The 111,967-nt window shown below is 35.6% G+C and overlaps 9 protein-coding genes and 1 non-coding gene across 10 annotated transcripts; 5 read left to right on the plus strand and 5 right to left on the minus strand.

Moving 5' to 3' along the window:
- Positions 1 to 7,152: 7,152 nt before the first annotated feature.
- LOC113505506 lies at positions 7,153 to 20,283 on the minus strand. The gene is made up of 13 exons (XM_026888249.1): positions 19,961 to 20,283; positions 18,952 to 19,111; positions 17,105 to 18,549; positions 16,548 to 16,669; positions 15,785 to 15,918; positions 14,438 to 14,548; positions 13,759 to 13,876; positions 12,802 to 12,940; positions 12,167 to 12,320; positions 10,882 to 10,984; positions 10,405 to 10,524; positions 9,147 to 9,358; positions 7,153 to 8,479 (listed from the first exon to the last, which is right to left on the minus strand). Exons 1-13 carry the CDS (start codon positions 20,119 to 20,121, stop codon positions 7,178 to 7,180), a joined length of 4,281 nt encoding a protein of 1,426 aa, XP_026744050.1. The 5' UTR covers positions 20,122 to 20,283; the 3' UTR covers positions 7,153 to 7,177.
- Positions 20,284 to 20,894: 611 nt separating this feature from the next.
- Positions 20,895 to 25,209, plus strand: LOC113505579 (putative Dol-P-Glc:Glc(2)Man(9)GlcNAc(2)-PP-Dol alpha-1,2-glucosyltransferase). The gene is made up of 2 exons (XM_026888364.1): positions 20,895 to 21,089; positions 23,572 to 25,209. The coding sequence occupies exons 1-2, from the start codon at positions 21,087 to 21,089 to the stop codon at positions 25,018 to 25,020; spliced, it is 1,452 nt and encodes a 483-aa protein (XP_026744165.1). The 5' UTR covers positions 20,895 to 21,086; the 3' UTR covers positions 25,021 to 25,209.
- A 7,198-nt stretch (positions 25,210 to 32,407) lies between these two features.
- LOC113505638 (phospholipid phosphatase 5-like) lies at positions 32,408 to 39,539 on the minus strand. Its single transcript, XM_026888442.1, has 6 exons — positions 39,351 to 39,539; positions 36,719 to 36,905; positions 36,236 to 36,305; positions 35,075 to 35,203; positions 33,855 to 34,022; positions 32,408 to 33,190 (listed from the first exon to the last, which is right to left on the minus strand). The coding sequence occupies exons 1-6, from the start codon at positions 39,425 to 39,427 to the stop codon at positions 32,973 to 32,975; spliced, it is 849 nt and encodes a 282-aa protein (XP_026744243.1). The 5' UTR covers positions 39,428 to 39,539; the 3' UTR covers positions 32,408 to 32,972.
- Positions 39,540 to 44,903: 5,364 nt separating this feature from the next.
- LOC113505714 lies at positions 44,904 to 52,598 on the minus strand. The gene is made up of 5 exons (XM_026888522.1): positions 52,493 to 52,598; positions 47,221 to 47,395; positions 46,902 to 46,917; positions 45,858 to 46,061; positions 44,904 to 45,192 (listed from the first exon to the last, which is right to left on the minus strand). Exons 1-5 carry the CDS (start codon positions 52,518 to 52,520, stop codon positions 45,073 to 45,075), a joined length of 543 nt encoding a protein of 180 aa, XP_026744323.1. The 5' UTR covers positions 52,521 to 52,598; the 3' UTR covers positions 44,904 to 45,072.
- A 1,557-nt stretch (positions 52,599 to 54,155) lies between these two features.
- Positions 54,156 to 57,372, plus strand: LOC113505518 (gastrula zinc finger protein XlCGF57.1-like). Its single transcript, XM_026888266.1, has 3 exons — positions 54,156 to 54,395; positions 55,573 to 55,669; positions 56,401 to 57,372. Exons 2-3 carry the CDS (start codon positions 55,581 to 55,583, stop codon positions 56,891 to 56,893), a joined length of 582 nt encoding a protein of 193 aa, XP_026744067.1. The 5' UTR covers positions 54,156 to 54,395; positions 55,573 to 55,580; the 3' UTR covers positions 56,894 to 57,372.
- Positions 57,373 to 63,041: 5,669 nt separating this feature from the next.
- Positions 63,042 to 67,555, plus strand: LOC113505519. The gene is made up of 3 exons (XM_026888267.1): positions 63,042 to 63,176; positions 65,321 to 65,454; positions 67,108 to 67,555. The coding sequence occupies exons 1-3, from the start codon at positions 63,137 to 63,139 to the stop codon at positions 67,270 to 67,272; spliced, it is 339 nt and encodes a 112-aa protein (XP_026744068.1). The 5' UTR covers positions 63,042 to 63,136; the 3' UTR covers positions 67,273 to 67,555.
- A 1,538-nt stretch (positions 67,556 to 69,093) lies between these two features.
- Positions 69,094 to 70,750, minus strand: LOC113505715. The gene is made up of 3 exons (XM_026888523.1): positions 70,711 to 70,750; positions 70,309 to 70,484; positions 69,094 to 69,286 (listed from the first exon to the last, which is right to left on the minus strand). Exons 1-3 carry the CDS (start codon positions 70,748 to 70,750, stop codon positions 69,131 to 69,133), a joined length of 372 nt encoding a protein of 123 aa, XP_026744324.1. The 3' UTR covers positions 69,094 to 69,130.
- A 2,308-nt stretch (positions 70,751 to 73,058) lies between these two features.
- Trnan-guu lies at positions 73,059 to 73,131 on the plus strand. Its single transcript has one exon. It is a non-coding gene; the product is annotated as a tRNA-Asn (tRNA).
- Positions 73,132 to 80,950: 7,819 nt separating this feature from the next.
- Positions 80,951 to 84,201, minus strand: LOC113505606 (cardioactive peptide). The gene is made up of 4 exons (XM_026888390.1): positions 83,970 to 84,201; positions 83,363 to 83,444; positions 82,577 to 82,644; positions 80,951 to 81,763 (listed from the first exon to the last, which is right to left on the minus strand). The coding sequence occupies exons 1-4, from the start codon at positions 84,039 to 84,041 to the stop codon at positions 81,611 to 81,613; spliced, it is 375 nt and encodes a 124-aa protein (XP_026744191.1). The 5' UTR covers positions 84,042 to 84,201; the 3' UTR covers positions 80,951 to 81,610.
- A 14,230-nt stretch (positions 84,202 to 98,431) lies between these two features.
- On the plus strand, positions 98,432 to 105,304 carry LOC113505620. The gene is made up of 5 exons (XM_026888411.1): positions 98,432 to 98,593; positions 99,976 to 100,089; positions 100,603 to 100,875; positions 101,646 to 101,804; positions 102,483 to 105,304. The coding sequence occupies exons 3-5, from the start codon at positions 100,638 to 100,640 to the stop codon at positions 102,695 to 102,697; spliced, it is 612 nt and encodes a 203-aa protein (XP_026744212.1). The 5' UTR covers positions 98,432 to 98,593; positions 99,976 to 100,089; positions 100,603 to 100,637; the 3' UTR covers positions 102,698 to 105,304.
- The last annotated feature ends 6,663 nt before the right edge of the window (positions 105,305 to 111,967 follow it).

Below are 111,967 nucleotides of genomic sequence, written 5' to 3' on the forward strand. Positions count from 1 at the left end.
ATTTGATAAATTCTTATTGTTTTGGATAGTCAATTTATCGATGAAGTATAAAGTATAACATCACGCTAGGTTTAATAGGGGCGGGCAGAAAGTGGATGAAACCGCGGAGTTTGACTAGCGTTTTTGGAATACTTCTCAAATATGTATTGTTTTTAAAGACTGATTTAATGCATAGGTTAAGAAATAACTTTATTGAGACGAGTGCCAAACTATATTACTAAGCATAGTTTTTCGAAAAATATATCTATTACTTCGAATTCAAAGCTTTGCGGCGATCAAAACTAGGCATCTGTCAAAAACTAAATATCTAATATCAATTGCTGTGATTGGTTGAAGCTAATTCAGATTTTGTCAGAAAAAACTTGCATGATGCAATACATTGCTGGCTATGATATATCATTTTAGATACGAGAGGTATACGACTCTTCAATGTATTGCAACCAGCAAAATTCTCTCATCGTTTAAATAAGGCTTATTTCTTTTGTTTACACTTTTCGTCTCGCGGCCATTTTCTTAAAACACTTGACATTTCGTACATGGATTTTAATGTCACATCGCTTCTCATGAAAACGTCTCGACCACAAATCAAACATGGCGACATTTAAACAGCTGTTTATTTAAAGACAGTTAGTTTGCAATTCAATAAAATTTTATGAGTCATTCGTTGAAATAGTTTCTTGAAAACATTTGACGACTTCTATTACTTTAAATACATGTAAATGTATATGTAACAAATAATAGCTGTAATTGTTACATATTATGTAATATGTATTTGGCAGTCGTTATGGGTGGTCAGAAGCCAAGACGTGATAAGCATTTTTACTAAGAGAAATTGTGTTGCCCAGGTAACTGGGTTGAGGAGGTCAGATAGGCAGTCGCTCCCTGTAAAACTGGTACATAACTGAATCCTGTTAGACTGGAAGCCGACTCCAACATAGTTGGGAAAAGATTGCTTCAAGCATTAGTTAATACGGATCGGTGAAACAGTCAAAACCAACTCCTATTGTCCTAGTTATTTCTCCCGACTGACATACCTTTGACAGTCGTTAAGTCATTAAAGTTCAGACGCTCAGTCTTACTATGAGATAGTATAGTTTTAAAATAACTATAGGTAGCTACACTTTTAATATAATCTAAGAATTATTAAAGAACATGGCAACTGTTTATAATACTGAAATAAGTTTGCAAACATTAACTTATCTTGCGTCGTCGACAGTAAACACTTTTATTATGCTTACGATAATAAGACTTATTTAAATCAGAACAATATATGAATAACGTTACAAAGGTCGTTATGTCAAAACCCTTAAAATGGCATCCATCATTTCGACAAGTAAAGTGACAGCTGCCTATTTTGACGGCTGTCATTTTAATTAATAGCGATGATGTATTTTAGGTCGCCATTCAATGATGTTATATTATAAAAAGAGGTAGATATGTTATGTCAGTACTAATGCGATGTCAAGAATTGTCCGCGGCGTACGTACCTACTTATATTTACAAACACACAACATTATACGATATTATGCCATCGAATTATATCGGCTTCCGAGTTGATGATTTTATATAGGCCGCTTGGGCACAGTTAACTTGACAAGCTTGTAATGTGTGAAAAGATAGCATGCTTACAAGCAAGAGTGTAAACAAGACGAATATATGTTTCGCAGTGTCGTTGCGATATCACGACTAACTTCATAGATTAATCAATTAAATTTCACAGAACAGACATAAAATGGTTTGATGCTATGCTTAGTAAGCAGATTTGATATGTCTAAAATTAACTCTGCTTGCTATTCTTTTAAGAAATAAAACAGCTAAGGACAAATACTTTTAAAAATACTTTATTTTCATTTACTTCTAATTACCTTCAAACAAATTAAGTTTGTGTTTTTTTTTGTCTTTTTGATAGTTTCTTCAGGTCGGGGTTGTTTTTATGCGCAAGTGAAGACGGACGTTAACATATTTTTCTATTATTGCTTTAATTAAATGTAAGCGATGATTAAAAGTTGGTGGCTGTGTCATCGCATGAAAGTGCAGATTACTAAAAACATTTGAGTTAATTAAAGATTTTAAATGTTATTTTAACAACATCAATTTCTTTGTATGTAGTAAAATATAAACCGTCCTCTTTTATGTGAGATTTTAATATATTTTCCGATTTCAAGCTAATAATGAATACATATTCGGTCGAGTAACATTGGCTACCCATGTCTTTGATTGATATTAATCTGTGGTACCACAATTTTTCACAAGAAAATAAAGTGTTAATACAAATTTCGCATCTTAGGCCATTAGTTAATTTTCTTGCTATCCATCCTGAAATGTAACCCACTATTTGTTTTATAGAATCGGTTGAATATTCATCTTTAAGAATTTTCACAAATAGCATAATATATAACATCAACATTGTCCTGTGCAGTGTTATCTCAAGTAATTTGGCTCTGTCTGAAGAATCAGATTCATCTTCAGGAATTGCACATTTACTAGAAGACCAGTTAATATTATAGATAGCGGATGTTGTTAAATTTATCCATTGGTTACCCCTTAATTCATTTGCCGGAAACCTTTAAAAATAATATCAAACTTATTAATTCGTTTCGTGGTTGATGTAAGCATATGAGTAGGCACTATCTAGGAAATGTCCTGTCTTTTACTTTTTATAATCTTGACAGCTGTCCAACTCGATTTTTTTATGATAAAATATATGCTAATATTTTGGATTTCCTAAACAATATGAAAGCAAATCAATTCAAAATTAATACTTAAGCATTATATGTCCTCCCTAGACTTTTGGAAGTCTTACTTGTGTAATTTGTACAGTGTCGCATCACACATGACGGCATTTTTATAGAAATTTCGCGGAACAAATGACACTGTCATCGTTGCCGATGCTTTCACGAGACTAACCTCGAGTGTGCTAATTAGCCAGTTTTACGGCGCCGCTTTTTAGGCGCAAGTAACTTATCTACCTCTTTATACTATAACATCATTGTCGCCATTCCATTTGAATGTTTTCAATGCCTTTTTTGTTACGATTCCAATTGTTTTCTTTTTAATTTCGATTGAAGATTATAAATTAATGTAAGTTCTTCGTTTTCGATATATTTAACATCACTCCTTAAATATAATATTCTTTACACAAAACAGTTTCCTAAAGTTGTCTATTCATAAAAAATTAAGGATATTCAATAGAATGTTCGTAACTGGACCTCTGCTTAGTCCGTTTTGGATATAAGCGTGATGGTACCATTTGTTTTTTTAAATTAATTGCTAAACAACTGGTACGCTGATATTTCTTAATTTACTGTAAGCATGAGGTACTGAATGAATTTGTTTGATAGGAAACTTTGTGTCAATGAGAACTTTGAATGAACGTAGGAGACATTCCGCCATGTTTCAAAGTATTGCTGGTGTGGAAAAGAGATAAAGCTAGGCTAGTGTATGACGCTGTCTCGCTCTTTTAAGACATGGTAGACTTATTAGACTGTCTAGTTAATATGAAAATGCGCGGTTATATTTAAAAATACGCTTTCAAATCCAGTTATTGGAGAATCGTTTATTGTGTTTCGTAAAGAAAGTAATTTTCATTGAAAGAAATGGTCATTCAAATGATTACCTTTCGTAATAAGGGTTTTTGTAAAAAGGATGAATTGCTGAAAGAGTATTGAAAGAAGATTTTGTAGCCCTACGCAAATAATAAAGGATGTATGGATGTTTTTAAAGTTTGAAGTAGACATAGACTGTGTTAAAAATGATGGGAAAAAGCCAGATGATGATGAAATGAGTTAGGAATAAAACAGAAGGCCTGTCACAAGCTCTAAGAGTAAGAGTTCGTTTGTGCGAAGGAGATGCCGCTCTACGAAGTGAAGTGCGCTGTCCCGCTTTCGCAATTGAAACACCCTTACTTTAAAAGCTGTGGGTAGGTTGACCACCAGCTTTCCAATTATCATAGCTTTTATAACCATGTTACATTTCTAAAGTCGATGAATGCACGGATAGCCGAGTGGTTGAGGTCACCGGGCGCGATCCAAGACAAGCATTTGTGTGATCCGCGAATGCTTGTCCTGAGTCTGGGTGTCTGTGCATGTGACTTGAATGTTTGTGAAACCTTCCGCGATACCAGGATGAAATTCTTTCAAGCGGGAGTCTTTCGTTTTTTAAGTCGATGTATGAAGATGACAGGTCACGTGACTTATCGAAAGGGAATGTCATTTTAAGTCATTTTGATTGTAAAAATGGCACTTGGTTGTAAAAGGAAGGAGTTGGAAGTGAGTGAATGATAGTTAATAATACTCACGCTCTCAGTTAAATAGAAGAAAGACTAGCGTATCTTTTAGTTGTTTTTTTAAATCGGTATATGGATGTCAGCTAAAGGAAACTATGGTATAATCACAAAATGTATCATAACTTTTGAATCTAGGTACTTCATTTTATACAGTCAGCTGTTTGTAATTAAAATCATGCGTTTATAAGATTAGTCAATTTTGTAGCCAATTGTAACTGTAATAAATATTTTGAGAAATAATTTAAAAAAAAACGGGAATTATTGATATTGACAGGTGACTGTCAGTTTTTTTTAATAAGTGTCCTTCACAGTAAGGCTTTAGAAAGAGTTCCTATTCCCAATTCAATACCGTAGACATCTGATGTGGCATTTCACGCCCTTTACAAATTACCAGGTGTGCCTATTCAATTCATCCTTGCATATTTCGGCACAGTCTATTAAAAACAATGTCATACAAATTTTAATAGCGTAATGAAAAGGCTTTTAAAAGCAAAATTACTTTTGTCAGACTGTTAGCAATACTGATTGAATCACTAATGAAGTTGAAATTGAGACGTTAAAAACATGTGTTTGCATTAAATAAATATTTTAATTAGAAAAATGAACATACATTTATGCATATTATTTTTGGCCGTGCAAATAATGTTATTTAATCATCAATTAATGAGTTGGTTTTGTTGTTTTATTATTATTATAATAGAAGTTAAAAAAAGAGTATTTCTATGGCGAAACGTTTGTTTTAAGAAAGTAGTAATTTAAATGGGCGCCAAAATAAAACTGTAGTTTAAAACAAATGTGTAAATTATTAAAATCAATAACAACCAATCACAGCATTTGACTTAAGTTTTGACAGAAAAGTCTAAGCTCAGCCATTAATGATTTTTAAACTCTAGGCTGAATGATGATTCCTAAATCTCTAGAGAGGTGTTTTAAGAAAAATGGGTTACGTCAAAATGGACATAATAAAATTATTAATTTGAATAAGAACTAAGTATTGAAAATCGATGAAATTTTTCATTCCGATTATGTAATAAATAAATTTAATAAGTGTCCATTTGAGAGCATTACTTACATATTCAAATCTTGGTGTTATGTAAAACCCTTTTTAGTCTGTCTTTTCAATCTTTTTATTTTATTATAATGATAGGAAGGGACAAAAGGATTGTAAATACAGATTATTTATCGATATTCAATCTCGGATTCGGCTATATTGTGTTAACAGTAATCCATGTTATAAATCACTTACAAAACTCTGTTTTTACCACAAACAACGACAAATTAAATTAAATCAATGTATTTGTTTCTTTCTGAAATATAGTAAAAGAAAGAGACAAAACTATTTTCTCAGCTTTTTCATTATACTTCTGAAGTATTTCACGGATTTACAAGAAAAAAAAACATTTGAAATCTATTGTTCGATATTTCTTTAAAATTGTTTGTCTTGCAATAGATTTGAAGTCACTTTCGTACGCGAGGAAACACAAGTCTCTAATAATACTAAAGTCATTAGTTACCGGAGTCCCGAATTACCTCGAAAACGAAAAGCTCAGAATAAACCTTATCAAGTCAAATATAACCATTTTCAATATTGAAGATGGTTTTAAGAAAAGGGTATATTTTTTGCCAATGGTAGCTAATTAATAAACCTGATTAATTATAAATACGTGTATTTCGATAATGAATTATAATTAAAGTAATTAACATACTATGACTTTTTTTAATTTTGTTATGATAAGTCGTATGAAGTCTCGTTTTTGAAAAGCTAACAAAGATGGCGGCAATGTTGCAATATCAAAACAAAAAAGTTACTATTTAATTATTATTTTAATATTACAACATTACGTTATTTTATTCCTCATAAAAATGTAAATATTTTTTAATAATTATAAATATATCTGAGTATATTTTAATGTTAAGAATTATTAAATAGTTTAGCTATCTGAATGTGTACGGCGGAAGTTACGTTATTCTAATAATAATTAAAAAGAGATGTATGTCAGTAATTTATTCTGAATGTCAATAAAGATAATGATTGTATTAATAATTATTTATATCTTTTTTATGTTCAAATATTTGAAAGATTTCTTATAGAAATTGCTTGAAATGTTCCAGAAAGTTTTAGGTATTTTTAAGTTATAATTTCTATAGAGAATCTTTATCTAGCTTTATGTAAAATAAAAGAACTGATTATGATAATGTAATTAAGAGTTTATTGAATTTTATTGTTTTTATAAAATTGTATGTAACTCGAATGAGGTTGGATGACAGAGAATTATTTTTCATAATATAAATAAAAATTGATTTATTATATCTTTGTTTTATTTATCTGGTACACTGTGCAAATAAAGTAGTGACTAATAGACTATGGCCCTTTAAATAAGAGTCTTTACTCGCGACTCACCTTGCTTCAATTGGCTTCAAGTACAAAGGGACCTATTAACAATAAAGTAGTAAGAGAAATAAAGCATGTGCAAATAATATGGAAACTGGATAAAGAGGTTTATTTCATTTATTTCTTGAAACAAACACAAAATGTAACTGTTCACCCGTTACTACTAACGCCATCTAGTTAGAGTTTAGTAAATCTATTAGTAAATATTTATTATACTAGATGGCGATGTGTATCAATCGCCTAGCTTATTTAAAAATCGGTATAATATTGATTATATTAATGATTAATAAGAATCCATGATACTTTCTTTACTACACCGTAACTTCGGGATAAAAATCCCCCAAACCCCAAAAAAACCTCTATTCACCCCTATACAGTTACTTTAAGTTTTTTGGTGGGAATCGAACTCACAACCAGTACAGAACTCACAACAAGCATCACCAACCATTACAGTAAGGTCATAAGAAAACACAAGTTCAAAATCTCAATAACTATATCTCTTAATCATCATTTAACTTAAGTTGTCTTAACCGGCGCGGTCTGGTCTTACTCTCAGCTAGTTTCCCAGGGCTGGTCGCCCTTCGCAGAGCCCTATCCTTTTCAACCTTCCTAGTTGACCTCGAAGGGACCGATAGAAGTCCTGAGTTTTCTTTTTCAAGCCCTGCTTGGGGCGTCGAGAATTCTTCCTCTAAGTTCTTAACGATACCTTTTCTTAACGATTTAGAATACGTTTTTATTTTAGTCAGAGGCGTGAAAAATTGTTCAGGTGTTGATTGGGGAGTGAAAAATTCAACATTCTCATTTTTCTCCGGTTTTGGAGTTTTCGTTGTGTCTGTAACTGTGATATTCGGTTTTCGTGTAGTGCGGGGCGTTAGGGTTTCCAGTACCGGTTTAGCGGTCACAGGAACCGGTATTTTGAATTCGGACTGTTTTTTCGTTTTCGGTTTCGGTTTTTCTTCTTTCTCGTCTGCGCTGTGTTCATCGAGATTCAATTTGATAACTTTTCGCCTTTTCGGTACATCTTCATCTTTAACTTTTTTCGCTGATATCTGTGGGATGTTTGCTTTGGATTCGGGGGTTTTAGCCTCCGTTTTAACTTTCGGACTTAATTTCAGGTTTTCAAACTCAGTTTCTAGATCGAATTCTTGTTTTTTGACAACATTTCTTATTTTAGCGGATGCTATCATTAGATTCATAACCTCGTTTTTCAAGTATCCATCTTGTTCAGTCATGTCTTGCGACAGTTCATGTAGGGTCACAATATGATCATCGGCCGCATCAAAATTCAAATTTTTCAGTTCAAAAAAGGCTGCTTCAATCAATATTTCCAACTTGACCTTCTTAAATTGATTTTCAAAATGTCTCTTGGTATGATCTACGATATATTTCTCGAAGTCTAGATCTGTATACGACTTTAAGACAGCCTTTAGATGCTTATCGAAATAACCGAAAGTGTTTAAGACCCCTCTGAAGTAATTTTCAGCAATTTCTAATTCATTCGCTCTGAAATACATGGAGGCTTCAAGCCCGCTGGTCATATAAGAAATAATCGCATAATTAGGGTCAACACAGGCATAGCAACTACATTCAGAGTGGCTGAAAAACTCAGGCACATTGAATCCAGGTATAGACACGTATTTCCTAGTCGGGCTTATTTGAGACTTGAATGCCTGACTTTCGAGCATTGTCTCAAAGTCTTGTTTCGGAGCGAACATTGGTACTTTTGGTTCCAGTGCGGTGGCTGGTCGCTCGTTGGTTGCGGGCAACCCGAGGATGTATTTAAGACGGTTGTCGATTTTCACCTGAAATAGAGAAAGAAATTTTAGTAATTAGATAGCTTTCTTTTCTTTTGAATTTGGTGAGATATGTTGCTACTAATATTAATGAAAAAGTGTATTGCATATTTTCAAAGATATAAACAACGTGAAATTGAAGAAAAAATGATAAATGCGTTTTTTTTATATGAATGAACTTCTAAATTTGTAATAACAAGTGGAAAAAAAAAATAGTAAGATATTTACACTTTTTTCTAAAAATTACAATATTTGATATAAGCAATTATTTTGACGAATTGAATCGACAAAAACAATCAGTTTTAAACAAATACGCAACATTTTGTCCGTCATTCTCTGGTAATTTATTTTATGTATACGTTTTTCTTAGATTGAGTATATAATTATAGTGAACGTGAAAGCAGAAAAATCACTGAAGGGATTTAGGTGAAAGATTAACACATAGGATAGTTTTTATCCTGATTTTATGTTTCCTATCATTTTTGATTTGTAACGCAAATGCACGGGGTCTTTTGCGTGGCCAGAAATTCCAAAATATAGATATAAATAGGTTTTCGCCCGCGTCGATTTCGGTTATATCACGTTTCCGAGAGAACTCTTCAAAAGTCCGGGATAAAAACTATCCAATGTTCTTTCTCAAGGTTCAATGTCATTTATAATATTAGTAAGGATGAACCTGTGCATCGTCCATCCTGTAGACGTCGACGATGCCGTGATAGAGCCTGGCCTGCTGCGCGGCCGCCGCCGCCGCCAGCCCCGCGCCGCCCGCGCCGCGCCCGCGCCGCAGCTGCCGCAGGGCGCGCGCCAGGCCGCAGCAGGCCAGGCTGCAGGACGAGAGGGACACGCGGGAGCGGCCGCAGCGGGCCCGGCGGGGCAGCCAGGCGGCCGCTGGGGAGATGGTAGGGTGAGGCTAATAGATGGTACGAGTATAGTTCAAAAATAAAAGTGTGTGACAGTCGAATGCGACTGTCGTGAAACTTTGTGGAAGAAACACAGTAGGTAACAGACATGCATTTGAATATAAATGTTTATAAGCTTCTGCTAGCTGGAGTGGGAAGAATTAAGATGTTCATAAGTGGTACGAGTATAGTTCAAAAAACTAAAGTGTGTGATAGTCGAGAGCGTTTAAAAAAACTTTGTAGAAGGAATACAGTGGTTAATGGTCTTCCGTTTGGTAGTTTTGGTGGAAAGAATAAATATGCTAATATATAGGTTACAATTGAAAAAAATAAAGTGTGTAATAGTCAAACGCGATACCTGTAAAAAAAAATCTATTTTTTTAAAATTGTTTCTGTGTCTAACAATCAAACGCAATTGACGTAAACAGTTTTTTTTTAAACTTCAATTGCTTTCTTTATAAAATTAAAAGAAAAAACCTAAAATATTTAAAAACGGGATGGAACAGAAACATGATGCAATATTGTCCTAACGAACTTCCCTTGTGTTAGTCAGTTACCTCCTAGTAACGCCTTACTAGATTAAGACAACTCCTATGATTATTAATTTTTACTGCTATTACAACTGATCTATTTCTATTCATACATGTTCAACTATGTCTAATTAATTTATATTATTACTGACGTCATACCGATCCCGTGGTCCAGGGGTTCTGGACATGATTCCAGACCCCCCTGCGTTGGAATTTTTCATTGCATTCTTATATATGTCATTTTTCCTACGTATTTCAATAATATTTTCATAACGAAAATCATTATTTAGCCCTTTTCACGAAAAAAAGCAATGTAAATAAAACACTAAAAACTGCTCCCGATCAGCTGATTCGTAAAGGTACTCGCCGATCTCTCTCGCAAATCTAAACGAAAGTGACGTCAGAATGTTCAATTCATCATTCAATCATGTACTTTATTGAAGGTATATGTCTCTAAGCCTTAATAGGCTGACAATAAAATTATTTCTTATTATGAATCTCTCACCATGGTTGGCTACGGTGAGGTAATGCCTCTGAATGCCGTTCCCCTCGCTGAGCGCGGACAGCCCCGTTCCCGCGCACAGCGCCGCCTGAGCCTCCAGCAGGCGGCCCAACGCCAGGTCCACTGCGAATACAGAGTTAAGCAACTGTTGTCAAGGACGCGAAAACGATGGGTCACCGATAACATTACAATAAATAATATATGGTTTATTTCTCTCATATAGGTACAGTGTTACAGAAAGTTTATTCTTACATTTTATACATTTCTAAAACCCACCCATGTTGCTGTTACCGTAACCCCGTGAGAAGCCACTCTAGGTAAGGTCACAAATTGCATGAAAAATGGTTAACATCGCACATCATAATACGAAGACAGAGTCACGATAGCGCTTACATCAGGTTCATTATAAAAACATAGGTTACAAGTAAAGCAACTGTATCCAAGGCCGCGAAAAGGATGGGTAAAATAAAAATAACTCACAATTAATATCTGGATGTTTCTCGTAGGCCGCCAGTATCCTAGTCTGTGCCAGTTGTACTAGTTTAGCCGCAGTGCCCATTGATTGGGTCTTGGTGTAGTATATCTGAAAAAATATAATTATTTAGTACTAGGCTGTCGCCCGCGGCTTCGCCCGCGCCGATGTCGGTTATATCGCGTTTCCAAGAGAACTCTTCAAGGTCCGGGATAAAAACTATCCTATGTACTTTCTCAAGGTCAACCTCTGTACCAAATTTCATAAAAATCAGTTCAGTGGTTTAGACGTGAAAGCGTAACAGACAGACAGAGTTACTTTCGCATTTATAATATTAGTGGCATGGTGGAGTGATGACTTGCGCAAGACGGCTGGCAGGAGCTGGATGCGAGAAGCCGAAAATCGATCTCAGTGGCGTGCACTTGGAGAGGCCTATGTCCAGCAGTGGACTGCGATAGGCTGATGATGATGATGATGAGGGATTAAAGACGTGAATCAAAATAAAAATAACTTAATCAACTAATCAACTGAAAATATGAACTTTGTCGATTCGTTAGATGAAGATGATACATGAATAATTAATTCTTTTTTTTTTCTCTAGCCCACTGTGTTCCAATGCTGGGCAAAGGCCTCCCCCAAATTCTTCCACAGCGGTGGCGAGACGACCTTAACGCTTACCGCGCTGGCTGGTTCCATGCGGCTCAGAATAATAGAAAGCAGAAGTCGTGGAAATAATTAATAGATTAAAAAAATCTAAAACTAAAAATGTTTATTTTGTTTATTGTCTTAAATGTTACTCCATTCAAATTTTATCAAACTCGGTCCAGACTTTTTTATAGTTATAAATTGTACAGTCATCATTGAAGCTACCCTGAAAATTCTACCAGAACGACAAACAAACAAACAAACAAACAAGAAAAGTGAGTGTATAAAAAAGTGGGAATATAAACCATTTAAGTGCTAGTTGGACTCTCAGCACAGAGGGGTCCACAGTAGTTTCTGCTATTTTACAATGGCGGTTGAATGAATGGCAATTGGATTAAATTTAAATTATTCCTATTCTCTTAAGCATTTCGGAAAAACAATAATTAAAAGTATTGACCTTGAGTGTACCGTCCCATATTCAATGTACAATTATTATGTAGAAAACTGCTTACGAGAATACGAAAACTCATTTCAAGCCAAATTTCATTAATTCCTCGGCCGTTATAAATTGCAGAATTGGGGCCCTGGTCATTTTATTCGCAGAGGTCAAAATCGCGGGCTGAAGCTAGTATACATTCGGTAACTCACAGCGGCTTCACACATGAACATGAGCACAGTCTCCTGGTCCTGGTCTCCGAGCCCCGCGCAGTGCTGGGCAGCCTCCAGCAGCAGCTGCTGCAGGACTGGCGCGGGGTGGGACAGCTGCAGCAGCAACACTCCCGCCAGGCGGACGTGTAGGGCCCTGCGGAGAGACACATGATATTACATAACACAACAATATAAAATTGGCCTTTTTCTTTGTTAAGGCAGGGGTATCCTCATGGACACCCACGCCCTCGGGGTAGGAAATGTGTAGTGTCGGACTCTCTGACTAAACCTGAACCGCCGTGCTACGTCATCCGCGTTTTTGTGTCGGTGTATGGCAATGCGTTGCAATCCTTCATGCAAACATAACAATGGCCTGGCCTGTTGGTCTAGTGGTTAGTAGCCCTGACTGCTATACCGGAGGTCGTTGGTTCGATTCCCACCCAGGACAAATGATTGTGTCATAAGCACGATCATCTGTTCTGTGTCTGGGTGTTATTTATCTATATTATGAATGTATTTAGAAATATATAAGTATGTTTATCAGTTGTCTAGTACTCATAATACAAGCTCTGCTTAGTTTGAGACTAGATGGCGTTGTGGAATATTTGTGGAATATTATTAGCAGAATAACTTACTTCTCATCAATATAATTGGCGACGGCACAGCAAACGTGCGCCAGTTGCAGTCCGTGAGCGATCCTGCTGTAGTGGAGGAAGTGTTGCACAAATATCTCGGCTAGCTGCAGAGCGGGGAGCAAGCAGGATCGTCGGGTAACTGTAACAATATAGGATAAACAATACATAATATGTATATAACACATAAAAAAAAAGACTCCGGCACTAAGGAATTTAATCCTTGTATCGCGGGGGGTTTCACAAACATTCAAGTCACGTGCACAAAGACACTCAGACTCAGGACAAGCGCCTACGCGGGGATCGAAACCGCGACACGCCGCGCTAGGTGGGTTTGGCGTTATGACCACAACCACTCGGCTATCCTCGCACAAAAATAAACTTAACACATAATACAAATACGTTAACACATAAAAAAATGGTCACCCATGACTACAAGTGTGCTAATTTGAAATGTCTAGCTAGCACGGTTCATGAGGTACAGCCTGATGCGCAACGGACGAGGAGACAGCGGTGCCTCAGTGATAGGATTCCCATTAAATTTAAAATTTGGGTAAGGTGCCTAAAAAAATAACAATCTAAACGGTACAGTAACAGGAAAGGTGAGTTTCCATTTATGCATAGCCTTCGTAAGAACTTGACTCCACCGATAGGGGAGTCGAAACTCACGGTGAGCGATCGCAGCGGGTTCAATCCCCGCGTGAGGCAAACATCTTCGTAATATACGAATGCTTGCCGAGTCTGGGTGTCTAGTCTATAAAATGTCTGGTTTACAACAACAAACTTTTTTTTTCTATACATTTATAATTTATAAAATCAAGTTTTAACCCTTAGTAATAATTGGTTATTAACAGCCTCGATAATGGCGCCCACCATGGGACTCACAAGCGTGGTGATCAATGCTCGTTCTCTGTATGAGAGTCCTGCAGTGGGACAGTTGCAGGCTGGTGTTATATCTACCTGTTTGTATGACGTCTGCTAGTTCCGTCCATATTTCGACCGCTTGTATGGCTTTTTGTATGGCATCGTGTTCTTGAGATAGTGTGCGTAACGCTTGAAATAAGTCTGGGTCTGTGGTCTGAAAAATATAGTAAAATAACTATAAAATGCTATTCAAACTGGTCAAGAGAGCCTAGACTATTCTGTAAGACAGATTTCCAAAAAATATTGAAGACGTAGTTTTCGTTTTATCACATTATTAAAAAGTAAAAATTATTAAGAATATTAAAAGTAGTGCCGGCGTAATATTGTGGCGCCCACTTGAGGGAAGCAATATCAAGTGTAGTTTTTTGCTGATCCCAAGTAAAATTATATTAAGAACTTCATCTTTCCTTTAGCGTTACGTTTGGCGGTGGAAGTATTCCACCTCTAGCGTAGAGCACAGTTCTGAGGGTTTGCGCCAGGAGAGGCAAGAGACTCCAACTTCAGACCTTGGCGCCGCCCAGAATTTGTCGCCCTGGGCCATCGCCCCATCACGCCCCCACCCCCTAACGCCGGCACTGTTTCCTCTCTCACAGCAAAAGCACTTAGGAAGCGATGAAGGGCGAAACTGAGTGCTGTCCAATGTAACCTGACCTTCAAAAACTGCTACTAAATAGCCTAATTTGAATAAATGACTTTTGATTTTGACATTACTTACTGGTTCCGTAGCTTTCCATCCATACTTCAAGCTGGCATCGGCCATGTCGTATTCGGCTTGTAAGAAGAGTAGCGTCGTCTGAACCACTCTTATATCTGTTGATAATGGCTCCTGAAATATTAATAAAATAAATAAATAAATATTCCACAACTCTCACACAACGCCATCTAGTCTCAAACTAAGCAGAGCTTGTATTATGAGTACTAGACAACTGATAAACATACTTATATATTTCTATATACATACATAATATAGATAAATTACACCCAGACACAGAACAAATGATCGTGCTCATCACATAAACATTTGCCCTGGGTGGGAATCGAACCCACGACCTCCGGTATAGCAGTCAGGGTCACTAACCACTAGACCAACAGGTCCGTCAAATTTTTCCGTCATATTATAGAGATATTATCTAAAGCGTACTATAGTTTAAGTGAATTCCTAAACGAAAATGATTTTTACTAACTAGTTCATATGTTAATTTTTTTTGTTGTACTTGCTTTGTTTTTATTAACTACTATGTTGTATCTACTGTTTAGATATTAAGCTTAATGTTTTATATTTTATTATTATGCAATAATAAGTATAAGTATATAATAAGTTCTGCCATATTTTACCTTGAAGGCATGCGCCTTCAAGGTAAAATATGGCAGAACTTAATGTATTTCTTGACATCTTGTATATAAATAAATAAATGCGGACAACATCGCATACATTGATCTGAACCCAAAGTAAGTTGCTAAAGCACTTGTGTTATGGAATTCAGATACAACGAAGGTACCACAAACACCCAGACCCGAGAAAATGTAGAAATGAGAATTTTTACATTGACCCGACCGGGGATCGAACCCGGGACCTCAGAGCTAGCGACACCTTGAAACCGGTGCGTACGCCACTCGACCACGGAGGTCGTCCCATATTTGCAAAATAAATTTATCTTTATCTATATTATATTATATACAATATGTATTAAAAAAGTGGTCTGTAGTTAAGCGTAATATTATTAAGTACTGGTGTTTTTTACTCTAAAATGTATGAACTTGCGTTAAATTTTCTTTTCTTCAGCTATACCATCGCAACTGTGAAAATATCAACTCTGTAGCTACCATGGTTCATAAGATACAGAATGGTGACAGACAGATGGTCGAACGTCGGAACCGCTCCGCTGAGGTAAAGACGGAACCCTAATACCCATTAGGGTTCCGTTATGTTAATTCAAGAGTTGATTTGTTGTGATTTACCCTTTGGATACAAAACCCGAAAAATCCAACAAAAACGGATCACTGAAAAAATAGTACATTATCTCGGGCAAAGCCGCATGACAATACTAGTAATAATACTCACAGGCATACTATCTAGATGTTTGAGTAGACCTCTCACGATATTCTTGTAATAATCGCTGTGTATCGTCCGGACAGCAGATGGGGTAAAAGATATAACTTCTAGGAGTGCCCAGAATATTGTGTCTGGGTCTTCCACTGAAAATATAGGAGAGGAATAAAATTTTAAATTATTTGGGGTAAGTACAGAGAGAAGTTGGGGTAAGATTGGATTGGGGGAAAGTCTTGAGGGGATTGAGTTAAAATAGAACATGTTTAAGGTATGGACTGTGGGAAGTTGAGGTAAGTGTTGAAGGTTACTTGGGGTGAGGTCTAAGGGAACTTACGGTGTTGATGGAGATTTAGATAAAGATTTGAGGGGTAAGCGAAGAAGGGATCAAGTTTCTTAGTGGGGTAAGTGAAGAGGGGCTTGGATTACATATTGAAGGCTTGACTTGGTGTAGGTCAGAGACTTGGGATCCCTTCTTCGCTTAACCCTAATCCGTTTAAAGACTTTTAATGGGATTTGGGGTAGATAAGATCATGAAGACGTAAGTTGGGAGGGAGACTTGGTAGCCTTTAAAAGTCTTTTATGTGTACGTTTGTAGATGGGGCTTGGTGTAAGTCAGGACGGAGTCATAGGATAAAAATTACTTGGGGCATATTTTCAGGAGCCTTGGGATAGGTATTGTGAATGATCTGGGGTTACCCTTGGCGGAGTTTTAGGGTAAATATATTATATAAATAGAGTAAACAAGGCTAAGTTTTAAAGGTATTTTATTTACTACCTGTCATCCATTTCTCCCGTCTCCCATTCAGCAAGGAGTCCAGACTCTGCCAGACGCCCGCTATCGGCACTATCGATGGCCACAGCTTGGCGTACATACTGAACTCGTGCTTTAGAAGGGCACTGGAATATATAGTAAAAGGAATATTAATATTGCCATGTTGCTTTTTTAATAAATGCGGACGCTTGTCCTGAGTCTGGGTGTCTTTGTGCATGTGACTTGAATGTTTGTGAATCCCTCGCGAACCCATTCCTTAATGCGTGTTTTAGTAAGTAACCAAACAAAAAAGTAGTCGACGGCATATCTTTGGACCGTTTTTAATTTATGAAGTTAAAATCGGCTGAATTTGCAAAATGGTCCCAAAAAAGGAAAGTCGATGGTTAGTACAATCATAGAATTGAGCACCGTTTTTTTGCAATTATCTTTGGCCCATTTTTAAGAAACCCTCAATGTCGTTAATACAACTAGCAGTTGACCAAAACAAAACGAATATATCGTTTATTTAATACCTATTTTTTAACTAAATTTTCTAAAATAATGACTCAAAAAAAACATACCTGAACTTAACATCCTTGAAGAACGGCCTCAAATCACCATACACTCGCTTCTCCATCACCATTTTACAAGCTTCGATCACCGAGACCAGTTGCAACTCATCACTGGTCTTATCATCATCTTCATCATCATAAATCTTCAGCGCTTTAGCTTTTATGTCCATCACCAAACTCATATACTTCTCCGAGGACAGGTCTTTTGAAAATACCAGGCTCATGTAAGCGTCCAATAATGCTTGCTCATGTGATTTAAAGTCGAGCTCACAAATGCTCTTATTATACAACGCTCGAGCAACATTAGAATGCTCAAACTCATTTGAACTCAGGCACAACTCATTTTTAATATAGATTTCGAATAAATTAATCGAGAATTCATATTTTTGATTCTTATTCAACAGAATCGCTGTGTTATGAGTGTTTGTTTGTAGTTTCCTGTAGCATTTCACGTAGTTTACACATCCGAGTTTTTTTAGATCGCTCATTATTTCATATTGCTTTGCAATCAGAGTTTTGTATACAGGTATTAAGGTTGTTATTTCTGTGTTATTATTTAATGATATCGTTATGAAGTCTTTGGTTAAGAATGACAGTCTTAATGCATCATGTAAGCCCGTTTGGACTTTACAGTTTTCGCATTTTACCAACTGTTGACATGTTTTTAGTTCATGCAATATTTTCAGCATGAAATTCAGGCAGTTCACTTGAATTTCTTCTGTGAAATTACTTTTAATCGATTTGTTGATCGAATATTCTATAAAAAGCCTTAAGAATTGATTGAGGTATGGGTAGGTTTGAACCAAAACGGTTTTATAACCCAACTTGTCAGTAATCTCACATGACACGGTGAGGTTTTTGAAGACAGCGTCTATGTGTGTTGTTTTATTTTCAAATACATCACAAAACGAGTTCAGAAAGAAGGTTTGAAGACAATGGAACATGTCTGAGCGATGTCCAAGCAAGCTTATAGCAGACCTCACACAAACACCTAACGCAGAATCTTTAAAACAGCTTTTCGATGAATTCTCTGCTACTACGTACAAACAATCCAAGATTTTCACATACAAATCCGTTATCTCATTCTCTTTTAAGCTTTTGAACGCACTTAAATCACTTTTACTAGATAATTTCTTGAAGATATCCGCATATAACACATTAAGTTGTGACGAATAACTCTCACTGAATATGAAATGAAGCTTCTTAACTAGAAACACTAAGACATTTGCTGTTAACGCAACTGTGTCATAAATATCCAGTGTTTTTAATATATCCTCGGTTAACTTCGGTAAGAGTTTGTGAACCGCTTTGCCTTTTAGCTTCTCGAGGTAGCAGAGACGGTCTGCGATGATATTCCAGTAAGTTTTGTTATATTCTTTGAGTAAATTTTTGGATTCCGCTTCAAAGGCCATGAAGGAGAGCTTTAAAATCAATTCTGGAGGTAACGGTGTGTTCTGCGGACAGACAGATAATGGTTATTAATATTGATTGTTTGAATAGATGAGTGGTTGAGGTCATAATGCCAAACGGACGTTCGCGACAAGTCGTGGGTTTGATTCTCGCAATGAACAAGCATAGGTTGTGTTACACAAGGATTAAATTTCCTATATAGGAGTTGTTTTTATTTTTATTAATATAAAAGAACTACTAAATTTCGGCAGTAAAAATCTGCAATGAGTCCAGTGAGGCATGAAAACACCGGAGCTGTGCACCCAGACTCGGTACATTCTTGGATTGTGTCCTACGCAGGATCGAAACCATGACACGTTGCTTTCCCAGAGCTTGGCGTGGTTACCTCAACCATACGACTAACATACAGTCAACAATTATTTTAATAGATGGACAAACATACATACCTTCCTGACAACATATCTATGTATATGATATATACAGGCTAGAGTCTTGACCTGTTCGGGCCTGTTCATTCCTCTCGTCTCTCTTATACAGTCTATGGTTAAAGTAAGAAGGTCTTTGGCGTCTATGGTGTCCCTCCATGATGGAGCTTTGTCTAGATTTCTGGAATATTAGGAAAGTTGTTGTAAGTCTTTGCATGGAAATAATGTTTGTTGATGAAATCTATAATGTACAATAATATGATTATAAGTTTTTTGTTCTATGACAAGGGAATGGGATCATTATCATCTCAGCCTATAGCTGTCCACTGCTGGACATAGGCCTCTCCATACATTCTCCAGCATATAATTTGACTAAAAAAATTGTATTGCATGTTTTTAGTAGTTTATTAGTCTATTATATAATTATATCACTAATATTATGTACACATATTTTGTGTCAATTTCCAATTATACTTTATACAGCAAGATAAGATGGAATAATGCATATAAGTAATCTTTATGCATTCAATCTAAGGGACGGAGGTCTGTTTATAAGCTAGCTAATGTTTTCAGCTTATAGTAATAGTAAATTCAGCCTTAATACTCAGTGCATCCCTGTACACTGCTGGCCTCCCCAGGTTTGAGCCAAAACCCCAAATAATTCTAATAAAAGCATATCTGAAATAAATACAGATCAAGTTTACGTAAATTTATTTGCTAGATGGGCTACGAATTCATTTAAGTTTTGGGTTAAGCTCCTAATTCATTTAAGATGTTCACTCAATCACCACTACACTAAGCCGTATTATTATCGCATTTTAGCCAGAAAATGCATAATATTGATGAAATCCAGTTACTCCAGCCCATTAATATGCATTATCATTGATGCATAACGTTACTATGGCGAGAAAAACATCGCTACCGTTAAGTTTAACGAAAGCAATTACGAAAGCTTTCCAAGAATTTAGGATTTATTCGGGGTGAGTTAAGAGTTTAAACACTTAAGTTTATCATTTAGATTTTAGCTTACCTGCATAATAAGCACAGCACGTTCAATGAAAACGATCCCTTATCCTTCAACGGTAACTTTGTTAAAATCTTTTTATAATCCGAGTATATTTCCGCTAAGTTATTCAAGTCTTTTTCGTTGCCATTCGCCTTGATTTTCGTTAGAAAGTCGTTTGCTTCCATATTTATATACCATTTACTTATCAAACATCACTTCATAAAACTATAATTAGAAATTAAAACAATGTTTAGTAGAAAATTACTTTGAAGATCAACCAACTCGGCCGTTATTTTTCAAAACGTCAATTGAACTTTGATATATTTTTGTTGACATTTAAATGTACGTTCTCGGACGTAGTAAATATTCATATGACGTAGTTTGACCAATCACAAAGCAGAAAATGTTGATCGAAAACGTACTTTATGGAAAACGTTCCTTTCTATTCAAGGTGGTGTAGCGGTCATAGATATAAAATAGATACGGAATGGTTTAAATATTTTAATTGTCATGTTTTTCTTCAAAATACACATGGCTCTAAACTTACACCTGTATTAATTTGCATAATGTAGTTACATGTCACGCGAATCCGAAGGGCTATAATATATCGAGCGTGTAGATAATGAGCTGATAAAAAGCGTTTTGCTTCAGCCTTCGCTAAAACAACGTCCTTATTAAATTACGTTTTTAATGCAATTATTTCATTACTATCTAACTATGTATATTGAAACTCGCTCTCTTGGCCCAGTTTCTGGACTTATAAAATATTTTTTCTATCTATTTGGAAAAAATCAGTAGAGAGTCCCAGAATAGACAGTCGCGGAAGGATTTGAGGAAGGGCTTTTGCCCTGCAGTGGGACACAGTAGGCCAGAGAAAACAAAATTGGAAAAATCAATAAAAACTTTATTCCATTATACGTCATTATGATCAACAATTGTTTGTGGCACGTTCTGTTTTTATCTGTGTATCTGTCACATTGTCAAAAAAGCCGCCATTTCTGTACCGATGTGTGCCGGCAAAATTATTTTATCGTAATCGCGATAAAAGCGATGAGAGATGAGTAAGCGTTAAAAATTGGTGCAAGAATATAATAATATTAATTCCAGATTATCGACTTCATTGGACGAATCCACCCAGCACTGGCTCATCATGGCAAGTGTTTTAATTTTTTGTTATCAAATCGATCGATTAAGTTTTCAACGAAATACGCATGTGCAATGAAAATAGAGTCACTTTTCAAATATAAATAATTCAATTTTCTTGCTAATTATTGATTGTCTTAAAGTTATTGATTCGTTATAATAATATGACGTGAAAGCTAAACATCTGTTTTAATAAATTAAAATAAAATTCGCTATTTCAACTCATATTTTGTTATTTATTCCACGAATTTGGAAGGAAAGGAACAAATTAGGTTGTAAACACTATTAATATAAACAGAAAGGAGAAAATTATGTCCAATAAAAAGATAATGCATCTCTTTGAAGGTAACTTAGAATCATAATTTAAAATTCCAATTTGGCACACTGACTAAGTGCTTAAAGGAATGGCTCAATCGCGTGGGTTTTGGCTTCAATTTGCTTATGAAACACATTCGCATATGTAGGTACTTGTTGTAAGTTTTAAAGATAAGCATTGTAATTTACATTTCTTATTGGAATAGTTAACGATACCAGTTAGGGGCAGGCAAGACATCTGTAGGTATTGTTCCTCCAATACCTAAGGCATAACGTCAAAGTTATAGCTCGATCACATCGGGCCCAGGATAAAGCTGACATAAACCTTTTGCTCCTCCAGAACTGAGTCTATTCAAAGGTTGTCTGTAAGAGATCGCTTTTAGCTATAAGACCACTGTGGCACCATGCAACTATTTATCTTTATTTATTTTTTAAAACAGTTTCTGTAATTTAGACCTGCAACTATGGGCATAAAAATTCAATCTTTGAAACCCTAGTTCACATAAATACTTAGACCTTTGTTTAGTCCTAGCTACCGCATTAGGTTAAGTAACCTGTAATGGTAGATTCGTGTGATAATTAAATAAATAAATATCTGTATTAATATGGTGTATAATAAAAAAATGTTCTACCTATCTAAAATTATACACTAGGTAGTAGTCTTTCACTGCAGGAAAAACATCTTCCGCCCCTCTTTCCTTTTAGCTCTGACTATGGCTAACATGGGTCAGGTATGCAATAAGGAATCAATCCGGTCGAACCATCTCATGTCTACTGCAGTGTCTTTTGTTATTTACAACCAGTTGCGTGGTAAAGACAAAGTGAAGTTTTTAATTTACATTAAAATACACTCAGCATAGTAGAATTTCTCATGATTATTTGATTATTGTCCGAGGAACTAAATACTCTTGCTCATGACAGTGGCACTAATCAAGGGACTTAGATATATCCTTTTTTTTTATAAGTTATGCAACTCAGTATTACTTATTGCAGTTTTCTGCGTTATAGTTAAGCCAATGGTAAGCTTTATCATTATAGCCATCCTATAATACATTGGCGATGGAGGGTTTCACAAACATTCCATTCTATTCGTAAAAAAGTTCCACCTAGGTTTTTAAAATAGTAGGTAGAGCTATAATAATAATTAAAACAAAATACCTTTGCTAGTTGATAATAATATGTACCTGTAAACTGACAATTTACAGTAATAATAATATAATAATATCATGGGACAACTCACACACGGTTATCTGATCCCAAGCTAAGCAGAGCTTGTGTTATGGTAACCAGACAACTGATAAACTTACTTATATATTTCTAAATACATACATATTATAGATAAATTACACCCAGACACCAGAACAAATGATCATGCTCATCACACAACATTTGTCGGGAATCGAACCCACGACCTCCGGTATAGCAGTCAGGGTCACTAACCACTAGACCAACAGGCCCGTCTACAGTACAGTATTGATTTGAAATTTCAGTTCGATCCCTGTCTAGGACTAGTTTTTATGTGGTCCACAAATGATTATTTGGAGTGTAAGTATTTTGAGTGCATATGATTTGAACGTGTAAAACTCCCGCGACACGGGTATTAAATTTTATAATACGTGAGTCGTAAGATAAATATCACTATAAACAACTGTATTTTCAATTCAGAGATCTATGTATATATTTCGTTTAAAGACAAAGAATTTAAAGATGGATTTTAAGGAATTGCAGAAATAAAATGATAATAGGATGATGTCAATTTTTTTTTGCAGTGTCTGTACGTATTTTTTAATTTCTCCCGCAAACGTAAATTGACCAAATTCCAGTCAATGAAATTTACGCCTGACGTCACGATTGAGTATAAATTTTACTCTATCGTTACGTTACAAGCCCCCTCTCCTAAACTTTAAAGCAGTTAATGTTTGTCAATTATCTAACTGAGGGACTAATGAGATTTTTTCTTTTTGTACCAAGTCATCATCCGGTGACTTGGTACAAAATGATAAAGGTCGGGCGTCGTGCGACGACTTAAATGACAACCTGACGCACCTGCTTGCGAATATTTATTTTAATTTGGATATCTCATAGTTCGATATTTAGTAATATAGTTCTTCATAACATCCAACCTCTATTGTATCAAATTCATGAAGATAATATAATATTTTCTTTCTTTTTTCCAGAGCCCAGTAAAAGCATATTCAACCGCGCGGTTCTACACGCTCACCGCTCTGATCCTTGTGCCATACTTCGTGATATCAAAGCTCATTTTCGACCGCGTCCACGACACATCACAAGTTGTAATCGATGAATACTTCCACGTACCACAAGGATTAGCATACTGCAACGGCAATTTCTCAGAATGGAACCCTAAGATTACAACACTACCAGGATTGTACTTAGTAACAGCGTTTGTCGGTCAAATTGACTGTGATACGTACAACCTGAGGTTCATAAATCTACTCGGATCCTGCATCAATCTTATAGCTTTTGCAAGTATATTAAAATACATATATTTTAGCGAGAAAAGTCAGATGAAGATCATATTGCAAGCAGTTAGTCTAACTATACTACCTCCTTTATACTTCTTTTCTCATGTTTACTACACAGAAACACTCTCAGTCATGTTTTTGTTGATATTTACAAGGATATCCTTGTCTAACCGTTATCTTTTTCAACTATTCATTATAGGCAACTATGCTGTTTTAATGAGACAGACTAATATTATATGGGTCGCTTTGGTTTTGTTGCATAAATTAATGGATGTCTTCATAAAAAGTTCTCGAGTGTTCGGTAATCCGTATATAAATGATGTAAAGTTAAGTATCCGAACGTTGATCGCTAGAGATATTGATAGGTCTAAGTTAAAACGGTATTATGGCATGTGGGATGTCTACTGTGCAACGAAGTACCACTTATCAACTATGTTCGGTACCTTCTTCCGGTTCTTAACGAAACAGGATCTGTCACAGATCTGTGTACATTTGATGATCTTACTTACGTTTGCCGTTTTTATTCATTATAATGGTGGTATAGTTGTAGGTGATAAGCAGGCACATGAGGTTACACTACACTTACCGCAGTTGCTATACTTCCTTCTATTCTATGGTGTGTTTGGTCTACCATATGTACTTTTAAAGCTATTTTCAACCATCAAGCTGATGTTTAAGGAGAAAATTTTAGTGTTACTCTGCGGTATAGTTTTCATTCTGGTTGTACATCACAATACTATGGTCCATCCGTACATGTTAGCCGATAACAGGCACTACACCTTTTACATATGGAACCGTTGGTTTGGTAAATATGATTTTGCAGTCTATGCAACGATACCAGTGTATATCTTTCTCTTATTCAGCCTGTATGATAATTTAAAAGACCATAATTGTATAACGTTTTTGTTACCGTACACTCTGTGTTTAATACCTGTGTTAACGTTCCAAAAGTTGATTGAGATCCGGTACTTTTTGTGCCCGTACATTGTTATAAGGTTAAGGTTCACTAAACCACCTTATGCGGTAGTGATAGCTGAGTTTTTGTGGTATATAGCCATTAATATTGCCACATTCTATGTGTTTTTCACCAAAGAGGTATATTGGAAAGATTTTGATTATGCTCAAAGGATAATTTGGTAGATTTTTTAAATAGTTTTGAATGATTTGTTAAACAAATCTTTCTTGATTAATTTTAATGTAGCAATGTTTACATACAAATACTCGTTTACCGGGGTATTACGTATTTAGCAATATTTGCGCAATGATTGCCGGTAAAATTATAGTTCGTACTATTTGCCCATGACTATCGGAGGAGAGGAATATAAAAAGTCGATTTTGTGAAGTATAAATGAGTCAGAAACATTTTTTGGAATATCTTCTTCCATAACGGTTTTAACTTCTATTAGGAGTCATTTAACATATATTATGACGTCACATTACACCGTTCCGTTATTTAATTTCGTACTTCTTAATTCATCTTAAAAAGATATAAAGTTAGTGGCCTTGTAATCTCAGGATCTACTGGACCGAGTTTCAAAATTCATTTACCAATAGAAATACACGTTATTTGTGAGAGTCATAGGTGATAGGATATATCAACCAGAAAAGCCAAGAAAATGGCATGGTGGAGCTAATACGGTATCTTTGTAAATGACTGTGTGTATGTAAACCATAAACTAAGTTTCTATACTTTTAAGTTTACCATAGAGATGTGGACTGATATTTTTATATTTGCTACTAACCTCCAAGACATTTTTTAAATCCAATCAATTATTCAATTTAAATCGATTCCTTAAATTACATTAATGTTTTCTTTGACATGATTCCAAATTTTCTAAAAATATCGTAAGTAATATTTTAATATAGCTCAAATTGTAGAAAAATAATAATATACATTCCTTATAATAATGGATTGATGTGAAATATAATTATGTAGTTTTGGTGTATTTGAACATTCAAAACGAATTAAAAATACGTTTTCTCAATTCTTCCACGTCAAAAATATATTTATGTGAAAATATTTGTATAAATATTATTCTTTGGATGAGTTACATTTATACAAGTATTGTATTAGTTCTTACCAGGGATGTTTCGAGATTTAGTCGAAGCAATTCTATGCGTTCTTAAAGTCACGTGGAGAATTGTAAGCTTAAGCCCGAAACTGGAAATGTCACGTGACAAACCTTATAAATGTCGATACCATACATTTCAGTGATGATTCCAGCGTTACAATTGTAGAAATGTAACTTATCTACCTAGAATTCTAGAAAAAACTTCGTATCGTATAAGCATCTCACTTGGGGCAGGTCCCACGGTGGGCGCCATTATCGAAGTTGTTGATTTGATATCAGATAATCAGATTGTCGACTCGCATGTTGTAAAGCACAAAATAGCTAAGACATTAAAAGACCCTCAGACAACGCAAGTCTTCAAATAATTGATGATTTGACACAAATTCAGCGGTTCCTATGAATATCGGTAAATAAAAATAAATAAATCCAGCCTATATGTATCCCACTGCTGGGCACAGGCCATTGATCACTAGCTCACTGCGACCGATTTCAGATTCCAATATTTGTTATCCAGGTTTCCTTACGATGTTTTCCTTCACCGTTTGTCACTGGTGACTTGAATAATTAAGACAGTACATAACTTGAACAGTAACAAAATATCGCCGGAAACTGTTTTAGTATTAATGACTTTTATATAACCATGTGCAGTGACTACACGACACTGGCAGAAATTGTAAAGAACAGAAGACTTGAATAAAAAAAAACTTTGAAAAGTCACATTAGTACTTTGCTTGCGGTGGGATCGAACCTGCACCCTGGTGCATATAATTATAACCCACACTTATGATATAACCGTTGGACTGCCAAGTCAAAGGTCCAAGGTTCAAAATCTGACGCCTGCCAATGTCTTTAAATTCATGAATTACAAAATAATTAACACGTGCTAGAAACGGTGAAGGAAAATATGGTGAGGCGTGACACACCTGAGAATGTTTAAAGTGTGTGTTGCGTCACGTCAGAGGACTACGGGCGGGTGACACTCTGACACCAGGGGGTATGTCAACTGGACGATAAGAAGAAGTAATCGTTTCCTTGCGTTGTCTAGTATTCATTTTTATGTATAATCTTAATTTCATGTGCCAATTAGATGGTGATAAATGTATCGTCTTAGTTTTTAGATTAAAATCAAAAATCATTTCTGAAAGATAAAAGAATTATTAAAAAGATATTTGCAGTGATTTTATTGTTTTATTTCGTATTTGTATCTTTGTTTTGCCCGTAAGTACATTATTTTTACAATGCTGGATATAGGCCTCTCACATGGTACAGGGGGTAAAAACGAAATGGTTTGCGGTGAAATATATGATTGGCCAACCCTTACCTACATAGCATTTTATTTACGATATTCATACGCATTCATAGAATTGAAAATCAGTCATTAAAGAATCGGTCTTTAAAAGAATTGTAAATTTTAAGAATCAATTAAAGACCATGTACCTAGCCATTTCGCGAATCAGTAATTCCTAGACTAAACCAACGAAATTCTATTACTGTAGCTCCGCTGTCAGACAATCTATCACCACGCTGTACCTCTTAAACCATAAGAGCTAGCCTGTTGCTTGTTTCCGAAGTTATTCTGTTGCCTTTATATGCAACAAATTTTGGTATGTATGGTGGACCCTCAGCATGGGAAATCCGGCTCCTATTGACCGGCGTTTATATGTTCCTTTTATCAGCAGGAGGCCTATATTTGTCCCACTTTTGGTCTAAAGACCGCTAAGAAAATAATTGAGCAATGATCACCAAATTGTTATAATAAAATAAAAGTCAAACAGTATATTCACGAGTTTATTTTTTATAAGAATTTTGATAAAATATAACATTTAAGTTCCATATGATATTTGGACGCTAGATATACTAAAGACATTTATTACATATAGACCCTACGTTTTTATTATATACTGGGTGACCCAGAAATAAACAAGGCAAAATAATTGAATATTTTCTGATTACTATTTCGACCTCACTAATTAAAAGTATTAAAACCCTTTCAGCTTGTTGATTTCTAGGACAGCCTGTATATTCTTACAAGACATTTTTTCGAGTGTTAACACGGATCATATTTCTCAAATTTATGGAAGAGACTATTTGTCACGTGACAAAAAAAGTCGTTAACACTAGTATGAATAATCAGCTACGGAGAATGAACACCTTTCAAAAACACTTAGTTAAAAATCGCCTTTAAGTGTTAAGCTGTCTTTGTCACTGTAAAGTGGTACGTGGAGACGAATAGACTTAATAACGTCGATATGATAAAGTGTCGATGAAGAATATTGACTATTACCTCTAAATAAATTGAATACAGATAATTACAAAGGTTTACTTGATATGAAAATTTATTATAGGTAGAGACAGTTAGTCTATTTTGTTAATTGCAGTCTAAATCTCTATCGTAAGGTGAATTTTTGTTTTTAGAGTATCTAATTTTAACCTACAGTTTTCTGAGGCTAAAAATTGCTATATATTCAGGAGCGACAACTAGCTGAGTCACTTTCGAGAGACAAGATGTCTGAGTCACCTTCGAGTGACAAGATGTCTGTGTCACTGGAATGGAGAGACAAATTGTCACTCTTGAATACAGCATATGTATATACTCAGATACTATTAATTTACAAAATCTGAAAATTGTGAATTGAAAGCTATTTCATACTACTGCGTGAGTCTTTTAAGATACTATATACTGATATATTTTATTAGGCCAATATTTTATTATAAAAAACTACAATTTCTTGTTTCTACAAAAAAACATTTATTAATTATTGGAAATATAGAAGACATGATTGTTACACAAAAGGTCGATATTTATATTATTTATAAAAAGAAACTATAAAAAATAAATTACAACATGGTTTTTATTGATAACAAGCACATAATTAAAAAATAAAACCTAACCTATTTAGCTATATTGCACCCAAAGAGTAGAAATGGAACCGTATTACCGAGGCTCCACCATCCTTCTGTCTGTCACCGATTATCTATATTATACTAATATATAAAGCTGAAGAGTTTGTTTGTTTGTTTGAACGCGCTAATCTCAGGAACTAATGGTTCAAATTGAAAAATTGTTTTTGTGTTGAATAGACCATTCATTGAGAAAGGTTTTAGGCTATATACCATCACGCTGCGACTAATAGGAACGAAGATACAATTGAAAATGTGGAAAACCAGGGAAAATTATCCAATTTCGAGGGCTACCGTTCAAAAATTCCTAACCTATATCATCTAACCACGCGGACGAAGTCGCGGGCAACAGCTAGTCATCTCATAAACTGTAAAAGCTAAACAGTTGAAAATTTTACACATGATGTATTACTGTTGCCTCTTTAACACACATCAAAACAAAATTCGACATTAAGCAACGATTGATACTGTTTTTAAATACGATTCAGTTATTTGACTATTCTTGTACTGCAATTTTACTGGTATTTCAACACACAAAAATATAAAACTAAAAATAAATTAACCGATAAAAAACAACGCAGATTTCGGTGTATCAATTTGCATTTTACAATTAAATATTAAAATTATTATGCAATAGAGACCCCGGACTCGATGATTCCCAAAATGACTAAACCATTCATTTTCATTCTTTATAATAGGAGTTAAATAAAATAAGTTCCACAATATTCTGCTGTGTCTTTATCAAATATAAAAAAATCTGGTGTCACGATGAGCGTAATTGAACTCCGAAACGGCTCGACCGATTCTCATGAAATTTTTCGAGTGCATATTGGCTAGGACGGAGAATCGGACATCTGTTTGCTGGGGTCAGATAGTTTTCATATTTATTCAATTAGTTATAAGGACAACTCATTTTGCATTGAATGTTTAAATAATAAGGCTTGGCGAAAACATGGTCACTTTTTGTTCATATAAAAAAAAAACATGTTTTCGTAAACTGGGTTGGAAGAGATTAAGAATAATAAAAAAACACCTTTCACCATAAAAAAAAACAATTGGATTATTACAAAAACAATTATTTAAACACTAATAAAAAATCAGACAACAACACAAAATATTAGAAATAATTATTAATATCTTTACAACAAAAACACAAAAAAAATATGTAAAATTTTCCTACCTACCGAATAATAAAAAAAATATTATGTCAATAAACTCTCACTAGCGTTATGATTATCAATAATATTAAAAATAAATTGAACTATTAATCACTATTATGATTGAGGTATAAATAAATACAATAGGGCTTTTAACCAACGAAAATTCTGTTTAGTCCGTTAGACAAATTTCCAAAAAAGATTTCCAGATGAGCTCGTGGCTAAGCTATAACCGCATAAGTGAATCGATCAGAGATTAAGCTACGCTTGACGCGGTTGGTCCGTAAATGGGTGGCCATCTTTGTCATAACGAGTTCCTACGTGTTTCGGAAGACACGTTAGATTGTGGGTCCCGGCTGTTATTCTACATCTTTGACGGTCGTTACAGGTAGTCAGAAGCTTGAAAAGTCTGACAACCAGTCTAACCAAGGGGTATCGTGTCGCCCAGGTAACTGGGTTGAGGAGGTCAGATAGGCAGTCGCTCCTTGTAAAACACTGGTACTTAGCTGAAACCGGTTGGACTGGTAGCCGACACCAACATAGTTGGGAAAAGGCTAGGCCGATGATGACAGATTTCCAAAAAAATATTGATTACCGACGTATCTTGTCTTTTATTTCGTAAACAAATATTAAGTGGACAAAGTGATTTAAAATCTCGTGTGACGTCACTTACTAGTACGCTTTCTACTAGCAAGTGATGTTTTTAGCCCCCACTACCATACTCAAGTGCTTTTTATCTTTCTTACTTTTCAATCTATACTCTATACTAATATATAAAGCTGAAGAGTATGTTTGTTTGTTTGAACGCTAATCTCAGGAACTACTGGTTCGATTTGAAAATTATTTTTGTGTTGAATAAACCATTCATCAAGGAAGGCTATAGGCTATATAACATCACGCTGTGACTAATAGGAGCGAAGATACAATGGAAAATGTGGAAAAGACGGAAAATTCTAACCACGAGGACGAAGTCGCGGGCACAAGCTAGTATTGCAATAAAATGAAAAATTAGTATTCAATATATTTATAAAAATCCGTTTAACGGACTAAACAGTTTTTTTTTGGTCAAATACCTTAATTAATTAACTAAGATCTGGTAGAACTCGATTTCTCAAGATTGACCACAAGGTCAAACGAAAGCAACGCGAATAACTGTATGTTCATTAATACAAGACTACATCATAAATTACAAAAAACCTAGACAATAAAAACGTTCACTCCCACAACCAATGTAACTTGGCACGTCGGGAAAGACCTACGAAATATAGCTGTCTTTATCTCACACAATTAGTTAATATACTTTGATCTCGCTCTAATGAGTTTCCATCTCTTTTCCGAAGTACCAAGTTACATCGGCCGTACCGTAACAATGTGGCGAATAGGTACCCAACGAATCACTTGTTTAACACTTGATTTGACAACTGGTTTATTAAAACTTGCTTTTATCAGAATTTCACACCCAAAGGTTTAAAATAAAACCATATTACTAGAGTTCCTCTGTTTGCCCGTCTGACACCCGGCTGTATCTCATGAACAATGATAGCTAGTCAGTTGATTATAGATTTTTCATTCACCTACTTTTTATTTGACTTTCTATTTATTTGGATCTATGATAAAAAATTTTTTTTAAATTGTTTTCTAATAACCCGTTTTAGTATTAAATAACCTCCTCTTTTCTTCTAGTGGGTTAACGAAATAACCATCTTATTAAGATCATCGCCGAACAATAAAACAATGTATCTATAAATAAATCAATCATTAAAAAATCTCATGTAAATTATTACAATTAATTAATTTGTATAAAAATCGTTACTTTAAATATAAATAATCATAATTTATGGTAACTTAATTACGTTATCACAATAAATAAATGCTTTTTAAGCTTTAAATTAAGTAGCTTCGCATTATTGAGAAATTATATCCAAAATGGCGTCTTATGAAAATTAGAACACTTTTTTTACATGTCTAAACTCATTTTTACGCGTGGTTTTATCCAAACTAGAAAAGCTTGCATTATGAGTACTAGACAACTGATAAACATACTTATATATTTATTACATACATGCAGAACAAATGATCGTGTTCATCACACAAACATTTGTCCTGGGCGGGAATCGAACCCACGATCTTCTGTATAGTAGTCAGGGCCAATAACCTGTAGAGTCAGTCAGTCAAAAGTCATTTAAAGAATAATCAAGAAGGACTTTTGAAAACTGTGTATTATTTATATATATTTCAGGCGAATAAATTTACTTAAAAAACCTTTCTAAAAACGAAACTATGGAATTGAATCTTTGTATCGCGGGGTGTTTCACAAACATTCAAGTCACACGCACAAAGACACCCAGACTCAGGACAAGCATTCGTGGATCACAGAAATGCTTGTCCTACGCGGGGATCGAACTAACACGTCGCGCTCAGTGGCATTGGCGTGGTGACCTCAACCACTCGGCTATCCGTACTGGGACAGTTTTGAGAGGCATGTTTTAGCATCTCGATGCCTTTACGTGATATTTGAGGAGGTAAGTCTTCACCGATCTAAGGATAAAACGCGTCGAGAGTTGCATCACTTTTAAAAAAATTGTAGGAAGACCGAAAAATATGATTAAAAAACGCCATTTTGAAATCTAATTTTGATACTCAAAGCATCAGTGAAAATAGCCATAATTAAAATCTGACTAATTTATATAAATGCTTATCATCACTACATATTTCTGGAATGTGCCCAAAACGGGAATCGAAGCGCGTACTTTTCAAAAGCAACATCAAAAATTCATATACATAACAATCATGTACTTATCAAATTTCAGTACGGTACTTTTAGTACCGAAAGTAAAAAGACATCAACATGCCTCAAAGTACCGTCTCGAAGACATAAAACGAATCTACAAAAAGACGGCGTTCTCCTCATACCTGGTACTAAAGTTTTGCGAACTGGTACTTTTTCTGCCAGTCGTCAAAATTAGATCCACTTGTCGTCCTTCTTTCCGTTCAGTAGCGGGGTCGATTCTTCTTTGATATCTTTGACGGGACTTTCGGGTTTTCCGTTGAAGAATTTGGCAGAGTTGACACTTGACACTATGTATGGCACGCCGGCGAGATCCGAGGATAACGGGTTGTAGTACTGTCGGTAACAGAATATTCCCACGATGTATCCCAAGATAGATCCGACGAGGATATCTGGGAAAGAGAGAAAATAGATATTTTATGAGATGTATGAGATTTGGGAGGAAAAGATCTCAGATTGACTCCGAAACTAGTCGTGCGATACTGATAGATACGCGCAAAGAAACCGTTGTATAATTTAATTATAAATCATAGTAAGAAAGTTTACACAAACGTACCGAAAGAAAAAGACTTCTAAGCGATGCTTTTGATTTTTTTTTTCTGATAAACATTCTTATTTATCTAAGTAAAAAAACATTTTTTTTTAATCTCACATTTTATTTTTATTTAAATTATGCATATTTCAGCATTTTTTGGCGGGAATCGAACCCACGACCTCCGATACAGCAGTCAGGGTCACAAACCACTAGACCAACAGGCCAGGCAATTTCACAGCCCCTGCACCTGGGCCACGGTAACCCTTTCGAACAATTCGGGCAATGTCTAGAGGACTACTTTCAACACTCAACCTTTTTTTTCTTGGGTTGGGCGGGGGAATCCTTATGGCCACTCCCTCGGGGGAGGAAATCGGTAGTGTCAGAATCTTACTGACTAAACCTGAACCGCCGTGAAACGTCAACCGGGTTTTTATGTCAGAGTATGGCAATGCGTTGCAATCCTTCATAAGCCGACCGCGGGCCTCCACCGACCAGTAATGTGTGGCCAGGTCAACACTCACCCTGCCAGTGATGATGGTAGTCGCAGCTGCGTGACAGAGCCACGCAGGTGGCCAGCATGAGCGGCAGCAGACACGCCGTCACGCGCAGCCCGCTGCCGCGCCGGCGGGACAACACGCCCAGCCGCCCGCACAGCCATGCGGACGCCAGCCCGAGGGAACAGAACGATACTACGACGAGAGTTACAAATAATTAATAGATACCAACTTTGGAAATGTAACTTCTTAACAGATGGTGGAAACTTTAGCTGAACATCTGCTAATACCCCTGCCACCTTACCTTGAAGATATATGGCGGTAGCTGTTTGATTAACAAAAGGGCACCGTTTTATTCTTATCTATAATAATATATAAAGCTGAAGAGTTTGTTTGTTTGTTTGAACGCGCTAATCTCTGAAACTACTTTGAAATGAACGACGTTGAAATTGAAAAAATATTTTTGTGTTGAATGGACTATTCATTGAGGAAGGTTTTAGGCTATAAACCATCACGCTGCGACTAATAGGAGCGAAGATACAATGGAAAATGTGGAAAAAAAACAGTGCACGTATAAATCATAACTTAAATCTTCTACCCACGGGGACGAAGTCACGGGCAACAGCTAGTCATATAATAAATAAAGAGATTTAAAAAATCTAAAAACCCACGTTTTTAAATTGTGTCAAAATCGGTCCAGCCTTTTTATAGTTGTAAATTGCATTGTCATCGAGTTTGAAGCTACCCTGAAAATTTCAGCCTGCTAGCTTATTGGGAAGTGCCTCGCAATTGAATTGCAAAAAGTCAACCGGAACGACAAAGAAACAAACAAGAAAGTGAGTTTATAATTAACATCATCGGCCTAGCCTTTTCCCAACTATGTTGGGGTCGGCGCCCAGTCCAACCAGATTCAGCTAAGTGCCAGTGATTTACAAGGAGCGACTGCCTATCTGACCTCCTCAACCCAGTCACCTGGGCAACACGACACCTTTTAGTGAGACTAGTTTCAGACTTTCAAGCTTCTGACTACATGTTACGACTGTCAAATATGTATTTATAACAGCCGGGACCCACAATTGAACGTGCCTTCCGAAACACGGAGGAACTCGTTATAACAAAGATAGTCTCCCGTCGGCGTACAATTGAACTGCACGTTTGGTTTGCAGTTCTATTGCAGTCAATCTGCAATTTGCAGTTGAAATGTGGTGTGTCTGTCTAGAGCCTAAAACTACGGGTATATCACTCACAGCTGCTGTGTCCACTCGGGAAAGACTTCCGTCCCTCCATAATCTCAGTGGGATCCCCGGTGCACTGCAAGAACTTGGTCTCCACGCCGTCAGGGAAACATCGGTAGAAGAAATCTGGACGGGGTCGTCCTGGGGAGAAAATAGTATGGTATAGAAAGAAAAACCATTTATTATCGCAAACGACGCAAAAGCAATAAAACTAATGACAGAATTTAGACAAAACTAATGCAGAATGGTGCATTTGCGCCACGTTGCGAAAAAGGGACAGCGCTCAGCATAAATGCTGTGCCTCGCGCACGCAGGCACGAGACAACAGCGCTGACCCGCGTGTCCTTGCCTCGGAAATTTAATAAGTTCCGAGACAAGCCTGGACATGCTGTTACACGCGGGCTGGTTCGCTGATGAAAGTGATCCCACGGGAACATAATATTGGGATACAAACTATCCTATAATCCAGGTTATAAACTATCTGTGTAACAAATCTCGTCTAGTGGTTTTTTCGTGAAGGAGGAACAAACATGCATACATACGAACTTTCGCGGTTATAAAGTTATTTGGATTAAATTTTAAAAGATCTGCAACTACAAACGAAACAAGAATTATCTTGATTAAGCCATCAATATTTTCTTTTTTATTTGAGTCCCCAGTCGAGTATACTTGCAGACATTCGGTTATTCTTCCCCACTTTCAACCACCACAACGTTTAAACAAAATAAAAAGAGAAACACTAAGATGGTACCAGGTACATGTTATTCAATCATATCATCATTGGCCTAGCCTTTTCCCAACTATGTTGGGGTCGGCTACCAGTCTAACCGGTTTCAGCTAAGTACCAGTGTTTTACAAGGAGCGACTGCCTATCTGACCTTCTCAACCCAGTTACCTGGGCGACACGATACCCCTTGGTTAGACTGGTTGTCAGACTTTTCAAGCTTCTGACTACCTGTAACGACTGCCAAAGATGTAGGAATAACAGCCGGGACCCACAATTTAACGTGCCTTCCGAAACACGGAGGAACTCCTTATGACAAAGATGGTCACCCATCTACGGACCAACCGCGTCAAGCATATCTTAACCTGTGATCGTTTCACTTCTGCGGTTATACCTTAGCCACGAGCTCCTCTCCTACATGTTATTCAATAATCACCTTATTTACTTACCAACAATTAATTTAACCATGTCCGTCAGAACACCGTTGAGTCCCAACGCTAACGACCACGCTAGGAGAATCTGGGAAAGATGAACAATTTATTACACTATGACATACTTAAATGATGCAACGGTTTACTCACGCGTATTTATCGGGATCGCCCGACTAGTTTCGCACCCAACCGGAGTCCTTAATCATTGATCATGAGCTGACGCAGCGGTGTCGCGAATTGAACTATTATTATTATTTATATCTCTTTACAGTCACGGGATCAATTCACGTGAAGAGACCCGGTCCTTTTAAAAGGCTTGCACGGGGACACAGGTCCAACATACAGAGGCCTTGTTGAGAACTTTAATCTAAAATATGATGGCGTATCTACCAAGGGCCATCCATCCCTGCTCTATAAAAGAACAAACATGGACAGCCCAAGGTAGCTACAAAATATTATTAGATTCAGTCAAATACCCTGCCGACCTGTCCCTCCACTCACCTCGAAAGCATCATTACAGTCATTGCACCCAGCCCATGCTATTAGTGACAGGGTACATGGTACGGACAACACGATGGCCCATAGCGTGCCACCAGGAACGTAGCTCTCCATATGAGGGTACATGTAGTCCGACTCCAGCTCAGCCTTCTGAATCACTCGCGTGAACGGTTGCATCGTCTCCATGTAACTGGAAGAGGTGTATCATTAATTAAAATCAGTAATTTATCCTACTACTATTATAAAGGCGAAAGTTTGTAAGTATGGATGTATGGATGTTTGTTACTCTTTCACGTAAAAACTACTGAATGGATTTGAATGAAACTTTACCACAGTATAGCTTATACATCAGAATAACACATAGGCTACAATTTTTGAGGTTTCTAATGTGAGGTCGTAAAAAAACACATTTATTGCGCTTACATTGCAAACGCTGACTGAATCCTACAAGATATATAGAAGACAGATAGATAGATAGAAGGCAGGTATAAATTATAACTTATATCTTCTAATCACGCGGACGAAGTCGCGGGCAACAGCTAGTATTGAAATAAGGCTATTAAGTAGCAATTTTTGAAGGTCAGATTATATTGGTCAGTTTCAATGACCCTTTACCGCTTTCTAACTGCATCCTTTTTTTTTTTTTTGGTTTGGCGGGGGAATCCTCATGGACACCCACCTCCTCGGGGGAGGAAGTGGGTAGTGTCAGACTCTTATTGACTAAACCTTAACCGCCGTACAGCGTCCCCGTATTTAGTAGGTGCGCGGGCATGCATAGCATTTCAACACGCACCGACTGCGGGGCACCGTCGGCTAATAGATGCCGACGGCTTCCTTCGTTTCGGAGGCCGACGTGTAGAGAGCGTTGGCCTCCCCACCTGGTACTAGGACCACATCCACTGCACAAAATGTGGAGTCCGTCGGAGTCCTATAAACATCTAACTGCATCCTAGCCTTTTCCCAACTATATTGGGGTCGGTTTCCAGTATAAACGGGTTCAGTTTTTACAAGGAGCGACTGCCTATCTGACCATTTAAGTAAGACATTTGTCAGGCTTTCTAGCTTCTGACTACCCGTAACAACTGACTGTGATGTTTAATAACAGCCGGGAGTCGGGACCCACAATTTAACGTGTCGAAAACACGGAGACACTCATTCAAGGACCGACCGTGTCAAGTGTAGCTTAACCAGTGCTCGATCAATTTGTACAATATAGCTTCGCCGCGAGCTCCGATTACCTCGGCGGATCGTGAAGTATGTAAATCGCCTAACTAAAATATTTCTTTTTAAAAGTTAAAACAAATCTCAATTGGTTATCATTATAATTTTAAAATGACGACCTCCGTGGTCGAGTGGCGTACGCACCGGTTTCAAGGTGTCGCTAGCTCTGAGGTCCGGGTTCGATCCCCGGTCGGGTCAATGTAAAAATTCACATTTCTAAATTGTCTCGGGTCTGGGTGTTTGTGGTACCTTCGTTGTATCTGAATTCCATAACACAAGTGCTTTAGCAACTTACTTTGGGTTCAGAACAATGTATGTGATGTTGTCCGCATTTATTTATTATTATTCCTTTGCAAATCATTTTAGTTCAAGTATTAGAGATAAGCATCCTCTTTGTAGTTTATTATTAATTGAAATACAATAGTCTTATCAAAACTTCACTTAAATAATTTACAAGTCTAATAAAACAGATTATTTGATAAGATCAAAGACATCCGTTGGAAATGTTAAATTGGTAGTAACAGTCATGAAAAAATAAATAGAACTAGATATCTTGACACATGTGACTTAAATCTTTGTTAAACTCCCGTCCAATACAAAGTTTAAATAAGTTAGAGATTGATTTAAATAAATAAAAACTGAAAATAGAAGGAGTTTACTTTGCCATGTTTTTATACACTCACTTTCTTGTTTATTTGTCATTCTGGTTGGATTTTTGCGAATCAATTTTGAGGCGCTTCCCGATAAGCTTGCCCGATGACAATGCGATAATATGGCTGGACTAATTTTGATAAAATTTGGATGGGAACATGAGTATTTCGATTTTTTAAATCTATAAATTAATTTCACTTATAATTAAGTCACATGCACAAAGATACCCAGACTCAGAACAAAATTTATTCTCGAATGAGTCATTTATGAACATTGCTATTGTTTACTTTTCTGTTGTGTGGACAGTGAATTTGTTAAATTCAAGCATAAGTATTGCAAAACCTTGAAGATGTTAATTTATTCTAAAGCATAAAATTATAATTGTAAATAAGTATGTGAATCAAGCGCATGACTCACAGATACTCGCGATTAAATTTAATTGCATTAAAATTTGAATTTGGTGAGGAAAACCACAATGCAAATATATTAACGGTAAAAACTAGACTATAAATGTTCAGGCATCATGATAAACTGTATAAACAGAAGTTCCTTTTTTTATTTATCGCGATTTTTTTCTCGATGATACAATAAAATATTTTGTTGTTGATATATTCGGAATATTTATTTAAATCATTATGCAGATTATAAGGACGATATTAAAAAAGCTTTTTTAAGTGCTGTTCTATAGTTTTGAAATATATTTCATTGATAAAAATGCAAAATATGTTTGTAAATAAACGACGAACATATGGATTCGACTTACCAAAATGTAGAGAATAACACCACACGCACGACTATCTCAATAAATAAATTAAAGCTTGCAGAACGTATTAACGGCATCTTCGTTACGTTTTTTATATAAATAACTCGTGTTGTGTGGAATTTTATTTCGCAGTACTGAAAATTTTGGTGATAAGGGCAGACGTTTTAGTTTACGTTCGGAATCCATAGAATTTTTGCAGAACGGAACAATGCCACAGATAATTTTAACACGTTTTGTTTTTCCATCATTTTGCTTGTAAATTTAAAACCTGAAAAAACTATATAATTGATTAAGATATGCTTTAGGTTATGGTAGTCAAGACACTAAAAAATCACTATAAAAAATTTAAAATTATATTCAGTCGATAATTCTTTCTGGTTCAAAATTGTTATTTCACAAAATTATAATCAGACCCATCCCTTCGTTCAGGAAAATATTTAAGCATAAAAAGCGTTTCGTTGCATTCTTGAAAGTATTGATTTTAACTTTTATAGGGAAAAACCCCAAAGAGACATGCAGGTCTATACATTACAATGACTCACTGTTGTTTAAAACGACTCTGTCGTCATTCGCTAACTTCGCTGGGACAAAGCTAAGCATTTAACATTTGACAAAGCTAAAGCTAAATATTTGTCCGGAAGTTACCAAGAAGAACTAATCCAGCTAACCAACTCTTTTGATTTTACAGCTCATACATCTCAACTTTTACAGTTACAGTGCAGCGTTTTTATACGCTTACGACGGCAAGGCTTTTAGATTAAAGATTAAAAAATACTTACGCTGTAATAAATTTTATCCTTGTGTCGCATGGGCTTCGATAAACATGCAAGTCACATACACAAAGACACTTAAACTCACGACAAGCATGAACACTAGCCTAGGTGACCTATAAAACTAGGCTAACCGTGAAAAAATAACTACTCTAACTGGGCTAGTTAGGACGAAAATAAAATACAATTTAAATAGTTTTACTTTTATTTTAAATACATAACAGACAGAATAACAAGACAAGATTTAGGGTAGGTACGCTCTACAATGTTTCATCGCGCGGCAAAAAATCGCACGACATTATCGCAACAAAACATTATATTATTAATAGAATTGGTTGCTGCCAAGATGATGCCAACTATGTGCATAATAATTCAATCTTTGAAACCCTAGTTCACATAAATACTTGACTTAGTTATCTCTATCGATTTGGTAATAAAAAAAAAAAAAAAAAAAAAAAAAAAAAAAAAAAAAAAAAAAAAAAAAAAAAAAAAAAAAAAAAAAAAAAAAAAAAAGACCTGTATTAGTTAATAAGTCCTGAATTAGGATTATTGATAATTAATAAATACATACGTATGCTACCTTTTTTATTGTCTATCTATCCTAGCATCTTTAATTACAATCATCTGTATTTTTTATAAAAAAAAAAAAAAAAAAAAAAAAAAAAAAAAAAAAATTAAATTCGATCAATCCTAAATATGCAATTAAAAAGTAAGTAGGACTCCTCTTTATTCAAATTCTATATCTGTATATTCCGCCAGTCCTTGCAATGTTTATTAGAAGGTTAATATTTTGAGTTGTTTTTATTAAGTGCAATAGTTTTGTTAATTTGTTTGGGATTAATCATTGAGATACTTTTCTGCCGTTTGCAAATATTAGTAGCAGTACCAATGTCACTTTTATACAAAGTTTCACCTCGCACAAGTATGTTACCCGGTTTTTTAGATCGGACCAAAATAAATCTTTTGCACTCTTTAAATCTAACCCTCCATGAAGTAGTTGGCGCCAGTATTTTTCGAGCTGCTTCTCTCCAATCATATACAGGACATTCATCTCCAAACTGTAAAACTGTTGAAGTTTGAGATATGACCTCTTTCAACTCGTCTGGGTGTAATATAACGTCCTGCCTCTTTAATTTTTTTTCTATTACGCCAAATGTGCGATCTGGTGGCATGTATGAGTGTCCTGTGACCGGGAAGACAATTTCAATGCTTTTAATAGCTGAACAAGATAACAGCCACTTAGAGCATGCCGCAATGACAATAGAATTTTTATTTTGTCCGCCGCAACCATCAGCTACTAAGCGTATAGTTTTGATGCCAGTTTTGTCCGTTTCATTTAGTCTGTGGTAAATAGCCGAGGAAATTAAATTAGAATCTTTATGGAATTCATCTTCTGTGCAACAATATGCAAATACGTTATCTCTTGTCATTGGCTGATTAGAGGATCCTTCCACCATGGTGAAGTTATATAAGTAAAGTTGACGGCTGTAGTAACAAATTTGGTCCGGTAACTTTGGAATGGGTAGATTTTTTTGACAATCAAACGATATGATTTTCAGGTCATCCCTCTGCTCACGCAATTTATCAAAGAATGCTTTGCTCTTAATTTATGAACTCTTTTTTGGGTTATCAATGCATTTTTTTCAGCAGCATTAGTTACTAATTTAAGTTTTTCAGAAAGTTCTAGACATGTTGAGCATACATCAGTCTGCGGGGAACCGAACCCTATGTTAAAAAAGTTATTAAACACGTAACGAAAATATGACAATTTTACGTCAGGTTTCATGTGTTCAGAATGTTTATACATATTATATAACTTTTTAATATTAAGTTCCGGTGGTAGATATGACGTTCAGCACATTTAGACTTACGGCAATAATGGGACTCCATGCATTTTAAATTTTGGATAAATTGTTTCACAGACTGCTTTTGTTCAGAAAATTTTTCATGCTGACGGAACCCACCGCGAGCTTCATGTGAAATTTCACCAACGTAAAAAAATTTTTTCATTACATAACTGACCCTATGCTTGGTGACACCAAAAATACTCAAAAAAAATTTTTGACATATGGGTACTTTCGACCCACCAACAAATACTGAGTATTTTATCGATGTTTGTTTAGTTACTCTGCTAGTTGTCCTCTTACCAATGGGTTTTATGGAACATAGTTTTAAAATGATGGCATCTTGCGTTTTCTTGCTTGGGTGAACATAAAAATTTTGATGTAACTTAAGCATCTCAGTTGTTTTTATGCTGGAACACCTAAATGCCGGTTGATCATGTTCGCAGACACGCGTAGGTAAACTTTTCGCAGAATATCTGAAATAAAGTTTTAACATCAAACCCAAGCACCCACCAACACCGATAAAACAGCGCTTATTCATAATCACCAATACAACGTTACTAATCAGTCTAATCACCAACGAAAGAAATGTAGGTAATATAAGAATAGCACAAGTTTACCTACACATCTTTACGGCATAAAATAAGCAACTTAATAAGCGCAAGGCACCGAACCTGTCCTGATTCGTTGGATTATTAAAATAGGTAAAGAAAATAAAAATCAAATTAAATTTTATGTCGTAAGAGTAAAAGCTTATGTGCCAACCCTAGGCACCCAACTTACCTGTTTCTTTTAGCTATGTTTTTTTTTCCATTTGTCTGGGTTTCTTTTTCGTTTTCTAGCTATAGTATTTATAGTTTCTGATGGGTGGACCTCCATTGTTTCTTATTACTAAATTTAACACAACTTTTTATCTTTAACACAGCTTTAAATCAATTAAATCCGGAGAATAAAATGTACTAAAAACTTATTTGTCGCCATCTTGTCGCGTGACCAAATGCACTGCTGTGATTGGTCGAGTGAGCACAAGCGCCGAGTTTGATTCTGAACATGCAGAAGATTGCCATCTTTGTAACTAAACTACGATTTGACAAAGGATTTGCAAGGAAAATAGCCACGTTTGGTTCTGTGTTGTCGAATAAAACCGTTTAATTCAATTTTTTACTTTTTTTTTAATAAATAACTAAAAACTGCCAAAAAATGAGATGGCCGCCTATGATTCTATACGACTCACTTAGACCTTTGTTTAGTCCTAGCTACCGCATTAGGTTAAGTAACCTGTAATGGTAGATTAGTGTGATAATTAAATAAATAAATACGTAGTGCGACCCTACCTTTATGCAACATTTATATTTTTATTCATCAATCAATGAAAAAATGAACTGAACAATACTGTTAGGCGAATATCATAGTTATTTCATATTTAACGGTATACCTACATACGTGGAATAAAGGGGTTGGGTTAACTAAAGTTGACTAGTTTCGCAATGGGCCTTGTTTTTTTTTAAGGTCTTTTTCTCTCTTATGGTGACTAGTTTTAATCTGCACTTTTTTCGTTAATTATTTATTTAATTGAAGTAAATTATATTAATTTGGGTACTTAAAAAATAAATAATCTTGGTGCGCATTTTTGTACAAAAACATTTTAAAATAATAAAGGACTCATTAACCCACCCACATATTGCAAGAGACTCAGAGAGTAAACCGTTAGACAAAAAATAACTATATAACTGATCTTTAACTGGTTAACTTATCTCAATTAAAACTTAAAGATATACAGAATTACAGAACCATGGTCTAGGAAATAAAATTAATTTATTTAAAATAAATCTTAACATTTAAGTACATATTTTTCTTAGAAAATACTTAATATTCTATAGCTAGTTACTTAAATATAACAAAAAATATATCTTCAAAATTTAAATGCCAAATGATATTCTTAATTTCCAAAAATGCAATAACGAATACTTAAGAAAATAAATTTGAGATTTCTTTTTTTTATAAATAAATAAAAAAATAATTACAACTTTTATTATGACTTGAAAACTATTTTAAACAACTACATTATAACATTGTTACACTCTGTTCATTTTACGAGTTACCTTTTGTCTTGTTTGATTTTCAACTGACCTTTAACTGAAAATTACTATTTTTGAGGTTATGTTTTTGTAAATTGTAATGTCCCACACGAAAGATTCAAAACCAAGTAAAATCAATAGCTCAGGACATTATCATTGATTTTTGTATCTTACTAGCTGCACCATCCCGCGTTCTCGAACACAAAACTTCATTTACATAAACAAAAGTGTTTTTAACATTGCGTAAATATAATTTACTGATGCAACAGTTTACTCACGCGTATTTATCGGGATCGTCCGACTAGTTTCGGACCCAACCGAAGTCTTTAATCATGAGCTGACGCGGTGTCGACAAATAAATAGGCGTGATTAAACCTTTGCATAATTTTATTATAAATCATCCTCGCCAGAGTTATTGTAAATATACTCTGTCCGTTGATAGAATAACCTTTTGACATATCATAAAATTGACCATCATCAGCAATAAATTTTTATAACACGAATTTTGTTCTTTGTCTTTACTTTCGGTAAACGATTCTTTTTCAAACGTACAGAGCTTAGTAGACTAGTTGCATACTAGGTCCCTCCTTCATTTGCGATTACAAATTAGACTCGAAGACCTAACATCACGTTTTCAATAATATAACCACGGTTGTGGAAGTTTAGATCAGAGTCTTTTTTCCTGACGGGCCTGTTGGTCTAGTGGTTAGTGACCCTGACTGCTATACCGGAGGTCGTGAGTTTAATTCCCACCCAGGACAAAATATTTGTGCGATGTACACAATCATTTATTCTGTGTCTGGGTGTAATTCATTTACAATATATGTATTTAGAAATATATAAGTATGTTTATCAGTTGTCTAGTACTCATAATACAAGCTTCGCTTAGTTTGACACTAGATGGCGTTGTGTGAAAACTGTGAAAGTTGTAGAATATTCTCCACAGCCGCAATGATAATACCTGGACGCGTGGGATAGGCCCTCTGGTGTACATTTAATCAAGTTACATATAAGTTATATTAAATAGGGATTAAATATAGTACCCCATAGAATGTGTTCTAGCATTCCTGTAGTAATCGAAATACTCTTGAGGTGAGACGGCGTGTTTCTTCACGACCTCATCTAACTGCATCTGGTCAGCCCAGTCCGCCTGAAATTAGAAAATAAATACATTTAATTTGTTTCCGTTGTTTGCCTGAGCGACGGCTTTTTGTGTCTAGGGTAAAAAACTGACCACCTTAGCATTAATCACTAAAGGCACGCCTGCGGGGTTCGGGCCTCAAATTAGTCCTTGGCTTAACCTCCATCTTTATTTTTAGGATTTTTTGATACAGCGTAAACATAAATATATTATCTAATGAAATCAAAACTGTCTACCTATGACGGAGATTCAATCTGGTGATAGACGGACAAGAGAGACTGCGGTCCCTCAATAATAGGGTTCGGTTTTATCTCTTGCGAATAAATTTATCAAAGTCAAAGTCAAAGTATCTTTATTGTGTTGATTGAGTAGGTTACAGGTGTTAAATAATAATAATCCAGTACTACAATCAGCCTATTTAGGCATACAATAATTAAATCATAGTCGGGCAGGAATATAATTACAAACTTATGCTACATATATTAAAAGGTGTACATGTTCACATTTACATAAATATATTTGTTTTATTATCTACTTTATTTTCTAAAAAATCCGTAATCGTTATCTTAATCCGTTATCTTCATCTTCATCTCTTTAAAATGAGTCTATCTTAAATTATATTAATATCTCAATTTTAAAATACGGAAACCCAGCTTTAAAACATGTATACTTACAAAATTAGGGAACAGGCCTCTCTTGGAATCGAATTTCTGTTCACTAACGCATCGCAACAGGTACAGCCTCTCTACCCAGGGCCAGATCATGTAGTCTAGCATACCCGGACGATGCCCGCTGAAGTAATTCGTTCCTGAAAGAATAGAAAATAAAAAGTCTAACAATTTATTCAAGACTAGCTGTTTCGGCGAACTACGTAACGTCTAACACGTTTTTTTTCAGCCGTTTCTGTCACACTACAGGGTTTAAGAAGAACAGATGATGAGAACAATGATGATAGGAAGTCTATTTTTTTTCAGCCGTTTCTGTCACACTGCAGGGCGAAGGCCTCCCTTAGATTCTTCCACTCTGTCCGGTCTATTGCTTTTTCCATCCATTGTTTGTGGTGTATTTGAGCATCAAAAATAATAAGCCTATGAACGGTATTCGTAACTGTTTCGAGTACCATCAATATTCGACATACTCATAGTGAGGCTAATTATAAGTCCGAAGGACTGTTAAGTAAAAAGTCTCGAATTCGATCCCAAGGTGTGCACCGACGTTTCGAAAGTTGTTTGCGTCTTTGAAATCAATATTTCAAATACAGTCTCTGCCGAGTGGGAAAACGCTTTTTAAAGATGTTGCAAAGCATCTTGTTGACACTTTCCGTGTGACCCAAAGGCTGGCTTTTATCTCGCTCAGAGGATTAGCATTGCCATTCAACGTGGCAATGCCGCCAGCCCTTTGGGTACACTCCCAGCCTGCAGCAATTTTATTTGAAATGCCTCATTATTTTTATTTTATTTGAATTTTAAATGCCTCATTTTAATAAAATGCTTTCTAAATTTATACAAAGAAAACAGCAGAATAACCAGGGTAAATGTGGTGCCTAGGTATATTTAAATAGGTATAATTTCATTGCGTTAATAATTTTGTTGAAAACAACTCGGCAGTTTAGCCTTCAATGCATAACTAATGAAGTTTATAGTGAAAATGAAAAATGTTGCTTTTTTTAATATTTCTAGTGATAATAACCAGTCAAGTGCGAGTCGGACTCGCGATACTGAAGGTTCCGTACAACTAGGCCAATGAAAACCAAATCAGTTGGGGGATAAATTTTGTGTTCTCATCCAGAACAAAAGTTTGTGTGATGACCACGATCATTTGTTCTGTGTCTCGAACGGCTCTACCGATTCTCATAAATTTTTAGTGCATATTGGGTAGGTCAGAAAATCGGACATCATCTATTTTTCACTCTCGTATTTTTTTTTTTTTTTGCAAGTATGTTTATCAGTAGTCTAGTACTCATAATACAAGCTTTGCTTAGTCTGCCACTAGATGGCGTTGGTTGAATATTGAGGGGGAAAAAAAACTAGTCAAAACTTACATCTTGGATTCTTGACCTTGAACCATTCCGGTAGCCTAAGTGGGTCTAGCTTGTAGACTTCGTATTTGGCCTTTTTAGCCTCCAGGATCAATAGGACCCTGTGGCCGTAAGGGTTCATATCCACATGGTACAAACGTAGCTTGTCTGACAGACCTGGTGGGGGCAGGTGACCTGGAACGAAAGAGGTTGGTATCAATAATTTTTTTTCTTGTGACATTACTTTTTTTTTAATCTGTCGGATTTTTTTTTGTTTAGGATTGACTGTATTCTACCTACTAAGTGGACTTTTCTGAAAGGTTGTAAAATTGTCCACGAATACGCGGGCAGTCCTTTACTAAATTGAAGAGGTAAACCGATTTTAACTGGAAGATTTTCAAAATCGGAATAATTTTAGTTTTGATAAAAAAATCTAGTACATGAACATTTTACGAGTATACTACATTATTTTAATCTATCATGTAGGCTCGTAGAGTGCAGGGAAAGCCCAAAAAATATCGTTACATTAATCAACTCTGTTTCTCTAACGTAATAATCTTCGAAACCCGCATTCGAATATATGTTGCGTAGTTGAAAGGATTGAAACATAAATACGAGCAGGGACAGACAGCGAAAGGGACTTCAGGAAAAAAATATACCTATATTCCTATCAAGCTTTTTTGATGTCAAATTATATTGGACAGTAACCAGTTTCCTTAAAAAGTTAGGAAGATTAAAAGCAATTAGGATGATAAAATGTATGGTAGTGGGGGCTATTAACATCACTTGCTAATTAATCGTACTGGCAAGTGACGTCACACCATATTTTTTCTCTATATGCCCTTCCTTTTTTGTTTACACATAGAAGAAAACATACATAACCAATATTTATTTTCGTTGATCCGTCCGACGGACTAAACATTTCTTTTTCTAATACCTTAAATAAATGATAAAATAAATAAATGCGGACAACATCACATACATTGTTCTGAACCCAATGTAAGTTGCTTAAGCACTTGTGTTATGGAATTCAGATCCAACGAAGTTACCACAAACACCCAGACCCGAGACAATGTAGAAATGTGAATTTTTACATTGACCCGACCGGGGATCGAACCCGGGACCTCAGAGCTAGCGACACCTTGAATCCGGTGTGTACGCCACTCGACCACGGAGGTCGTCTAAATTATTGAATAACATATCTTAATGAGCTAAAAATAACTCAATACATAACCTCAATCGTAAATCTAGACCCTTGCACAATACAAGTACATTTATAGATTAAACATTAACTTATTGGGGTCAAGGTACGTATCAAGACTTGTTACATCGATACCAAAGCGACGTAGTCACGGCAGCCATTACGATATAGATGACGTCATTAAACGTCAAATGTTTTTTTATGGCTTTGGAAAAAGTACCGAAGACAAGTTATATTTCTCCGAGTGGTAACGCTGACGAATCACTCAAATGTATTGAACTGACAAGTCAAAGTCACGTCACTTGTCGAAAATATTATACAACTAAAATTAAACGACGTCAAATGAAAAACGAGTTATCCACTCCAATGTTCTATGGTGTGGTACCCAAAATAATTAAGATTTTAAAAAAATCCCCCGCTTTTAAATGTCATTCCATTCAAATTTTATCAAAATCGGATGCCGTTTTTATAGATATAAATTGCATTGTCATCGGGTTTAAAGCTACCCTGAAAATTTCAGCCTGCTAGCTTATCGGGAAGTGCCTCAAAATTGAGTTACAAAAATCCAACCGGAACGACAAACAAACAAGAAAAGTGAGTGTATAGAAACGTGGGAATACAAACGTATTGCGGACCTCTTACTTTTTGAAGTCTATTGTAAAGGAAAGTTTGAAGTTATTGAAGTTTTATGAAGATATACATTTGAAGTTATTTATTCTTGCTTGAGCTAATGCAATGTAGATTGTCTACCTACGCCTCCTGCTTTTGTAATCAGATTTTTTTGCGTTGGAAGATGGTTTGAGAAAGTTACAGAGAACACAAAGATATAACCCTACAACCTTCATCTTCTTAATTCTTAAATTTAATTATGTGTATGTAATATATCTTACGTATAAGTATAATTTTCCTTAGTATGTAAATAAGTAAGTCTACATATTGCACATTATGTATAATTAGGATTTTATATTTTTTTATATTAGGATGATTTTCATGGTTATATTATGACTTTTATTTATAGGTACACCTACCTCTTGATATCTCTGCTTCACCCTATGGTTGACTGGTAGAGAATGCCTCAGGCATTAAGTCCGCCATTGTACAAACATTGTATAAAAGTGTAAATAAATAATAAAAAAAAAATAACCATCTGGGCCCCAATTCTGCTATTTACAACGGCCGATATGAAATTTGGCTTAAAATTCAATTTTCGTATTCTCTTAAGCATTTTTCTACACAATTATTGGAAATTCAGTGCGGGACGTTGCACTCAAGGTCAATACAATTAACTTCCAATTATTATATTGGCAAAATGCTTAAGAGAAAAGGAATAATATCAAATTTAATCCAATTGCCATTCATTCATCTTCCCATTTAAATCTCATGTTAATGCAGCGTACATTAGTCATAAATTCGATTCTTGCGTAGGACAAGAATTTTGTGTGAAATTTGGCTTAAATTATTCAACAGACTCCTAATTTTAAGGATGTTAGTAGATAAAACGGGGTGAATAGAGGGTTTTTCACCCCGTTTTACCGTAATAAACTTTTGAAAACAATTATAATGACTACAACGACGCTCTTTCGCAATTGTTTAATAACACTTAAAAACGAGTAATTAAGCAAACAACCGTCTTTATCTTTTATTTTTGCATTTTTATCTAACCTAACCTAATTAATCACGTAAGTAAATTGTTGTATGCATTGAAATACCGGAAAAGATAGCGTTTTATACCGCTTTCGAAGTCTTGATCTAGATAATTAGGTACTCTAGATTATTATACTGGAATTCTAGATAAAAATCAATTATAATAGTACCTAAATGTATGATGATTAGTCAGAAGAGAATATTAAAATTTATTTTGTAATTTTATTGTTTAGCCATTTTCTTTTAATAAATGGAATTATTTATTCTCTAAGCAGGATATATCAATTACGTCATCACCTTGCCATGCTAAATTTGACTTTCCATACACTGACTAGGTACCCTGATAAGTCAAAACTGAAATTAGCCAGGGCCTCAATTCCGCTATTTACCTACAATGGCCGATGAATGAATGACAATTTAATAAATTCGTCATTTTTCGTAGATATTCTACTAAACATTATGCCCAAAAAATAATTTGAAATTAATTGTATTGGATAATTGTAATAAATAATTTAATTAATTAGTGCTAAATTAATCAGATTTTCTGTCTTTCCTCAGATTTAGCCTTTTTGGGTCAGCATATGCAATTTAATGCGCTTATATCATCTATTTCATACCAGCCTCGGTTTTATAAAGTCAAAATAATATTTCGTCATTAAGCTTACATAGCCTTCGGAAGATGCAGACATTTTTAAAAAATAAATAAGGCAAAGGCAAGTCTACAATACCGGACGACAGTAGCCTTCATGTTGTTTTTTTTTTGGCCTGGGATGCTTTGACTTCAACCCACGTTGAGGGCACGGCGTGAGGATAAATATGTCTGACTTCCAAAGTTGTTTGAAAACACTCCGAGCACCTTCTATTGCTTAATCTAAAGTCACGGGATCGCTCGCACTTGTTCTTCGCGACTCTGGCTGGCCGTAATACTTCTGACTCCTTCTCGAAGGATCCTAAATAGCTTTGGCCTCCTAGCTAATGTTGGCGAATAAACTTGTAGAAGTTTATAGGTACAGGCAGCTAGAGTATAAACCTCCGTGGTCGAGTGGCGTACGCACCGGTTTCAAAAAAAAAAAGGGTTCGATCCCCGGTCGGGTCAATGTAAAAATTCACATTTCTACATTGTCTCGGGTCTGGGTGTTTGTGGTACCTTCGTTGTATCTGAATTCCATAACACAAGTGATTTAGCAACTTACTTTGGGTTCAGACTTACTGTTGTCCGCATTTATTAAAAATAAAAAATACATCATCTTTTATTAAATGATGCTACGGATTACTCACGCTTATTTATCGGGATTGCATTACTAGTATCGTACCCAACCGGAGTGATCCGAAACTAGTCGAGATAATGGATCAACTTTTAGTAGTTTTAAGAGAAAAAATAAACTTACAACTATCATCTAACAAAACAGTGTTACATTTATAAGAATACCTACAATAAAATTAATACTAAAATGAAACATTCACTTGTATATTATTAGACGGACGGACGCAATTAATCGTAAAAAATAGGTTAAATAGGTGACCTACTTCAACAACTGGCTCATCACTAACTTACGTATCGAAATAGCAAGCAATTGCATTATATTTCGTTAAGCTGTTAAATTAGATTATTTATTGAAATCTTTTTAAGATTGGTTAGAAAACATGTCTTCTTAATAAACATATAAATAATTACCGTTGAAATAGTGGCTAGACACGAAAACAAAATCAAAAAAGCTTCAAAATATCGATGCTACAATTTTTACAGCCTGTTTTAGATCCCACTGCTGGGCAACGGCCTCCCCGTTTCTCTTCCAGTCTAATATGCGATTTGTGGAAACGATGTTATAATTTTCAAAAAGGCAACTCTAAAAATCAAGGGTGCCTTCTTGATTTGTAGAGTTTTTTATCATCATCATAATATTAAATGTTAAACATTGAAGAAGCTCTGTTTTTATTTATCATATTAAGCTATGAACTATGCTATTATTAAAAACATAACAATAGGCAAAGAACATCAGCGATTTAAAATGACATTCATTCAAAGTCTATTCACCGCATACATTGAGAAATAAAACACATGACGTCACTTTTCTAAGCACGGATTTTTGTGTAAACAATTTCCAGACATTTAAGGTCAAAGGAATTTACACAGCAAGCACTAATTAAATGCTAAATAGATGCAATGTTAAAGGCTGCATTTGTAGACAGCGAACAGCTGTTTTTGTAACTCAAATGTCACTCCATCAAATCAATTTTGTACACAAGGCCAATGTAATTCTTATTTTATGATAAATAATAATTAAAAATAGGATTTATAAGATATGTAATCGCACAAATAAAACTAATAATAAAAATAAGTTCATTTGATGACTAATTTTTGTTGTCATTCAAATTTATACGCGGTATCCATCATTCAGCCACAAACAGATCGATAATAAAATAAAACGTTGATAAAAATCACTCACCGACACTTCTATCTTGATAAAAGGACATTTTTTAAAATTTAAATCACTTATTATTAAAGGATTAACTTAACGTACGCCCGCTTTTCACGAAAACCGGTGTGGTAATAATAACGTCATTCTTAAAATTAAAGTAGCCGATGGATGTAGCAGCCTTAGGTTACGCTACGCCACGATAGCTGATAAAGTTACTAATGAATATAGTAGTGATGAATAACCGTTCGTATTCATTCAGAAATAGCTACGTTTATACCCCAAGTAATGTGGATTTCTTTTACAATTAAATGAAATTCTTATACGATTTTTTTTTACAAAGTGAAACAGTTCAGATGCTCTTCCTTGATAAGGGTTCCCGCATTACTAGGGTATATTTAAAATTTCATGTACAATTGTGGTATACTTATGTTAGAAAGAACCTAAATTATGACACAAAGCTAAACTTAGGCAATCCATCGATTGTTCTGCTGTTATGGATCTAGAATGCAAATTTCAATTCCCTAATTTCAAATTGATTTAACGTCAAGATGTCACAATAACAAATTTTATCATCACATTTTACTTTTAAGCAAGCAAATTACATTATGGTCCGCTATAATTTTAAATCATAAATAAACAACTATGCAAGATAACAGAAACCAAAATTACATTAAGCATAGGTTCTAGATATTTGTATTTCGATAGTTAACTTTCACCACTTTTAATATTTCTTTTTTCAGAATAATGTTGTATCAGTTTCAAGACTATAATACATCATTTTTTCGATATCAGAAACACGATTAAGAAAACAAAATCAAGAGTAACCTTACCCAACGTAACTTTAATATGTCTCTGACCTGCTAATATGACATCATCTGTGACCCGTTTATTTATAAGCCTGCTAAATATAAAAGCTCAAAACATGTAACCAAGATAACATGCACACAATATACCTCTCAAATTAGTAGGTTATTACGAGAAGGCCAACAGAGGTGTTTGTGATTTTTACGTATACCTACTATTATTTAAATAAAAAGATTATGCTGATTAATGACTGTAACGTTATTTTAAACTCGAATAATGAGTCATAGATACATTTATATAAGTGTTACGTAGCTTTTGTTTATTTATTTAAATAATTTTATTGAATGAACACAGTAATTGCTTGTTTTTTGCCGAGTTCAGCTATGAATAGACGGTATACCTTGGCTTTTGAGGTTACTTAATAATAACAGCATTTATTTTAGACCTATAGATAAATAAGTATGCCATGTTACATTTTGTAAAAAACATTTATTTCTTAAAATGTAGAAAAGCAGTCTACGGCTATAACTAAACGCGATCAGTATTTCCCGTTGAGAAAATGTATTAAAATGTAAGAAATGACAAATTTGATTACTCCCATGCTTCAAGAAATACCTATCATGAAATATGAGGCTTTAATATTGTAAAATATTTACTATAAACTTTTAACGTTCGTATTTTTTATATATAAATGTGTAAAATACATTTTGTTAGAAATAACTCATTCGCAGTAAAATTTCAACATCATTGACATGGCAACTCTGTTTTAAACTGTCAAATTGTTTTTTTTTATTCGTTCCATTACTTTTTAATTTGAAGCATTTTTCTGTAGCTCGCTCAACTCTTCACACTTACCGAAACATGTATCTTTCATCTCGTGTATTATTAAAAACGAGTTTTTTTGGCATACATAAAAAAAAACAAGTCTCGTTTTGGATTAAAAATTTCAGGAACAGTTATGAATAAATAACTATAATTATTGAATAAAAATACAATTTCAAGAATCTATTTAATATAAAACTGTAACAGAATGTTATGAAAGAAGTAAAAGTTTGAAAAGTAAACACCGAAAATATTTTTGCGGAGCATAGTTGATTTCGACATAAAAATTGAGTTTTCCTAGCAGGTAAAAGGACCTTATTCATTTAGCAACTTTATAATACATATATTCACATATTTGTCACTTGTTTACTTATTGCGTTACGATTGAATCCATTGAAACCTCCCTTACATCTTGTGAACATGAAGTACAAATAAATTGAATGAAAATAAGCGAATGGAATTAAGTTCGTTCTGTTGTTATCTTATGTCGTAAGCAATGATTATTATTTAATTTATTAGAGACAACGACAAGTGGTTGATGAGTAGGGAGCTCTATGCCCAACTGTGGGAGATTTGCTGTAGGCAATTCTAGTTAGCAAAATTAGTTATTCTTTTATTTACTAACTATCCCACTTATATTACTAGGACAGGGTAAACTGATCAACAAACTAGATTAATATCACAACTGTACTATTCTGTACAAATTTATCCAGCTTTCTTTGAATTTCAGTTAAATGCACAGTAACAATATTAGACATAGTGTCTTTAAGAATTCTTAACTAATAGTACTAATTTTTAATTTACAAGTGCAAGTCTTATCTCATTCATGAGTACACAATAATCAAATATAATTAAAAGATTTTGTGCTGGCAGCACCCACCTACCAATCTAACAGTATGTACTTAAATATTACATCGGTTAACTCACACTTATGTATTGAGATCACTTGACAAGACATCAGGTCTAAACAGAGTCCATGATTGCTTGCTCAGCACGGTGCTAGTTTAACCTTTTGTGGTGTTTGTGTCTGCCGGCTTTGGCTATTAGAGGCATTTAGAGGCCAGTTGTAGGAAACAGTCAAGTTTGTCCCACCATCTCCTGGGCCTACCGCAAAGTCATCTACCGTTCTTAATCAATGTGAGTGTGGTGGCCTTTGTCCAAAGGTCATTTGGCATCTATTAAATGTGACAGGGGAGGGACGCCTTTGCCTTCTAGTGGGACTCATAAAGACTGATAATAATATGTTAATTTGGTAGATATAGATACCCCATCACATTGTAGATTTAAGTTCTCAAGAAGGCCTCTACATGTTGGACCTGTGTTCTAGTGCACGCCCTTAAAAAGGACCGTGTCTCTTCACATGGAGTGATCCCGTGACAGAAAGAGATACAAATAATAATAGAAATATTACTTTGACTTGTTAGCTCAGTAAATGAGAGCGCTCATATACATATAAACTTAAACTTTTTTTATTATTTCAGGAAGCTAAATGGAGGTGGAAGAAGTTGTGGTGAAATGTGAGGTGATCGAGATCTCTGATGAAGGAGAGGACAATGATGATATGGCAAAGAAGAAAAAGTGAGTAACTAACCCTAACATAGTTATTGCAGCATTAAGTCTGCCTTATGTACCACAATTGTACCTGAAAGTTTAAATAAATAAATGAATAAAATAGTTATCGTTCAACCTCATATGACGACCTCCGTGGTCGAGTGGCGAACGCACCGGTTTCAAGGTGTCGCTAGCTCTGAGGTCCCGGGTTCGATCCCCGGTCGGGACATGTAAAAATTCACATTTCTACATTGTCTAGGGTCTGGGTGTTTGTGGTACCTTCGTTGGATCTGAATTCCATAACACAAGTGCTTTAGCAACTTACTTTGGGTTCAGAACAATGTATGTGATGTTGTCCGCATTTATTATTATTTTATTATTCATTATAACTTCAAATGGACAAGTTTTTCACTATGTTTTTCGCCTTAGAACTTTGGACTGGAGGGACTGATTTTGTTGATTATTTTTTCATGTATCATTTTGGATTATTATAAATGTTATTGTTTTGTCGGTCCTGAGATGACTGGAGGTAGACACTAGGCAGTGTTAAAACTGTGCCCACTGTGATCGACGTTGTGGATTCGCTCCCCGCGAAGGGAAAGCAATTTTATGATTCATGATGCTTATTCTGAGTCTGGGTGTCTTTGTGAGAGTGATTGGAATGTCTGTAATAGCCCCCAAAGCCTTACATTTCATTAGAGGTTGTAGTCGTTTCTTCTTAATGTGATTAATTTAATTAAATATTCATTTAATTTCAGACGCGTTAGAAAACGCCTGCCACCTAAGGAGCGATCGAAATGCGAACACTGTCCAAAGACCTTTGCAACAAAATACGAACTCAAGAAACACATACGAACACACACCGGCGAGCGTCCATACATGTGCACGATATGCGGCAAAACCTACACGCAATTAGGCCACCTCAGCATACACCAGCTATCCCATCAAGGGATCAAAAACTTCAACTGCACCGAATGTGGCTCGTCATTTTACAGAAAAGCCGACTTAGATCGACACGAAAAGATACATCTAGGCATCAAACCACACGTCTGTGAGATCTGTTCGAAAAGTTTCACGCAAAAGAACAATTTGGTTATGCACGTAAAAATGCATGTTGGGGACCGGGCCCATTTGTGTACCGTTTGTAATAAACGTTTTATGACTAGGAGTAAGTTGGTGTTGCATTCCAAGAGGCACGAGAAATCGAAGAAGGTTAAAACTGAAATTGAAATGGATAGGGATAGTGATTGATCTAGGTTTTAATAAGGCCCGGTTTTTATAAAAGCCCGGTTTTATATAAGGCCCGGTTTTTATAAAAGCCCGGTTTTTATTAAGGCCCGCGGTTTTGAAGTTTTGAAGTAATGTTAGTGCAGTTTAGCTTAGAGGTATGATTAATGGACTGTTTAGTAGGTTCGATTTTCAGCCCGAATTAATGTATCTTTGAATTCATGTGTGTGTGTTACAAAGTCATCATCACTTGCTGAAAACGGTGAAGGAAAACATCGTGAGGCGCGACACACCTGAGAATGTTTCAAGTGTGTGTTGCGTCACGTCAGAGGACTATTTGTGGTTCAAACACAAACGGTTGTCCATTAAACATACGAAGAGAAGAATATTGCAGTTGTGGAAGAGTGAGAAAGCACTACACGGCGTAGTGCTATCTCTCTCCCACACCCGCGATACTATTACTTTAAGAGGAAAATATTATCTGTAAATATAGTTAATAGATTAAAAAAAATGAAAAACCCACGTTTTTAAATGTCACCCCATTCTAATTTTATCAAAATCGGTCCAGCCTTTTTTATAGTTGTAAATTCCATTGTCATCGCGTTTGAAGCTATCCTGAAAATTTCAGCCTGCTAGTATATCGGGAACTGCCTCAAAATTGAGTTACAAAAAAAGTGAGTGTATAAAAACGTGGGAAAATATAGTTGTTGGTTAATAAATTCGTATAGATGGATCAAGGTTAAGCAAGTGTTTTTCAAGGTTAGTTTTTTAATTGGTGACCATGATAAGTCCTTTAGCAAATATTAATTATTCCCGAATTATTATTGATTACTTGAACAACAAAGCTATCGTTTCATAATAAATCTAATCATTATGGCCCTTTTATACATGAGGCAACGTAAGTAATATGTTACCCTCAAACTGTTGTCTTCGCCGCCCGCGATACAAACCTCTTTGGATGTCTATGACGACACTCGCGCGGGCCTATACTCGAAGTGTAACATAGAATGGGGTAGTTGACAAAAACAATCTGTTTGGTCCGTCTGATGAAAAAAAAGAAAAAAGACGGAGAAGAAAAAATACGTAGCCAGTAATTTTTGGAAAATGCAAGAAAAAATATTGGATACGTATCTATTCTGTTATCTCGTAAACAAAAAATGAAAGGGAATACAGTGATTTGAAAATCTCGTGTTACGTCACTTACCAGTACGCTTTTTTATTAGCGAGTGATGTTTTTAGTTCCCACTATCAACCTTCCTTTTTAATTATGTGATTAAATGAAAGATAAGTATTCAATATTTTTTCGCAAATCTGTTTGACGGAATAAACATCACCGTTTGACATATTTTCTATACAAAAGCTGTCAAAACGTCAAATTTTATTCGACGAATATCGTCGAATAAAAGTTATCTGGCGATTGAAAAATCAGCCCTTAGTTAAATACCCTATTGTCTCTTGTATACTGGGCCTTATTGAAACCAAGAAATATTTGAAAACAATTTGTGATATTCACAAAGATATTGTTTTATAATAATATTCATAATGATTAATGTATATTTTTTTGTACTTAATTAAATGTAATAAATTAGAAATTATACAATAATTTTGTAATTATATTAAATAAATAAGAAATAAGAGGTTTAATGGGGGTTCAAGTTTGAAACCCGCGTGTCCAACTGCCAATTTAATTTCCTTTTAAAGGCAGGTCCTATAATTACCCCATACTTTGTGAAGGAAACTTTCATTAAACATAATTATACCAATAGCCAAAATTAGTTATATCTCCAAAAATTACAATAGTTTTGTAGCTACCTTGGGCTGTCCATGTTTGTTCTTTTATAGAGCAGGGGTGGATAGCCCCTGGTAGATACCCCATCACATTTTAGATTAAAGTTCTCAACAAGGCCTCTACATGTTGGACCTATGTCCCCGTGCATGCCTTTAAAAAGGCCCGGGTCTCTTCACATGAAGTTATCCCGCGAATTAAAAGATAAAATTCACGATAAGCAAGATAAATAAGCGACAAGCAATAATTTAGAATTGCTAGCTGGCTAGTTAGTAGAGTGTTTTTAAAAATGATTCTTGCCGTGACTGCGCGTCACAACTGTAATAATATAACGACTGTCAAATATCAACGTATGACAGTTGACAGTAAGTTTAGGTCTAAACAGACGGACTGCATTTCAACTGCAATCTAACTGCAAATTTGCAGTTCAGATGCAGTTTGAATGCAGTTGACACGACTGCAATAGAACTGCAAACCAACCGTGCGGTCCAATTGCAGTCGGCGTGCAGTCGTGTGACGGTTTCTGTAACGGTTGGTTTGCAGTTCTATTGCAGTCGTGTCAACTGCATCCTAACTGCAAATTTGCAGTTGAAATGCGGTCCGTCTGTTTAGACCCTAACAGCTGAAGGCTCAAAGAATTATATTTTAATTTTGATATTATTTCTGTCTTTTTTTCTCATTGTGATCTATAAAAAAAATATTTTTATTCGTAACATTTGTGATAGCGTCAAAATCCTTAATTGTATGTAATTTTCGGATCGAATTTTTTTATTTAGTTTAAGTGAAAGTTGTTTTTATTGTAAATACTTAAATATAAAAGCATTCCAAAAATATGGTTTTTGTTTTTTCAGCACCTAATCACTAATACACTGATTTTTAAGATATAAGTATTATTTACTAGCTGTTGCCCGCGACTTCGTCCCCGTGGGTAGAAGATATAAGTTATGATTTAGGTATACCTGCCCGGTTTTTTTTCACATTTTCCATTATATCTTAGCTCCTATTAGTCGCAGCGTGATGGTTTATAGCCTAAAGCCTTCCTCGATGAATGGTCTATTCAACACAAAAAGAATCTTTCAATTTGGACCAGTAGTTCCTGAGATTAGCGCGTTCAAACAAACAGACAAACTCTTCAGCTTTATATATTAGTATAGATATAGATATAGATAAGGGTTCGATAGCCAAAGAGTAATATCGATATCCTATTACTACGGCTCCGCTGTCTATCAGTCTGTCCACCTGTGTGATACCAGGCTGAATCTAAAGAATTGGAATTTTCACAAATGTTTTCTCTTTTATCAATCCCTACTTTTATTATAAATGCAAAAGTAATTCTGTCTGTCTGTCTGTTACGCTTTCACGTCTAAACCACTGAACTGATTTAAATGAAATTTGGCACAGAGATTAGCAGAGCACTCAATGTATGCGTTCGGTATTTTAACTCAGGGTGAAACAAAAAACATGTTAAAAAGAATACTGTTTTCACGAACCGATTTTTACATCGATTCTGAATTGTGTGAAAAGAAAATATCTGGTAATTCAAAAATAACCTAAATATAGTACAATCAACACAGTTGCAGAACCAACGCTCCCCACTTACTTTTTAAATGTTACCAGGGGCAATGGAAGCAAAGGACGTCAATATATGAAACGTGATACATTAGAGAAGTAAAAAGCAATTGTGTGTTGCCAGTTAATCTGTTTGCTTGGAGACGCTTTTAGGTTATTTACATACATTGCTTCGGCCTTCGCGATAGGCATACTCTCGGTTTAGATACTTAAAGAATGGTAAAGTATCTGGGCACGTCTTTTTATACAAATACATATTAAATAAATGAAAGATTGATGTATTTCAGGTGTATATTTGGTTCGGGATTTTTTTTGTTTTATTTTATAACTGTCATTTTATACTTAACTAGCTTTTTATATCGTCTTTCTAAGAGAACTCTTCAAAAGTCCGGGATAAAAACTAACCTATATTCTTTCTCAAGGTTAACTCTATCTCTGTACCAAATTTCATTAAAATCAGTTCAGTGGTTTAGACGTGAAAGCGTAACAGACAGACAGAGTTACTTTCGCATTTATAATATTAGTAGGGATAATAAGCTACACCAAGATTTTTTAATCTTTCCAAGTAAGTAGGTGAGAAAGTAAAAGAACGGCTTACTAATAGTAAAACGTTGTTTTAATTTCATTAAAAAACTGTTTTCTGTAGCACTCAGGTATTTTTTTCGAGCAGTGTCCCATATATTTCGAATTTATTAAAATACCTGTAAAGAAACCACGTTTGATCTTTTTTCTTGTATAAAACTTAGATACATAAGTTTCTATTTTCACCGCATAATCGCTAGTCTTATATTTTTAAAAGGTTACCTCTTAGGTAGAAAGATAACCCTTTTATCCTGACCGAGACCCCGGCTGTCCAACCATATGTCACCTGTTGAAATTGTCACAGATCATGTATTCTGTTGCCAATAAAACAATGACTTAGGTATAATAAAATTATCTAATTTAAGCACCGGTTGGTGGGTTTATAAGTTTTAACGGCATTTCACAGCCTATCATGGGTACGTTACCCCTCTTTTGATGTATGGTGCTATGTTCTGGGGCAACTCTACTGATAAAGTAATGGTATTTAGAGCGCAAAAGAAATGCGTTAGAGCGATGTTTAGGATGCCGCAGACAGAAAGCTGTAGACCAATATTTCCTAAAATTAATGTTTTAACACTTCCCTGTCTATATATATTGGACATGATTATGTTTGTCAGAAATAACAGCAACTTTTTTGTTAAACTGAAAAGCAAGAGACACCAATTTAAAATAAGCTTTATTTCTAACAGAACTGGTCTTTTGAATAATAGTGTGTTTTGCATGATCCCTAGAGTGTACAACCATTTACCTAACTCCTTACTCAAAATATCAAATAATAATATTTTTAAAAATCAAGTAAAGAAAATACTAATAGACAAATCGTATTATTCGGTAAAATAATTTCTTGATAAAAGGTTATAAAAAACTGTTAATTTGAATATAAATTTACTTATTTTAACATTGCTTATGGACTAATGCGAATAAAATATAGTATAATATATTAATATTTATTTAAAATTCTCTAGTGACTATTTCAGATCTTTGACATTATGTATTTTTCCATTATAATAAGATTAATAACTGAATGTATTGTAAGATTGACATTTTTCGTAATTGTGTGGACTATTTTTCTAGATATGTTTGCATAACTCTGTGTTTAATTCGTCTGTACCTAATCTGCATTTAAATTTGCATGGCGTGAGCCCGATTATGGCGATTTATAATTTCACTTAAGAACATCTTGTTAACTTACCCATATTCTGCAAATAAAGTATTTGAATTTGAATTTTTTACACATTTTTTTACAATTAATTTGATTACTTACCGAAACCCACTTTTCAATTTTTTACTTGACTGAGAAAGATCGTCATATATATACGGTCGTCGAAATAATAGCCAACATAACACTCATTCTGATCCCGCGAAAAAACATGGCGTCAAAATTAATTCGGAGAAACCAAATTATCTTCAATACGAAAAAAAAAATATTGGTCTTAGATATATTTTTTGCCAAACTTCAACATTTCCAAACATCATAACATTATTAATTTTATAAGTATCCTCTTTTCTATAAATATATATCATAATATTAACTCGTCTTAATATTTCAAAGGGTAAAATTTAAAAGTTTACCTATAAAAATGTAAAATAGATCGCGCTATGATTTTTAATTCGTTGTTTTTCAATCGGCTATGGTGGGTTGTAAATTAAAAGAGTTATAACTAGCGTCTACACTCGATTTTGCCTGTTAAATTGTTAAGTAATTTTTAATGTATCTTAGATTAGCGCCCTCTATAACTAGACACTTTATTATTGAGATTAGTTTATACAAAAAATAAAATAATAATATACGTAAGTCCTTAGGTAAGGTGGTAAGGTGGGTGATTTGAATATGATTAAAATGCAGTTGGTCACCAAAATACTTATTTTGGGCATACTTAACAAGGACTAACATAGGCTATTTAAGTCAGTTTGAAAATAGTTGCATTTTACAAAAACAGCATGCGGCAGCTAGTAGGCGCTGACTTCTGTGGAAAATAATAATTTAATAATGTTAATTCATATTGAAAAAAGTTCTAAATACACACAAAATACCTATTATTACTTAAGATGTACATTAACAAGAATTACGCGTCAAAAAACCGCCAAAACTGACAAGAGTCATAACCTCTTTACTATGATAAAATTAAACTAACGATAGATAATACATAATCTATCAACCAGTAAATAAGAAAATAGATATCACATTTTACTCACGCAACGCCGACGCATAATAACTAAGCAAATCTTGCCTGATATAAAAGGGGATGAAAACAGTGTGCCGCCATTCCGAGGTTGACACTCGTAGCAGCGCCATCTTGTGTTGAAAGGAAAGAGTTTTATTTAACAACATGTTTAAAATTACTGCTATTGTTTCGTTAATGCTTATCGGTAAGTAATTGATTATTTCATTTTACCTTATTTTTTTAAATTATTAATATATTTTGATTTTGTTGAATAGGATTTATGTTAGAGATTTTTACTTTTTTGATGACGTCATATTTGTGTAAAATATATTACTTGTTCACTATCAACATTGTTTCATATTCTGTCCATTTGTTATTAACGAAGTTTTAAAAAAAAAAATGATACCTAATCACTACTGTGATTAAAGTAGAATTTATCAGTACCTTTATTCCGTCCGTAATTGATAAAAACGTGCATTATTTCCAACTTTTTAAAGTCAACAATTTTTAAATATCAATGCAACACAATTTCAAACCTTACAGCAAATTTATAAAAAAAAAACATATATATCCTTGACTAATATGTGCATAAAATAATTAGAAAATCTTTGACTATACGAATAACTAACTAGAAAAATCTTGTGTAGCGACTTGGTCGCAAGCTGACTCTAAGCGTCACAAGAAGGAAGCCACAGCATCCAGTGACTTTCCTTCAGGTCAGTCTGTAGTTACCCTGGATGTTAGTTAGATGACATGGATGTTGCATTTTGATGATGTGGATGTCATCCACCACATTAAAAGTTGTACTTTTGCAATTGTGGAAGAGATATATTGTTTTACTGAAGCCTGGCCTAGTGGTTATTAACCCTGACTGCTATACCGGAGGTCTAATGTCCAATTCCACCCAGGGCAAATGTTTGTGTGATGAGCACGATCATTTGTTCTGTATGTGGGTGTAATTTATCTATATTATGTATGTTTTTAGAAATATATAAGTATGTTTATCAGTTGTCTAGTACTCATAATACAAGCTTTTCTTAGTCATAGCGTTGTGTCGAAAGCTGTGATAACTCTTCCACGACTGCAGTAGTTCTGAATGACGCATTATAAATAGATGTTAGATGTTAGAATGTTGTTTAGATCGATAGAGGAACGAAAATTAAATCATCATGTTTGGCTCGGTAGTTTTTTATTTGAAGTCGGTTATACACCGTGATTTTTTAGTCGTCTTACAAAAGCAGCCCAGTTCATGTATCCAATGACTAGAACACGTTCATGATAAAAAAATAGGTATTTATGAGATTTGAAAAAAAAAATGCAATATTTATTCAATATTATGATGCAATTCGTAGTTTTTTAGAAACACAGCTCTGTTGCGAGCGCGGTCCGAGCCTTGTAACAATGGTGAGGGGCGCGGGCGGCGGCGTTTTTATCATTTTTAAGAGTATATTTCAGATTTCTCTTGTTTAATTTTCTTCGCACTTATTATCTTAGTTGATGATAAAAAAAAAATTGCGCCTAGGGGTATTTTACGTCGGATACATGAACTGGGCTGCTTTTGTAAGACGACTAAAAAATCACCGTGTATATTTATGTTGTTAAAATAATATTAATAGCATTAACTATTTACTTGTAATAAAAGTCGTACTCTGGAACCCTGGATGTCATTGTATAAGCAATAGAGAGTGACGTATTCTGTACTTAGATTTAGCGAAAGTAAATTATTATGATGTGGAGGATTGATTGTAGACTAACTTTTAAAGGTAGATAAGTATTTTTAGATCTAGTCAATGTTAGATTTTAGTGCATTTTGATGTTCTAGAAAGTAATAGCAGATTTTTGACATAGATGTCAGCAATTTAGTATGTTATTTTGGTGTGCTATAGGGTATTATGTATCTTATATATTTTGTTGAGGAGCTCTTGGCTAAGGTATCTACAACTGCTCTAGTAGATGCTACATTTGATGCGGTCGGACCGTAGAAAGGCGAGTTCTTCCGTGTTTCGGTAGGCACGTTCAATTATGGGTGTCTGTCATTTGTTGCAGGCAGAAGTTAGGAATTCTGACAACCAGCCTAACTAAAGGGTATCGTGTCGCCCAGGTAACTGGGTTGAGGAGGTCAGATAGGCAGTCGCTCCTTGTGAAACACTGGTACTTAGCTGTATCTTTTTAGACTGGAAGACGATATCAACGTAGTTGGGAAAAAGTTAAGACGAAGATGATTTATATCCTCGTATGTCGAACCTTTCCGACAAGTGACGTCACTTTGACTTGTCAAACTCTTGAGTGATTCTTCAGCGTTAGGTGACATGTAATTTTACAAACCTTTATGTTATAATATTATTGCAGGCAGTACGCTTTGGGCGGCTAGTCTGTCATGCGACTCGTGTGGTAGCGAGTGTGCGTCGGCGTGTGGCACGCGTCACTTCCGGTCCTGCTGCTTCAACTACCTGAGGAGGAAGAGGGGCCCAGAGACACTCAAGGTGAGTGGTGGAAAATAGATGTCAAAAGACTTCAAAAGAGAGGAGATTTTCAACTCGTCTGTATTTTGTTGTTTCTTGTCCTTGTTTGTTAGCCCAGAAGGTGGGCCGCAATAGAATAATACGCAAAACAGGGATAGGAAAGAAAAAGACATTTCTTTTTGGAATGTTGCAATTTGTTATATGAGAGAAAATATGGATTTTTGAAAAAATGGTACTTGAAATCGTTATTTATGTGTGGTGAAAGTGGAAAGGCATCTGGCGACTTTTATAGGATTCGGATTTTTAACCGACTTCAAAAAAAGGAGGAGGTTCTCAATTCGACTGTATTTTTTTTTTTTTTTATGTTTGTTACCTCGTAACTTGCGATTGGGTGAACCGATTTTCATGATTCTTTTTTTATTTGAAAGCTTGTGCTTCCCGTGTGGTCCCATTATCACCATTTCAATATCTGATGATGGGATCTTGCAGAAATCGGGGGAACTCTTCAATAAATAACAGCAGATTAACCGCAATTGTTGCTATAGCATATCTAAGCATTGTTTACGCCATCACACAACATATTATCACGCCTGTACTCACTACAAAGGTTATAAAAACTATTTCGAAAAAAAATAATGTTCAAGGGCACTTACAAAGTTTTACAAAAAACGCAATACTGAAACTAAAATAAACATAATTAGATGTTTGTTCTGATGAGATATTCGGTTATTCAAAATGGCCTCCATAATTAACATCACTCTCAAATGGTAACAGACTGGGTGGAGGCTTTCGAACAAATATCACTGGAAATTCTGGGCAGTTTCACGGGGGCAAAGAACTCATTTGGGCAGCGCCTAGTTTAGTAGGCCTACCCATACTAAAAATCACTAACTTTCCACTAAAAAGTGAAAAATAAAATTAATTTTGGAAAAAAATAAAAACCGACTTCAAGACTACACTAACAATAAGTATATACAATTGAACTAAAAAGTATAAAATAATATTTTAATTACAAGCCAAAGATATTACTAAAGGAAAATAACGAAATTATTGATACTTATGCATACTATTTACATTTTAAAATCAGTTATTTTTGGAGTCGGTGCCAGCCAAAACAAAAACAATATATTAATGACACAAAAAGAAATTACATAAATTATTGAAAAACAACCGATAATTGAAAAGAAGACAATAAAATAATTTATCTATTAATAACACAAAAAAGAAACATAAACTAATATATAAAACACAACCATCAGCGTCTTCTGCCCTCACGCGTCTGCCCGCATTCGGCAACGACTCCAAAAATAACTGATTTTAAAATGTAAATAGTATGCATAAGTATCAATAATTTCGTTATTTTCCTTTAGTAATATCTTTGGCTTGTAATTAAAATATTATTTTATACTTTTTAGTTCAATTGTATATACTTATTGTTAGTGTAGTCTTGAAGTCGGTTTTTATTTTTTTCCAAAATTAATGTAAAAATGATTTGGATCGAACGAAAATGTTAGGAAAGGGAATGATATCAAGATATTGTAGTAGATAAGGTTACATGTTTTTGTTGCAAATATATTTTTGTCTAAGCGTTGAAAATTTCGTTAAACTACCCACATTTACCAGTACAAAAAGGCACTTATCCAACTCTAAAATTTAATTATATTTTCTTTTCAGTTCCTCAACCAGAATCAAGAATTAGAAGGTCGTCCTAAATCAAAGCTCCCAATGTTTGTGGTGGAAAACATCCCGGTACCCGAACAATGGTTCTCCAGCTTGTCAAACGAAAACCACCCTTATTCTCTAGAAGATATGATCGAGAATCGCGTTTACGACGCATAAATGACTAGCAATCACGTTTTGATAGAATGACCGACTTCGTAGACTGATCCGACTGATATTTTGTTAAACACATGCTTGAATACTAATCAGAAAAACAAAGAAAAATATATTCTATAATTGCTAAAATTAAACATGACTCAAAAGCCAAAAAAATGAAGTAAATATAAAAAAATACACTACAATCTCAAAAGCCAAGGTATTAAAAGATTTTTTTTGTGTCGTAATGTTGGTACATAGCAATTTCTTTTGTCAAATATTTGCATTTTATTTTTAAAATCCTGTCAATTTATAATAAATTATGATGTATAATATAAAATATCATTTATATAAATTAGTATTTAATGTAAAACTCAATTTAAATATAATAATCCCCTGCTACTCAATTTTATTTCCAATTTTCTGTTTATAAATGATAAAAATGATTTATTTCCATAAGGTATATAAAAATATGTATTTTTAAATAGATTTTATGTCTATTAGGGCTGGATAATTAGACATAAAATCCATATTTTCAAAAATTGTAGGGGATGTAATGTAATTAATATTATATTTAAATAAAAACAATACTATCCAGATATATTTTTTCATTTACCCTTATTAGTAAAAGCATTACAAAAAATAGCCGTTGCCTGCGTGTCCCACTACAAACCGAAAATGATCCAACGGGAACAGAAAATCGGGATAGAAAACTACATATGTGTTAATGCCGGTTATAAACTATCAGTGTACTAAGTTTCGTCTAAATCCGTTCAGTGGTTTTTGCGTGAAAGGGTAACAAATATCCATATTCTTGGATAGCCGAGTGGTTGCGGTCACCAGGCCAAACCCAGGCGTCCTGTCGCGGTTTCGATCCCCGCGTAGGACAAGCATTTGTGTGATCCACGAATGCTTGTTCTGAGTCTGGCTGTCATTGTGTATGTGCTTTGAATGTTTGTGACACAAGGAATTAAGTTCCTTACTGCGGGAACCGTTTCAATAAAATAAAAAATAAGAATGCATGGATGTTGATACATTAGACATTTCGGGTTTATAATATTGGAAGGGTAGATTGCACGGATAGCCGAGTGGTTGAGGCTAAGATCACCACGAGAAACCCACTGAGCGGGCTCGACCCCAGTGCTTGTTTCGAGTCTGGGTGTCTTTGTGCATGTGACTTGTATGTTTGACGACCTCATAATGTATGTGATGTTGTCCGCATTTATTTATTTATTTATTATTTACTTACACAAAGTATATTTGTATAACTAACGGCATAACTGGTGGATGTGTAAGACACGTCAGCTCTGGTAAGCCATAAGAGTTATTTGCAAAAAGAATATAAAGATCCGAAGTCTGGCTTTTACCTCGCACAGAAGATTAACATTGCCATTCAACTTGGCAATGCCGACAGCCTTGTGCAAACTCCCAACCGGCAATGATGACGATGAATATTTTGATGCCTTATTTTTATTTATATGTATTTACTAGCTATTGCCCGCGACTTCGTCTCCGTGGGTAGAAGATATAAGTTATGATGTATACCTGCCCTGTTTTTTCCACATTTGCCATTGTATCTTCGCTCCTATTAGTCGCAGCGTGATGGTTTATAGCCTAAAGCCTTCCTCGATGAATGGTCTATTCAACACAAAAATATGTTTTCAATTTGGAAAAGTAGTTCCTGAGATTACCGCGTTCAAACAAACTCTTCAGCTTTATATATTAGTATAGATTTGAAGTGTACATATTGTAAACCTTCTTTGTAAATTGAGATCCCACTATAGTATGCTATATGTTCAAATAAAAGATATTGAATACAAATTAAATATATTTATTAACCCAAAATATACATATCAAATTAATAATTCGCCGACACAAATCTTCAATATTCTTCCAGATGGTTTTCAGCCTTATTTTCGAAGTTATAAGGATGGTTTTCGTTTGCCAGGACGCTGAACAGCCATTGTTCTTCCGAAGGGGTTTTGCTGATGTGGTGTAAAGGAAGGTTTTGTGTAAAATCGTCTTCAAGTAAATGGATCTGGGAACAGAAAATACGTTATCATACGATTAATATTAAATCACGGCAAAATTAGGTAGTCAGTAGTAGCCATGTTAGATTTTACTCGATTTCATAAGACGTATTTGAAACTAGCTGTCACCCGCGACTTCGTCCCCGTGGTTAGATGATATAAGTTATGATTTATACCTGCCCTCTTTTTTCACATTTTCCATTGTATCTTAGCTCCTATTAGTCGCAGCGTGATGTTTTATAGCCTAAAACCTTCCTCGATGAATGGTATATTCAACACAAAAATAATTTTTCAATTTGGACCAGTATTTTCTGAGATTAGCCCGTTCAAACAAACAAACAAATAATCAAACTCTTCAGCTTTATATATTAGTAAGTATAGACATAGATACAAATTGATGAAAATCGCTCTTGTGACCTTTGAATAAGATGCCAAAGTTAATAAGAACAACGGGTCTGCGGGCGGTGAGTAATGGGTATTACACCACCTGACTCCAGGACCGAACTTCACGAACTCCAGTCTCCAACTTAGCAAAGCTTGTATTATGAGTACACTACCTACCAAGCAACGAAAAGCGGAAGCAATTATTTGACTATCTACAATCCGAATAAAACAAACATGTTCTCAATTGGTTTCTCTCATTATTCACAGAGTCATTTGATGACTTCCCTTCCTTGAAAAAGGTGTGACTAAGCTGTCCAGTGCCGGCGTAAGGGCCACTGACACCCCGGGCGAAACTATTATGGCGCCCACTTGAGGGAAGCAATATCAAGTGTTAGTTTTTTGCTGATCCCAAGTAAAATTATATTAAGAATTTCATCTTTCCTTTAGCGTTATGTTTGGCGGTGGAAGTATTCCACCTCTAGCGTAGAGCACAGTTCTGAGGATTTGCGCCAGGAGAGGCAAGAGACTCCAACTTCAGACCTTGGCGCCCCCAGAATTTGTCGCCCTGGGCCATCGCCCCATCAGGCCCCCCCCCCTCTAACGCCGGTACTGTAGCTGTCATTCAAGTTTACGAGATCTACTATACCTTCAGACCATCAGTCCTCTTCCTCCTGAGGTAGTTGAAACAGCACGCTCTGAAGCGGCGCGTGCCGCACGCCGGCGCGCACTCCGGCCCGCACGAGCCGCACGACAGGCCCGATGACCACGCGCAGCTCACTGGGAAGGTGGAAATAAGTAATTGAAACTTTTTTTTTAAGTTTTCTATGATATTAATTATAATCCTAGATCCTTCGAGATATACGTTAGATCCTTCTTATTTATAGAGCATTTCTCGTTAAGCATGTTCCGATTTCAGTAATATTTGTATTCAAAAATAGTGAATTACATTACAAAATTAAAACGAAAACATGTATCCTCATTTAATTGTAAATAAATATTAAATTTAAATTCTTAAAAAAAAAAACATAAATATCCTCAATTTACATACCAATAAAAGCAAGCGCCAAAAAAGCTGTAATTTTCAACATCTTGACTTAATAGTTCGGCTATTTACCACTAGATGGTGCTGTTACAAAGTTCAGACTTCGAATGGCTCCTAAAAATTTTTGCCACCCTTTTATATGGGCTAGAGTTGACATAGATAACGTGTTGGTAGAAAGATGAGTGCTTTTAAGTATATTTGTTGCCTATCTGTCTATTTAGACTACCTAAAACGTTTTGTTACTAGTTGCCGTTGTTGTAGACTGTTCAGTATCCTTCTAGGGTTGCCCTCGTGAAGGATATAAACGGAACTACATTGATGTTTGTCAACGTGATTGTCAGTTTGTTTATCCGTCATCAGGTTATAAATTATTATATTGTTTTTTTTTTATCTTATTTGTACACTCTCAGTGTTTCGAGTCTGAATATTACTAGACGGCTTTTCCGACGTTTCAAGGAACAGAAAACACCTTGTTTTCATGCTAATTTAGCTGTAACAAGCTGGTTTTTATACATTTATCAATTAAGGTTGAAAATCAATCAAACCTTTTTATTCTAAATAGACCATGGCACTTTTTTAAATCGTTATAGTAATGATTTTAGTTGCACGGTTGAAAATGACATTCTTATGGAACAGAACTGGCAACAAACTGCATAAAATTCTCCAATAGGAATGATGACTGGGTATAAAAAGAAACAATCTCATTACTCCCTCAGTATGGTAATAGCAAAGTATGAGACACGTATTTTTTCCTTTTTCAGAAAAACTAGAATTGACAAAGATTAACTGCTTTAAAGTTTAGGAGAGGGGTGTGACGTAACGATAGAGTAAAATTTATACTCAATCGTGACGTCACGCGTATGTTTCATTCACTGTATTTTGGTCAATTTATGTTTGCGGGACAAATCAAAAAATACGTATCCATTATTATACAAAAAAACTACAAGACGGACACTGCAAAAAAAACTGTCATCATCCCTATTCCGTTGAATCCAGGGTGTCAGTTATCTTTTCGTGGTAGCTTTCGAAAGCCTTTCGACGAAAGCCGTTTGACTCCCATTTAAAGGGGAAGAAGATGCATTCCTGTCCTTTTAGCCGCTAAGAGTCCGGCACACCCCTTGACCTTATTCACCGCGAACGAAGCCCTCGAGGATTGAAGTCGGTCACACAAAAGACGGTCTTAAAAAGTGGTCTATTCATTTGAGGGAGCATAGTTAACCAGCATCGCGTCAGCCAAGCCTTTTCCCAACCATGTTGTAGTCGGCTTCCAGTTTATTCGGATTCAGCTATGTACCAGTGTTTTACAAGGAGCGACTGCCTATCTGACCTCCTCAACCCAGTTACCTGGGCAACACGATACCCCTTACTTAGACTGGTTGTCAGAGTTTCTAGCTTCTGTATAACGGCTGTCCAATATGTATTTTGAATAACAGCCGGGACCCACAATTTAACGTGCCTTCTTAAACACATAGGATATCATTATTATGTATCAAATGCATTAAACGTGAAATCTCAACCTGTTCAGCTGTAGCTTAGCCACGATCTTTAACTTATAAGTTTCGGAATTGTGATGTGCTAGTGTTTCACCTGGGCTGTACGATGTTATCTAAAGTTTATCAGATAATTATAAATACAAAAAACTTTCCTCCTCTCGTAAGGTTGGTCCCTTAGCCCACTGACGTGACGTAAACATTTTCAGGTCTGCCGGTTTCTTCACGGTGATTTCCTTAACTAATTTCAGCACGTGATAATTACTTTGATATACATGGATGATTTAAAAAAGAGATTCTTACGTGCCGGGATTTGAACTTAAAACTTTTGATTAGGTAGTTCAATTTTTATACCACTAAGCTATGACAGCCTACAGCGTATTTGTAAAGTAATTACACTCCATTTGTTTAGGTACTTTAATAAAGGTATACAGAAGTCTTATTTTATAAAAAAAAACTAGACAAAAAACAAATGTAAAATAACAATAAAATTTACCAAATTAAATATACCACTGAAATATAACAAACGTTTATTTATTTAATACTAGTTTTTCGCGTCGAGGTCGGTTATATCGCGTTTATAAGGGAACTCTTCAAATGTCCGGGATAAAAACTATCCTATGTTCTTTCTCAAAGTCAACTCTATCTCTGTACCAAATTTCATTAAAATCAGTTCAGTGATTTAGACGTGAAAGCGTAACAGACAGACAGAGTTACTTTCACATTTATAATATTAGTGGGGATGTCTTTTATATAAAAGGATGGCAAGATTTAGATTCACTATCATCAGACTGTTTACCATTTTAAATACTTAAAACAGGTGGAGTTTAGATATGATTGTTGCATTATCACAATTATTCATCTGCCTCCGTGGCGCAATGGCTAGCGCGTTCGGCTGTTAACCGAAAGGTTGGTGGTTCGAGCCCACCCGGGGGCGATTTTTTTATAATTCCTTATCTCAAAAATAAATAAGCTGATGCTAAAGTAAGTTAACAGAAGTTTTCATATTTATAAATATAGTATTGCCAGCGGTATAATAGTCCAACATATTTTTTTTTCTGCCTGTTCAGACATCCGAGTCCTTAAGGTCACCACGCCAAACCCACTGAGCGTGACGTGTCACGGTATCAATCCTGACAGGACAAGCGTTTTTGAGATTCACAGATCAACCAGCTTGTTCTGAGTGTGGTTGTGAGTCTTTGTGCATGTGACTTGAATATAATATAATAATAATAATAAAAAATGTTTATTTTTCTCATTATCACACAATGTTACAGTACTTATTTTGTGTACTAAAATAGAGACTGGTGTCTGTGATAGGTAAGACCTGTGTTATGTGTGTGTGTGTGTGTGTGTGTGTGTGTGTGTGAAACCCCCGCGATATAAGAATTATATTCCTAAGTAAGGGAGTCGTTTTTTCAACAAAAATGAAATTCATCAGTACGCGCGGCGCTGTGTGATTGACAGACGATTGTTTATAATAGAAGCTTTGATTAGTGTGACAGCGACACATAAATGAAAGCTGTTAGTACACAATACGCATGATGACTGGGTATAAAAAGAAAAAATCTCATTAGTCCCTCAGTTAGATAATTGAAAAGTATGAGACACGTATTTTTTCCTTTTTCAGGAAAACTAGAATTGACAAAGATTAACTGCTTTGAAGTTTAGGAGAGGGGGCTTGTGACGTAACGATAGAGTAAAATTTATACTCAATCGTGACGTCACGCGTATGCTTCTTTCACTGTAATTTAGTCAATTTATGTTTGCGGGACAAATTAAAAAATACGTATCCATTACGCACTTACTTACCCACACAATTTAGTTATGTCTAGGCTGTGTCTACTAATGTGTACCGATTAAGAAAAATACTTTTTTTAAGTGCTTTTAGTCAGTGTGAATTTTAACTGTCTATCTATTACAGTTTATGAGATAAAGCCTTGGTAAGCCTTCAGACGCGCAAAAATTGTAATATTGTTCCATTTTGCTCTTTGGATACGTCTTTGGAACTCACAAACTTTACCTGTTTATAAAATTAGTGTAAATATAAATATAGTTTTGCATTTTAAAGCTGATAATGATATCATACATACTAGCTGCGAGTTTATTAGAAAAAAACCTTAAAACATATTATCAATACAATTAGGGATCAGTAAAACGGCGAAAATAGTGTAAATATATTTATTTCATTGCAAACAATTCAGTCGTTAATTATTATTTTATTTTAATCTAACCACCTAATCGTACAAATGATTTTCAATCGTCTCTCCTGTGAAGTAAAGCTGGGTTTCATTTGGCAACTCTTCAGCCCATTGTGGTTTTATATTTTGAGCGGCAAACTGCTGTGATATTGATTTCGTTTGACTTTCCGGACTTAGAACGAAAGTTTGTACCTGGAAAATGTAAAAGGAACAAAATTGGGTACTATTTAAATTAACTTATTTTCCGCTTGTAACATTATTTTCGTAAAAACAAGTTTTTAATTGAATCCGATTCTGAATTTATGGAATAACGCCATCTATGGCCAAGTAGTGGAACTTATTATGGCGCCCAACGTGGGACCTAATCGTGATCAACGCTCGTTCTCTGTACGAGAGGCCTGCAGTGGGACAGTTACAGGCTGGTGTTGTTTCGTCCTTACTTTGTTAGTGTCAGTCCTCTTCCTCCTCAGGTAGTTGAAGCAGCACGCTCTGAAGCGGCGCGTGCCGCACGCCGGTGCGCACTCCGGCCCGCACGAGCCGCACGACAGGCCCGATGACCACGCGCAGCTTACTAAAATACCAGAAATTAGTGTTAAAAATCGCTGAAATACCGGATTGTTGTCATAGAATATATTTGAAAACTAGTTTAAAGAAGTTGCGGAATGATCCCTATAGTGCAGTGTATGCAAGACTTCCTAATTCGTCTTATTTTTGACGGTTTAGCACCAATATTATTAAATGAGTGTCCGACCTCCATAGTTACTGAGTGACACAGAATTTGCTATTGTATATCCCGGATAAAATTAACTTTAACATCTGTTAAAATCTAATCATTCATGACCCTACTTAAATTTGATTTACCCAATACACATTTTACTTGTGAAATTTCCAATAAGTTATAAAAAATGTTATTACTTACCAAGAAACAACAAAGAGAACAAAACAGTAAGTTTCAGCATTTTCAATAACTTGTTCTTCTCGTCAATAGATGGCGTTGTTCTCAATTGGCTGAATACAGACGCGGAATGATTGGAAATGTTCGAGACAACCATTTTATATGTTTCAGAGTTTACTTTAGGCTTGCGTTGGCGGTGATCGACGTGGAAATGCTTTTAACTAGATATCTAGGTTCTTTTTTACCACTGGGATAGATATTTTTAAGTGTAAAAATGTTTTTCTGGTCTATTTTCATAGGTTATGTCGGGTTTTGTATACATGTGTAATAAATGTGAAATGTTATTAGTCACCAGCCTATTAAAATCCGCCAAATAGCTTTAGCCAATAAATTGAAACGGCTCAAATGATTCTCATTTTGTGTGCATATTGGGTAGATCTGAGAATCGGTTAATATCTATTTTTCGTAGCCCATTTTTTTAATCCAAGAAAAGAGCTCATTAATTTGACTTGACCGTTATTCGAAGCTTATTTAATTGAGATAGGCACTACGTTTCCCGCCTTCACATTTCTATATATATCTATCTCTTTCTACTACGTCACTTCCACTTGGCAGTGGTAGGGAGGTTCGCAAAGCGAGCCGCGCTATTTTGAATTCATTGGCGTCTCTTTTCCCGCCGCGATCGGTCGTGTCGTATGACACTTAACATAATATTTTACTACCTACATTTTAAAATTTAAAAAAGTTCGAGTGAAAATATTCGTAACGGTTTGACGTCGTAACGTTTAAAAGTGAACAAAGTTTATTCTTTCGATTTGAATTATGGAAAAAATGGATAATAAAACCGATGGAGTGGCTAGTGCTGCTGTTCCAGGGCCTTCATCGCCGCAGAAGCGGCGACCTCGGTCGAATAGTTCTAGTAGCTCAAGTTCTAATAGTTCGAGTTCCGGTAGCAGCTCCTCATCTAGCGGAGACAACCCAAAGCGAAGTCGCCGCAACAAGAAAAAGGCTGGCAAACGCAAGCGACGTTCCGAACGTAAGGTTCGGAAATTGGCTAAAGAAGTACGTGACCTTCGACGTCAGATGGCTAACCAGGATAGTGGTCAACGCGTGAGTACTAATTTGGATTATGATGCCATCTCACTTATGTCCGGTATTAGCGAAAATCGTTACGAACAAATGCTTGATGTTCAACCTAGTATTTTCAGTGCATGTGGTGATCAAGAATTTACTTTATCTCTTGAAACTAAGTTGAAGGAGCCTTCAATGCCAAAGACTCCAGATAATTATTTAAAGTTGTTATGTGATTTGCAACATTTAGATAAAAGTGACTGGAATGAAATTCGGTACTCTGACACACACAAAAATTATACAATCACTCGCCGGGTTACACAGACATTGAAATGAACGAGGAAGTTAAAGCATTCGAGTCTCCTCGCCACCTCGTGTATGCTGATAAGACGTTTGGAGCTTTGACAATGTGTGTGCTCAAACAAAGGGAATGTCTACAAGGCACCCTTCAAGAACTGTTACAGTGGGCGAGAAATAGTGACTCGCTAAATTATGACACTCTTTTTCAAAAAGTTAATGAGCTTTTTTCCTCAGGGGATTTTATTAGGTGTTCCTCAGACTTATTACAGATTATTTGTGGACATCGTGCTGAGATCATCCAAATGCGACGAGACTGTGTCACCAAACAAGCAAAAGACCCCTTGACGAAGGCCAGCTTAAAGAAAATTCCTCCAACGTGCACCAACCTGTTTAACGCAGAAAAGTTTACTGCTGCTGTAGAAAAATCTGGCGGAGTAAGAAAATGCTTTTGGCCGTTGCAAAAAGGTAATACGTCTTCCACCTCGCAGGTGGATGCAAATAAGCGTTGTGGCCCCTCGCAGGGGCAAAAGCTTTATAATAAATCCTCGCAAGGATTTGCCCACATGCCTCAGGCTTGTCAAAACAGTACCGCACATTCGCAATGTGTCGGCAATAACCCACCTTCGCAAGGTGTTTGCAGTCGCGGTAATCCACCTCCGCAAGGTGATTGGAATGCTCATAGTCATGCTGGTCAATTTAATTCGGTCGCACCGAATAATCGCAATAGCTTTCGAGGCCGACCAAATGCTCGGCAAAATAACCAGACCAGGTACGGACGAAGACGCGCATCATCGCCTCCACAGCGAAGTAACGACAACAAACGACGTAAATATTGACTCGTTCAGAGCGGGCCGACTCCTACAGTTTCGAGACCAATGGGAACAAATGAATGCACCAAATTATATTCTAAAAATAATAACTGCGTACCGCATACCCTTTTGCCAGAAGCCACCACTTGTTCACCCGAGCGTGGTCGGAAAAAACCTGAATATTCCAGAATCTGCCGAAATGACATCTATCATGGACAAAATGATAGGCCAGGGAATTCTGGAGTGAGTGGCTGTTTCCCCAAGCTTTCTTTCACCGATGTTTCTTGTCCCCAAAGGCGACGGCTCGAGTCGACCAATATTCAATTTGAAAGCGCTCAATGCATACATCAAAACAGATCGGTTCAAACTGATAAATGCGTATCGTATCCCGGATTTTCTACAACCGCAGGACTGGCTATGCAAAATCGACCTTTCTCAGGCATATTTTCATGTTCCTGTGGCTCGCAGCCACAGAAGATTTCTGCGTCTAATTTATCGCAACGAATTACTGGAAATGACCTGTTTACCTTTTGGTCTGAGCACAGCGCCCAAGACCTTTGCTGCGCTAACAAATTGGATAGCCCAAACACTCAGGCAACGAGGTGTGAGGATAATTGTGTTTCTCGACGATTTCTTGATCGCTCACCAAGACGAGAACCAGCTTCGGAATCATGTCAAAACCTTGCTCGAAACTCTGGAGACATTAGGTTGGCTGATCAATTACAAAAAGTCGGTCATCACACCGTCGAAAAGCCTAGTCTTTCTAGGAATCCATTGGGATCCATGGGCGAATCGCAAGCGCCTTCCCGACGACAAAATTCCTGGCCTTGTGGCGAGAATCGATCATTTGCTGTGGAAGGAGCGCACAACTCTCAAGGAGCTCCAAAGCCTCGTCGGTCTCCTCAATTTTGCCTGCTTCACAGTTCCGAAAGGAAGACTCAATTTTCGAGAGCTTCAGAGCCTTTTGAACAAAATATTGAAGTCGGATCACAGGAGATTACATTCCTTACCTCGCCCAGCCATAGAAAACCTGATATGGTGGCGCCGAAATTGTCAACACCCGTCGGCCCTACACATGCCACCTCCTCTGCATTTTCTCACAACAGATGCATCGGATATCGCGTGGGGAGCTCGCCTGGACAATCTCTCACTCTCGGGTCTCTGGTCAGAAGCCGAGAAAGATCTTCATTGCAACCAAAAGGAAATGATAGCAATCCTAAGAGTTTTGGAAGATCATTGTCAGCTCCTGAGACACAAGACGGTTTTAATTCAGAGCGACAACAGGTCGGTAGTTGCATACCTACGTCACGAGGGCGGTACCAGATCAGCTCCTCTCCTGGACTTAACCTACAAGGTTTTCCAGATCACAGAGCAACATCAAATTCACATGAACGTTTTTTACATACCGGGTATATACAACGGCCACGCAGATCATCTATCGAGATTGCGGATGACTCCCGAGTGGCATCTGTCTGCAAAATGCACGAACAAAATATTCTCGAAATGGGGAGTGCCACTAATCGACCTATTTGCATCCAACCGGGCTCATGTAGTGTCGAATTACGTGTCTTTAGACCAGAACGACGACCAAGCCCTGTTTTGCGATGCGTTTTCCCAAATGTGGAATTACAATCTTGCGTGGGTGTTTCCTCCACCCTTTCTGATTCCCAAGGTTTTAGGTTATCTCAATCAAGCACAGGGAACGTACTTAGTCGTAGTTCCACGGTGGGAGAGGGTTTTTTGGCGACCCGACATCAAATCGCGTGCCCTAGCAGCCCCATTCACAATACATCACCTAGACGAAGTGCTGATCGACAAGACAACAGGGCTACCACCACCGAATGTACACGAAATGACTCTCGAAGTGTGGAAATGTGGGGGTGGTCTGGGATGCTAAAGTCCTGGAATAGTAGTCAATTAGAACTCCTTGAGAAGTCATGGCGTCCCTCAACACGTAAAGTTTATGGCGTTGCTTGGAAAAGATGGCTAGCTTGGTGTGAAACGCACCAGGTCAACCCCTCATCTCCAATAGCAAGCGATTTGGCTAGATATTTATCTGACCTCCATTTAGTTAATAAATTGTCGTACAGTTCCATCCTGTTACACAAATCTGTGGTGTCAAACCTTTGCAACCCAGATTCATCCGGTCAATTAAGTTCAAATACCCTTGTAAAACATGTCCTGAAGTCCATAGCATTACAAAAATTGATCCCCCGCGTCAAGCCCCCGGTGTGGAACATAGACGACCTAGCTAGTTTCCTAGAGAGTAAGCGCGTAGATGAAAATAATAGTTTTCAAGTGCAGAGACATACAGCTGCTCTCCTGCTTCTATGTTCCGGGAGAAGAATACACGATTTAACTTTGCTTAGAGTTGATTCTAATAATTATTGTAGCCAAGATAATGTTTTAGTTTTTTGGCCGGTGTTTGGATCGAAGACTGATTCAGTAGATAACAGACAATCTGGTTGGAGATTATTTTCTAATAAGGCTAATAAAAACTTAGACCCTGTCCACTGGGCTAAGTGTACGATCTCGCTCCTTGAAAATCGTAGAAATGCTGCAAATTGTAATAATTTGTTTATTAACATTAGAGGTAAACCTAAACCTGCATCGAAAACTCTAATTGCGGGCTGGATCAAGTCCCAATTAGTAGAAGCCGGCATTAAGGCAACGCCTGGGAGTGTTAGGTCAGCTGTTGCCTCAAAAAAATTGGGTCGATAATTACCCCCTCGAGGAAATTCTTGCTAGGGGTAACTGGCGATCGCAAAATACCTTTAGCAAATATTATAAACGCGAGGTTAAGCCCTCTGGTAACCGTGTATCTGTGACAGCATTGTTTAATCCAGTTGATTAGAAATTATGTAATTACATTCCTGATTTCATACACTTGAAATAGCCTTTTGTTTGATCGTGAAATATATATATCTTGATTATGTACTTATGCCTTCTTTATTTTAAAGCCTACATCATCATATTAGATTGCAAAACAACCACATCTTAGTACCTAACCCTGCATATCACATTGGCGTCCTCATCACTTCCACCAGGCGATAACAAACACGTCTCAATTAAATAAGCTTCGAATAACGGTCAAGTCAAATTAATAGAAGCGTTTTACCTACCAATAAAACGCATATTAATTTACTTACCTTATTCGAAGCTTATGAACAAGTTCTGCCTGGTAATTGGACTCAATGAATTCAAAATAGCGCGGCTCGCTTTGCGAACCTCCCTACCACTGCCAAGTGGAAGTGACGTAGTAGAAAGAGATAGATATATATAGAAATGTGAAGGCGGGAAACGTAGTGCCTATCTCAATTAAATAAGCTTCGAATAAGGTAAGTAAATTAATATGCGTTTTATTGGTAGGTAAAACGCTTCTATTTATCAAATATACATCGCATTATGGATGGATCGTCATGGAATTTACGTCATAACATAATTTTTTCACGGGATTAAAATGAAAACAACAGTTTATTATTTTTTCGAAACGGACATTTTAATATCCCTCACTAATTTATTAGCATTCAAAAATCTAACACTTACTAATATTTATTACTAAGTCACCTCCTAAATACTTAAAATGAAAATAACTAAACAAATAACAATTACATTTTCGTAAATTAAATTACCGCCAAATGTCAGGAAAAAGAATGGAAAGTTATGGCTATAAAAACATTATAATTTTAATTATTTGATAATAATCAGAGATAAAATTAATTGTTGCAATCTATATAAATATTAAAAAAGACTAAATTATGTTTTGGCGGCAAATTAACAGCACAGATTATTAAAGTTTCGACCACGGAAATGTTATTTCTTTAAATTGAACATAGCATACATGTTTGTACAAAAAAAATCTTTATTTCTTCTGTGAAAAAGAACAGTTTTAACAATTACGTTTCAACATTTCTTGAGCATACAATTTATTTCAACTAAATTAGATAGTCAACAATTTTAATTTTGAGGTTAAGTACAAAACAAAATGGAATTTATACAATAAGAAATCTAGGTTATCTGTTACGTAAATAGTAAACTAAAACATAAGTATCCGTAGTCGATTTTCCAAATTTACAATAATTTTTACAAACTGTTTTAGGTCGTCTGAAACGCTACGGTGTCGGATAATCGTTGGTTATATTAATATGGCAGTTCCTTTTGTTTTCGCCGGGCAATTTCAGCGCTTGCCTCTTGAATGGCCTCCCACAGCTTGGCCTCAGATAAAATTTGGCGGGAAAGTTCCTCGATCGCTGTTTCCGAGTCCATGATTGAACCGAAAGCCTCATCGTCGTACTGGGGGGAGGAAACAATATTATATCTTTACATATAAATTTAATACTAAACTAGCTTCTTCCCGCAGCTTTCCTCAAACATAATTACATAGTTTTTTTTATAGTAACTATCGTGAGAATGATTCATTATTAAATGATGTAACGGTTTACTCACGCGTATTTATCGGGGTAGCCCGACCCGCGGCGGGATCGCGAGTTCGACTCGCGATTCCGCTGCGTCTGCTCATGATTAAGGACTCCGGTTGGGTCCGAAACTAGTCGGGCTACCCCGATAAATACGCGTGAGTAAACCGTTACATCATTTAATAATTACATAGTTGTTATGAACCTAGTTCGAAGGCACGTTAAATTGTGGGGCCAGGGCCCTAATTCTGCTATTTTACAATGGCCGATGAATTAATGAAATTTGACTTAAAATGACAATTAACTTCCAATTATTGTGTTGGCAAAATGCTTAAGAGCACAGGAATTATTACAAATTTAATCCAATTGTCAGTCATTCATCGGCCTTTGTAAATAGCAGAATCGGGCACCTGGCTGTTAGATAAGACATCTTTGACAGTCCTTACAGGTAGTCAGAAGCATGGAAGTCTGACAACCAGTCTAACTAAGGGGCATCGTGTTGCCCAGGTAACTGGGTTGAGGAGGTCAGATAGGCAGTCGCTCCTTGTAAAACACTGGTACTTAGCTAGCCATTTAGCCTGGAAGCCGACCCCAACATAGTTGGAGAAACTAGGATGATGCTGTTTCAGAAAAGAAGTTATGAATGAATCTAACGAATTGTTTTTTTTTACATTTTGTCGTGATGTTATACCTGCTTCTGCCTAAGGAGTTCTTGTGAAGGCATCCCGGGCGCCGCCATCGACCTCTTGCGGCCACATCCTGAGCAACAATAAGACATATTGATGTACAAATAGGCAAAAAGACGCAAGGAAGAAAAGCATTCGTGGATCACACAATTTTAGGTGTGATCGAAGTCGCTCTGGGCGGTCAATGGCGTGAAAAACTGTCAAAATACTTGTATATCTAGCCATCTAGTCTCAAACTATGCAGAGCTTGTGTTATGAGTACTAGACAACTGATAAACATACTTATATAGTTCGAAATACATACATATTACAGATTAATTACACCTAGACACAGAACAAATGATCGTGCTCATGACATAAACATTTGTCCTGGGTGGCAATCGAACCCACGACCTCCGGATAGCAGTCAGGGTCACTAACCACTAGACCAACAGGCCAGTCTATAAGCTGATACAATTCCCAAATTTCAAAAAAATCACGTGATATATCTAAATAAAATTTTATTTCTGCGTACATGGTCTAAATGGTCTGTCTGAAAGGGTCACCCCGGTACTTATAGGGCAAGCAACGTCACATATTATGAGTAACTGAAAACTGATAAACATACTTATATATTTCTATTCGAAATAAATATATAATATGGATATAAATTTACCACACCACACCAAGACACAGGACAAATGATCGTGCTCATCACACAAACATTTATCCTGGGTACCCACCACCTCCGGTATAGCAGTCAGAGCCACTAACCACTAGACAGGCCAGTTTGCTGTGCTATGTCTACGTACCGGTGAAAGCGTTGCAGAATGGTCTCTTCGTGGGCATCCTGACTAGATCATCTGACAGTCTGGGGTCGAAGCCTCGAGGGATCTATGAAAATTAAAAAATAAGTAAAAAAGTTCTTTAACTTAGCTTCCGTTTTCTGTCAAGTCTGAGCTTTATCTTGTTAACATTGTAGGCACTTCTAAAGTAAAAACAAATTTAGACTAGACTCTGATGGTTCCGCACCAAAAGGTTAATGAAAAAAAATACGTTAAAAATTGGACTCCTATCAATTTTATGACCATGCTAATTGTTGCTGATGCTAATCGTTAGAGTCTATCTTTTTTGTTATAACGGCCACATAATGACGACATCTGTGATAATTTCAACTCTATTTATCACTGTTCTTGAGGTATAGCAACGTGACAGACGGACAGACAGACAGCGGTGCTCTGGTAAAAGTTTTTCATAAAATTATTGCCTTTTACGTACGGGACCCCATAAATCAGGATCATATAAGGTTAGATTTCATTAATAATGTTATATTTGATTTGATTTTATTTACATTTTTAATTGTACATTTACAACTAAATATGAATACAAAATAAATAATTAACATTTAATAATCCTTACTGAGGCTGAATAACAGCATTCCATGTACAGAATTGCGATGGCGACGAGCAACGAAACGCGTGACACTGACATGGCGGCAAATTTGACAGATACGCAAGATGGACGACCTGCGAACAAATTACTCAAATATTAAAAGCTCCAAATAAAGTGTTATCATTAGCGAAAGTGATCATTATGTTGAAAAAATCACTTTATTAAAATGTTCAAGGTATTATCATATAATAATTTTGTCTTGTTTTTTAAATTAGATGTATTTAGGCTTTTAAAGGTTGTGTTAAAAATACGTGCGGAGATTAATGCTTTGAATAGAAATAATGGCACTAAAGTAATGAAGTTAAAAAAAGAGGGAGAGACTCTTTAATGATTACAAATATAATTATAATAACTCTTGCAAGGCGGTTTCATAATTGTCTAAGAATTAGTTTGCCCCGCTCGACTGCCTCCGCTTCAGCTCATGATTATGGACTCCGGCTAAGTACGAAATTTGGTTTGTGGTATTATACGTGTGAGGACATCGTTTTTAAACAATTATAATCTTATTGTTGCTACTTCCTGTCCTATCCTAATAATTTATAAATGGGTATTTGTCAATGTAATTTTGTGTGTTACGCTTTCACGCGAAAATTACTTAACCCGTCGTTATGAAACGTGAAAATGTGTTTTAAGAGGGATAAGAAGTATCTAACATAGGGTTTGTATAATAAAAAAAAAACACAAAAACACTTGTTTTTTGGTTAACAGTAATTATAGCACCCGTAAAAAGCGTACTGGTAAGTGACGTCACACGAGATTTAAATCACTGTCTCCCCTTCATTTTTTGTTAACGAGATAAAATAAAAAAATACCTACATGTATAATATTTTTTGGAAATCTGTTTGATGAACTAAACAGATTTTTCTGTCAAACGCCGAACTATTTCAGAACGGAACGAAAATCAAAAAAGCAGTTTAATTTTCCTGAAGCATTCCTCGTGTAAGCATCCTAGTTTCCCGGTAATTTTACAAGCTAGTCTAGTTTCATAAGAATAGGGATATTTTTCCTGTCATCTCAGTTAATTACTTTTGCGAATAATTGTTTTTTTAAGCTAGTTATTATGAAGGCGGTGCATTTTCTATTCTGCTTCTAGAGTGGGCGATGGAAAATGAACTCGAGTTTTCACAGATGTTTTCTTGAACGGTATTTCCATGCAAGTTTGTATTTTGAGGTTGTTGTAGAAATATGTGAAATATTTGGGTGTAGAAGAGTAAAAATTGATTGTTAAATAAACGTAATGTTTGATGGCTGAACTAAAAAATATTTTATGCGTATGAAAAATAGCTGTTGGCCGATTTTCAGATCTAAAGTTAATATGCACAAAAAAAAAATCATAAGAATTGGTCATGTCGTTTCGGAGGAGTTGACTGGCCTGTTGGTCTTGTGGTTAGTGACCCTGACTGCTATACCGGAGGTCGTGGGTTCGATTCCCCCCCAGGACAAATGTTGTGTGATGAGCACGATCATTTGTTCTGTGTCTGGGTGTAATTTATCTATAATATGTATGTATTTAGAAATATATAAGTAAGGTTATCAGTTGTCTGGTTACCATAACACAAGCTCTGCTTAGCTTGGGTTCAGATAACCGTGTGTGAGTTGTCCCAGGATATATTATATTATTAACTATGAATAGTGTCACAAGATTTTTATGCATTCGTGACAGGAATTTTCGGGTGCATAGAAAACATTGTATATGAATAAGAAAGTTATTAATAAAAAATAGGAAAGACTAGGTTATTAAAACAACTGAAACAGCGTATACAATTTTATGAAAATCAGTGAAGCTGCTTCGGAGTAAGTAGAACGGTAAATAACAGTGTGACACGAGAATCCTACTACTATTATAAAGGCGAAAGTTTGTAAGTATGGATGTATGGATGTTTGTTACTCTTTCACGTAAAAACTACTGAATGGATTTGAATGAAACTTTACCACAATATAGCTTATACATCAGAATAACACATAGGCTACAATTTTTGAGGTTTCTAATGGGAGGGCGTAAAATAACACATTTTTTGCGCTTACATTGCAAACGCTGACTGAATCCTACAAGATAGATAGAAGGCAGGTATAAATTATAACTTATATCTTCTAACCACGCGGACGAAGTCGCGGGCAACAGCTAGTTTTATATAAATATGAAAATGGTGTCAGAGTGTAATCCACCGTTAGTCCTCTGACGTTTGCTTGCTATGGAGGGAAGTGAAACAATTTTTTCTAACTCCTCCTTTACTTTACTATTTCTGATTAATTTCGTTGCGGGTTCCAAGGCAGTTAATTGTTCCCCCTGGGACACACCAAACTTAAGTGTTTCGGTGGTTTTCGTTGGTTTCATTGTAGATCCTGGCTTACAGGAGTTGCAATGACGGGCATGTGTGGCGGGCTAGTCCCATTTTTTTTAGTCCTCTGACGTGGACACGTAAAAAAATAACATTGTCCAAGTTTCCTTATGATGTGTTCTTTCACCGTTGTCAGCAAGTGATAAGAACTTTGTAATACGCACATTACTTCGAAAATATAGTAGCGTTGGGATTCGAACTAACTATCTTTGGTGCACAAACAAACATTACTACTAAACTATCACTGCTTTGCCTCTACCTTTCAAAAAAAGTCAGCAAAAAAAGTCCTAAAATTTTAGAAGAGTCAAAAAAAAACAACCATTTTTCTTATCCTAAAAAGTCCTGTCAATTGTCAACGTTCAGCCAACCTAATGAAGTTAACAGAAGTTCGTTTACTCGTTAATATTTAATTGAACTAGGCTGTCACAGTTAAACAATTGTCTGATGGATAGTTAGCGAGTTCCTAATTAACTTTTCTTAGTTATTTTTAGTTTGATTGTGTAAATAAGTAATTGCGTTTGACTTTCTAACTTGGTAGTTAACTATCGTTGAGACGGTAAAAGATACGTGTTTTTGGGGATCCGTGAGAAAGGGTAGAAACGGTATTGATGTTGATCATGTATTGTAAATTAATGAAATATTAGATTGGGAAAATAGAAGAGTTTCTGAGTTTTACAGAGTTTAAGCTTGAAATTATTTAAGTTTTAGTTTATTTTTATGTATATAATTTTGTTTGGGTGAGAATAAACACATTTTCATTGAAGTTGCGTTTAATGATGGACTTTCGAAACGACGTCAAAGACGAGTGGTCACCACCCCAAGCTATATCTGTCGATTCCCGAGTAGGGCAAGAATTTGTATGATCCACGAATGCTTGGTCTAAGTCGGGGTGTCTTGTGTACGACAAACAACCGTGATACTAGCATTTTATTCCTCATTGCGGGAGTCGTTTTCTTTTAATAACAAGTTTTTAAAAGCAACACACAATCATTTTGTTATATTTGTATATTTGTACATGACTGTCTATTATGTTTCCTTTAACAACTTGCATGCATAATAATGTATGTATACTCATGTTAATACAAATAAAATGATCTTTATGTTTTATCTCTTTATCTCTAGGTCAAACCAAAAACAAGTTAGAATCAAACATTTTATATCATCTCATTGTTTTAAGATTTTATTTTAATTCAGAATGCATTGCTTTGTAAGTCAGTGTGAACACCGCGGGTGGCGCCGCGGGGCGCAGTGAGTGCTGGCGTGTTTTCAATGTAAATTGAAATGTGGTTTTAAAGTAATGTGTAGTTAAAGAAGAGGGGTTTTACCGACAATTTAATAAAAGGGGTAGGATTTCAATTCAACGTGTAAAAACATGTGTTTCGATTTAAAATGTAATAAGCTTGTGATATGTTGTTTTATTTTGTAAGTTTAATCCTAACGGAGGCAAGTAATTTGACTTTTTTCTAAGTAATTAATTTCTGCTGGTAATACGTGTTTTAATGTAAATATTTCTTGGTAGTAAATTTAGTAAGAAAAGTAGACGGTTTAAAAAAAATGATAGGTAAATGTTATGTAAAAAATAAGATACGTCCCTTATGACTTTGAGTTCAAGTTGGTTGAGTGGCTTAATTATTGGATTCGTTCACATGTATTTGCAGGTTCAATCCCATGCCAGTATTGTAGTGACCTTAACAAAATTAAGTATAATTTCATTATTTCACAAATAAAAGCTCATTATCATATCATCGTTAAATTGGACTCCAAAATTTAATTCTACATCTTTAATAATGGCGCCCACCGTGGGACTCACAAGCGTGGTGATCAATGCTCGTTCTCTGTATGAGAGGCCTGCAGTGGGACAGTTACAGGCTGGTCTTATATGACGTAACATTATTATTACCTAATTCATTACATCACAGGTAATAACAATATGATACAATTGTAGCTTATTACATTATTCTCCGAAATTATTTGTGGGCGCGATGTCATTTCATGGTGATAATAAAAACAATTTGATTAGAAGACGTTGTATGGACAAGTATTTTTGTATATTACGTATATTTTATGACAGTTATACGTAGATAATTGACTAATTATAGTTTTTTGAAACTTTTTTCAGTAGCTGAATTTATTGCTTTTTTTGGAAAATGGTTTCCAAGCTATTGTCTAAATAATAGACACTTCTGGAATGTGATATAAAAAGTGGAATTATCCCAATAGTGGGGTATATTATTTTGTAAACCAGCCCCCTTAGTCTACCAGTAGCCTTTTTTAATCGCATTTTTTTAAAGACCTCTATTTTCCACTTCTGGGAAAACTCCAATCCTTCCAAGATTCATCCTAAGACACTTGGTACCATTCCAGATCTTAGGTATTCCAGACCTTAAGAGTTTCTATCCCGCCACACAAAAAAATCTCGTGTCAAAATGTTAGCTAATATACTCCTCCAAAAGGGTTGGAAAGATCTTAATTATTTTTTGAGCATATTTAGAAGATCTAGAATCGGCTACTATCTATTTGACATACCCTTAAGTAATAAAGGTTGTCCAATCAAATTATTTTCTTATACTTGTATGACTATTTTTCCTAAACTAGAAATATAAAGTTAGCCGGGTCAGCAAATAAAGAACTTAAAAAAAAAACCTGCAACCTGGGATCGAACCTGCAACCTATACCCATCTCAATAAAACCTCCACCTAACTATAGTCAATAGAAAATTAAAACAATAACCGTTGCTATAGTTTGCTCACGTACCATAGACTAACCTTCTTTCTTTCATAATTAATTGTCAACACAACGCAAAGAAAAATTAAAAGTACACTGGTTAGATTGAAAAACAACAATTGTCGTTGGTAATACTCTGGCAATATGCAAGGACGATGTAATTATTTTTATAATTTGATAGGTTACAAACGGGGTCTTTTTATGGTTCCTCAAAGGAACGGTAAAAACGGAACCCTATCTATACTAATCTATGAAGCTGAAGAGTTTGTTTGTTTGAACGCATTAATCTCACTACAGGTTCAAATTGAAAAATTCTTTTTGTGTTGAATAAACCATTCTTCGATGAAGGTTTTAGGCTATATATCATCACGCTGCGACTAAAAGGAGCGAAGAAAAGTCATAACTTATATCTTTTAACCACGCAGACGAAGTCACGGGCAACAGCTAGTTCAAAATAAAAAGTTTCTCAGGCACTTTTAAAACGTTACATTACAATTTCATGTGTGTGTATTTGGAAATATATAAGTATTTTTCTCATAATACATAAATATATGAGCTTTGCTTAGTTTGAGACTAGATGGCGTTTTATGACAGTTGTAGAATATCATAAAGATTGGCAAAAACATACAGGTTTTAAATTTGTATAGACCTTCTCGGGCCCACAAGAACTTAGGAAATAGTTAGAGGGCTGAATAATAATGATTTAAACAATTATTATTGGGTATATTCCTCAAGGAATCTGTACTTGTGGCAGGTTTGAACCCAAAGGTATATCAGTAACTAAAGTTACATAAACTTTTTTAATCTTAATATATATAAATCTCGTGTCTAAATGTTTGTCCTCAATGGACTCCTAAACCACTTAACCGATTATAATAAAATTCGCACACCATGTGCAGTTCGACCCAACTTGAGAGATAGGATAGTTTAAATCTCAAGTTATAGTCGCAATTTCTTCTAACCACGCGGACGAAGTCGCGGGCAACAGCTAGTTATTCTATAATAATAACAAACGGAGAAAGAAATTTCAGGGAACTAAAATTCTGAATATCAATCTGTCATCACCTTGCCTATATGAGAAACGGCTTGTGCCATGCTGTTGGCGATGACAGCTAATGAAAGGATGGAATATCAAGAATAGCATTGAGCTTCAAACGTAATAACTTGCAATCTTATTTAGATTCCGTCTAAAAATCTAGGTTTCCTAACGATGTTTTCCTTCACCGTTTGTCAGTGGTGTCTTAGAATATTTAAGAAAATATGTTGCAAGAATATCTAATTTCGGTTAATTGTTTTTTCTATATCGCGTAAATGAAAAACGAAGATGATTTTAGTAAGCTGAAATCTCGTGTGACGTCACTTGCTAGTAAACATTTTACCGAGAAGTGAGCTTACTAACACAACCATTGGTGATGTTTTTTTATAGATTTATTAAATAATTTTGTTAAATCTACATTAAGGACTAATTATTTAAAGCATGAAAGGCAAAGATATACCTTTAGATTTCAATAGTTCCTTCCTTATTTATATGAAACTTAAAAGCATTATATGCCACAACCACATATATATTTTAAAATGATAAGAAATGTGATAAGGATTTTTTGAGGCACTTATTTTTTTTAAATTCCCTTTTTGCTTAAAGGTTTAATATGGTTTTTCAACGTAAATAGCAATAATGCTGTAAAAAATGAAATATATTTTACAGATTACATTTATAAAGATTAACCTATTCAGTTAGTCTTATCAAAGTCATTTTAATATAGCCCTGAAATTTAATTGAAAATAAATATTTTTCATTGAATATTGTAGTTAAATAGTTATTTTTTAAATTATTTGTTTGTAATCGATTATTTTACGCGAAACATGAAGTTAACATTAAAATGGCTAATTGCGGTTTAAAAAAATGAAGAAAACTGTATGTACCATTTAAAATTAATTTATGCCTACCGAAAATTTCTAAAGGACTCTAGTTTGCTCAGAAAAAAGAGATACTCGATTAAAAATAGGTACTCCTTAAAATACCACAGTAAAAAGGAAAAAAAACAGAATATTTCCAACTTATAATTTCCATAATACATATAATATAATTATAGTGTATGTACGTGTGTATATGTATGTTAGTACTTACCTGAAGACGGGAGGCCACAGAATGCAGTGTGCGGCGAGATCCTTAGCTTATATACCACCGGACTGTAGGGGCGGGCGGGAATAGGGAAACCCATGGAGATGCAAGAGAGAAAATATTATTTTTACATTGTTTATTTTTTACTTTCATGATATTTGGTTTAGAAATGACAGAGAAAAAGTTATAAATTATACATTTTCAACCAACAAATCAAATATGACCCCACAGGAACATATGTAAAATCGGGATAAAAACTATCGCTTTGCTAATCCAGATTATAAACTACATTTCGAAAGTCCAGTGGTTTTTTGTGAAAGAGTACAAAATGAACCCAATACTTATATACTTTCGCTTTTATAATAGTAAGTAGGATTCAATTTTGATACGAAATCAAACAAATGTAAATATTAGTTAGTTTTCAAACCATTATTATTATCATTTGGATCAATTAAGGTGTCTTAAAAAAAATATTTACATTATTTTTTTTAAGAGACCATTTCATAGTGGTTTCTTAGGTTTACGCGAATGTTAGACTTTGAAATTAAACAATTTCAGCTTCTTCTCATCTCAAACTCCATTTTCTCTAGATTTGTTTTCTCCTACCCTCTCCATAGTTTCGTCCTATCTCTGGCGTCCCGTTGTTTAACGCGGCATTTCTCTCGGCCTCCAAACATGGACTTGCCAACGAATTATAATTAAATGCAATCGCTAGATACTTATCATAAAGGGAAATGTTGGTATTAAGTCGATCGATTTCGGATGGGTTGCAATCGATGTGTTGTTTTTGTGTACGGAGGAATAGGTGGACTTCGTTCAATCTCCTATTTCTGAATAATTATTTCCAAAAACGGACAAAACGGGGATATTGTCTTAAACTCGATTAGGGCAACTTGCTCTCCTAGGCCTCGCTGAAATTGAGATTGGTTAAAACTCTTCAAAAATGATGATCAAGTGTGATTTGGAATCGTGTAAATAATATTTCACAATAATGACACAACACCATCTGGTCTCAAACTAAACAAAGCTTATATTATGAGTACTAAACAACTATATAATAAACATGCTTATATATTTTTAAATTTTAAATAAATTTAACATGATTTAACGGTTTACTCACGCGTATTTATCGGGGGTGCCCGACTATTTTCGGACCCAACCGGAGTCGAAGTTCGACTCGCTCGCCCGCCGCGTCAGCTCATGATTAAGGACTCCGGTTGGGTCCGAAACTAGTCTGGCACCCATGATAAATAGGCGTGAGTAAACCGTTACATCACTTAATAATGAATCAGTCTCACGATAGTTATTATAAAAATAAATTGAATATGAATTACATCCAGATGCAGAACAAATGATTATACTCAGCACACAACGCCTCAGGGTTACATTTTTGCCGAACTGTATATATTTTATTTCAATATATATGTTTTTTTTTAATAATTTGTTCTGGGTGGGAATCGAATCCACGACGAATCAGAACCACTAGACTAACACGCCAGTCGAATAAATTAATCCGTAAATAATCACTAATTCCTCTCACAATTTTTCCTATACTTTTATTATTTCTTCTATTGTAGAATAATTATTGATGACTACAATATTTTTCTGGCTAGTTAACGGATAATCCGGATATCACTTTCATCCTTCATTAGTATTTGGTAGTAGGATGGCTATCTATACTAATATATAAAGCTGGAGAGTTTGTTTGTTTGTTTGTTTGAACGCGCTAATCTCAGGAACAACTGGTTCATTATTTTTGTGTTGAATAGAACATTCATCGAGGAAGGTTTTAGGCTATATACCACCACGCTGCGACTAATAGGAGCGAAGATAAAATGGAAAATGTAGAAAAACAGGGAAAATTATTCATCTTCGAGGGCTTCGTTCAAAAATTCCTAACTTATATCTTCTAACCAAATGTAAATTACAAGTATACGCTGTGATCTAAGCCATGTTATGAACTAACACACTATCCCAGCAAACGTTATTCCCAAGTTTTTTTAGACACAGTTGGATTTTTGTAACTCGATTTTGAGGCACTTCCCGATAAGCTAGCAGGCTGAAATTTTCAGGATAGCTTCAAAACCGATGACAATGCAATTTACAACCATAATAAAAGGGTGGACCGATTTAAAAAAAAATGGAGTATTAATTAGAAATGTGGGTACATTTATTGTACTAACTTATCTCTAGATATTTTTAAGGGAAAAGCAAATTCTTTGACCTATCAAATAGTATTAAAAGAAGTACCTACTCACTTTAATTTTGAACATTACAGCATTCTTCATCATCATCGGCCTAGCCTTTTACCAACTATGTTGGGGTCGGCTTCCAGTCCAATCGGTTTCTGCTAAGTACCAGTGTTTTACAAGGAGCGACTGCCTATCTGACCTCCTCAACCCAGTTACCTGGGCAACACGATACCCCTTGGTTAGACAGGTTGTCAGACTTTTTAAGCTTCTGACTACCTGTAACGACTGTCAAAGATGTAGGAATGACAGCCGTGACCCACAATTTAACGTGCCTTCCGAAACACGGAGGAACTCGTTATGACAAATATGGTTATTACAGCATTATAATTCGAGACAATTTTATCACACTTCTTTCACCATCCTTACATCCTATCCCTGTAAAACTTTTAAGATAACACGTCCGTATATAACAGCCAGATCAAGATTGTATGTGTATTGAATATTGAATCAACACACTCGGACAATCGGTCGGAACTTGCTTTGTTTGTAACGATCTTGAATAGTTTCCAATTGTCTCATGTTTACGTTAAGAATTGAAAACTATTAAAGCTAGGGGTTCTATTATTTATCTAATAGCTGTTGCCTTAGGCGTTAGCATGTATGTGGGTTTTAGCTGCAAAAATATTACCCTCCGTTAAAAAGACGGATAAAAGCAGCCTTTGCGTTAATCTAAGGCTTTAGCTACCGTCATACAAAATTTCATTGAAATCGCTCCAGCCGTTTGGGCGTAACAAACGTACATACAAACACACTTACATTCTGTTGAATTTACAAAAAAAGAAACAACATAGTAAACATCACAATCCCGTATACTATAACAGTTGCAAAAATCCAACCGGAACGACAAACATAAGAAAAGTGAGTGTATAGAAACGTGGCAAAATCAATACTCTCTTAAATAGATTAAAATATAAACACCATAATACAATAATACCGAACCAATCGGTATTAAATTTTTCATTGGAAGCTTAAATTAGCGTAAATAAAGCTGATATGAAAACCATATAAAATTGAACTTTCCTCGGCAGTAAGAAACCGCAAAAATATGAAAACAACAGAAACATGATAGCTTTTCAAGTCTAGTCAAAGTATTGCCTTTCAAATTATAAAGTGTGGGAGCGGTAATATTATTTACATGTGCCTTTTTAATTAGAGGGTAATTATAAATATATATATTTTTTTAATAAATGCGGACAATATCACATACATCGTTCTGAACCCAAAGTAAGTTGCTAAAGCACTTGTGTTATGGAATTCAGATACAACCACAAACACCCAGACCCGAGACAATGTAGAAATGAGAATTTTTACATTGACCCGACCGGGGATCGAACCCGGGACCTCAGAGCTGGCGACACCTTGAAACCGGTGCGTATACCACTCGACCACGGAGGTCGTCCTCTGAAATGAAAGGTTCTGTGTAAGTATTTGTTGCACGAGGTGCAAGGTTTGATGTCAATGCAGGTAAAATACCAAAGTTTCTGAGTTATTCTAAGATACTACTATCAAACGGATAAATAAAAATTATTCGAACTATTTTCTACGTGAAAAAAAATTGTATTAAAAAAGGCAAGAAAATAAGCTGGCTCACAATATTATCTTGCTCACCCATCTAAATCTATTCCTCGATAAAGTTGCTTAACTTCAACTTAACTAACAGAGGATGCTGACCCATAATGTCGTCCACATGTTCGAGAAGTAATTTTAAAAGAAACTTTTGAACAAACAAGACAATTAAAAAGCTTGTAAACTAAGATAAGAATGTTTGCTAGTTTTCAAATAATTTTGATCAACTTAACCTATTTTGAAAAGAGGAGGAGTCAGCAATCAAAAGACCATTGATAATTTCGCCTTCGAGGTGCCCCACGGTGGGCGCCATTGCCGAAGCTGTTAATAACACCAGCCTGCAACTGTCCCACTGCAGGCCTCTATTGAAGTAAAGATAATTATGGTTATCTGCAAGTTAGTTATTGTTTTAAGAAAAATAGCTCTCTAACCTTGTTTGAAGTCCTATGTGAGTAATTTATGGAAAACTGTAGGTTAAATCTTTGTCACCCTTCCAGTATAATGTTTTCGTTTTGTTTACATGTACCTATTACACGTTTAGTAAATAGATAATTTAGGATTAATTGCCTCGTACAGAGAACGGGCGTAGATCACCACGCTTGTGAGCCCCACGGTGGGCACCAATACCGAAGCTGTTAATAACACCAGCCTGAGTAACTGTCCCACTGCAAGACTTTCATACAGAGAACGAGCATTGATCACCCACGCTTGTGAGTCCCACGTTGGGCGCCAGTACCGGAATTTTTTTTCGTCCTTTTACTCTACTTATTTAATAATATTACATTCAAGGTCCCCCGTTTTTCGTCTGTTTTGATAAATCGCTTTTCGATCTACGAAATTCGATAACATTCAATCGTTGTTGAGTTTTCCGTTTAACAAGGCGTGTTATTACAATATTGTGAGTCAATTTCTTGTATAATGAACACATAATATTAAATTTATTATTAATATATTTTGCGTTGGACATTTTTTTTGGTTTTATAAATGTTTTTAGGGTAGGACGCCTGATTTATAAGTCTGATCTATGCTAATATTATAAATGCGAAAGTATCTCTGTCTGTCTGCCTAACTATGCAAATTGTAAGGAAATTTAGTACATAGATTGTCTAGTGACTGAAAAAGCGCATAGGCTAGTTTTTAACTATTGTAGGGAGGGGGGGGGAGGGGTAATGGAGTGTCAAAGTTTATATGTATTTTTTTTGGGGATGCACTATGCTTTGAAATTTGGGTCAAATATTGTTTATTTTAAATCTATACTAATATATAAACCTGAAGAGTTTGTTTGTTTGTTTGTTTGAACGCGCTAATCTCAGGAACTACTGATCCAAATTGAAAAATTCTTTTTGTGTTGAGTAGACAATTAATCGAGGAAGGCTTTAGGCTATAAACCATCACGCTGCGACTAATAGGAGCGAAGATACAATGGAAAATGTGAAAAAAAACAGGACGGGTATAAATCATAACTTACATCTTCTTCTACCCACGGGAACGAAGTCGCGGGCAACAGCTAGTGATGAAATAAATGTACTACCCCACCTCTAGCCAAACGACGCTTAAATCTATAAAGATGAAAATAGATTAATAGTTTAGAGATTGAGAAAGGAAGTTGGCCACTCTTTAACCGGAATAAGGGGGGCGGGGGAGGGTATACACCGTGATTTTTTAGTCGTCTTACAAAAGCAGCCCAGTTCGTGTATTCAATGACTAGAACACGTTCATGATAAAAAAATAGCTATTTATGAGATTTGAATAAATTTAAAATGCAATTCTTATTCAATATTATGATGCAATTCGTAGTTTTAGAAACACAGCTCTGTTGCGAGCGCGGTCCGAGCCTTGTAACAATGGTGAGGGGCGCGGGCGGCGGCGTTTTTATCATTTTAAGAATATATTTCAGATTTCTCTTGTTTCATTTTTCTTCGTACTTATTATCTTAGTTGATGATAAAAAAAAAATAATCGCGCCTAGGGGCATTTTACGTCGGATACATGAACTGGGCTGCTTTTGTAAGACGACTAAAAAATCACCGTGTATAAAGTAAATTTTAAAGGAAACTTTTATGTTAGAATGGACTACGGCTTAGAAATTTTACTTAAGTATTGTATATCACCACACTATGGGAGCCAGCGGATGGACGGCGCGGCGTCGTCGTGGGCGACCTAGGAAGCGGTGGCGAGACGACTTCAACGCTTACCAACCAGGCTGGTTCCATGCGGCTCAGAATAGAGAGTCGTGGAAGGATTTGGGAGAGGCCTTTGCCCAGCGGTAGGACACAGTGGGCTAGACAAAAAAAAATTGTATAAATTGAAAATAGTTTAATGAAATGAAATGTTTTGGGGGTAACTTTTTTATCTTAGCACTTACATCCTCTTTAGCCCAGTGACGTTCAGATGTATGGAGTTAACTAGATTAAAACAAGTCCTTTTAGCTAATGGATATTCAATCTTAGTTGAAAATACCACATTTTCTCAAAGAAAAAGTTTATTAAGTGTCTCGAACACAAACCGCAATATCACTGCTTTTATAATAACATAATGGAAACAAAACATTTTGCTGCGTTTTTAGAGATCCCAAAGGAGAACAACGGAACCTTAATTACTTAGACTGTTTATCTATTTGTCACCAGGTTGTATCTCATGAACCGTGATTGTTAGCCGAGCACGTGTCGCGAGCTCTTTCCCCGCGTAGGACAAGCTTTTCTGTGACCCACGAATGCTTGTCCCGAGTCTGGGTGTCTTTGTACATGTGACTTGAATATTTGTGACTCGTCCGCGACACAAGGTAAATTATAAGTGTATTCGCCGCTTTTTTTAAAGACTCATGTGTATTTTACGTGCTTGCATCAGCCATCTTGTGACCTTGGTCAGTTAAATAACTGACCTAATATTAGTATCCAATATTAATGGTGTTTTTTTGGTAGCAGATAGATTAAAATTACTTGAAATTTAATCAGATGATGTATTCCTCGCGTCTAGTCATTTTATTTAAAACCCTCTTAACTTTATTATAAAGTTGCCCTTTACATCAATTAATTTTAGGGAAAAAATAAAAATAATAGGTTATTTCACTTAATTTTAGTGAGCATTTTGAATTTTAGCACATTATTAAAACGTAAGAAAGATAAAAGCACTTAAGTATTGTAGTGGGGGCTCAAAACATCACTTGCTAGTAGAGCGTACTGGTAAGTGACGTCACACGAGATTTCAAATCACTGTATTCCCTTCATTATTTGTTTACGAGATGAAAGAAAAATACTTATCCAATATTTTTTGAAATCTGACAGCCGAACTAAAAATATTCGTCTAATATTCTTTTTGTCTAATATTATAGCGTGTGTTATGCGGTTATTCGGACGATTATTATTTAAAATCCCTACCTTGTATCTATATAATATCATAGCAACGCGATTGAAGTCGCGGGCAACAGCTAGTTGATTACAACTGAATAGATCCTTATTTATTTTAAACTTCTTTCTCACTGGCGTTCTATTACATTTCTACTTTTTCGTTTTGACGTTTGTAACACAATTGTTAAACATCACAAATTCAAGTTTTCACAAAATGCTCTTCAAATTAATCAGGAATTAAGGTATTTTTTATAGAAACTATCGTAAGAATTATTCATTATTAAATGATGCAACGGTTTACTCACGCGTATTTATCGGGATTGCGACCCCGCCGCGTTAGTTTATGATTAAGAACTCCGGTTGGGTCTGAAACTAGTCGGGCTACTCCGATAAATAATCGTGAGTAAACCGTTGCATCATTTAATAATTATTAATGTATTTGTTTTTCTCTTCTTTTTAATTGTTAATGCGTAGCTTAGTAGTAGATAGTATGTAATCTGAATGATAGGCAAAAGTCGTCCCCACTGGACGCCAGAGGAAAAACATCGCCCCGTCGTTGTCCGCGACGGAGGTGGTGCGATGTTCTAGTCAACAGAAGTCGCGAATGATAGAGGTCTGAGAAGGGTTTGACCTTTGCCAAACAGTGGGATATAAATTAGGCTTCATATGAAAAAATTGCATCGTATTTGTATAATAGACGATTATAATTTTTGATCATGAAGTGCATCGTATTTTTGTACCCCTAAATAGTAGAATGTACGGGTATTTTTGTTTTTTTTTTGGAGCCCTCTTATTACCTGCATTCTGAGCGAATAATTATTGGTCCTAATTATTGTTAGTCCCCTTACTTGACAGCTGTTTTTTAGAGGTCCTTACAGCGAGGTGTTAGTAATTTTAGTAATAGGGTCGCCTATTACGAATACGGTAAGTGTGTAAGTAACGGTTTGTACAGTTATAAATTTGATGGGTGATTTTCTATTTATAATATAACTAGCTGTTGCTCGCGACTTCGCCCGCGTGGTTAGAAGATATAAGTTAGGAATTTTTGAACGAAAGCCCTCGAAGTTGAATATTTTTCCCGTTTTTTGCCACATTTTCCATAGTATCTTCGCTCCTATTAGTTGCAGCGTGATGGTTTAGAGCCTAAAGCCTTCCTCGATAAATTGTCTAAAAAAAAAAATTCTGTAGTTCCTGAGATTAGCACGTTCAAACAAACAAACAAACGAACAATCCAACCAACAAATTCTTCAGCTTTATATATTAGTATAGAATAGATTATATAATATACCCTGGGACATCTCACACACAGTTATCTGATCCCAAGCTAAGCAGAGCTCGTGTTATGGAAACCAGACAACTGATAAACTTACTTATATATTTCTAAATACATACATATTATAGATAAATTACACCCAGACACAGAACAAATGATCGTGCTCATCACACAAACATTTGTTCTGGGTGGGAATGGAACCCACGACCTCCGGTATAGCAGTCAGGGTCACTCACCACTAGACCTTAATTTCCTATTGTTTTTTTTCTCCAGCCTCTTGGCACGGAGCCTTTAGCGTCGTGTCTCCAACTATCATTTATTCAGAAATACCTTTTTCTTTTTTTTTCACAGATATAAAAATGATATACAGAACCACTTCGGACACACAGCAGTTGGATGAGAACATGATTGTTTTGGGAACCGGCATACAAACCAAGTTTAGATTCATTTATTAATATGTTTAACGTAAGTATTCATCATAATATGAACATAATTCAGGTGAAGCAAAATAAAAAAAAGAATTATATTAATATTTAATAACTATTTAGAGAATTTTACAGAGTTAAATATTTACAGTACAATCATTTGCTGTATAAAAAAAAAACAAAAAAAAAAACAAATAATAATTAAATCAATGCATCAAAAAATTCATCGGCATCGCTGCCGGCTGGGAGTGTGCCCAAAAGGCTGGCAGCAATGCCACGTTGAATGGCAATGCTAATCCTCTGAGCGAGGTAAAATCCAGCCTTTGGGTCACGAGAAGTGTCAACGAGACACACACAGACAGGTTTGGTCTAGCCGTTTTTATAGTAGTAAATTGCATTGTCATCGGGTTTGAAGCTACCATGAAAATTTCAGCCTGCTCGCTTATCGGGAAGTGCCTTAAAATTGAGTTGCCAAAATCCAACCGACAAACAAACAAGAAAAGTGAGTGTGTGAAAACGTGGGAAATTTAATAAACGTTCTTTTATCCTCCAGCCACACATACGAAGCAAATAACCTCAACCCCCATAATGAATTACGCTGAAATAAAGAAACTGGATGAAGAATCGCTGCAACAGCTGAAGGAGGGAACGGGACCGAGCGACAAATGCATTTGCTCTCTCCTTTCGCCGCCCGATGGTGAGCGACGTGGCTTCGGGAGTTCGATCAAAAGGGCGCTGGCGTCGATCGCGACCGGCAAGAAGCGCAGGCCGCTAGACGGGCAGAGATCTGTCGATATACCCATCGTTTATACCAAGGGAGCTGCTGGTTAGTTGCTTTTGTCTTGATTCTGAAGGTTCCTGTAGATATTCAATTATGAATGTCGTCTTTAAAGAGTCAAAATTAAAGCTATAATTTCAAGAAGGTCGTTTTTCCGGCACGTTTAAAACGATCTAGTATTGACTCTTGGTGCACGGTTCCAAAGTGTTATTCCTATGGAGAGGAAACAGCATGAAACTCAATAAGTTACTCTTTTAAAAATAATTTTTAAATTTATTATTTTAACTAGCTGTTGCCCGCGACTTCGTCCCCGTGGGTAGAAGATATAAGTTATGATTTATACCAGCCCTGTTTTTTTCACATTTTCCATTGTATCTTCGCTCCTATTAGTCGCAGCGTGATGGTTTATAGCCTAAACCCTTCCTCGATGAATGGTCTATTCAACACAAAAATAATTTTTCAATTTGGACCAGTAGTTCCTGAGATTAGCGCGTTCAAACAAACAAACAAACAAACTCTTCAGCTTTATATATTAGTATAGAAGTATAGATAAAAATATTACTATTGCTTGCAAGGGCATCGTAAAAAAAGAAGACTTTATAGAGTTTTTGCCGGTTCAACGTTAAAGATTCACTACTGTAACGTTTTAAATGTGTCTGAAAAACGGATTATTTTTCATAAGACTATTTTTATTTCAAATAAAATTCTTGATTTTGATTTTTTGACTCCTATTTTACACCAAGAAATATTGTTTTTTCTAAACCTCGCTCCATGCCTCCTTTAAGGCAACGTGCCAACCCATTTTTCACCTCCCCCAGGTATATATTCCACCAAGGAGGTCCTCAAACGGAAGTCTTCCTGTGGGAAGTGCGGCTGTGACAAGGAGAACATTGTCCTGAAGCACTCGTATGCCAACATCCGGATCACCAGCCCCGATGTGTCGTCAATATGCTCCTGCCCTTCAGACTGCTTGCCTGGTAAGTGTCTGGTGGCTTTCTGGTTATACTTAGACATGGATTTGTGTTCACGAGGTGCAGGGTCGATTGGCCTCCGTTATTTTATAAAAGCCAACCCCTAACCTGCATAGTACCGTTTATCTGCCAAAGCCACCATGACCCAAACTCCAAAATCGACCATTTGTCTTACCTATGTTGGGAGCATTCGCTGACAAACTTTCAGATTTTATAAAATAACGTAGGTCTGGGGTCCACGGGCTCTTACTCTAGATCCAAATGTAGGCAAAAAAGCAATGTGACTCTTTCAAAGTTCTGTGTGCTTTCTTTACTCTATGACGCTACTGGCAAAGGGTGAAGGAAAATATCGTGAGGAATCTTTTATTCCGAATATTGTAATTTGCAATCAGTGAACCGCAATGAGTTAGCATTTTGAATATTATAAAAAATCTTTGCTTAAAAAATGCATACTTCTTGCTAGTACAGACGTGGTCAGATCGATCTGGTACTTACTCAAAGGGCCAGTCGAGGAAATACTCTGCTTTGTTTAAACACTTTAACACACATTTTAAAATTGTGTGGAGTTTTAGAGAGACAGCGACATTTCTTCTCAGGATAGACGTATAAAAAACGTCGACTCCAGCAAATAGTCAAATACATACAAAAGTTATGACATATCCTATGTAAATTCATTTGTTCCAGAAAAATCCCGCCTCATGAACAACATAAAGGTCACCGTTGAGCACATGACCATAGACCCGGACAGCGAGAACTCCGAGAGCAGCCTCCACCAGCACCGCCAGCGGACCCTCCGGGAGCCGCTCATGTCGGACCGGAAGTCACTCTCGAGCCTCATCAACGCGCAGTACGAGAAGGTCCAGGATCTCTATGAGAGGCAGTACGATAATACCGCTTGAAGAGAGATAGACTGTTTATTAGTAGGAAAGAGATAGTTGATGTTTTGTAATGTCAGCCAACAAAAGTCGTTCACGGGCTAACTTTAAGGGATAGAATCCAGTTATTTTCGACATACACGAAACATAGGTCCAACAGAAACCGTATACAGAAATTTAGTCTGAAATGTTATACACTGATCAGGTATAAACACACCCACTCAAAACTATGAACAAATTATTATTATTTATAACTAGCCTGCAGTGTCCCACGGCTGGGCAAAGGCCTCCCATCCCTCCTTCCATTTACCCCGGTCTATTGCTGACCAAGGCCAGTTTTGCGAGACGGAATCAAGCTCGACCTGCCATCCTCTTTTGGGCATGTCGTGAGGTTAGCGAACAAACGAAACATACGAAACTCTCTTTGTTATTCAATAACCGCTTACTCACGCGTATGTATGAAATACCTGGGATTAGTTTTGGGCCCAGCCGGAGTCCTTAATCATGAGAAAAACTTAGAAAACCAGGCAAAACTTGCTATCTTTCTTAAAGTCATATTTATAATTTAATAGTTTTCAATACCAGAGTTTGTTAATCTGTTTTTGATGCTAATTGTAGAAATAATAACCCGAATTGAATAGCTCAAATATATTGAACTGACAAGTCCCATTATTTGCCGAAATGTACTGTCAGTTTCATATTTTTGAGCGATTCCGTTGGGGGTCTGAGTTGGATTGAGTAGGAGATAAGGCCAGTTTGAGTATATCAGAAAGGGACGGAGATGTTGTCAACTTGTATAGAAACAGGAGATTTAGAAGATGATTAGCTGATGGACAGGATGTAGAGAAGATAGAAAAGAAATACAGATGTGCAGAATGTGGGGAAAAAGAAAGTTCCAGAAGATTTGACTCATAGGAGCAGAAGACGGGATTTGGGGCATAATATGATATATTAATTTCTCACTACCTTACTCAAGAACAGCTCTGTAATAAGTCTCTAAGATATGATGTTGTCTTTGTCATTGTGAAGCAAGGTGATAAAGACAGCATGACATCATAGTGTTACTTACCTTTCTGTTGTTCTTGAATAAGTATCACAATCATTGTTTGCGGTTGATTTGGAACTTTCTTGATCCTTGGGTAGATTCAGTGGCAGAAAAAAAAACCGACTTTTTGAAAGAAGTACTTATAATGAACAGGCAACAAACACAGACATGAGAGAAGATATAAAAACGTTTTAGAAGAAGAATAATTAAGACAGACAGGAATACAATTGAACTTAGATTCTCCTTTTCGGACGTTGATTGAATATTTTTGACAGACATTTTCTACTACTCTCTGTCTAGTATCACCACTTTGAGAAAGACAGTTGCAGTTTTGTAAGAGAAACGACGCTTCTTGCCGAATTCTGTGCCGTTTTGCTTTCACGATTGCAATTGTCTTTTATAAAGACTTGGTGGCGCGTTTTCAGAATATTTATGTCAGTCTCTTTTTGATATACTTACCTACTGTGGGTAAAGGGTATTATCGGGTGATACCAAACGGTTAAGCGACAACAAGATGAATTTCACCAGAGCTGAATGTACAAGACTACTACGACACTAAAAACATCCAAATATCATATATCTAAAATCTATGCAAATCTTGTTTTGAAGAAAAAATGTCTTAAGACTAAAAGATTCATCTGTTTAGTCGCCGAAATTCAGACGACAATCAATCTAGACGGTAATTTTACACAATAAGTTAAATTTTTATATAATTTAAATAATTTCTAACTATACTTAACCTTCCACGCGATTTCGCCCGCGTGGAGGATAGTATGTGCTGCAAAAATCTTGTGTTAATCCAGGGCCTCGGATAACTCTATGCCAAGTTTTATCATATTAATATAAGTCCAGGTTTGAGCGTGAATAAGTGACAGATAGACAGACATAATATTCCATTTTTAATATATGTACGGTTTTATTATTTGAAGTGAAGTAAGGTGATTATGCATAGATATCTTTATATAAATGAAAAATCAGTTAAAATAGTTTTACAAAAAACACTAGCTGAGTTTTGGTTTTACCCGAATTCTACCCGCTCCTGTTAGTTGTAGCGTGATGTTACATAGCCTTTATCTTACTTTAATATCTACACTATTCAAAGCAAAAATCATTTTACGAATCACAACAATAGCTTCTGAGATTAACGCGGACAAACAAGCAAACATACACATAAAGTATTTTATAGTAAACCAGTTCATATATTTAAAGTTTTAGAAATCAGTATAGCATACCAATACACATATACATTTTTATGTGAGTGTGACACCCAAATGAAAGCTGTGTTAGTACACAACGATACTGTATATTTACAATGATTATACACAGAGGGCGCTACGCGCATACATGACTTGAATTAAATATACTACTTCCAATAAAATAATGTCAAAATATATAATGTGACTACTGTCAAGACATCTTAAAATGTTTGTTATACTTAACTATAAAAACACATAATTTTACAGCACGCTTAGCCCAGTGGCCCAGGCCACATGACCACTGTGCGACGTGCTTTAGGTTCAATCCCAGCGTGGAACAAGCGTTTGTGTAATCCACGAATGTTTGTCCTGAGTCTGGGTGTCTTTGTGCGCCTTACGTCTCCCACACAAGGATTAAATTCCTTAGTGCGGGAGTCGATTTACACTAAAAATATATTAATTGTAATAGAAAATAGCCCCATTTATATAAGTATATACACATATATATGTAACTGAATCCAAGCTTACACTAGCACGTATATTTAATTTTGGTACAATATAATTAATATAGAAAACGAACTGTGAGATAACCATCAAGTTTTAAAGTGATAATATCACGCATGTAGGAAAGAGACGGCACTCCTCGCCATATAGTGCCATCACACTTCCACGCCTCTTATAATATTACTTTAAAACATGATACCTTTGTGAACCAACGTATGCAAAGTATGCAACGCACTATCATACTTAGACTCATTATTTTATATGAAAATGCGGTGTTATACAAACATAAATGTATATACGTATGATTACGAAGTCTGGTATCATACGGCGTTGCATATGTAGCATTCGTTGCATACGTGAGGTTAAGACAAATTCGTCCCACACCGATTACTCTCAACCTCATTTTTCACGATTTTGTCAATAGCTGCAAATACATAACACTTCCCTTGCAGTCGGATAAAAATAACCTATGTATTAAACTAGACAGTGTGATGTGATGTAAGCTAACTTTATATCAAATTTCATCATAATTGGTCCAGCTGTTTGTGTATGATGCGGTAGCAAATATACACACACAAACTTTCGCGTTCATAATTTTAATATTTGAGTACAGTCGGTGGCTACTTTTAGTGGTAACATATTATTAATACCTAGCTGTTTCAAATGAACAGTTACAAGGTCAAATTGTTATCGCTGATGTGGGCTCAACTGTACATTCCTGAATATTGCTATTAGATTTATTTAATTTACTGACTATTAATTTACGTCACATCCCACTTCTGACTATCGATCTAATGTAAAACCTATTTTAGGTACTTTCACTAGTTATTTTATACCTGTACCTATTTTAACAGTTATTTATTCGTGCTAGCCAGACTGGAATTTTAAAAACATTTTAAGGTGTCTTCATTTTGAATTCCCTTATTTTTAAATACTTTATACACTCAACTGTAATTAAAGATACATTTTTATTTGGTTACACCAACATACATACTAAGAATTGACAAGAGCGTATATAAAAACGACCCATTTTTTTACAACTCTGGAAACAATAAAGATATGGAATTTATATTCATTAATTTGTTTGATTTTTGATGTTAGACTCCTACTTGTAAGTGACGTCACACGTGATTTCGAATCTCTGTAATTATAATTACTTGACACGCGATAAAATAAAAAAATATATGTAGGTAGATAAATATCAGACATCGTACAAGGGGACTATAACCTCTGTAATATGTCGTGGTCTGATGGAGCTAAAACGTTGTACGGTAAAACGGGATGAATAGAGGTTGTTTTGGGGTGGATAGAACCAGAGTTTTTACTAAAATTTGGACGTTTAACAAGACAAAATATAAAGATTATACGAAAATTCTCAAACATTTCATAAAATAATTGTGTTTAAGCATTTTTGTGAAAGAAAATATTCATGAAACCCCCAAAAAAATAATAACTTCTATTTACCCCTTGAAACTCTATTCACCCTGTTTACTACTATATTATTGAATGAATATACTTGTCGATTGAGGTTACCACGCCAAAATCTTCAGGGCGAGACGTATCACGGGTTGGATACCCGCGCGTAGGACAAGCATTTGTGTGATCCGTCAGTCTGGGTGTCTTTGTGCATGTAAATTTGATGTTTGTGAAACATCCCTGACTCAAGGATTAAATTCCTTAATGTGAGAGTGCGAATAAAACTGTACTGGATTCGTCGACTGGTGTTGTAGAGCATAATCTTATAAACCGATAAAAAGAAACTATAAAACTACAGCATCAAATCTATAATTAATATATCGCTGTAACAAATTTCATTAGAATCTGCTTAGCGTTTATTCCGTTTATTTTTAGCGTGATACCGTACCAGACAGACAGACACTTTTTTTGCATTTATAACATGTCGTCATGAAAATATAAACCACGTCTATATGTCTTCAAGTCTATGGTCCGATAATAGCTTGTGCTTAAAACTGATAGCGGTACTAATAGTGACTTAAGTGGCGGACACTATTTATTTCATATTAAGCTAATGCACTAGTGTTGTTTCATAGCCTTCAGCTTTATGGCTAATAGTGAGGCACTTGTTTTTATTATAGAAAGTGGTTTTATATTGATTTTTCATAGTGTCGAATGCAGGGCTAAGATTACGGAGTATATTGTGAGGTCCCACGGTGGGCGCCAGTACTGAAGCTGTTAATAACACCAGCCTGTAACTGTCCCACTGCAGGCCTCTCATACAGAGAACGAGCATTGATCACCACGCTTGTGAGTCCCACGGTGGGTGCCATTACTGACATTTGTACATTGACTGTCAAGTCAGAAGTCGTCGGTTCAAAATCCGATAGATAGGAATTTTTAAATTATGGTGTGTATCACAAAGTAAATATCAGTCGCTTAGGAAAAAAATTGTGAGGAAACCATATCTAGACTTGAAAAATCTTATGGTGTTAATAAGTTTCGTCAGTCAGACAGATTTCCAAAAAAATATGAATAGGTATTTTTTTTATTTTATCACACTATTAAACAGTAAGGAAGACTAAAAGGACTTAGGATGAGGACAGGTATAGTAGCGAGGGCTACTAGTAAAGAACGTACTGGTAATTGTCGTCACACGAGATATTATTTCACTGTATCTATTGAAATGAAACTACTTTTACGGATTTTATCACGGTTTAATTTTAGATTTTAAGTCCATAAATTAAACCGCGGTAAAATCCGTAAAAGTAGTTTCGTTTCAATGTCTAACATTGGCGTAAACCTAAGAAATCACTGTATCCACTTTATTTCTGTTTAAGTGTTAAAAATACGTAGTATCCATTTCTTTGAAATCTGTTTGATGGACTGAACAGATTTAATTTTGATAAAGTCGCTTTACACGGATGGTGTATGCTATCACGACGGCTGGCAATAAAACAATCTCATTCAAAACTCAAATTTATTAATTGATCCTTAGTTTAATCATAATATATTACATAAAATTGCCTTCAACACTGACACAGCGCAACGTTTGCTGCTCAAGAACAACCGCGAACAACAAAAACATATACAACAATGTAAAAAATATACAACATTTGTTAAATAGCTGGTTTGTGGACATAGTCCCATATATTTGAAACAAAAGTTAAAGGAATTTCAACCTTAAATGTGGGTCAATAAGAGCTATAATTACTTAAGAAACAGCATACACCTAAGATATCCTCAGTCGGTAAAACAGTTTGGATTTAAACTCCTTACAAAAGACATATATGTATTATAGTCTTGATTTGACACCAACCTTATACTTGTACAATGCAAATAGGGTTTGAGTCAAACGGTTTTATCAAACTCAAAGACTTTGTCTACAGTTTTATTAATGATCAGTTTCCTGTCAAACCACCTGAGTGATCTATAAAAAGTGTAGTTAGACCAAGAGTTTGAAAATAATGAAAACTTGTTAAAAACGGTGAAGGAAAACATGGTGAGGCGCGACACACCTGAGAATGTTTCAAGTGTGTGTTGCGTCACGTCAGAGGATAACGGGCGGGATACACTCTGACACCAGGGGGTACGTCAACTGGATAATAAGGACTTATGGTTCAAATACATAAAACTATGCGAATGTACCTTTACTAGCAGTAACTATAAAATCTTTACAAGTCTATATTAAAATGGTACTTTTAGTACCCGTATACTAAAATGCTACTCAACTTCAAGAGGTTCTCAAGTCTGTATTAATACGACTGTCCAGAATAAACCAAGGTATAATTACAAATGGTCACCGATCCACGAAGCAACAGCAGCAAGCGCAACCTAACATTGAAGATCGGATTGTTTGTGCGATTTTTACTCAATCATTACACCTTAACGTGACAAAGACAGTATTAGACTTTAAAGGCATCTTAAAATTAAGTAACACTTTAGTAATTTGCAATTGATTCACTAAATATAAACTAGGGGAAGTGTCAAAATTTTATACATTTGAGCGAGCTAGTGTCTTTCTAATATTTTCTAGTTTTTTTTATCATTTTGTGATCGTTTAAAAAACAACCTAGTCAAAATGGAATTATTAAAAAATAATAGCAACGTCATTTGTTATTATATATTTAAAGTAACCAATAGGGTCGCTTCGTCACTTGCCGGGGTAACGGGATTGTCTAAAGTGGTTACCGTGGTCCCGACACACGAAGGGCAAAGGAAGGAACATGGGTGGGTTTTAGTCAGTAGAAGTCTGACACTCCCTTCTGCTCAACCCAAAAGTGGGAGGTGTCATTTGACGATTTCCCGGCCGGAACAAAGGGTGGTTTCATTAAAATAATAGGGATGATGACTGGGTATAAAAAGAAAAAATCTCATTAGTCCCTCAGTTAGATAATTGAAAAGTATTAGACACGTATTTTTTCCTTTTTCAGAAAAACTAGAATTGACAAAGATTAACTGCTTTAAAGTTTAGGAGAGGGGGCTTGTGACGTAACGATAGAGTAAAATTTATACTCAACCGTGACGTCACGCGTAAGTTTCATTCACTGTAATTTGGTCAATTTATGTTTGCGGGACAAATTAAAAAATACGTATCCATTCATCCGTCATCATCCCTATTCTCAACAGTTTTTTTTTCAGGGAACAATTAAAAGTGCCACTTTTTTGCGAGTCCGACTGGCGACTTAGGATTGAAAGGCTCAATCTGGGATGTATGAAGTATATATTAGGGGGCTATTTGTGATCGGTAACATATTAATATTATTATGTCTTGCATAGCACCTTGTAACGTTGGTGCTTAACCCGTCCACGAACCACATGTTTGGAACCCCTGGTAAAGCTAGCTTAGACATCAACATGAGCGAAGGATACCACGCGATTTTAAGCCCTGTTTTCAAGCGGCTAAAGACTAGTTTTCTATGGAGAAGTTCAATTGATGAGATAGGCAAATGAAGCGATTCTATTGGCTCTTTAAAAACATCCCTCAAGTGACAAATCTTCAATCTTTTTCGTCAATAAATAACAAATAAATGTATGAAAATGACATTCCGTTTCACTAAATGACGTGTGAAGTGTCATCTAAATACATTCCAATTTCCAATGTCACTTGATAAGAGGGTCGGGTGTAAACGCACCTTAAAGTATTTTCTGAAGCACGGAAGGTGTGAACATGACTTAACTTGTCTCCGAGCTGAAATTAGTATTTCTTAATAGAAAAACCAAATTAACTATTGTTTTGGTCGACTCGGGATTCAAACCTGTAGACTTTCTCAGAAACAAGATCGTATCTGTTTTCGATTTGAATTCGGATCAAACCAAGATGGAGTAGTGACCTAGTGTTATCGAGCGTAGTTCCTAATCTTGCCACTGCGCGAATTGGCGCTAGAGTCGGGTGCCAGAGTACCAAAGCGATCTCAATTCGATTGTCGAGAGTAAGTCTACAGAGTTTGAACACAGAGGTCGCTGTAACAGCCGAATACACCAAAAAGGCAGACATTTATTTATAAAAAAACAGCTATCAATAAATATTCACAAAATAATAACAGTTGAATACATAGTAAGATGTTTAAAAACATTTTCAAATAGTAAAAAAAATAGGCCAATGAAAAACGGAGATATTTCAGGATATAAATATAAACTTTTAATAAAACTCGTAGCTATATCATGAAAATACTGAATCATAGCTGCACTGTTTAAGAAAAGTCTGAATGTCCCACTGCAGGCCTCTCGTACAGAGAACGAGCATTGATCACCACGCTTGTGAGTCCCACGGTGGGGCGCCATTACCGAAGCTGTTAATAACACCAGCCTGTAACTGTCCCACTGCAAGCCTCTCATACAACCAGTTCTAATACAAATTATCCAAAAAAAAGTCCAATCATGTTTTCAATAAATCTTCTGAACATGGAAAAAAATAGCTTTCTGCAATAAAGCAAAATGACAAAACACAGATCATAAGGACTCCGGTTGGGTCCGAAACTAGTCAGCAATCCCGATAAATACGCGTGAGTAAACCGTTACATCATTTATGAAATGAATCAGTCTCACGACAATTACTATCACAACACAGATCTTCGAAAATTAAAAAGAATTGTCATCGGCTAATAATATTTTTGTATGGAAAGTTGAAATAACTTCTAATGAATTTAATCAAAGATGGTTTTCAAACACGAAAGCAGTATTTAAAACACAATAGGACTCTATTTAAAACATTGTATATTTAATTATTTGATAACGGTTTACTCACGCGTATGTATCGAGATCGCCCGACTAGTTTCGGACCCAACCGGAGTCCTTAATCATGAGCTAGAGTTAAACTCTCTATACCATAGGACCTCGATTGAGTCCGAAACTAGTCGGGCAATCCCGATAAATACACGTGAGTAAACCGTTACCAAACAATCATAAATCCACCTCATGAAAGTTATTCAAATTACATTTTATATTTATTTATATTCTCTCTATTTCAAGCCATATTCAGACCTTAGCGGTATTCGCTACCGCAAGTACAGACTTCCGTTTAGGTATGTCCTATAAAATACCAACCTTAATTCCGCGGCAACTACATTAGGCAGAGTAATATAAGCTGTATTC

This window comes from Trichoplusia ni, chromosome 26, assembly GCF_003590095.1.
Source record: "Trichoplusia ni isolate ovarian cell line Hi5 chromosome 26, tn1, whole genome shotgun sequence".
Taxonomy (NCBI): domain Eukaryota; kingdom Metazoa; phylum Arthropoda; class Insecta; order Lepidoptera; family Noctuidae; genus Trichoplusia; species Trichoplusia ni.

What these genes read in the sequence shown, in the direction of transcription:
- LOC113505638 (XM_026888442.1), bottom strand. Translation starts at nt 39,427, where the DNA reads ATGCCGTTAATACGTTCTGCAAGCTTTAATTTATTTATTGAGATAGTC. An exon ending in CATGGTTAAATTAATTGTTG is followed by an intron (nt 35,204 to 36,235) that starts GTAAGTAAATAA and finishes TTTTCTCCCCAG; the next exon opens with GACGACCCCGTCCAGATTTC. An exon ending in CCCGAGTGGACACAGCAGCT is followed by an intron (nt 34,023 to 35,074) that starts GTGAGTGATATA and finishes CTCTCGTCGTAG; the next exon opens with TATCGTTCTGTTCCCTCGGG.
- LOC113505714 (XM_026888522.1), bottom strand. Translation starts at nt 52,520, where the DNA reads ATGTCCTTTTATCAAGATAGAAGTGTCG. An exon ending in TTATCAAGATAGAAGTGTCG is followed by an intron (nt 47,396 to 52,492) that starts GTGAGTGATTTT and finishes CTTTCGTTCCAG; the next exon opens with GTCACCTGCCCCCACCAGGT. An exon ending in GAGGCCTGTTCCCTAATTTT is followed by an intron (nt 45,193 to 45,857) that starts GTAAGTATACAT and finishes TTCTAATTTCAG; the next exon opens with GCGGACTGGGCTGACCAGAT.
- LOC113505715 (XM_026888523.1), bottom strand. Translation starts at nt 70,750, where the DNA reads ATGTTGAAAATTACAGCTTTTTTGGCGCTTGCTTTTATTG. An exon ending in TTTGGCGCTTGCTTTTATTG is followed by an intron (nt 70,485 to 70,710) that starts GTATGTAAATTG and finishes TTAATATCATAG; the next exon opens with AAAACTTAAAAAAAAAGTTT. An exon ending in AGAGGACTGATGGTCTGAAG is followed by an intron (nt 69,287 to 70,308) that starts GTATAGTAGATC and finishes TTCTGTTCCCAG; the next exon opens with ATCCATTTACTTGAAGACGA.
- LOC113505620 (XM_026888411.1), top strand. Translation starts at nt 100,638, where the DNA reads ATGAATTACGCTGAAATAAAGAAACTGGATGAAGAATCGCTGCAACAG. An exon ending in TTATACCAAGGGAGCTGCTG is followed by an intron (nt 100,876 to 101,645) that starts GTTAGTTGCTTT and finishes CACCTCCCCCAG; the next exon opens with GTATATATTCCACCAAGGAG. An exon ending in CCCTTCAGACTGCTTGCCTG is followed by an intron (nt 101,805 to 102,482) that starts GTAAGTGTCTGG and finishes CATTTGTTCCAG; the next exon opens with AAAAATCCCGCCTCATGAAC.
- LOC113505519 (XM_026888267.1), top strand. Translation starts at nt 63,137, where the DNA reads ATGTTTAAAATTACTGCTATTGTTTCGTTAATGCTTATCG. An exon ending in TGTTTCGTTAATGCTTATCG is followed by an intron (nt 63,177 to 65,320) that starts GTAAGTAATTGA and finishes ATATTATTGCAG; the next exon opens with GCAGTACGCTTTGGGCGGCT. An exon ending in GGGGCCCAGAGACACTCAAG is followed by an intron (nt 65,455 to 67,107) that starts GTGAGTGGTGGA and finishes TTTTCTTTTCAG; the next exon opens with TTCCTCAACCAGAATCAAGA.
- LOC113505518 (XM_026888266.1), top strand. Translation starts at nt 55,581, where the DNA reads ATGGAGGTGGAAGAAGTTGTGGTGAAATGTGAGGTGATCGAGATCTCT. An exon ending in GATATGGCAAAGAAGAAAAA is followed by an intron (nt 55,670 to 56,400) that starts GTGAGTAACTAA and finishes ATTTAATTTCAG; the next exon opens with ACGCGTTAGAAAACGCCTGC.
- LOC113505606 (XM_026888390.1), bottom strand. Translation starts at nt 84,041, where the DNA reads ATGTCAGTGTCACGCGTTTCGTTGCTCGTCGCCATCGCAATTCTGTAC. An exon ending in ATTCTGCAACGCTTTCACCG is followed by an intron (nt 82,645 to 83,362) that starts GTACGTAGACAT and finishes ATTGTTGCTCAG; the next exon opens with GATGTGGCCGCAAGAGGTCG. An exon ending in AACTCCTTAGGCAGAAGCAG is followed by an intron (nt 81,764 to 82,576) that starts GTATAACATCAC and finishes TCCTCCCCCCAG; the next exon opens with TACGACGATGAGGCTTTCGG.
- LOC113505506 (XM_026888249.1), bottom strand. Translation starts at nt 20,121, where the DNA reads ATGGAAGCAAACGACTTTCTAACGAAAATCAAGGCGAATGGCAACGAA. An exon ending in ACGGGAGAAATGGATGACAG is followed by an intron (nt 15,919 to 16,547) that starts GTAGTAAATAAA and finishes CTATATTTTCAG; the next exon opens with TGGAAGACCCAGACACAATA. An exon ending in GCCAATTATATTGATGAGAA is followed by an intron (nt 12,321 to 12,801) that starts GTAAGTTATTCT and finishes GTCTCTCCGCAG; the next exon opens with GGCCCTACACGTCCGCCTGG.